At 36.2% G+C, this 130,000-nt stretch overlaps 1 protein-coding gene across 3 annotated transcripts; it reads left to right on the top strand.

Moving 5' to 3' along the window:
• Positions 1 to 24,452: 24,452 nt before the first annotated feature.
• On the top strand, positions 24,453 to 99,759 carry GABRG2 (gamma-aminobutyric acid type A receptor subunit gamma2). 3 transcript variants are annotated; one of them, XM_080555001.1, is made up of 10 exons: positions 24,646 to 26,091; positions 53,725 to 53,873; positions 55,428 to 55,495; positions 56,471 to 56,691; positions 60,712 to 60,794; positions 61,012 to 61,149; positions 92,084 to 92,236; positions 94,292 to 94,497; positions 96,281 to 96,304; positions 97,771 to 99,759. In XM_080555001.1, the coding sequence occupies exons 1-10, from the start codon at positions 25,985 to 25,987 to the stop codon at positions 98,044 to 98,046; spliced, it is 1,425 nt and encodes a 474-aa protein (XP_080411127.1). In that variant the 5' UTR covers positions 24,646 to 25,984; the 3' UTR covers positions 98,047 to 99,759. The 3 variants fall into 3 exon arrangements, with proteins under 3 accessions (XP_080411129.1, XP_080411127.1, XP_080411128.1); XM_080555003.1 differs by lacking the exon at positions 96,281 to 96,304 and having other exon boundaries at positions 24,453 to 26,091; positions 94,292 to 94,520; XM_080555002.1 differs by lacking the exon at positions 96,281 to 96,304 and having other exon boundaries at positions 24,651 to 26,091.
• Positions 99,760 to 130,000: the final 30,241 nt, after the last annotated feature.

Genomic DNA, 130,000 nt, shown 5'->3' with positions numbered 1-130,000 from the left:
TATTTAATAGCGTGGAATGTTCTCTTGTCAAGGTCACCTAACTGTTGTATATCATTACTGAAGGGAACATTAATTAAAGCCACTGATGATGTATACTGCATCTTTAGATGTTAATAAATGAAACTAAATGCTTGTTAGATTTTCCAGAAGTCAATCACAGCTTTAAATTAAATATCACACTAAATACCCCAAACTGGCACATAGTGCTTCTTCTAAAACCAGTACCAGAATACAAATTAAACAGAATGGTAAAGTAATACATCATTCTGAGCAGATTCTTCAGGTTTTTTTACTTATTTTTCTCTCTTGCCTTTGATAATGCTTTTTTTTTCTTCCTTTTTTTTTTTTTAAATATATGATAGATTCATTGGCATTATCAATGTTTCCATTAATCATGTATCTAATGTATGTTACCTCCTGTTACCCTTGGGCACAGTACTGTCATGCAGGTTATTATATTGCTATGGAAAGCCATACAGTTTCCATTTAGGCCCCCTGCCCCTTAGAATAATTAATTTTAGAGCTAGCACATTTTCTCCGTTCCTCTCTCTTTATTAGATCTAAGACTGTGGGATTTGTGGTGTTTTTTATTTGTTTGTTTGTTTCTTTGTTTGTTTCAGTTACTTTTATTTTTTGCTATGATATAAGACATTCAGTGGAGTCTAATTCAATCTAATTCAATTCTTCCTCTTTTCATTCAGTAGTCTATTGTGGTAAGTGCAGGATTTAATTTTTGAGAACATTAGGAGGTTTCTTGCACTTAAGTCCATATGTCCAAGCCCAACAACAGTACTAGGGACTGACAATGACAGTAAAATAAGCAATGTGCTCTAACATAAATAAAGCTACCAGACCTGATTCCTACAAAGATTTAGAGACTGTATCTGTCCCCACTACTTATACACAATGTTTTTCTCTCAAGCTAAGATTTCTTGACTGCAGTTTTGCTGTTTAGACTTCAAAGGAAAAGGCCAGCAGTCACGTTTTCAGTTTAGGCCTTGGGGAGCCTGATTTCAACTACATTCTCTGCTGTTGACTTCCCAGTGACCAAAGGAGAGATGCTTGTTCCAAATACCCAATATTAGCTTGCAATCTAAATCGTGTTGATTTCAACAGATCAATATACTATTAGATGATAGTATCTTTGTGAATATGGAGCTAAGATTAAAAATGTCATGGGTTTCCTGTGACAGACAGCACTTCCCATCTGCACATACAATTTAATAGAGTACTGGAGCCCCAATAAATGTTAGAAGCAGTTACTTTACCAGTTCCCATAGTGTTCTCTGTAATATTATTTTTTCCATCCTATATTAGTGCCTGGGAGATAAAGTAAAATCTTAATCCCAAATCCAAAGCAGTGAAAGTACACACCAAAAGAGATTCTGCCTTAACAGAGAGATATCATGCCCTGAAGTACTTTTACTAAACATTAAGGTAGCCTTAAATACGTCAAGTTCTTAGATTTCCTAAGTAACTTCCAATGCATTACTTTGTTTGTTGTTTATTATGAAATACAAATAGATTCTATTTCTAATTTCTCTTTCTTGCCAGCCCTAAATACTGACTCTAAATTCACATCAGGCTCACCTTCTTCAATAATATGCCTTATTTCTTGGCTATTCAACCTCCCTTCATAATTCATTATGTGATTGTTTTTTTGTTGTTGTTTGCTTGTTTGTTTTTTGTTTGTATGCTGATTATTATTATTATTTTTTGTCTTCATCTTAATGAGAAATAAAAGTGTTATTTACCCAGTGGTACCAAAGAACCAACAGTTAAGAGAAGTTGCCTGCAATTTAAATAGCAGAGTAATTAATTACCTGAGTCCGTACTTTCCTTCCTTGTACATCACCTCTCAGGCTCAAGCAAAACTGAAGATTATCTGAGCACAGTTCACCTGGGCAAACACTCAGGCAACAAAGGCATTGCAGGGAGAGAGAACAACAGTTATATAGGATATAATGAAATTTCGCTTTCTGTGGGTTGGACTTGTTTCAGACTATTGTGAAGATCATTTCTATTTCTCTTTCAAATCCCCTAGTTAGAGAAAATCACATCTAGAAAACCCCATTAATGTTCATTATTATGCAATGGGATTCTTAAGAATGAGCTCAGGAATAAACTCTGAAGCAATAGAAGTTAATGAGTCTGGCCAATAACTTCCGTAGCTGTGCTCAATTCTTGAAAGTTTATCCCAGGTCCAGAACTTTAATTTTCAGATACTTAAGCCTTCTGAACTGCCACATTTTACTATGCAATTGTACCACACCTCTGGCATCTGTGACAATTAGTAGTGCTATTCCCTTGCTTCTAAGAAATCAGCCCCCTTTTTAGCAACAAGAGTTAAGAAACTAAAAAAAAAACAAAAAACAAAAACCAAAAACAAACAAAAACAAATCAATGCAAACAAAACAAAACAAAAAAATAGGGGGAGCTGTTGGGGTGGCTAAAGAAAGGTCAGATGGAGCCTCTTTGTTTCCTCCATCCTTTGCACAGTCACCTGCATTACCGTTTGGAATATTGTAATTGTCCTTGCATAGGACGTTTTCTTTATTGAACTGAGAACTCCTGGTCTTGTCAAGGTCTGCAGAATGATATGCTATTGAATTTTGTACCAGTCAGGCCCAGCTCAACTCTTTTTCTTACTCTCAGCTAGAGTTCTCCTAATCATTCAGAACTGGAAAGTCATTATGCATTCAACATATCCTGTCTTACCATCAAGTTCAACTACCCCAAGAATTCCTGTCCAAGTACTGAGCAAAGCTGCCAAAGACACTGTAAAATCTCTTCATTTGCTTGTTCACTTCATTTCCTTGTTAGACAGGCTGAGGGAGTTGGGATTGTTCATCCTATGGAAGAGAAAACTGCAGGGAGACCTCATAGAGGCCTACCTAAAAGAGACCTACAGGAAAGCTGGGGAGAGACTCTTTGTCAGGGAGTGGAGGGATAGCACAAGGGGGAATGGTTTTAAACTAAAAGAGGTAGATTGAGATTAGATATTAGGAAGAAATTCTTCACTATGAGGGTGGTGAGGCACTGGCCCAGGCTGCCCAGAGAAGCTGTGGATGGCCTATCTGTGGAAGAGCTCAAGGCCAGGCTGGATGGGGCCTTGGGCAACCGGGTGTGATGGGAGGTGTCCCTGCCCATAGCAGGAGAGTTGGAACCAGGTGATCTTCAAGGTCACTTCTAACCCAAAGCATTCTGTGATTCTATGGTTCACTGCACAGGAAGACAGGAAGACCTCAAATTGTTCATAAATTAGAATTTGATAGAAACAAATAAATGTGATTTTCAATAAATTATCTAAGCCCTCAGATAAGCCACTGACCATCTGGCACTTGGCAAAATACTAACTCATGAAATTACTTTGGTGAAGCTGTGGATTGACATATTACATTCTTTCTCTCTTTTGCTTTTAACTGACTCATAAAGCTGAACAGCTTACAAATTCCGTCACAACAAATGTAATAATGATTCCTATCCTCTTCACCTTCTTAAATCCATTTTTAATAGCACTTTTCAGCAATCCACAGTGACATGTTGTAGGTGGGCTACCAGCTTAGAATAACTTCTACATACCTTCTGATTTCATGAAGCATTTGAAATAGAAGCCTGTAGGAGGGAAAATCCTTTGCGGATACATTATTTGCAGGTCATGCTGTATATGCCCCTGTATAACTGCAAGATGACAATGTTAACAGTGCTAAAATTAGGGATAACATTTAGAACAAAAGTCTGCATGAGAGGCTTAGCAGTTTCAGTTTTCCAGAATATCATTTGTTTGGCAGTTGATACCAAGAATAGAGCAGATAATTTTAAGCATAATCTAAAATTGAATTTGAGCTACAAAAAGAACAATCAAGTAACATACTGTAGATGTTTGAACAATAATACTATGTTCCCGGCCAACAAAACAATATATATATTTCTTTATTTTTTAAAAGAACTGATGATGTTAGTAATTGAGTAGTCCTGAACTCATACATTTAATAAAGCATTTAGAATTGAAAAAAGTTTTCTTTGTTGAGTATGACAGGACACTTTGGAAATTCCTTCCATCATTTCTTGAGTTTTTCAAAAGCTCATGTTGAAATATATTATTGAATGTGTTAATACATTATGGAAAAAAAAAGTCTCTTAGGAAAAAGCAACAAGGATTGAGCAAGCAAAAGGAAAAGAAAGATACTGTTATTGAAATCTACAAACAGGTGTAAAGGTGTGCAGATGGATTAATGGATAATAGGATTAATAGGGTAATTTAGGATTATATGATATAAAAGAAAAATCTCACTGATAAATAAAATGCATAATTTGTTTTATTAAATTCATCAAACTATAAATGTACGGAATTGTATAGGTTTTTAAATTGTTAATAAAGGTGGCTGAATTGTTCTCTTGTTTGCAATCGTCTGAGCTAGTAAAGCTAGTTGTTTCCTATTGTACTTCTGGATGAGGAGAGCTCCACTCAGATTGCTAGTCCTCTGCTTATCTACTTAATAATTTCACTACTGCCACCTAAACATGAGGCGTGTTATTAATCTTCTCTGAAGGATGCACAATGTCATGTATTTTCAACTCTTTGGTTACTACCTGCAGATACTGGAAGTGAGCACTGTCACAATCACAATTACCTTTGTAAATGTTCTTGTAACATATGGCTGGTTCACTAGATATCTAGAAAAGGGGCAATAAATGAAATCAGACAAGGTCAAGATTGTATTCCACATGTTCCATTTCCTTTGCCTTTTTTTTTTTTTTTGGTTGTTGGTTTGTTTAGTAGAAAGTATCTTGTGTAAACATGACAGTCTTATTTTAATATAAATACTGAATGACAGAAACAAACTTGAGTTTATAAATGTTGCAAATGTTATTGCTACAGGCATGAACATTTAGGATATATAGTTCAGAAAATCTAGAACAAACAGCTTCCTAGCATTTTTGTAGGTATATGACCCTTATGTGATAGGAATCAGTTCTCAAATCTGATTGAGAAATCAATTTGAAATCATTTTCTTTTTAAAAACAGAGATTCTATCTTTTCTAACAACAACAAATAAACATCTACAAATAAGGAATCTAGCTCTCAATGATCATAAAATATATATTCAGATGAAGATGTGAATGTGCTTACCTGCTGACAAAATGTCTCTAGGTTTCTTCCATCTGTGATTGAGTCTTGCTTGCCAAGCTAATAAATAGAATGCATCACTGTAGCAGCTAAAACCCTTTATTTGCAGACAGTAAAATTCAACACTTGTGCATCAAAGGAAAACAAATAAACACATATTTGAAAAGTCCATCATATACTGAGTTGTTGTCGTTTCATATATATAATTACAACTAAATGGGTTAAGAGACCATATATTCTGTTTTCAATGAAAATTAGTCATATTGTGATTTATTAAAGATGCTATAATAGCAAATACCTCTCATGTTTTGTTAACATCTTCAACCAAGGGTGACAAGAGAGACTTTCCTTGCTCCGAACAACATTTAGACACAGTGTGGATAACATATGAGTGTGAGGCCTGCCTGAGTGAAAAGAATAATTTTTCCATTTGCTCACATAATGCTTGTTGAATAAATTAAAAAAAAAAAAAAAGAGATACCATCTGATATCACAATGAAGGTTGACAACTCTGAAAGAAACCAATAGGACTAATTGAATCAGCATGTTTGCCATCCTTTTTTCCTTTTCTACTAGCAAATATACTTACTCATCATCATTGTCAGGCTTGCCACTAGTGGCAAAATAACTCCTCACAGTCAAATAAACAGGCTAAGGAAAATATACTACAAGTAATAGAAACATTTAAAAAATGGGCAAAAAAAGGAAGTAAAACTCTGAACCAATGTTATTATGCCTGGTATAAAAGTGCCAAATACAGAACTTCTGTCATTATGTCTTGATTTGTATTCTTCATGGAAATCAGAAAATTACGTGCTTGTTGTGAAGAACAGCTCATTTAATCATCAAGATTACTTGTAAGTGTCACTTAATAATGCTACCAAACTGATAGAGGAAATGATGATTTGATTACAAGTGGCAAATCTGCATACAGTAACTCCTGTCATGATGTCATAGGTTTATTAAGAGGATCTGGCTTGATTTTGAGCTAAAGAGAGAGCCACTGTGATCCTATGCACCAGAGGAAAAATGTGAACAGTTGACTTCTCTAGCACTCAGAAGCTTAATCTAAGTTCTTGGTAGTTAATTTACCTGCAGTGTAATAATGCAGGTAACACCTGAGAACAGAACTGGCATACATAGTTCATGAACATATCACGAACTGTTTATTTCCTCAGAGACCTTATAATATACTTTGAAGGGATAGAGAAACATCCTTTTTAACTGTGTTTTATAGATGGGGAAATGAGACACAAAATCTGTGCCAGAAGAGGTAGGACCCAAATCACCTGAAAGGATGTCATGTCTCACCTACTTGTATGTTTTCTACTTTATGTGTTACTCTTGGATCAAGCCTAGAAGCAAAACATCTTTGTCCGTATTGATTTCCTTCTTGACCAGCTACCCCCAGAAATGAGTTATATAATAAGCTGGTATTTACCAGGAAAAATAGTAAAGACACTTCCACAGAATATAAGTGATCCAAGTCCTAATCATTTTTCTCATTTTATTTGATTCAGGTATGGGATTAGAAACAATGAGACCATCCTGATAGCAACACTACAGATTTTCAGCTTAGTAACTGTTTAAAAGAATTCATGACATTTAATAGGGGAAACGGTGAGTGAGCACCTTACTCCATGTTACCCCACAGAGCACTGGTTAGAAGGTTTTTGTAGGTGCTCTACGTTCAGATATCCTCATGCAGCAGAAGGAAGTAAACCGAGGTGTTAGAAAATGCTGGATAAATGACAGTTTTAAATGCCTGCCTGCCTGCCTGCCTGCCTGCCTTCCTACTTTTTTTTTTTTTTCTTTTTCCCTGAACAGAAAGGGAGGATCTTCTCTGTGCTTTTGTCAGCTTGTGAATCTGACTCTTCCTTGCTTATGCCATTTCTTCAAGCATTTGATAATAATAATATATATTAAAAAAGAAATTCTCAAGTTATATGAAGATTTTAATTGCTTTAATTTAATTCTAATTTGAAATTTATTTTTTGTTAGATAGCTGAATCGAGACCATCCCTGAAACAGTTTTATGAATAAAAGCTGTATACAAAGGTTTCTCCATTCATTGCTGAACAAAAAATAACAAGTTTAAAAGAAAAAATGTAATTAGAAAGTAGAATATAATCCTTCTGTGCGGAAAGTGAAGAAATTAACAGAAAAAGTACCATAAATGACTTAACAGATGAATGTATTTATGTGAACTCATATAGTCCTTTGTATTCATTGTGAATGTTTCATGTACACATTGATTTAAAGTTGGCTCATAAAGTATTTTGATTCCTATAATTGAACATATACCAATATAATTGAATATGTACCAATATTTATTTTTTTTAAGCACGTGACTTGTCATGAAAATTGATATACCCAATTTCTACTCCCAATGCACATAAACTACAAGTTTATTATATTACTAATATTTTTTAATTGTGATTCTTGAAGGGTATTTTGAAATATTGCCAAAATTTCCATTCTTTGCCTCCAGCTTAATACCAGCCATTTGCAATGTAATTTCTAATGAAGTCCAAGTGAGAATGGTAACTAATCATGGGAAAAAATCTCTATATTGCTAAGCTTCATTATTCTAGCCCCAAATGAAACATCCTCGTAGTTAATACGTCTTCTTTGTTCTCATTACTGAACCTTATTTTTAAAATAGTGTCAAATTATGTATTTCTAATGAAACTGTATTATCACCAAGGGAAAATAAAAAAGATGAGAGTGAAAATAAAGCTAAACAGCAGTTAGGAAGTCAAAAGGCAGCTGGAAAAGCAAAATGGTACCAGTGTTATGCAGTCAATAACCAAAAATACGCAAAGACTTACTCTGTTACTCTCCCTTCTCCTGCTCAGAGTGGACAGCCTTATTGTCAATGAACTGAGAGCTATGCGTATTTACTGTCACTGTGTTCATAAACCCTTAAACCTATTATAAATATATTTACAGCAGTATGATTTAGCTCAAATCAGTGCAAGCCAACAGGAAAAGAAAAAACTATTTGATTTGGCAGCAGAGATTTTCCTGACTGTAGCAGCTACTTGATGCATACATATACAGCAAAATGGTTGAAAAGTTTCCAGAAACACAGCTACAGAAAATGCTCAGTGCAGAAAATCTTCATGGCATGATTTTTATCTAGTTTAATTCACCAGTTTTCCTGTAATGTCTGCTCAATTAATAGGGATAATCTGAATTTAAATTATAGTAAATTTAGGAATGAACTTCCTAAACTATGAGACAGTGTGTAAAAGATCATTGGATATTATTTTTGTGTCATGATATGAATGTTCTATTACAATGCAGCATTCTTCTCAGAAAGCAAGACACAACTACAACATCTAACATAATTTAGGCAATTACTGTACGGATGATAACTGACCATTAAAAAGGCCTTCTTCCACCCAGACCTTATTCTACATTCATTAATACAATGATTACAACAATGATACAACTCTTCACCTCACCTTGAGGCCTGTTTATGGTGTTTCCACAAGAGACTGTCTCCCTCTGGTTGACATACATTGCTGGGTCAGAAGAGTCTGAAAGGAGCTTATGGGAACATTTCTACCACAAACTGTGATATTTAACAGATAATGTTATTTCCAGATGGTTCAATTACAATGGGGAAATTTCTGATTGACTCTTTAGTTCAGTTTTTCCTCTCCATCACTGCCCTAAATAAGAATTGTTTTGTTAAAAAATAAAATTATCCTTCTTAGAAATGAAAGATTTATGTTATCAGTCTTCCATGAGATAGAGGTGAACATCTGTATGTAAAAGAATGATTGAATATATATATTTTTCATAATTATGATATAGTTCTAGTGTCATAAACCTATATCAAGAATAAAATAAGCATTCATTATTCTTTGCATAGATGAATCATAGTTGCTCATGGAAGGTACTGTGATTCCTATAACATTTTGACTAGCTTTTTGTAAACAACTTTTTTTTTTTTTTTTTTGGAAGGCAACGACATCAAAAGGTAAAGGAAAATGACTACTTACAATGTGAGGGAGCACCTTGCATTATATTCACTGCTCAAAGCTGTGAATATAATGAAAATATCTGATTTTCCATATGAGGTAGGCATAGCCATAAAGAGGTTTATGGATATATTCTGAACAGCTGCTTGGATCTTTTCTAACTGAAAAGATGCATTGTAGCCAAACCAAATGGCTCAGTGAAATATGTTTAATACTTAGACAGGAATAGAGAGAAAGCATGTCTTGAATGAAAAATTTCTTAGCTAATAACTGAGTGAAGATCATCTGATATTAATACTAAATTTTACCTTAAGACTCGTTGTGTTTTGGGGCACAGTAGATATATTAAAATGCTCCATTTTTTTGGTAGGTAAATGCATATTTCGGAAATTATATATATATTTTATTTCCCCTTTCTTCATCCTTTGTTCTTATATATATTTTCAGTGTGTTTGCCCATTTTCAGAAAAGCATTGGAAGGCCTAAAGTGAACTTTAATTTTAGGTGAGGGCACCTATGTTTTGAGACATGTGACTCCTGACACCATCATTCAGCTCCTGTGTGACCTTGATGCAATCCAAGTGCTGTCAGGATGCTCCTGATGCTCCTGATTGTGTTTTTACCTGGTACCTGTTTTGACCATGCTGACCAGTTTTGCACCTAGTCTTCTTAAGCATCAGCAGCACTACTACAATTTGCATTCTACTACCAGTCTCATTCTAGCTGATGAGGCTCATAAATGTTTTGGGCACATAAGTAATATGTGAGAGTGTTCTGACAAATCAAAATCTCATATCTAGCACAATTTCATTCTTAATTGATTTACTGCTGCAAACATGCACTAATGGATCTAAGACAAGTCCCTAAAATGCAGAATGTGTATTGATACGTAAAATAATCTTTGCTTCATTCAGTACTTATCCCCATTAAATGAAATATTAAGAAATTAAACAAATACATGATCTCCAACAAGCAAATTTTTAACTGGTATCTTATTTTGTGTGATAATTGTTCCTCATAGTACAAATGAGATGAAGTCAGAAAATGAATAAAACCACTTTCCTCTGGGGATTTCACTGCCACTTGTAACTGCTCACAAAGTCTGTCAGGGCACCGCTGGGGCCTGCGCAGGCAGGGCAGGGCCTCGCAGTCATGGCCGCTCCGGCCCCAGCCAGGCAGCAGGGCAGGATGGAGGCAGCAGGACAGCCCCAACTCTGTCCAAAGCTTCTGTCACACAGCCCTAAGCTCTTCTCATTGGAAAGTGGTGAAAGAAACGGTTATCAAAGCAATGAATGCTGGAGTGCTCAGGTATGATACGGCTAGGGCTCAGAGTCAGCAAAAGGAGATACGTGTAAGAGTTATCTGCCTGTGCAGCTTTGTGCAAAGGGCCTGCCACCTCGGTGGGGAAGGGGTTGGAGGCTGGGGGCAAATCAAGAGATGTTAGGGGAAGTGGTGAATCACTGGCTGGTGAATCCTCACCTTCCTGCAGACAAGGAAACATCCTCAGACACTCAGAAAGGAAGAAAGTTCACAAAGATGAGAAATGCAGCCCAGCCGGGACATAACATACAGAGCTGACGCTCACTTGAAGTGTTGTGACTGACTAGTGGAAGAGGGCTGTAGGTGACATGTTATTTCCCCATAAAGAGCACAGCTTCCAGAGCACTGTGGGTTGTTGCTAGTGAAGCTCCCACTGTGAGGGAAGGCACAATTTTTATTAACACACTGTTGTTTGTTAACAAAAAGCTCTCCTTCCCAAATCTGAAGCACAAAGTGCTTCATGTGTTTAATTCTTCCTTACTTATGAAAATTAAAAAAGGTATCTACAGATTCATCAGCTAAAATACAGGAACTGGCAGCGATAAACCTTTCCACCCAATTTTGAGAAAATAATTTTAAATTAAGTGTAGGATTCAGATCTATGAGCAGGATTCAAAGTAGTTCAGATAGGTACCTGAGTAATAAAATGATCAATAACTCTGTCTTTTATCCTCTAGAACAAAACCACAAACACTCCTCAGCTCAGTTCATGATCAATTTCTAGGATTTAGGAAGACATTCACTTATTATCAGATTATTTTGCAAAATTTTTCCATTTTTTCTCTGAGCCACCTGCTACTATCTCTGAAGTACATAAAAATCATGGATTAAGTGAATACTTCGTCGATAAGGCATTATAAGGGATTGTATACATTTCTGTAATTTAGCAAAATAAAAACCAGGTGAGATTTTAGTAATATCCTTTCCTGACTGTCATAGATAGGTTATATAGTATGACATAGTTATGTCTCTTCATAGATATAATCCTGAAAAAAAAGATAAAAATAGATAGTGAAAAAGAATCTTCACTGTCCTTAGGATAAATTGGTTTGGATGAGTTAATTATCTGTATCATTATATTATGCTTTGCTTTTAGTAAGAATGTACCATAGCTTCAGCTTCCTACCACTGTGTCTTTAATGTGCTTAATTTAAAAGCCTCCACTATCAGAAATTTCCCCTTCTTCCGAACATTTTTTGATTCTCATATAGTCCCCCTTCTTAACTCTCTTTTGGATAAAACCAACAGAGGGGATTTTTAGTATGTCTCACTCTAGGACAAGTTCCTTTGTCTTCAGATCATTCCCATGATCTCTGTTTCAAATCTTTTCCAGTAACTCAATATCTTTCCAAAGTGTTTTATGAGTAAGAAATTGCCCCAGGTTATATACATCCAAAGATCCCATTCATACTGGCAACTAAAATATTTCACTGAAAATTTGTCCAGCAGACTATTAACCATTACCAAACCATTACCTAGACCATTTTCACCATCGTTGTAGATCTCCTACATTTTGAACATGATTTGCATTTTTGAATCTTAAATGTATAGCTCTGTGTTTTAATACAATGCCAATGACAATTTAACAATCTTCTGAGGATCTGTCCAGTTTCCATTTTATGCAATGTAAAAAAGGCAAAGCTTTTGTCTAGTCACAGCCACTATGTTGAACAACTTTTTACAGTGTAGATTATGCAAGTGAGTCTACTCTGTTTTTCTTTTTTGCACAGTAAAATAAGAAGTGCTGCCTGAATACAACTGGAAGTTCTTTGGCAATGTTACAAAATTTTGGGTAGTAACTGTGCTCCCAAATAAATAGTTTGATATTGGAGAAATGAAGCATGAAGTGCAGTAAACAGCTTCAAGCCAGGAACTAGAGACACTTCTTTTTGCTTTGGAGACACATTGTGGCAGAGTATCTCTGATGGTTATTACTGTGAATTTGATTTGCAAATGAATAGTGCAGATCTGATCATGTAAAATAATTGCTTAATATTTTCTTTCAAATACATGCAAAAGTCTTAAAAAGCCACAAAAAGCAGATACTCATTGTGAGTATCCTTGCAATTCCAATTTAACTGATTAACCACTTTCATGTTGAAACTGGTAGTATTTATCACTGAGATTTTCAGTTTCCACATAGGACAGAGAGAATAACTGCCATTTATTAAAGCCATCTATTTACTTCATTACTGTAGATGAGCTTGGAAAAGAGAATATCAACAGAATATTTCTACTATTAAAAAGCTTGCAATTTACCTTTTTAGTTTTCCTCCTACCATTTTATGTAATATAATATCTAAAAATGCTAACTTAGGCCATCTGTTCTTATTCCTATTTTCAGCATACTTTTTTTGTTGTTGTTGCATTCCCTTAGTTTAACTCATTTTAGCAGTAATGAAGCTCATTCTGTGACATTTTGCTACAGGGAAAATCCATGTTTATTTCCATACAATTTAATACACACAATCAAACAATGAATATGCAATTTTGAATATGCAAGAGTTTTGAAAAAGAGAGCTGTGAAAAAAAAAAGAAAAAAGAAAGGTCTACTTATAAATACAGAGCTGAAATGTTAGAGAGCATCTGTAATGAATGTTACGGTGCAGAATGAGTATTATAATTAGCCTCTAGACACTACAAAGGAATATATGAGACACTGCCCAGATCAACAAATAGAATAAAGAAAAAATTATTTAATTACAGTAAAAGTGAATGGGGACAGAGCTAGAACTCTCTGAAGTTTTACAGATTAATAGTTTATTCACTGCCAAGAGGAGAACAGAAGTAATGAGAAATATTTGCATGTATGGGTGGCATTTCAAGAAATAAAAAAAAAAAAAAAAGAATTTTCTATTTTAACATTTTTCTTTCTATTTTGGGGAGAAAGACAAGAATAACTGGCAAAATGGCTGGCCTAAACTTGGCCAGCACCTTTGGGATCCAGATGCCAATAATTCCCCAGCTGCTTAAGCAAATTTTCTGTCCCTACTTTGAACAGTGTAAAAAAATCAGGGTTGGGAATGTGATCTGACAGAACACATCTGAAAATTCAGTTAAACCATCCATAAACAAAATGAAGGTATATAAATATGCAAACGTTGTTATGCATAAATAACTCCGGGTCATGTGTGGTCATCTGTCTGTTTAAAAGAGCCTAATTTACTTGTTTTCCCAGGATTGCCTTTCACAGATGCTGTGAAGAGATTTTTTCTCCCTCTTTCTTTCTACAGGATTGTGACTGCAATGTCCATCAGGGAGGATTATTTTGAGAAATAGTCTCCCCGTCTGTTGTCTCTTTCAAACAGTGTTAAGTAGTTTTTTTCCTCACTGGAAAGCTGTCCACATATTCTATTTCCACTGTGCAGCAGCAGACAGGAATGAACAAATAAGAAACCTGAGTGGAGCATTTTCAAATAACAATGTTTGTTTAACCAAGAGTAAGAATGGTCTTACCTTCAGAAGGAAAATTACACTCATAAAGAGTGCATCTTTCAATGCACCATAAACTGTGGCATTTAATTAAAACCCTTCATATCTCAACAACACACTCTGCCTGCAACAAGGCCACTTTTCGTTCTCTCCTCCCACCAGTGTAGCTTTAGTGGAGATACGTGGGAGCTAGCAGAAAGGGGCACAGCCTTGCCCTTCTCATCCTTCAGGGAGAAAGGTGTCCAAGAAGCGATGGTGCAGCTGCCTGTTTCCCTGCCTGGTACTTCAAAGCCAAACTCTGGGCAATAGGGTAAGCTTATCTATTTCAAGACTGGAAAGAAAGAAATTTCAGATGTAACAAACAAACAAACAAACAACAACAACAACAACAACAAAAACAAATGGTGTCAGGGACAGTAGGCTAATTAGCTTTAATGCAAGTCAAAATTGTCAAAATTTCTGTATTTTTGATTTCCCACATCTCCACCGAGGTCTGTGAAATTTCAGTTTTGGATCTGAACTTGTGAGCTTTGCCACACCTCTCTCTGTTTTTCTTAGTCTGTTTCATAGACCCCGATGAATTATTAAGAAATAAAAATAAATACTGTTCTGCTGGTGGTTATGCAAATAGCTACCTTAGAGGCACAACAAGTTGCTTCTGTTACTGAGGGGTTTGCTCTGAAATTATAAAGATCTTAATTAAAAAGCATCTCTGAAAAAAACCCAGCCACTTCATTTTATTTTGAATTCCTAGTTTAAAAAGATGGTGGTGCCTGCTGTTAGACAGACACATATAGAAACAGCAGATTGCCCTTTATTCCTGGATTCATTTTGAGATCACTGTTGTTGACATCATCTGACAAAGATGAAAGTGCACAGTCCATTAGTTTCTTGGCTTTTTGTTTGGGAAAAATATGAAAAATTAAACCAATATTTGCTGAATGAAAATAATCAAATGTTTTAAGGAAATAAGTCTTGATTTTAGCTTATGAGACATTTTTCTAAAGTAAGGGGAGAGTGTAAAATTAACCCAATAATTAAAAAGTACTTGAAAGCTTCCTCCTAATGGTTTCTTGCAATATCAATTCACTAGCAAATCAGTACTATGTCAGAGGACAGAACACTATTTTCAAGTGGACTATTTTATCCCATTTTTCTTGTTTCGCCTTTTTTTTTTTAATCTATAAATTAATATTTGCTTTAGTCCAAGTCCCTGCAATAACACATCTCAAGGCCTTCAGACTTCAAAGTAGGCAATGCTGCCTAATGTGGTTATGATGTTATCAATTTTAATAGCACAATTGTTTAATAATTACCATTTCTAACAATAATTATCTTAACCTGACTAGACATTAATGTTTTATATGTTTAAATTTATTTGAACTTAAATATTTTTACATTTTTTGCTCTAAAATCAATTTAATTTACTGAAGTTCTAATGGGATTGTGTTGATACACGAACTCGTTAGTTCTATTAAAAATCAGGCCCTCTGATTATACAGCCTTTACAATAAAAGAACTGGAAAACAGAACTAGCTACTTCTGAAACTGAAAGCAGTTTACAATTATCTTTTTTTTTCTTCCACCAGGGGAAGTTGTACAGATCACATAGCATACAAAGTGGGCACCCAAAAATATTTTTTTTCTTTAACATAGAAGAAATATTGATTATAGTTTTTCTCAGGCTATTTTTATCTAGCAGTTTCACATTTCACATTTTAGTTTTAATAAAATTCAGTACTAGAGGAGATTGGATACACCCTCATCAAGTTAGTGGACAACACCAAACTAGGGCATGCTGTCAATGTGTTGCCATTCACAGAGACCTCAATAAAATGAAGAAATGACCGAACAGGAATGCTGTGAAATTCAACAAGAACGAATACAAGATGCTGCATATGGGATGGACTGATCCCCCAACCAAGGTAAGGGAAGAAATGGGAGTCAAGAGAATGCCCTGGAAATGATAAAGGCTACGAGTATTAGAGGTCTTCATTCCCCTTTACCTGGCATTCATTAGACCACATCTGGAGCATTGAATCCTTTTTGGGGCACCAGAGACAGAAAGTTTTTAATAAACTTGAGTGGGTCTCCAGAGGGCCATGAATGTAGCCAGAAGAAGGGAAGGTTTGGGCATGTGGAGCAGCTCTCCAGGACCTTCAGCAAGGTAGCTGACAAGGCAGCACTGAAGTAAGGGGTCATTAATCCAAACAGGGCAAAAAATATTTCACTATTAGGGATTGGAATGAATTGCCCAGAGAGTTTGTGAAATTTCTGTCCTTGGAGCTTTTCTAGGCCCAGCCAGGCAAAGCGTGGTTTGAATTTGTGCTGATACTGCTTCTGATGAGAGACCCATGTGGTCCTTTCCCACCTGAGTCCGAGTACATCCCAGCAGTGTACCCAGACCTCAGCTTTCAGCCTGATGCTGAATTACATCTTTATATGACAGGTCTTCAGAGAAATTTTGTGCTCTCAGTCCCGATTCTGAGAGCTTTGTAGTGCTGAAGAGAGTAAAATCCTGAATCCCTATAATTTCTGTACTTCCTGTCACTGTATTAACTCGTAGCAGTTCCTCAAGCCTCATTTCATCTGAGAAAATAAACAGTAGTAGCTAGTAGGGGAGACATTTCTTTCTGTTTACGTTTGACTTACTAAGTGACATATGGATGATATAGAACTATATCACTGTTTTGGGGCATTTGTGTTATTAAACACCTGGAACCATAGAGAAACATTGAAACAGAAATCTGCTAATATACGTAAAGGCTCAAATCTAGACTGCAACTGAGGTCATCACACAACCCACAGTTCAATGGAAAAGGGATAATTCCGATCTCATTTCTATTTTATTATTATATGGTCCTGTTATTTATATTATTATTATTGGCATTTATAGGTGCAAAAGAGGACAGTAAAAGAGAATAATGGTACTATTCACTGTTAAAAAAAAAAAAAAAGTAGACAGGAAAAGGTAAGGGGAATAAAAGGATTCTAGGTCTTTTGCAGCCCCAGCAATTTGAAGTGATGCAGTTACAGATCTGAGTACATTGTAAGTAGTGCAAGACCAAATAACATGAAACATAGTAAGGTTAATGTTAGGACTATGTTCCTGAAAATCATTATTTAGCAATAGGCTTTCATGTCAGAAAACAGAACTTGAGAGGCAGAGATGAAAAGAGGCTATAGGCTTTACATAACATCCTAGGAAAACACTTTTTTTTTCTGATTTTCTTTTGATATTGTAAGCAATACTTCCAATTTCCTGTTATTTTTTCTCCATTTGCTTTTTATCTCATATGCCTAATTTCTCATTACCTTTAATATGTGTCATTTTCCTCATTATTTTTTTCTTAGCTAAATTGTGAAAAATTGTGAAAAATGCTTTTTTTTTTTTTGTGGCTTCAAGTGTTTTCAATGCCCTTTAACCTATTAAATGAATGAATTTCTATCAGTTCTTACAGATAAAAAGAAATGTAGGATATTGACTTTTTACTTTTAAGTTTAAAAGCTTATCTGAGAAATTCTTTGTTTAACTTCAGACCATTTTTTAATGTAAGCCTTCAGCTACAACTTATACACAGCACTTTTGTATCAGTCATGGGAAAAAACACTGAAAAGACTTTATATACATATTTGACCTAAGCAAGCTCTTTTAGTGTTCTGAAACTCCTACCATATGATTTTTTTTCTTCTCTTTTCTCCAAAGATAATTAACTGTGACAAATCTCTATCATACGAGACAGAAATACCAGCTATTCCCCTCCTCATTCCACCAGTACAGATTAGGAAACTTGGCAGAATTCCTCTCAGAAAAAAATGCATTACATCACTTTTTTTTGTTGTCGTTATTTTCTCTGTCAAAAACATGTTTCAAGACTTCTGTCTGTTCCTTCTGAGCTTTCTGAAATTCATCATAATTTATTGTTTTTAATCAAATTCCATTTTTGAAGGTCTTCTTGAGTTCTAAACCTGTTCCCTACAGTACCCAATCACGTCCAGCCCCAGGCTGTCATCCTTACTGAATATGATATTATTTATACTATCATCTAGTTCATTAATGAAAATATTTAGAAATCGACTCCAGAATAAACACATGACAAATCCTACTGAGTATCTACCTCCAATTTAAAAGAAACACATTGAAAATAACTTTTTGAGAAAAGATTTCTAGAACTAAATCCTATATCCTTAGTTTGCTCATGAGAACATCATACACAATGTCTAAAGAGTTAAAATGTGTACTCCTTGCCTCCTAACATATATGTATTGTTATCAGGTAGCATTTGTTTTCCAGTGTGTACTTGCATGCACTTTATGGAATGTGATCCTACAAAATACTGAAATTTTAATGAGAAAATAGTGATTAAAGTTCTAAAAATTGACAATAGTTGAGGCTGAAGTGTTTTCCATAAAGTAGTGGCCTTTTGTTGAATTAATGAAAAAGAAAAGGCTACACCTCTCTGTGCAAAGACGTGGACTTAGATGATGATGTCAGAGACAGCAGTTAAACATGCTCTTAATGCTCATCAAAGTTGTGAGACTTAAATTTGGGCTTTATTATAAGCATGTATTTCTAGCTGCTTTTTGTAGTAGCCACTTGTCAGGAATTTGCAGACTTTACTGTTCCCCACAAAATATATGTATTTGCAGAAAAACTGATAAAATACTTCTGAAAGAAGTGTTCAGATAGCTGAGGTCAGTTATTTTCTCTTTCTTGTGCAGAAACCAAGTATTCGGTGTTTCTGCTGTTTTATAGACTAGGGCAATCCAATAGATGAATGAAACATGCTTCATTCTTCATCTGGAAATAAAAATAATATTGTATGTGTGCACAGTTTAAATGAACTGAATTTAGCATCCTCGAGTGTTGTGTTTTTTTTTCTTGTAAGAGTAAATCAGAAAAAAAATCTTAAATTTTTAATTTTCAAAAGGTATAAAAATCACAGCCTACAAAGAAAATGAAAAGATTGAGTTGAACAACTAAAGAAAAAATCACAGAATCATAGAGGAGTTGAGGTTGGAAGGGACCTCCAGAGATCATCTAATCCAAGCCCCTGCCACGCCGGGTCACCCACAGCACTTTGCATAGGGTCACGTCCAGGCGGGTTTTGAATATCTCCAGAGAAGGAGACTCCTCAACCTCTCTGGGCAATCTGTTCCAGCACTCTGTCACTTTCACAGTACAGAAGCGTTTTCTCATATTCACATGGAAGTTCTTGTGTTTCAGTTTGTGCCCGTTGCCTCTTCTCCTGTCGCTGAGCTCCACTGAAAAAGAGTCTGGCCCCATCTTCTTGGCACCCTCCGTGTATTTGTATACATTGATAAGATCTCCTCTCAGCCTTCTCTTCTCCAGGCTAAACAGGCCCAGCTTTCTCAGCCTCTCCTTGTATGACAGATGCTCCAGTCCCCTCATTTTCTTCATAGACCCCCAGTCAAATTGGTCTAGCAAATGTGCTGCTTCTTAGATGATTTAAAGAACGCCTGTTTGGTTTCACTCCAATATTCACATATACATATCAGAAAATAGTTACTGAAAGTACCCTTTCAAAATGGTCTCCCCACATTTTTCATGTCTTTCCCTGTGCTATTCAGTGCTTATGTATATGTTGCATTTCTTCCTTCTCTCATTGCTAAGTACAGAATACATGCAGTTACAAATTTATTTATCCCATACAGATACTGAAAGATAACTTCCCCAGAAAAGTACACAAGTAGGTTGAAAGACCACTGATCACAACTGTACTGGAAATGATTGAACAGAACTCATCCCACTGAAAGTACAAACGGTTCCCTCATTTCTCCAGGAACAGACGCTAGCATAATCCCAGAGGCAACAGCAGCATTACCTGGCGTTACACCTTGCTTTTTCAGAAATGAGAGAAGGACATCTCTAACATTCTCCTTTCCCCTTCAGTTTAGTGCTTGACTACAAGGAGCAGAGACCACTGTCAAAAAAAAACAAAACATTGGTCTTCATCTTAGACATTTAGCACAAGGTACAGGGAGAAAGCTAGAGTTTGAACACAGGGTTTTGACCTAAGCTCATTATACAGTATAAACACGCTCAAAACACACTACGTGCAAGAAACCTTTGTAAAGACTAATACACATTTGAATATGTAACAATATACAGCTCCTGATAATAATGCTTTTCTGAAACTCTTGTGGAGTTGAGATTTCTCTTAGGCATTAATGGTACTGTTTAGAAAAGAACCGTTATTGTGTTCCTTACAAAGTTTCTTGATATGGTGATTTTTTTCACATAGGAGTTAGTGTAATGGAACTGGGTCTTCAAGGTTATATTACAGGATGAGAAGAAGGCTTTGACAGGGTCACTGGCTGGGACAAGGGGAATGCAGTCTACTGAAAGAGTTTTGTGATAAAAGAATGCTAGATATTTATAATAAAAAATAATGTTTGTTAAGGCTTTTCCTGGCAGGAGCTTGTGAATCTAAGTACAGTAAGAGAACTCTTAGCCAAAAACATATTTTCTTTAATGTTTAAACACAAGATCAAAGCACATAAACAAACACAGTATTTTGGGATTGTGTTTTCGGTACATTTAGGCTACCAACATTTTTTCTTGTAAGTCAGATACTCAGAAAGCAATTGCTCAGAATAGAAACCTGATGAAACAGCTTAAATATTTCTGAAAAAAATAATCAATTTGCATAAAAAAATGAAATACTACTATGTACATATTTTAGAAAATAGAACTTTTATTGCTAACCTCATAAGTAAATATAAAAAAAAAACATAGATAATCATTTCCCTAGTAGCATAAGATTTTTTTTTTTTTTAAATAAAATTGGTAGGTTGAATACCCTGAAAGTTGACCGCAGCTTGATTGCTTTCTTGAAAGAATTATTATTTTTGCCTTTTTCGTCTCAGTTTTCTTTTATTCTAGCAGCTCAAGTGAATCATCTTAATTGTAATAAATAGAACTGAAATAATGTTTAAATTCTACTTTCTCAGTTAAAAAATAAAATCCATCTGGAGTCCTACTTTGCCAATCTAGAATATCCATCTTCTACACAATGATATGCAATCTGTCTAACTACATTCAGTGTTTACCAGGAGAAAGTAGTAGTGAGATTTAATATTACGAAATGATTATTATTAGTTATGTCACAATAAATAATTAGATTTAAGTTACATTTGCCAAAATAGAGAGGACTGTATATACGTGAAGCACTGTAGTTTTGAGTTCATCTACTTAGCCCTGCTATGAATGGATTAATTGTAGTAATGTTTAGTTAGACTTGATTAAAACAAAACCAAAAAAAAAAAAAACAACAAAAAAACACCTCTTTGAAATGGCCAAAATTTCCTCTCCATTAATAAATAAATAAATGTTCCTAAACTATGATTTCAGTCTGTCACTAAAAAGCATAGTTTCTCTTCAGTCCACATACATATGACTTCTTCACAAAATATCTAGGAATATTTTGTGCAAATGAATTAAAAGTGAACTAGACCTCTAGGTCTTCTAGTTGAAATTTCCACCCGCAGTCCCTTGACTTGGCAGTAAGTAGTCAGACCTAGCAGTTCCTACTCTAGTAGAGAATTTTCTTTATCAGTGAGATAATAACCTATCAGGAAAACACACACACACACACACACACAATCATAGACATACATACAGTAATAGCCACTTAAACCATGAGCTATCATTCTTCTAAGAGATGAATTTTTTCTGCAAGATTCATTTGATTTCTAGTTGTTTCCATTTTTAATAAAAATGTATATACCTATTAGTAAACAGAAAATGTTTTAGAAGATGGGCCTTGGGAAAAGTCAGCAATTGTATCAAAGCCTAGAATGTCATCTAAGGAACACTTTTTATTGACTTCACTATGGTAGTAGGATCTTGGAAGAAACCAAAATTCTATCAGTGTAACTAAGATATTTTATTTCTGGATAAAAATAACTTGAAACATTTAATATATTTTTCTAAGAATCATAAGATTAGGTAATATGAAATTAACAGTTTCTCCTAAATCATCACTAGGCAGCTTGGCTACCGAGAAGTTTTGGTGTTTGTTTTTTTTTTTTGGTTTTGATTTTGGTTTGGTTTGTTTTTTATTTTGCCTTTGAGAAACCATCTTTACTCAAATTTTATGCCACCTGAAAGGTAGCAAATTAGTTTTAAGAACATTTTATCTTTTTTTTTTTTTTTCCTTGTCTAATGTAACACAAAGAATGACAAGCTGAAACAGAAAGGACTTCCAGATAGGGAAAAAATGCATGTTATCTTTTCTGTGGATAACTTGGCAATCTATTTACATTGGCAGTGTACTTTACTTTACCTGTTCTGTTCTGTTCTGTTCTGTCCTGTCCTGTCCTGTCCTGTTCTGTCCTGTCCTATCCCATCCCATCCCATCCCATTCCATCCCATCCCAATACTTTCCACAAGCCAAAGGGGGTGCTTTTAGCCATGGAAGAAACTACTTTGGGAGCAGGAAATGAGTAGATGGCTTGACCTGAGTTCATTAATGTATATTTATGTTTCATTTGCTTTTTCTTATATATCCTTTTGTCTTCTTTGGTAACATATGATGCAATATTTGATACACAGGAAAAATCATTTTAATGGTAAGGAAGAGACGGATTTTCTTTGGGCTTAAAGATACAGACTGCTCAGGAAAACAATGGGAGCTGGGAGCCTGTTTGTAAATGAACAAGATGTCTGACAAAGTACAGTAGGATTCTCTTGTGAGTATTGCTCTAGTCTTATACAGAAAGTATGTTTTTGGAACAATCACTTCTGTGTTTAATTTTTTTTCATAAGACATTTTTTCCATACAAAACCTTTAAGTCATTTGCTGTGAACATGCCACATTTGTGCTCATGGATAAGTTAATATGTGGGATTGATTTATCACACACAAATTGTCAGAGAAACTTTTGACACTAGGCAGTGTCCTCACGTAAATTTGGTCCTTTGTGATAATTTATTATGATGGAGTTCCAAAAGATTGCTGTCTGATTTGAGTTTGTAGGCACAAAAAGCAGAAGCCTGTGCTTCAAAGACCACATGTTCAAATAGAAAACAGCAACAAGATTTTTGTTTTTTTTGGAGCAGTTACATCTGCTATGGATAAACAATATTTTTCCCTGCAAGGGATATCATCATAACCAGAGATTATAATATTGAAATGTATTAAGGGTAAAATCTGTTTTTGCTTTCTCTTCCTCTAAGCCAAGGCTGAAAAGAACTGCAGGATGATTTTGTATTTGGAGTTACAAGCAAATTGTCTATTCCTTGATTATTGGTGGGTAATTTTTATGAATCATGGTCAAATATTTTGATACTGAAATGATGTTAGCTCTGTATCTACTATCAAGGAGCACTGAAAAATGTGACTTGGCCTTTGTATGGTCCACTGATTGTACAAGATGCCAAAGACCCTAATTCCCACTACCTAAGTTGATGCCCAAAGGCCAACGGCATACATCTGAAAATAAAAGTGAGGTGAACAGTAGATCGTAATATGATACATCAAAGACCACTGATATCCAATTAATAATGTAAATAGAAAGGTACAGTTAATACCATACCTACTAGAATAATATTATCAGTGGGCTATTTTTCTGTACATCTTAATGAACTCCAAGCAGTGGAGGATTAATATAACACTAACTCTTTTTGAGATAACCTACATGTGATGGGAAGCCCAGGGAAAACAAACAAACAAACAAAAAAACAAGCCCCCCCCCCAAAAAAAAAAAAAAAGAAATTTAAGAGTTGGCACCAGAAGGTTTTTCGTCATTTGCAGGCTCTTTGCCTCTCTAGAGGAGCATAATGAGCTGGACCTCTGGAGTAAATCTGCAGAACAATTTTGTAGGGAGTTTTCAGACAGGATGGGGGTGAAACATTTTGCTATGGGACAAATTTCAGTAAATAAATTGTACTGTAAAGTTGATATTTTCTATGTTACATGAGACAGAGGTGCTGTAGCTAAGACAATAACATTTGCATGTTTCAGATGCTTAGATAAACTATAAGCAATTTTGACTCCCTAATCAGAAGATACACAACATTGTTAACCTTCAGAGGGATGTTTTGATAACTGATGAGAGACTACATCAGTAAAATCACAAAGGTGTCATGTTCACAGGGAATGAAATAAACTATGAGCAAATATTAATATTTAAATATGCATACATACATACATATATACACTTACGCAGAGAGATACGTGGAGACCATTTGGAATACTTTATAGCTTTTTATCTCTGAAGTAGCTGTATTTCATTGATTGGTGAAGTGACTGAATTAAGAATAAGGCCATTGACTGGAAATATTAAGAAACAGGCTCATAACTTGGTATTTTGCTTGGAAACACTGATAAACATGCAGTGAAAGTGTTAGCTATGGGCTCCAATTATCACAGAAGATAATAGCCATTTCCAAGATGCATTTATTTCAACTAATAACATTGATCGCCTTTTTATTGTTGTAGTTAAATGTGATGGCTGAAGGCTGGATATTTGTTTTTTGAGACGCTAGGAAGGCAACTAGTGTACTTATCTGTTTTTGACGGATAAATTACATTCTGCATTTGGACATTGGGAGTTACCAGATTAGCCCAAGTATTGGCAGGTTTGAGCAGGGTCCAAGTGTCAAATTTGGTTCAGGCTACTCTCAGAAGAGATGGAAATGTTGCTACCTTTATTCTGTGAGAAGCATTTCACTTGCTCTCCATTTGAGCACTCCTTAAAAGAATTCTTTTTTTTTTTTTCTTTTTTTTCCTCCCTTGAGCTTCAGAGGGGTGGGTTTTGAACTGAAACAGTATCAGGTTGCAGCTGCCATTTCCTGATGATTATATTTGCACACCAAGCTCTGGTTTGTAAGCAGGTTTGAGGAAGCTTAATGCTGTCTATATTTGTCTTGCTTTTAGGCAGAAAAAAAAAAAAATCGGGGGTCCAAAATTTATTAGTGTGGGTCATGGTCCAAGTGCCTGTTTTAGAATGAGGTGCTCTGCCTCTGCGAAATCATGAGATTCTCTGTTTTGTGGGTTTTTTTTTGTTTTTGTTTTTTTTTTTCATTGCCCTAATAGCAGCTAAAATTCATGTTTGTACAATGGAACCTGGGATTCTGGTTCCAAAACTTGGCAAGATCCAGCTTTTATAGCCATCTAGTGTTTCCCCTTTGTCCAGGAAGTATTTCCTGTGTTGGTCTAGCCGGATTTTATTAGGGGGAGGGGAGATGAAGACCTTGCATATTCTCCCTAATCCTATCACACACTAAATCACCTCATTCATACTGACTCCACCAATCCTGCTTTCCCCATTTCCTGAGTTACTTAGCAACAACCATCCCTCCCTTTTCCACTCCCCCGATCCATCCTTTTATTTTTTTCCCTTTGCAATCACGATTTCCAAGCTGTTTAGAAAAATGAGGATGCTCAGCAGCATAGGGCAAGCTTTTCCTTCCAACCTCCCTTTTTATGCCTGCCAAATCCTTCTTGCCTCCAAAACGAAAATCCAGGCTGCCTGCATATGTGTAATCAAAGGTTAAAAAGCACCACGGCTGACACCACGCATGTGTTAATCTGTGCTGCTGCAGCAGAGTGCATCATTTCCACTTTGACCTCGGAGTTAATCTGCATTCAGGCAGAAGCTCCATTGCTTTATTCATTCTTTTTTTTTTCCCCTTTTTTTTCTTTTTTCTTTTTTTCTCTTATTTACTCTTTCTACTGCTGTATTGGATTGTTGCATGTATGTGAGTGGTTCTGTAAATGTGTGCATGTGTATGTGTTTCTCCTTCCCTTAACTGTTTTTATTCTGTGAGTGTTTGTGTATGTGCGGTTTTTCTTTTCTTTTCTTTTCTCCCAATTATATTATTGCCCTAGATCTGGAAGCTGCTGCTTGCTGCCTGAGCTGACGTTTTTTGATTATATCTGCAAAGGGCTTGTGCAGATCTAATTTCTGCCCCCCCTGCATATTAATTCCCGCAGCTGGGCGCAATGTATCATCCCACTGACGGGACCTGGTAGGGAGGGGGGGGAGAACCACTACCAAAAAAAAATTAAAGAAGGGGACGGATCCATCTGCAACCAAGAGGAAAGGGGAAAAAACAGGGCTGGGGGGGGAGAAAGAAAGAGATGATTCCTCCAAATCCAACAAGCCTGGGGAGCACTGCACTCTTGAATCCTGCATTTTCTCTCAAAATGATGGTGTGGGCACTTGTGTTCCTCTCTCTCATCCAGTGGTAAGATGTGCTTTCTGATTCTGTTTGTTGGGGGGGGGGCGGGGGGGGGGGAGGAGGGCTGGGGGTGAAGATGCTGTTTGCAAATTCGCAGAGCTGTAGTGAGAATGCTGGAGGTTTAGATAGTGACATTACATTCATCTATCTCCTAGCAGTTGAGATCTTATAATGTTTTATTTCTCTTACAATTGTGGTTGCTCTGAAACGGACAGGGAGTGTGAGCAGCGGGTGTGTGTGATGGTGGTACATGCCGGGTGTTTCATGGAATTTGGTGCCATATTAATGAAGCCTTCTCCCTCTGAATTATTGTTTGCTAGAGTGCATGGAGTTATAATGCAGCTGTGTTTTGTTAGCAGAATGTCCGTGCATTCACGCTTGTTTCCACCTAAGCAGCCACATCATGGCCGTGCCTGGGCTTTGGGCTCCGAAGCGCTGTATGTTTGTTCTGTAAGGAGCCAGTGCAAGGATTTAGGACCAAGGACAGGGATGCAGATCTCTGCAAAACCTCCGAAGGCAGGCAGTGAGTTGCTGCCTGCATTTGCTGGTTACTGAGATGCTTTTAATGCTGATGGAACAAGCAGTGGGATGTAATAGAGTGTGCAAATCACATAGCCGGTCAGATTAGACAAATATTTACAGTAGCATTTAGCCCCACATGCTTACACATGTACTGTTTGAAGACAACCTGTGCAAGCATGCTGCATGTGTGTATTGTATACATAAATGTAAAGAGGTAAAAATCTAAATAGCAGACGAAGAAGGAGTTTATATGTGGATGGGCAGAAAGTGGAGGGGGAGAGTAAGTACTGCTGCAGTGCCAAGCAATATGCTGAACCAGGCATTCTTGCAAAAATTTCTGTACATTTAACAGTTTAGATGAGCAAGTAGCATTACGTTGTAAAGTACCTGGTCTTTCAAGTTGTAATAGACTTTTCCTCACAGCTGCACAAGCCGTGTTGACATTTATACACGCTACAGAAGTTAGTACCAACTCCTTTTTCTCGTATTAATGCTGTAGTCATAGAGGCTCCTCATTCAGATTTACCTTCTTTCTGCTCCCCTTCTTTTCCTTAGACACTGCCATAAAAAAAAAGTGGCTTCATTTTGTTTGCCTTTTTTTTTTTTTTTTAAGAAAAAATGAACTTTGTAGCTGCAGATGTAGGATTTTAGTTCCAAGCAAAATAAAAGACAAAAAATACTGGCCAGGGAAATTAAAAGTTGCTGGATTTTACAGTAGCTTTCATCACAAACAAATAACTTTGTGAAGAATTCCCCTAAAATTAAATGTAAAATGGTTGAAAATGGAGTAGAAAGTGAAATAAAACTTAGTGAGCCTACCGGAAGAGAGACCTTGTTGTCAGAAGTAAGACAAGCATAAGGCATGTCTGATTTTGTAAGAATTCTTTATGATTACTATGTGAATAGAAAGCAATGGAAAGTGAGCTTTTATTGGATTTCAAGAAAGCAGTTCACCTGAATAATGCCTAAGGACTTCAGCTGAGGTGACTGTACCTGTGTTTGTATTGCCCTGTGTAATTCTTCCTTCTTTCCCACTGGAAAGCGCTCACTTTACACAGACAAAGTCTCAGATTATTTTACCGTAAAACTTCCACTAAAATGATCCCTGATAGTTACTTTAATTCACTTCCTTCTTTTCGCTCACTTTTCAGCCACAGAATTTTGCCAAAATTATTTTATAAGCTTTAAAAGAAACTCTTCATAGTAGAAATTGAACTTTTAGCTCATCAAAAGGTTCTGTTTTCTGTTCATAACCATCTGATAGCCAAGATGGTTTCCTCTGACACCTTCCTGACATCATATTTTAAGGAAAAATATAGACAGAGAAGTAATATTAAGGAGCTACAATTACAGGGGAAAATTCTCTTTAGTGCTTTACAAAAATATTTTCAATGGGTCAACATGAAAACATGATTTTATTTCTAATAATCAAAACACCCTTCTCCTCCTGTTGTGGAAGAAACCTTAGTGTTAGCTTTGGGAAGTCATGGACCGAGAGAGAGTTAGGAAAGTTTATTTATAGCCACAATGAAAACTTTTCTTTCTTAAAAACTCATCAAACACTTCAGACAGAGGGCAATATAATTGTATTATGTGTCACTTGTCTTGGACATTGAAATTCTTATAGGGCAGTGTAACTGAACACTAACATGTGCTCCATGTTATGTGTGCAAATAAATGTGTTGACAACAGTCAGTACACACAGAAGTTTAACTATTTGCAGAATCTGATCAAAGTAGCTGAACATAAATTGGTTATTAATTTTGTGCAGAGGTTTTTCCCTTTTCAATACAAACAAAAAGTTATTCTCTGGAGAAATTAGTTGTTTCACAATTGTTGATAGTTCAGAAGATCAGAGAAAGAAGAGGAAAGTTAGAGCACTATTCAGGTATCACTGAAAGCAACAAACCATGATTTGAATCAATTCAGAATAAATGTCACATTATAGCACAGCAGTACATTACCTTTACAGAAATTTTATATCATTAGTTTCATCACATTCACACAGTACATCTTTACAACTCTGCACACTACAGTTTTAGGAAGTGTTTCTTTCAAAATTTCGTAAGTTCCTAACTGTGCTGCAAACACTGCATAAAGTTAAGTTCCCCCATCATCCTATCACTCAAACCAGTGCAACAGCACTGTGCAGCCCATCCTTTTGACTGAAACACTCATGGAAAATTAGTCAAACCAAATTCCAAATGTCTGTGCGCCATAATACTGGGTTTGAGACAACATTTTAAAAATGTACATAGAATACTTTAATATTTGCACATATCAATATAGGGTTTAATTGGAAATAATATTTGATTAAACTTATTGTATACTACATAGGTAATTAATGGATATTACATGTAATAGAGCTCACTTACCAGCAAAGTTCCAGATAGATTGAAAGCTATACCCTGTGCACTGTTTGCATATGGGTTTTATTTGTTATTTTTGTCTAGTCCTTAGCTTTAACAAATTGTCAACAAAAATCACATGAACACAGTGCAGAGTAATGCCCAGATGCTGGGACACTGACTACTTTTTTTTTTTTTCCTTGGAAGTGCCCAAGTAGTGGAATGACAATGTTTCTATGCTACAACTAAATAACTAAAATTGAAAACTGTCAAGAATGATCAGGAAAAAAAAAAAAGCACAAGACAATCATTTTAACTCTAAAATACTTAGGTGCATATATGAATGAGTGTATTTTTCTTAGCAAATTACCCAGCATGGAACTAAATAAAATTGTTTTGTTCCTGAAAAGCACTAGCAGTGTCAGGTGGCTTCTTGCACTGTGTGATACATGATATAATAACAATGATTAAAAGGGGCATGAATATCCCTGAGCTGAACAGTCATTTAGAATTACTGTAAAGGTTGCTAACATCAGTTTGGTATCAACCCTGCAGATGTAGTTATTCATACACTAGCTTCCAATTCTTTCATGCAGTGCATAGCACTTCTGTTAAGTCAGAGGTCCTGTGGAAGTCACCTGGAGCATTACTGGAGTATGATGTTGCTCAGCAAGAGACAATTTCTCAACAAGGAATAGTCCCTTGTAAAGAAGCACCACAACAGAAGTTGTGAATCTAAATGCTGTTAAATGATGACTTTATCCTTGTCTATGGTACTATGAAATTGCAGATTTAGTGCTGACTGGCCTATATACCACTGTGTGTTTCAGCAGAGCTGAGACTGCATGGACACAGGACCTGCACTCTGCTTGAAAAATTCAGGGGTAGCAAGGAGAGTGAGATTGTCTTTGAGTTTTCATAGCCATACTGCATTCCTGACTTTTATCAGCTATCAGCTGTAATGGTGGGATACAAACTGATTTAGAGAAAGAATTTGGAATAGCTATGATTCTAATAAAAAGATTGCAAAAAGCAATGATATAAAGCAGACTAGAACATGTAAATAACATTCTCACTATCTAGTAATTTTAATGGAGCATAAAATATTGTAGATATTTTCTCCCTACTTGCAAGTATATAATGGTTTGGAAATGTGTATTAAACCCTTTAATTAACTTCTGGTTTTTGGTTATTCCACTTAACCATAACTTGCATGCTAATATTCATGTATTCCAAATTACTCTGATGAATATGCAAAGTGATATTAGAAAGCCTTTCAAAAAGTTTGAATCCTTGAAAATCTGAGAAGTAAAACTTGTTAATAGTAAATAAATAAATAAACAAACTAGCACCAACTTTAGAAATGAATCTAAACTTTAATTGTAATATTTACCATGGAATTCATATTATGTGTCTTCTCAGTGGCCATCTAAACCATGTCTTTGGTCATGAATTTAAATTGTTCTAGTTCAGTGCTAATCTGGAGAAAAATACCTTGTTGATTTGAATTGTGATCATGTTGTTTTCCTGTTGAGGATATATTTGTTCAGTTGTTATATGTCAAGAAACTCTGTAACATTGTCCAAAAATTTAAAAGGAAAGAAGATTGACAGGAGTGAATGTATGAAGGCAAAGGAAGTACATATCTGGTCGCAGGAAACTCATTGCAGGTCTCCATCCCACTATGTTTAAACACTTTTGTACCTCAGTAATGACCACCACTTGCTCCAAAAAAGAACTGAATCATGACTTAAAAGCATGAGTTATTAGAAGATTAGATAACATGTAAGTAATCTCCAAAGAAGAGGCAGCTTAAGGACCCAGGTCCAGACCTCCAAATGGCACTTTCCTGCAACATGGAGATGCACTAACCCCTTTTTGTTAGCTCAGCACCCTGTACCTTTCCCTTGTTTTGTTCAGCCACTATAAAACTTTATATATAAAACTATAAAACTTTTATACATTCCCAGATACAAACTTTGTATTAAAGTAATAGTTCATTAGTTCTTTGAAAACATGCAACAGAATACCTAGAGTGTACTGTGGTTGTCGGCATCATCAATGCGGTCTGAACTGCTGCTTTACAAACTACTGCATCTGCAGCCCCACTCAGTCTTGTACAGAACAGGTAGGTTATGTCAGAATGGCAGGGGAGAGTACGATGCTAGCTGAGGGCTCACTTAATATGGATTTGGGCTTGGTATACACACACACACAAAGATTGACGTAGAGATGTTAGAAGTGAAGTTTTTTTTAGTTTTGATGCTTCATAGCTTATCTAGTGTTGTACTTTCCTTATGGACATTTATTGCACTATAAATTCACTTTGACACAGATGGTAAGGTTTGATTTTGCATTTTCCTTGTGATGTCTACTGAGAAATCAACACCCTATCCTACAGCTAATGCTGAACATCTCTGCAGTCTTAGAAATCTCATCATATCATGGACCCAGTTTAATCTTCTCACTAACGCTTGACCAAATGAAGTCAGTCTCTTGCTGAGAGAAAAGCCAGGACCTACAGAGTATGAATTCTTATAGGTAATGTGTTTAGAGCTAAGAACTGGGAAATAGCCCAAAGTTAAATTGTAACTCCAGAAGAATCTTCAAGAAGTGTTTCTTACACTATATAGTGCTTTTACTCTGCAGAAAGCTCTCAACCTACATTCCAGCTAACTGATTTACAATAGCTATGTTTGTTGTTGTTGTTTGTTTGTCTTCCAGGGTGAAATTCATTCTGTATTGAAGATCAGCTTAAACTTAACATTCCATTTCAGCCAACAAACTATAGCACACATTGATCTTAAGTCTCACATAGGTTTTGTCCTGACCCTCTGGATATAAATGATATTCTCTGTTGAAGAGCAGAGCTTGTTTTCGTGTTCTGCACAAGAGCTAGGGAGACTTTGCGGCAGTAAAAGACCAAGATGCATGTATATTTATCTCTTTTTAGAATAGATGTAACAATGGATGATAGAAATAGATATCCAAGTAACTTTACTGCAAGTAGAGAGATGCTTCTGAGCGCAAAGGTGGAGGATGTTTATTTAGAAAAAGTAACATCCATTTCATAATGAATTAAAAGACTAAATTACTGCAGAAAGTAACAGGAAAGAACCACAAATTGCAGGAAAAAGAAATCCATTGCCATAGTCAGATAAATATTATTGTTATGAGGTAAGGAAGAGCCTATTTCAAGAGACTAACTGAGCCTAACTGAGACTAAAACTAAACTTGTTGAGCACTAATGAATTTAAGGAATATGATTAACCATAGTGAATATATCCATAGCATGAAGAAAAAAAGAAAAAAAAAAAAAGGTGAAAAGGTGAAGAGCTATTTTAGCTGAAGGATAAAAGTGATATGAAAAAGGAACAGTTTAAATGGTCCATTCTAAATTCACTGATTTTAGACTTTAGACTCAACATGATTAGTGACTTCTAATGACTTAAAACTTAATGTACATATTACATTCCTCCATTTGATTCTGGATTATAGCCCAGATCATTATAATGCTATCAAAAAGCAGGCCATGAGAGTCTGAATCCTCCAAGCATATACACCTAGAGGGGCATATTATCTTTACAGGTATTTAGGTGAGCTCCTGGCTCAGAAGAGCTCCAGTGCAGTCAGTAGGAGCTTTGTTGTTGTTTGAATTGAGTCCATCTTTTCTTCTGTTAGGTCTAGAAGTAACCTGCAATTTTGACCCTTCCGATTAAGAGGAAATTAAGGTTTGCTATAAGCCAGGAGGTGGAGGAAATATCATTTAATTTTATTTTTGGAAACAAGAAAATAATATTTACTTTTAAATTTGTCATATGGTTAGAAATTCATTTATAACAGAATGTGTAATCATCTACTTCAATGTGAGAAATTTATATAAAAACTATCATTTTTTCCATCTTCCTTCATAGAAGAGTTGGAAGAGGGACTTGGTACATATTTTCACAAGTCCCAGCACCTGCCAGCTTGCTGAGACAAACTGAGGTAAAAGAGGGCTGAAGGTGGTAGATCAAAGAAAGCTATTGAGGGTGAAAATCATCAAGTGTGATTCTGGGTTATTTGTACAGTTGTGCCAGGAAATTAATATGTGAGTCTCATCAGACTGAATATTGGGTATTCAGTCTGACACACAGTGATATCCTCTTATTTATATAACTGGATAGTATTTTTAACACAACTACTCTCAAAAAAGGGAGGCTTTAATGCTGCTGAAAGCCATCAGGAGAAATAATTCAGTGACTGCATAAGCAGAAGAGAAATTTAGCAAACACCTTCCCATATAAATGACTACTTCAACAGCATAATGCATTTTCATATGATGTCCTAAGCAACCAGAAGGAAGTTCACTACAGAAGCATTATTTGTTTTCTCTTATAAAGCGCCCGAATAAATTATCATCAGCTGTGTGAAAATTTAAGGAAAGTTTACCTTTCTAGCCAGTGAGGTAACTGCAGAGCCTAAAGTTTTGCACAGGTTCAAAACCAAGAAGAGTACATCAAGGAGCATTGAACTCAGTGGCAAGATTTCGTTACAGGAAATCTCCAGCTACATGTTTCTGGAAGCAGAGATTTTACCAGAAAAGCATTACTATATTCTTGCCCCAATCTTTTGCTCTTAGTTTCTGCTATTGGCATGTCAGATGCAAAAGACCTGGCATGATATATAGCTGATCGGACCCAGAATAATCATTAGTTTAACCTCTTATATCTCCAAAGCAATGGCAGGTAGTAGAACTTCACTAATTTATACAAGAATCCCAATGCAACAAATGGTTATCTTTAAGAAAGAAATTCACTTAAGTGTAAGTCATATTTTCTTATCTACAGGCTCAGTTATATTTTTTCAGATTTAGTTGAAGGACATTTTCACACATAATCAGTAATGTACAACACAATGCGTAGGCCTAACTGTGAAATCTGGCCATTGTATATGAAACTAAATATTACTCTTACAAGACATAACTTTCATCTGTTCACAGACAGACAGCAAAACATTAAAGAAAAAGCACTTTTACACAACCTAAACCAACATATGCAGATTATTACCATAAATAAAACATCAATATATGGAAATAAAAGTGTCTGAAAGGAATGAAGGCTAACAATGAGCATTTGAAGGAATGGAACAAGAAGATATCTACTTTTTGTGCTTGCATTAGCTTATTCCAAATGATGCAGGTAATCATGTATGAAACTATTTTTCACTGAATGCCATCTTGGACTTTGGTGTGAAACCTTGAGATGAAAGTCTAGCTGTTCTCTGAGCCATTTATCATCTTAAATTGTTTGAACTCTCCTTTTTTTTTTTTTTTAACAGAAAAATAGTTATGGTTCTATAGACTGATGAGAAATGTGTCTTATAAAGGTTCTCATGCATACCCAGAATAACTCGCTGACAGAATTCCCTGGAAAACACTGGGTGACATGAGAAACTGTTTTCCTTCAATAGTGATTCAGTGCTGTATTGTGTAACACAAATAGCATGTTCTGGTCAGATGAAGCTTTTGTTAATCTGTAGTAAGATATCTTCAGATAGAAACAGAAATCTGCCTGCTGCAACAGATTGAGGATTACCTACTGAATTGCACTTTCACTTAATTCATCCTGTAAAAAAAAAGTCTCATATTATTTTTCAAGAGAAGGGGGAAAAAGAGATAGAAAGAGGAAGAAAGATAAAAACAGCTAATTAATATTAATGAGGTAATGTTTGTTAGATAACCTTATTAAACTAATCAATATACTATTCAATATGTTATTAGGTGCACTTCTGGCACTCAATGATCCATGTGTATGGTTAGTAAAGACAGAGGAAGCTACCAAACCAGTCTAAATTATGTTCATATCAGTCAGTTATGAGATTGGTCACTTAGTCATTTCTCGTACAACCTGTAAAAGGGAGGTATAGGACATACTCTGCTTTTTTTGCACTGATGAAGGCACAAAAGACCTCACACAGTAGATTAACAGTTAAAAGACTTCAATTGGGTATATAGCAAATAGTGATGGAGTCAAGGGAGCACAGTTAATTAAGGTTCATTAGGTTCATAAAGGTCGATCATCTTTCCTCTTTTGCTATCCTGATTTCTGCTTTTATAGGCCAAAGAGCCATTCTACCTAAATTAAGGCACTCAAACTGCCTCCATGTGCAGAAGGGTAATCCTCTGACCAAAATAAGTAAATAAATAAAAGCCAATAATATAGTTCTATATGCAGGTCATTGGCTCATACTGATCTGTAGTAAAGACCAATATTTTCAAAACAGTTGAGAAACCATTGCCCAAATAGATACCACACTAAAGGCAAACAGACAGATGTCTGTGAATGAAGAATACCACCAAATAATTGATATACAATTCAATTTACAGTCAGCTTGAATCTCTGTAGATGAATCTCTGATAGCTCTTAGAGGGACTTCCTACTGACAATAAAGGCTTTAGCTATCAGCCCAGAAAGGCTGTTGTGAATAGGAGGCAGAACTGAAGGATATATGGAAATGAAGGCTGGAATTAGACTGTGTTTTGAAGATACTGACAAGAAGACTGGCATTACTGCAGATAGGAAACCAGCTCAAGGACTCTGAAGGGTGAGTTATTATGATCAAATTAACAGACAAAATGCAGGGCAACCTTCTCTATTAAGTGAAATTAGGCTGTGTATACCTGTATTAAGTATATGTTAGAGGGAAGGGAGCATGCCACTGTGGAATAAGAACAAATGAGAAAGTTGATGGTAGCTCACATTTATGCAGGAAAAGGAGAAAGAAGCAAAGCAAATCCATTACCACAGTAAGCAACTTTAGCTGAAGAAGTGGTGATGTGATAAGAGGGTTTGGAAGACATGAGGCATGTTATCTGTGTAATAATATTTACATTGCCAGGAACTGTCTTAGTAGGTAAACCTGAAGACTGAAAAGACACCTTTTTGCTTCCATATAAATAACTGAAATGATGCATTTTGCTCCTACAGCCAGTGAGGCTTGTGAACCCAAATCTCGTTGTGTACTACGCTTTCATTTCGTAGGTTAGTAAAGGAATCACCATTTTCTTGGAAGGGGAGGATTTGGAAGAGGGGAAGTTTGCCAGTAGTAAAATGCTTTGAGGATTGTCCTTAGAGGACAATCACAAATACTGTTGCTCTTTTATTGGGCCAAAATAATTAACTAATGCCAAAGAGTGCATTATAGTAAATAAACCTATACTGATATTTGTAAATTCTTTGGGGCAAAGACAATCAGCATTACATCATTAATATTTTTTTTCATTTTCTCTCCCTGGTTTCTATAGTAAAAGCTCAAAAACCTTAGTAAGCTGCTTTAAAGACTTAAAGTATGTGCTTAAAATGACTTAAAACCTTACTAAATCTCTAATGCAGCACATGGGATTAAGTCACCACAAATCTTTAGGAGCAAATTCTTAACTTCCAGGTCCAGCATAACTAATCAGGATCTGAGCACAATTTTTAAGAGGCCACAATTAGCAACGTGAAAATATTCTTCTCTTCCACTGATTATCATGATACAGATCCACAGTTCTGCCTCCTTGATGTCAAAACATTTGTAAGGCTAAGATACCTCTATTTCCCACAGTAAGGACAGCATTCCTTTTGTCTTTCAACATGGCAATGTGCTCTAGGTGGTCCTGCTCAGCAGAGGAGTTGGACTAGATGATCTTCAGAGGTCCCTTCCAACCTCAGCCATGCTGTGATTCTATGGTGCCATGGCCTCTAGAGAGATTCAGTTTCTCAATAATAAAATGAAACATTTCCAAGTTACTATTTGCTGTTTATATCCAACCACTTTTAACCCTTTACTCTGTCTCCATAATGGTTACTTTTATGAGTTCCAGAATTTACAACTCAGTCATCTAGGGATTATATGTGTGAAAACAAACCCTATACGGATATGATTTTAAAAGGGAATAGGAATAATTTTAGCCTTACAGATTTCAAAAAGTGGATTTTATTTTACGTTTTGCAAAAAAATTATTCATTGGCCAGAAACCAAGAATTGTAGCTCACATGAGAACTTTGAAAATGCTCTGAGTGTATGAAGAGCTTCAGAGAGTATTAGAACAGAAAATAATTTGCAGCTTTAATTACAACATTTGTTAAGGAAGGAAAAAAAGAAAGGAAACCTACTATATCTTTAAAATCAATTCTTCTGTTATGGTACCCAAAGCAGTATTTCTTTATTCTCACTGTAGTAGATTAGCAGCAGAGGTGATTAAATTCACTGCAATATGTATTCAGATTAAAGAATGAGAAACACTTGTTATCTGCAATTGTTACCTGCACACACAATGCTCTGAGCTCCTCAATAAAACAGTATCAAAAAGATTTAATGAAAGAAATGGAAGCTTAATAATCAAATTATGTTCAATCATAAATAGTACATATATTAAATAGGACTTCTTATTTTAGTTTACCTGCAAAAACTCTAAAGAGCACGTGAAGAATGTATTCTTTTAAGGGAGATGTTGTGTCTGCCAATGACACCTCAGGAAAGAGTGGCTGTTACCTATGTTTTTCTGGACATGGTTTTCTGGACAAGAACCAGAATACTAAGCAATGTGAAGAGCATAATCCCAGGAAATCTGACAGAGATATATAAAAATGCCAACGTTGCCAGTTAAATGTATTCCAGTTATGTCTCCTGGAAAACTTTAAGTCTTGGAACAGCACCTGTTCTTCATTTAACAAAATATTTTGAGGTGTATTTGCCAAATTCCCTAGGAATTCAGGAGAACAAACTGCATGTAAAAGTCTTGTTTTGCTGGCTTCCGGTGAAATTTCTTCTCAATACCCTACAAGATATTCTGCATAAATCCATAGTTCATAAAAAGCTGTTGGAACTTTAGCAAGTAAAAGTGAATGTGAATTTAGCCATGTGGAAAATATGCTATAATTAGTAAAACATCTCCATCCCTCCTTAGCTTCTGCTCATGTTCTGCTAATTTTGGGGATTTCCCCTCTTTCCAAGTTTTCAGGTCTCCATCCTCACCTGATGGTCCCATCTGGCTTCTGCTCAAGCCTGTTTTCTGTTTTTAAATAGATCTTGATCATGCAGTTTGAAAAGTACACACATGATCTCTGAATCACCATTGTGTTGTCAGGTGTTCTACATTTTTTACTGAAGAGCCTTCTCTGCACCCATAGAAAATGGGTTCTGAAACCCATCTGCATCTTATTCTTAGATAATATGATGCTTGTGCTGATACCCAAATTATCTCCATGGACCTAGCTTCAGTGCTCACAAATAGTACGTCACCCATAAGTGTCACCATTTGTATCTGCTGCTCTTAAATGGAGACCCCACAACTGGGAATGGACTAGTTTAAAATGAGCAAGCAAAATCAGATGATAGCAGCTGCCTTTCACTGCTAGGTTTTGCATCTGTTCAGTTTTAAAACTTATCGCTGTCATGGCCACAGTGAACGCTCCATAGGGCTCTCAGAAAGAACCAGGGAAACCTGCTTGGGTGCTAGAACTTGTGGCCTTGAACATACGGATGTTTGGGTTTATGTGTGAAAAATGCTCTGCAGCACATTTAGTGGATCTTTTGATTTAGCCACAATACAGAGCTACAGTGAAGACAAAAAAAAATATATATCCTCTTATGTAATCTTTCAAACTGAAGAATAAATTTTCACTTCTGTAGGTCTTTCTCTACTTAGCATCATTCTCTGCGGTATCTTCTGCACTCTGTACCTTTCTATTGCTAAAAATATTCTGAAAGTCTATTTACCTGACATTTACCTTACATCTCTGAGACCTTAATGTTTTTATATCCTATAGGAATTTCAGAAATATATCAGTAATAGTTATACCCTATCATCTTTGTTCCCAACACAGTTTTTCCTAGGCATGTTTTTGGAATATTGTCATGGTTACATCTACTGCTATTTCTGACCCTCGTAGCCAGTTCCACACATTAATCAAACTCACTCAGACAACTCTCTTAGCTTCTGCTCATACTCAGTTATCGTTCCGATTCCTGCCCTGTTTTTGAATTATGAGGCATCCATCTTTCCCTATGCCTATCTTCTACCTCTAAAATAAGCTCCTAGCAGCTTTCCCTTTAAAAATTTAATTCCTTTTTACAAAGAGAGACTTCCTTGATCATAATCAGTGCAATGACAATTTATAAAATAAAATCCTACTGTATTGATGACAGGGAATGAAAAAAGGTGTATCAAAATATTTCTGGGAAAAAAAAAAAAAGAAAAAGAAAGAAAGAAAGAAAAGTCTGTGAAGTATATGTTTGTATGTGTGTGAAATAGAAATTTCTCCTATTTTCCTGGTGTTTTGACTAGCGATAATAGTCACATTTAAACATAAGGGATGGGAAGATAGGCTTTGCAATGATCATTATGCCCAACCCACTCAAATGTCAAAAACTTGAGAGGTAGGTAAAATTTGCATATTATGTGCCTTACATTTTGTTTGTTGGAGACTGATAGAAGAAACAAGAAGAAAGAAATAAGACAACAGCTGAGTGAACCCATAATCAGTTTCTTCTCATTAAAATAAAGTTGCTGAGTCATCTTATTATTATTAGTTATCATCAAGAGTTCAGCATTTTTTTCAGAAAAAAAATGAAGTTCTTGCATAAAAAGTTGAATATAATTGATAGCAAGATTTTCCTTCGATGTAACAGATATCCAAAGTACATGTTTTACATCTTTTTCTGTACCCTGGCATTGCTAACAACAGGCCGTAGAGCCACAGAGTGGGACAAATGTGGTTTCAAGGTAATAAAAGGAATCGTGAAATAGTATATTAGTATAGTATAGTATTAGAATAGTATAACAAGGTCAACTTATATAGTAAGCTTGGATATAATGTGGAGCTGCAGACCAGTGAAGGAAGAACAAAGACTTAAAAGCATGTCAGCAAAGAGAGAAAAATGATCCCAAGTGGACCTTGGGGTGAGAAGGAAGAAACTATCAACATGACCATCCTTCCAGCAAAAGATGCCAGACAGTGGCAACTCACTGTAAGACCTCACCACCACCATTATGAAACCACCAACCTCAGGAGCAGGGAAAGGATGAGCCTAACATCAGGAAGAGGCATAGAAACTAAAAACTGGGTATATAACAACTTTAACTGTATCGTTATTATTGAAACTTTTTCTGCAAAAACATATTCTTTCTCTACATAATTACATCTGGACTACTAACAATTCTTGCCAGACTGTTCAGATTCCTATTATAATCACAATAAATTCTTGGCTTGCTATGTAAGGTGTGTTTCCTTTTTGCCCACAAACAAGATTTTGAGCACAACAGAATGACGATTCCCATGCCCATGGAGTCTGGATACTTTGATGACTCTAGTTGTTGTGGTTTAACCCGGCTGGAAGCTAAACACCGCACAGCTGTTCGCTCACCCTCCCCCCTCCCTCTCTGGGATGGGGGAGAGAAACGGGAAAGTGAAGCCGGTGCGTTGAGATAAAGAAAGTTTATTAAGACAGGAATATAATAATAACAATAATAATAATAATAGTGATAATGATAATAGTATTAATAATAATAATATGTAAGAAACAAGTGATGCACAATGCAATTGCTCACCACCCGCTGACCGATGCCCAGCCTATCCCCGAGCAGCCGGCCCCCCACCCCGGCCAGCCACCCCTATATATTGTTTAGCATGACGTCAGATGGTATGGAATACCCCTTTGGCCAGTTTGGGTCAGCTGTCCTGGGTCTGTCCCCTCCCAGTTCCTGCTGCACCCCCAGCCTGCTCGCTGGCAGGACAGAGCGAGAAGCCGAAAAGTCCTTGGCTTGGTGTAAGCACTGCTCTGCAACAATTAAAACATCAGCATGTTATCAGCGCTCTTCTCATCCTAATCCAAAACATAGCACCCTACCAGCTACTATGAGGGAACATTAACTCTGTCCTAACTGGAACCAGGACACTAGTGAATATTCATTCTTTCACATTACAGCTTTAAAGGACCTTTAATGAAAGTGAGACTGCCTGAGATAGCCTTAGATTCTTTCTTCATTTCTTCAGTGTCAGGGTGAGATCACCAGGATGGTCTCCAGAAAGTTTCACCTTCAGAAGTGCTCTGGTGTTGAAGTGGAGGAACAACTGTTCTAATCCCTTGAACCAAATGTTTTTCCTTGCACTTGGTTTGAGTTTGTCCAAAAGACAAATCACTAAGGGATTCTTTGTATCTTCACTGGGAACTGCAGCCCTGCAGAAATGAAACTTGGGTTCATAATAATTTCTTACTGTGCAAAGAGGGAAAGGAATTCTGCACAGCTGTATATGTGTCAGATCCTGCGCAATGAAACCTGGCTGCTCTGAAAATTCTCTGAAAACCAGTCCCTGCCATAATAGCTACAAGCTTGAACATGAGAGTCCAGAGACTTTTTTTTTTTCCTCTGTTCGTGACTCTGTTTGCTCACAGTCACCAATAGAAAATTAGTTTACATCTCTCACTGCTGCAGATCTGTAATGATAACCACTCTCTTCTGACATATACTGAAGCTTGACCTGTGAATGCTTGTGGACATGATTTTCTTCTGTAAAGTGATTTAAAACTGGAAGGGCTTAAGAAACAACATTTTTGCAAGTTTTTCTTCTTTAATATTTCATTGAAAAATTTATGTGAAAAATATATGAAGAATGTATCAGGTCTTCACTGCAAAATAGCATTGGACATCATATACAATGGGAAAAGGTTACGTTTCTCTTCTCACATGGCACTGGAAACTGAAGTTTTTTGTTGCCTTCAGTGATAGGAAGAAACGTAACCAGCCATCCCCTCTGAGTGGGACAGATCATTTCTTGTTTATTAATAAGAGACTGAAATATAGTTCTAACCATATTATAGGATTACACTCTGACCCCCCCTCCCCTTTTTTTTGGCGGGGGGGTGGGGGGGTGTGAGTGTAAAAATTTATTCCTAGGGAGTTCCAGCTCCAACACGAAGGAAGAGATTTGTAAAATCAGGTGCTACTCTACAGGGACCGGGCCAAAGGTTATATATACCTGTCTAGGTGCGTATGACAGCAGAAGTGCTAACAATCCTTATCCAGAAGCTAGGATGTTCATACATTCTACAAAATTAAAGAGACCCTGACTTGAGCCATCCTGTTGGACTTTCCTTGGTGGCTGGTTCTATTGGAATTTCATAACAAAACCGATATAGTCCATTTTATTGAAATGAATGCATTCCATAGGGAAAAAAATCAGGCACACTTGTTGACTATTCTTCTATGCAGATGACATAAAGACATTAACTTGTTACTTACATTCTTAATGTATCACATGTCTAACCTGTGATCAGGACTAAACTCCACATCCACCCCTGCACAGTCTGTTTTATGAGTATGAGTGCAAACAGCGTCTTGCATGATATAAGCTGGTTTAAGCGGGATTGCATGGGTTACTACGTGTTACCGTGCATTAAAAATGAAGTGAAATCGAAAGCATTGTTAAAAAATAAAAGTTTAATATTCACTATTTGCTTATACTCATTTTGTGAATGAGTTAGCTTCATGATGAATTAATTAAAGAGCTGTGTATCAAGCAACTACTTGCTGTTCATTCAGCTCGCTCTTCAAGACACATTTTCTATCTGACAGACACGTCCGTAATGATACTTCCATGATCTTAAAGAAGGAAGAAATGAGAATATACTCAGAATGAATAAATAAACCCATATTGTTTTTAAATTTATTGTTGCCTGGCTCCCCAGTCATTCTAAGTTTATGTGACACACCTGATGTACCAAAGATATGGGCTATAATGTGTCTGTTAAGAGCAATGGAAGTGTGATTCCCAGCAATGCAACCTTATTTCCAGTAAGACACAGATAATGATTGCTTATTCCTTCATAATAAGGCCATTTACAATCATGCCTACTCTTCACCAAACACAAATAACTAGGCACATTTATGTGAGTATTTATTTTGTAAAAATAATATACACTTACAAGAACAGTTGATAGAACTTCCCCAACACCTTTCAGCTAAAAGCACATTCACAGTAAGAAAATACGTTGGTTCCTAGGCAATTAGGTTCCAAGATTAGATAAAGTCCATTCAGGTAGAAGATGTAGTCCAAAGGTTTCTCCAGGTGACAGAAACAAATTTGAATTCAACAATACTGTGTTAACATATCTGAATAAGATGAGTCAATTAGCTAAATGAATCATTTTTCAGAAGTGGAAATTGCAGAAAACCTGAAGAGTTTACTTCAGCAGGAACTCTGCTGAGAAAGCCGTAGAAAGTATTCAATTTGGCATAAGCAAATCTGAGGACAGAACTTGTCAGAATGCAGATGCCTATTCTAGGAACCAGGATGGAATTCCTTAATTCTGACTGATATCTTAAGCTTGAATGATGAATTGCATGTTAAAAGGAATAAAAGAAAAATATTGACACCATGGATTGTTAGAAAACTCATTTCATTTCCATGTATCTGTGTCTAAATGAACTGTTTATTTAGGTCATCGACATTCTAAAATCCAGATCCTCCAACACCATTGTTTTCACACAAGATCAGGATGCCCCCAGACTTAAAAAGTAACCTAGTCAGAAACCTGGTCTAGTGTAAAAGCTTATAATGAGGGACATTGATTTGGACAAGAGGGCTCCTAGTAACAAGTATTACCTGTAATACCCTTGGCTAGAGAGATGCTTCAGTCATGCATGCTTACATAAGTTTAACACCAATAAATGTTTTCCTTGTGTAAAATAAGTTCCTTCTCACTTTCCTGCACTTAAGCCATAATAGAAACTCCCTAGTTCAGCCTTGTAAGAAGATGAGAACTCTGTAATCTTTTTATTATTATTATTCTGTGACCTGTGTAGAGCTTTTCAAGATCTGTTTCTTTATGTCCAAATTGCACTGTCATTTCTGTCTGGATTATATGCTATTCGGAGTTTGGTATTACGTAGCACTGATGTGGTGATAATCTCCACGTCAAACTCTTTTTTTTTTTGTTACCTTGTTAAGACCACGCACAAAGAAAGAAAGAATGAAATAAAAAGTTTAGTTTTCACATGCAAACAGACTTTCCCATTCATTAATTGCAAAAACAAGTGTCTTCAACAAAAGCTTTTTTTCAAAGGTGAGGAGGCTGTGCTTGAGGTACTTGTTTCCTCATCTTAGCTAAGCAATCCATTCTAAAACTGGGTGGAGCACGGCAAGATTTTATTTTTTCTGTTGTTATAATTGCTTACAGCTTTGCCTTTCTAATAATGTTTATCACAGTGCTGTCAGACACAAATCAGAAAGTGCCCTATACAGTGGAATATTATTAGCTGAGTATTTGTTAAATGAGTTGACTCAGTAGAGCAAGAAGGACACTAGTCCTTTAAGTGGGATAAGCATCCAATGTTCCTGACTCCCAACCCAATACGGTGAACACCACACTACAGTGTTTTGCTGTGTATTTAGACATAGAAGATTAGAATGAAAACATTCCCTGATGCATTTCAGTCTAATGAGGATTTATATTCAGTTTCACCTGAATTTTGAAGCTCACATATAAAATAAAAATGAATAAATAAATAAATAATCTAAAATAAAAATTTTAGGAGGGTTTTTCAGTGAGAAAAATTGCTGAAATTACCAGCATTTTACATGTTTGTTTCTAAACAGTGACAGATCATGATGTAAAGATGACTGCATCATGAATGATTGATTCCAGAAGTGAAATTACCATGCTGGCAAAATACAGAAAAATTGTGCAAGTATGCTGACAAACTATGAATGTGAGTACCTTACAAGGTATTACAGAACAATAATCTTTATTCTTCCATTTTTCAAACCTAATTGAGCAATAACATTTTTTTTTGAGATAATATTGTTTAAATAGGTGGCTGCAGGGCATTCATGTTTTCCTAATTTTACTGAGAATAGCATTAAGCTCCATGCTCCTCCTATTAATTTACAGTGAGATTTTAAAGTAACCTTTTCTGAAAAAAAATGTAGCTTATTTGAGAAGAGAAATTACGTATAATAGTAACAGATGACAATTAGATACAAAAAAAACACAGCCAGAACAATTGGTGAGAACTCACACTAAACAATACCTATTCAGATCACATTTCAGTAATGGTTGTTAACTTCATTTCTTGAGCTCTCCCAGCTATAGCTCAAATCTACAGGAGCTGAGTAATAGCAACAGGCAACAATCATACCCCATGTGCCTCAGATTTCACATGCAGAGATGCATAAAACAGTTTTAAAAGAAATGAAAAAAAAAGGGGGGGGGAGGGGGAAGAGGGAGGTAAATCAAAAAATAAACCTTCTGAGATTCAAATAATTCCAAAGTTATGCTTTTTACAATTAGATATGCCTAGATAATTTCAAATAAAGTCAAAGCTAAATTCAAGCTAAGATTACGATGCAGAAAAATGCTGGAATTATTTCTCAGTTTCTGTTCATTTCTACCTAATTTTGTCCTTCACTTGCCACTTAAATGTGTAGCCATAACTACAGTAAAAAGAGAGATGAGTAGATTATATAACCTCACATAAACAAAATAAAACATATTTATAAAAAAATTCCAGCTCAAAAAAAAAAAAGAAATTATTATCTTAAATTACAGAACTTTATCTGAATCATCTGAGTTCGTACAAATATAAATGCTGCTCTTCCAGCTCAGGCCATTCAAAATGAATTATGTGAGCTTGGTTTTATAATTATCACTCTTTTTTCTTACTGGCTGTAAAAGTTTGTTTCATGCCTCTACATTTTTTTATCCTTCCTGGGGATGGTATGTATTTCCTCTCCCTGCCCAAAAGTCTTATATGATGGTATAACTCACTTTTGGTCCGCTACATCACCCTAGTCCAGTATATCTGACAATAGAAATACTTTATCTATTTATTTAGCCAATGTGCCTCAACTTTCTGCTGGATAAACTGATCCCAGATTAGATGCTATGTTTCAGCCTGCATTCCATTTTTTTCTTTCTCAGGGCTGCTAACGCTGGTCTCTGCTTCTGGTAATCTTAGTGATAATTGGTCACGATCCCATTTTGTTTATACTAGAAATATTTAAAACATGACAATCATTCTCATGCTTACTCACAACTTGAATCGATCAGTTGCATAATGCAAAAATTACAATACAATTTTTCAGTAGAGCAAACTAGAAAACACGGTAAATACTATAAGCCAAAAGTTTTACGCATAACACTCTCAATAAATGGACCCCAAAGTTTTCTTAAAAAAAAATAAAAAATAATTTTCAAAAACTTATAAGCAGCAAATAAAATTTAAACCAAGTTTAATTTTCATTTTCAACCTTTCTCTGTACACACTTGCTATAGCCAAATTCTACAGAATCTGCAAATATGGAAAATAGATGCTTTAAATATAACTACCAAAGGCTAAAATTTATGATGTGATCAGGTGCAGTAGCTAATATGAGTGCACATCTTGGGGCAGATACAGAATAACTGGTCTGCTATAATTGATAGTTTTACAGTGACTAATAAAAAAGCTTCATTGCCATGTAATATTTAAGACGTCAGTGAAAGGGTTTAAGAATTGGATTGCTTTACTCAAAATGGCTGACAAGTGCCAGCAAGGATGATATGAGTTGCTGAATGATTAGAAGAAGGTGAGTAAAATATATGTCATGATACTTAGGTGCTCTGTTTTCAGGTACCATCTTATTCAATAGAAAACAAAGTAAATATTCAAAAGAATCCAGCCAGCCTTTAAATCTTGAAGTAGGCATAATTTTCAGAAATGCTTGTTTGTTTGCTGGCAATCTAGGGTCTTCACATACTGTAAAGACTGAAAAGTCATGTGCTGGGAGCACTCATCTCTGCTATTCTAGAGATTTTGGGGTCCTAAATACTCCCTCCGAGACTTCTGTACTCAGTCCCTACTTAATTTTATTTTGGTTATAGCAACTTATTTGTGAGAACTGTAGTATTATTTTAATCACTTTTCCTTGTATGCCTCAGTACCTCTGTGACTTAGGAAGGATAAAAAAATTCAAGCAGTACTCCTGGTTGTGAATGGGACTACACAGATCTGTGCCGTTTAGTGCTGCTACTAACATTTGCTGTTACACTAGCCTTCCAAGACTTTAGTCTGATCATTTTGTGAGCAGTTTTTGAATATTTTATATGATTAGAATACTTCATGGAATGATAACTGTACCAGTAGCAAAGGAAATAAACTGTGTTCCACGGGTGACCTCCCTAAAATCTAACTACCCAAACCATTAAGTAGGGGTAAGAACCATTTTCTTTCTCCCTGTTGTGAACTTGTTTAGCCTCCTTCACCCCATGACTAACTAAATTGGCCAAAATACAGTTAATAAACTCTAAAGGCTGAGTCTGAAACAAGCTTTTCTGGAAACAATGTGGCTCAGCATTTCATGGTTCGGTCTAGTTCTTCTGGAATAAGGCTCCATCCAGATACCAGAATCATGGTCTCACTGGTGCCAGAGGTCTAAGAGGAGGGAGAAGGACAAATAAACACTTTTCTCTGATTTCTAAGCCCAAATCTTCCAATGCAGTTTTCATTTCCTGTTATGGAACTTCAGATGGCTAACTGGATTTTCTATCTTCTACTCTAAGCAAAATATTATCTTCAGTTTCTGTCTCTGGTGCGGGAACTGACAAGTATGTTAATTGGGAAGAGAATAATCTTCATATTTACGTGATCTACAATTCTGAGAAAAAAATGGTTGGGTATTGTAGTGAACATTTAATAGCAAAACAAAAATAAGTACCACTGTAGCGAGGTCAATGTCAATCTCTTTTCTCAGGTAACAAGTGTTAGGATGCAAGAAAACAGCCTCAAGTTGCTCCAGGGCACGTTTGGGTATCAGGAGAATTTCTTCACAGAAAGGGTGGCCAAGTGTAGTGGAACAGGTTGCCCAGGGACGTGGTGGAGTTGTCATCCCTGCAGATATTTAAGAGACGTAAATATGTGGTGCTTAGGGACATGGTTTAGTGTGGACTTGGAGGTGTTAGGTTGATGGTCGGACTTGATGATCTTAAAGGTCTTTTCCAACCTACATGATTCTGTGATTCTGTGGGAGGCCTAGTCCTGGGCACAACTTTGGGGTTTAAACACTACAAACAGACAGAACAGACGTGAGCAGGGAGAGAAAATTGAGCATAGTGCTTTGTGAAAAAAAAAAATCTGTTTTAAATGAGATATTTTTACTTAAAATATGATCAGTAGTCAACAGGAGAGAGTACAGATACAGTTAGATTTCCACAGACACCGTAATCTCCTGCAAATGTGCTATTCACTACATACGTCTTGTATGCATAGAGCATACTTGTATGCATAGAGCATCTCTGTATCTGCAGTGGGAATGTGGAATATGTCCTTCCCTCCCAGTGACTGTATTATCATCATGAATAATGTATAACATACAGATTACGGTAATTTTTTCTGTACAGCAGAGAATGAATTTAGTTTGACTATTCATTAAGTTAAACAATTCTGTTAAGTAAAACAGCAAGCTTTGTTTCAGCCCTTCACTCAGAGGTAGAAAACATTTGTGCTATAAGTGGAGATTTACTGTGTGCATGAGTAGTTTATTAAATCTTTCCTGTAGGCTCTGTAGCTTCTATAGCCTACTTAGTATAGAAGATAAAATTGTTCACATTTTTTTTTGACAGATAAATTTTAGTTGGAGTTAAACTAATTACTTGTTGGCTATTCAGTACTGCTAAAAGTCTTTTTCTTTAGGCACTGTGACCACTGTGATTCTGCTTGCAAACAGCAGTGCAGTAGCCAGCAGATTCCAGCAGGGATAATTGACTCTTGTGTGAAGTTTCATAATAGAACACTTGGAAGTGGTTAAAATTCATTTTCTAAATTTAGAAAAATTAAAGGACAGAACCACAGCAGGTATAAATCAGCATACTTGGTTGAAGTCACTGGAATCTTAGAGATTTAGACCAACAGAATACATGAGCTCACATCTGAATATTGAAAGACTGACCAATCACGATAGGTTTCTGCTTCAGAGAAAAGCATCGTTTCCCTTCTACTGCTTATGTCATTATCCAAGTTATGAAGTAACCAGCTGTGAAAATCATATTCATATAGATTAATATTTACCTTATTTTGGAGGCATATCCTTTGTGAGTGATTGCTCACTAATGAAACAAGATGTGCCCAATCTTTCCCTCAGTTTAGACAGAAAAATTATTGCTGCAGTCAGTAATTTTAAATGATCAGCAGTGCATCTTTACTGACAAATGGTGATGTTTTTCCAATGCTACATATGGTTCTTCTGAAAGTTATATAAGAATGTCTTTGATACAGAAATGTTGTGGAACAGCAGAGATCATCAAAAGTTATAATTCTGACTTTAAGTTAGCAAACATGGTAGTTTTGAAGAAGATAATCCCTTCTTTAGTTTGAATTTTGAACTGAAGAATTTAGGCCAAATGACTCCGAAGGATAATAATTTAAGACAGCTAAGTACCATTAATATATGTATTTGCTGAATTTTACTAAAAAGGTGATTATTTTTGCATTGGTCTCAATCTTACTGTCAGGGAAACGAAAGCAAAAAAAGAAAAGAAATCATATTGATCCTACTGAGAGGAGGAATAGATTTCAAAACTGTTACATGGACATGCACAGTTTTGGACTGCTAAGAGAACAGTATATCAACACATTAATGAAACTTTGACTGGTGGGCTTTGCTCTGTCTTCTGATTCAGAAAAGAAGACGGGAAAAAAAAAACTTTTTTTTTCCTGAGGCATCAGTAATTTTACAGCAGAGAGATCTTCTCAGACTGGCTGAACTAATCTACTACTGTTTTAACATATTTCCAGCGTAGAAATAATGTCTTTAATGCTGAGGATTCTGTAAAAGAGGTTATGCCAATCAAATAGAGCATCTCTATAATTTTTCACTCCTTGGTAGGAGAACCCATTCCTAGCTGCAGTAGGTACCTCTGCCCAGAGATGACAATTTCTGCGTGAATGATGACCAAATGTTGCCCAGATGGTATTGCAAAAAAAAATGTATGGATGATGTGCATTAGCAAAGATATGGAGAATCTGGTCCTGAACATTCAGCTGGTGTAATCGCAGTTTGAGCTAAAGTTACACCTCGCCAGCGAGGACTCCAAAGAGCTATTTAAATGTTAGAAGTCAAGGAACAATTAATTTAATGTAGAATTAGGACTAATATAGTGAGGAAGCTAAAAAACATGAGATAAAACATGATAAAACATGAGAACCTGTAAAAACCTCACTGGCAGAATGACATTTGTATGCAATTGTAGTGATTTACCAGTTTATAGATCTTATGCATTTTATCACAAAATGCATGAAACAAGTGACTCAGTCTTGTGCTGTCATCCATCCACAAAGTTTCCCATGGTCCAAACTAACGCACCAATAAATACTAATGCACTAATAAATACTAATAAATACTAAAAATAAAAACTAATGCACTAATAAATACTTATTAACATTTTTATGCTATCTGCTTTGTGATGATGTGTTTCAAGTAATTTGACACATTCAAAGAACCCCCCCTGAATTTAAGGCATTATCATGGTTTTATATAAGTAATTACAATGAAAGCAAGCTCTTGCAGGACCATATTGCAAACTGAGAAGGGACTGGACCAGAAGACCTTCAAAAGCACCTTCTAACTTTAAAAGTACCTTCTAACCTTTAATTTATTTACTATTTGAAGTCTCAAGTTCATACTCTGACCCCCTTGAATCATGTTTTACAAATAGGAAAACTGCGCATCCGCAGATCGGTTTGCACGTCTTGTTACAACACTAATGTGAGAAGTGGAAATATCTGAGAGTGAGATTTTGCATCAGTGTCTGAAACACTAACTTTCAAAAAATGTACTGTAATCTGCAAATAGGTAAATAGATGTGGTTTGCTTACCTCTATTGATAGACCTGAATATGTCTAGCAGTCAAAAATAAAAATAGATTTCAGTACGTATTTAAGTGTAATCTGGGCATTATCAATTTTTTTTTTTCTGGACATTAAAAGCACTTGCAATAGTTAGGTCATATAATCAGAAGGACTGATCTGAAAGTCTTAAGGAGATGAAAAGGGCTTTGTCATTATAACTTTCATTAGTATTAATGGCACTTGCACAGCTAAAGCCCTGCTCATCTGGATATAGATGCACCTCTGGTTGCTCTGGCTGGTATGCAGTTTTACAGACACAGACATTTAGGCAATTGGATATCCATGTTGACTTATGATCCACTTGGAATTCAGATAAAAGATGGAATTCAGTGGCCTTTACCCCTAGTTGCATTGGCCTTGTTCCCCTCCCTCTCTTTCACACTAATCTCATAAAACATTTGCTGTGTTCTGAGATTTGGAGTGCCAAAATGGCTTGGGATGCCAGATGAGCAAACAAATAGCTATTTATTTCCTACAAATCATTACCAAAGGGAAATGCAAGTTTTAGTGCCTTCAGGCTGCTATTCAATAAGGTTATTCTAGATTTGAGAAGTGTCCCAGACAAGCACAAGGTTTTCCATCTTCTGATTTCACACTGTCCAGTACACCAGACTCTACTAACTAGCTGCTTAACTTCTGATGTTTTTGCAGCACCTTCATACTCAGGGACTCATTGACTCTGTGAAAGGATGTATTTGATTTGCTTTTTTCTTTTCCACTTCTTGGAGAAGAGATGTTTAACTGGGTTTACAACAGGAGTACGGTGTTTTATACATAAAGGTTTTATTTATTTATTTATTTACTCTGCAGACTAAAAACATATAGTCTAATGCCTTCTGTTTGCAATGGCTCTATTTAGAAGGATTTCCTTTCCTTCAGGAGGGAGAACCCTGCCTCAGTTATGTTCCTTTGAATTGCAGTTAGATCTCTGCACCCCAGACAGCTGAATAAACACATTTCCCTCACCGATTTAATTTTCCTGGTCCATTTGTTAGTACCAGCAGAATACTATGTAGCACATTGCCAGTTAAAACTCAGCCTTTGATTGCCAGTAATACATTACAGGTTGAATCTGTACAGCCAAAAGGAGAAGGCTAGGTTGCCTATTGTTTGATCTGGAAAGCTGAAGCTCCAAGATGTTAATGCTGATGCAGGATGGGTTAGGTGATGCCTGGAGGCTGCAGTCAGTGGTACTTGGTACAAGAAGTGAGGGTATAAATCGACCTAGCTTCACTAGCAAGCTCAACTCAATGTAATGCAAGACTTGCTCTCTCATGCATATTGTGCATTCCCACTTGCCAGTGTCTTATGCACAGTGTCATGCTGCTTCCAAGTTCTCTGTGCCTTCAGACCCTCCTAGGAAAAAGAGCCTTATATGAAGAGATGCTGTGGCTCTTTCCTGTTAGGCTATGTTCATGGGGAAGACAGAAACAAAAACCTCTTTCCTTATTAAGCTGTATTTGTGCAGTTGGCTTGCAGCTCCCAGATGCTCAACACAGGAAAGCATTCGGGCCACCCATGCTGGGTAGGTCTAAGCAGCATGCATCAGGATAGTGCTGTAGGTAGGAACGTGCAGGACCTCGACTGAGCGAAGGTCTGTATTAGCAGAATGGTTCTCTTAGCATCTGGGACTGCTTATTCGTTTTCTATCACACTCATAAGCATGGTCTGCTGTGTCTGTTTTCAATCACATGTGTCAAGCATGAGCTCCAGATGCCATAAAATCTGCTTCTCTGCACTCTTCCCCACTTCTGTGCTGTACAGGAGAGACTGTAAAGATTCAGGCTGACACAGGAATATTAATGAAAAATTCTGCTTTTAACTTACTCATATCCAAACCCACCGTCTTGCTTAAAACATTTGTAATATCACTAAGAATTTCAATATTCAGCAGTGTTTAAACTTTTTCATAGAAGCAGGTCAGGAAAGGAGGGCACTAGCATACTATGCAAATAAATATATAAATAAATAAATAAAATAAAAGCCTTACATGGAATGGCTAGCACCATTCAGCTTTGATTACCACTGACATTCTCAAATGAAAATATCTGTTGATGCCATATACTAAATTAGATTCTATGTTCTCCTCTGGAACTGGAGGCACAGATTTCAAGAAAGGAAAACATCCATTAAGGCAAGTCTACATATTTCTAATGCCTAACTTGCCCTTTTACCACACTAAGATGGTTGAATTATACTAGATCTGTTGCCATACTGCTCAGTAGCAGAAAAAGATTAAAAAAAAAAAAAAAGGAAGAAAAAAAAAAAGTAGACTATTTTTATTCTGTGGGTTCTGCTTAGCAAAAGTGAAAACCAAAACACCGGCAAAAATTTGTGCTGAACTTCCCAAATGAACAATAAGCTCAAGTTCATCAGAGTGGAGAAAAGCTGTGTGACAGTATGTTTGAATGAATCTAATTATTGGCCTTGTCAGTAATGTGTTGCATCAAATCATTCTCTCAGAGGAAAGTAATGCAACAACACTGTGTACATACTAAGTGATATTTTGGTGGAGAGTTGCATAACAATGACAAATAGATTTGTTTTATAATAGGTCCCACCTGAGTCAGTGAGAGAAAATATAGACATGCCAAAGGTGATAAGCACTGAAGTTTCTTCAAATAGACAGTGTGATCTCAATTGTATTAAAAGGAAACTTTGCTAAAGTGAACTGTAACCTCAACTATTATGTGACATCTTTACTGTGAGTCTCCTTTTATAAAGCAGGATACTTTTCAATGCTTTGTACAGTACTATTAAAACCAGAATTATATGTGCATTATCCATGTCCAAAGAGGTTGCCTGTAAATTCATCTTTTTCAAGGCTTTGCATTTCTTTGTTTTTATTTGTTTTTACAGTTCCACCCAAAAGGGAGATGATGATTATGAAGATTATACTTCAAATAAGACTTGGGTTTTGACTCCCAAAGTTCATGAGAGTGATGTCACTCTTATTTTAAATGGCTTGCTAGAAGGATATGACAACAAGTTGAGACCTGACATAGGAGGTATGTTGGTTTTCTTTTTAGTCCAACTTTAAGTGGTGAAGAGAAAGCTTTTTCATACCATATTATACTACACAGGTAGCAGAATCCATTGAAAGTTGCTATGAAAACAAAGTAAGATGTAATAAAACATCACTGGCACAAAAAGTACCCATGATTTTGGAACCTGCCATAAATTGTTAAGATTGCTAAATCTAACCTAAGACACCTAACAAAACCATCAGGATTTGCTGAATCAGGCTACTTGTGACCGTGCAGGTTAACCCTGGCACACTCGGGGCCGGTGACCACTGTCCTGGGGAGCCTGTCCCAGTGACTGACAACCATCTCAGTGTAGAACCTTTTCCTAACACCCAGCCTGACCGTCCCCTGTCCCAGCTCCATGCCGTTCCCTTGGGTCTCTGCTCAGCAGGGCAAGAAGTGACTGGGGAATGAGACAGTGAGAAAGAAGGCTTCACAAAGGATAAGTGCAGTCAAGCAGATTGACTTGATTTCCCTAGATTTCCCCAACAACTGATAAAACTATATAAACCCAAGTTCAGACTCATAATGGAAGTCTTATTTAACTGGAGAAACTTTTGCAAGGATCTTCCTCTCCACTGATTACTGAGGGAGCTGAGAGATAAGGGTCCCTGAGTAGATAGAAGGCCCTATGTGTGTGCAGAACAGCCAGATGATACCTCTGTGGAAGAGGATACAGAAGTAAGATTATAGGAAAACACAAGGAGAATTCAAAGATGAGGCAGGCAGGCAGAGGAATGCATAGAACAGCAAGGTTAATGAAAGAAACTGTTTCTAACAAATTTACAGAGGCTTATAAAGCAAGGACATTTTACGGTGAGTGAAAACATGAGTGTTTAACCTTCAGCATATGTGAGTAGTCTAAAGAACAGAGGAGTGTGCTTTACTCTCCCAATCCAAGACATTAAAGAGCAGAGAAAAAGTAAGCATTTATAAAAAACATCTAGGAAAAAAATATGTTTTAGTCAGGGTATTTGAGAACAATAAAGCTACAGTAATTTCAAAATAAATTAATCTAGCAACTGTTTTTGTTCCTGCTTTAGAGCCTTGAGTATTAATATTACTTCGGGTTCATGAAATTGTTACTTATCTACAGGCATCTCTGCAGGCAACAGCAGTCACATTGCATTCAGCATTATAATGTTAAATGAGTGATGCAACATATTGTAAGAGGAATAAGTTTCCTTTCGTTGATTGTGTTTTGTCAGATGTGTTGCTGCAATTTGACACAAAATATACATAGTCAGATATGACTCACTGAAGTAATGACGCTGGTTTCAGTATTTGTTCTCACAGCATAAGTAAATATGTTCTGATAGAACAAATTGTATAAGAATTTGTCTCAAAGTGTGTTTAACTAATTTCAAGCTGGCGAAGTTGCTGTAAATTTATAACTATTGGATATGCACATTTAAATGTGAGGCAACCATAGCCATACAACAGAGGTACTAAAACAATCTTTTTCATTTGTTTGATTCTCTTGCAGTTGGTTTTGACCTTCATTCATGGTAGTGATTTTTGTTGTTTCTCTTACAGTTAAACCAACAGTAATTCACACTGACATGTATGTAAATAGCATTGGGCCTGTGAATGCTATTAATATGGTACGTAAATGATTGCCACATTTTCCTACAATGTTCAAAGTTGAATGTCCATCATTTTTGGCATTACAAGGTTTCCATTAGTTTTAATGTTGTATTATACCTATATTATTTAAAATCTCATTGTTATTATAGATGTAAGGACTGCATGAGCTATGAGTCTAGATGAGACAGCAAAACTGATCTGTGAATAATAACAGTTTTAACATCTCTTTGCACATCCATGTGCTGTATTCTGCAGTGCTTTCTGACAGTTTAGCTCTTGTAGGACTGACCTTCCAGATTGCTACAAATCAAGCAAAGGCATTCACCAGTGATATTACTACTCCTGCCACCGAGAGATAAAAGGAAAAAGCTCAGATCCTAAAAGCAAAGTTCCATAAAGAAAACTTTAATTCTATCTTCATATAGCTGACGGAAAGTGATTTAGCCTGAGCACCACAATGTCTATTTCATTCTAATAGTTTTCAAGTGTAGCAAGAAATTTTACATTGCTCTTTTTCATTCTACAATTTCTTTTGCTGTTTCTGGCTGCCAACTGGCTACCAGGGAAAGTGAGACTTCAGCACTTCTGACATTAACTGGGGAGGGTCACAGGCAATTGGGTTAGCCAAATCACTTCAAATCTTACCTGTCCCAGATCCAAGGGAATAAGTAATTGTTCTCTAACCTGATCAGGTGTGGGTTAAGGTGTGGGGACACGGAATCAGAAAGGTACATACAAATATGACTCTATTTTATTTTAGGTCAACCTGTCAGCAGGAAAATAATGAAATAGTTTTGTTTTGTTTAACAACAATCTTTGGTAAAGAATCTCCTCAAAAATTCACAAAGAAATTGTTTTTATCAGTTCTAGTATCATCTTCTCTATTTCACGTTTCTTTGTTTGTTTTCTTATGAAGTTAAGGAAAGCATATCAGGAGTAATGTGAAATGCCGAGTACTATGTTTTCATCAGTATTTCTGGTTAACACAACAGGAATATACAATTGATATATTTTTCGCCCAAACGTGGTATGACAGACGTCTGAAGTTCAACAGCACTATAAAAGTGCTCAGATTAAACAGCAACATGGTTGGGAAGATCTGGATACCAGATACATTTTTCCGAAATTCCAAGAAAGCTGATGCTCATTGGATAACAACTCCTAATAGGATGCTCAGGATCTGGAATGACGGCAGAGTGTTGTACACACTGAGGTATTTACATCTGACTTTAATTTCAGTTTCTTAAGGGAAAACCAAAGAAAAGGTCCTGTGAATTCAAGTCACTGACATTAATCCTAAAGAAAAAACAATGTTGTTTCCTATTAGTTACGTGTACAACCCTGAAAAAGGAAAATATTAAGAAGTTTTTTTTTATTATTTTCATGCAATATATTTGATATTGATAAATTAAAATGGTTTCATTTCTACCTATAGATTTTTCTATCTTCCTTCCCAAATAGTTACATTTATATACTACAAGAATATGAGCATGGTTATAGTAATTCATCTTCATTTTCATGTACGTTCCATTGTTTACCAGTAGTTTGGTCCATACTGTCTTTTACCTTTTTATTAGGTTAAACTAACAAATTTGAAATATCCTTGAATCAAATAGATGTTATAAATGAGGTGCTGCAAGCACCAGAAGCCTCATATTCTGAATTGATTACTGCTTAGTTAGATTAAGTTTCACCTGAGAAAATATTTCATTCCTCAAATATCTTATGAAAATAATGATTCTCTTTTTATGATTGATCATTTATGGCTTAGGTCAATACCTACCTATATGCCCTGTTCCACTAAAATTTTCATGAAACTAAACTTGGTATGGTCATCTCCAGATTTCTCACTTGCCTGGATAGTTTTGCTTTTGAGACAGATTATCCTTATAAGTCTTGTAAATAATTGTTACATGCATGCCTACATTTAGATGTTACTTATGCAACATTTACTAATTTAAAAAACACATTCCCAACTATCATAATATATTTCCTAAATGTGGAAACCCTAGGTGCATTTTTTTTTCTAATGTGGTATAATATTTGGTTGTATATAAAATGTAGATAAAAGAGGTATCTGTTCAAGAGACCTTATAATTTAAAATAAAAGTACAGAGTCAAAATTATCAGGCTTAAGACCTTCTGAGTTTTAAACTGTATTTTCAAATTGTTATGGATTTTTCTGCTTTTGTTTTACTGGGTGGCAAAAAAAGAAAGTTTCAGGACAGTATATTCATTAACATTTCAATGAATAGTTTTGAATCTTTCCTTAAGACAAACTTTTAATGTTGCAAATGTTTGAATTACAAAAAGGAGTCTTATTTCATAGTTATTTTACATTCATTACACATTGCATCACCAGAATAGATAAGACAATGATTGGAATTGAAAACCAGTGCAAATCAAAGTCAGCCTGATAAAGAATATCCCAGGTTCACTTTTGAAATGTTAAATTGGACTTAGCTACACCAATGTCTCTTTGGACTTGGTACCTTTTTCTTCAAACCACTGTTTCCCTCATTAGAAAGAGATATATCTGATAGAACTTAGAAACAGTTATCCAATATTTATGTATGTCTAGTTGTCTAGGTGAGTCACAGCAAGGACCAATTAGGATTCATCCAGAAATGAAATGTGATAGTATCATTGCAAATCTGGGATTCTGGCTGAAGAGAAGAGGGCTCCAGGAGAGATGGCTGATTTTCTTATTGGCTCCCCCAAGCTCAAGCGCAGTCCATTCTGACCAGCAGGAAATTAAGCAAGGAGGTCTGCATGGATCAACACAAAGCTCCTGACAAAACTCAAATGTGGAAAGAAAACATACAAGAGGCAGAAGCAGGAACAGGTGTCCCAGAACACTGTCCAAGCTCTCAGAGACAGGGTTAGAAAAGCCAAAGTTCCTCTGGAATTGAATCCAGCGAGGGACATAAAAGCATAAAGAAGAGTTTATTCACATACATCCTCAACAAATGGAAGACTAGGAAAAATGTGGGTGCACTGCCAAATGGGAATGGGGATCTGGTCCTAAAGGACACTGAAAAGACAAGGAATACAATGCTGCCTTTGCCTCAGTCTTTACCGGTAAGACAAACCTCCAGCAATCCCAGGTTCCCAAGATCAGTGGGAAAGCCTGGAGCAAGGGAGGCATACCCTCAGCGGAGAAGAACCAGGGACAGGCTAAAAAACAGGACAGCAAAGTGGATGGAAAACTTCATGAGCTGCCAGGTGGAAAGGGTTGTGAGCACTGTCATGAAAGAAGTTTCCTTCACTTTTCCTTTTCACTAGAAGCCACTAGTGGTGTACTCCCTAGTTTGGTACTGAGTCAATACTGTTTAACACCTTCATGTCTTCATTAATTACCTGAACAATAGGACAGAGTGCACCCTCAGCAAGTCTGTAGGTAATACAAAACTGGGAAAAGTGATTGGTATATCATAGGGTTGCACTGACACTCAGAGGGACTACAACACACTGGAGAAATGGGCCAAGAAGGGTCTCATGGACTTCAGCATAGGAAAATGTAAAGTCCTGTATCAGGTGATGAATAGCCCTATGCATTAGAACAGACTGGGTGCCAGCCAGCTGGAAAACACAAATGGGAATACAGGAAATTCTGGTTAAACATAAGAAGAAGCTTTCTTACTGAGAGAGTGGACACATCATGAAACAGGTTGCCCAAGGAGGTTGTGAGGTTGTGAAGTCTCTATGCTTGGCGATATTCAAAGCTCGGTGGTGCTTTGTCCTGGGGAATATCTACTCAATTCCATAAGAGAAAACAAAAGAAAAAAAAAAAAACAGTAGTGTAATCTGATCCCATCCCAGATTCAAACAATGTTAAATTTGTTTATCAGAGAAAAGACACTTGAAGGAAGAATTTTTTTTTTCTTTTTTTGGATCCATATTATAATTTTCTTCAAATGAAACTGAAGATGATAGAAATGAGAAGAGAAAGAATGGACAATGTTCTTAGCATACAGAATTATCTCTCTTTTTGTGTCACAAACACATCATCCCTTAGTTTCAAGAGAAATGAGTTTTGTTCCTAAACCCCTAATGTAGAAAAGTTTCCTTTTGACTTTATTAACTTGTTGACTAGCAGCCACAGCATTCCTCTATAACACACACACACACACATCCACCCAGTGGGAGATTTAGGGAGACATCTGCATATAGCATTGACATGCATGAACCAGGAAGCACGCTCAGCTCACAGAGTTGCTTATTTGGACACCAAGGAAACAGAAAAAACAACAACAACAACAACAACAACAAACTACAGTTTTCATATGAACAAAAGGAGCAAATAAACATCACTGCTCTTCCCCCCCCCACCTCCTCCCTCCTGTCCACAGCCTTTTCTTCTTATGGGTTATTTGCTTACAGCCCATGTATCATGCAGCTCATGTCAGAACTGGGATACGTACAAACTAGAAACAAGGGGGATTAAATGAAAAATTGTGGAGCTTTTAGCAGGGCATACATCTAATCTAATTTTGGATTTCCAAAAGTACGTGTGTCTATGTGATGAATATCTATAGCACCTACATCACTTGAGTTATAATTGAGACTTTCCTGATAGTCAGTGGAGAGAAAAACCTTCCTGGTGCTTTCCTCTTCCAATTTAATTCAGATGTCTATTTTGGAATGTAACGAAGTATATCCCCAGAGCATCTTTCTTTCCACTGGGTGCAAAGATGGCTGAGATGGCTATCTTGGATGCGGATGTCTAAAATTGGACTCTTACACATCATTTTGGAATAGTTTTTTTTTTTTTTCTTGTAAAATACATTTCCCTAGTGCATTATGGCATGTTGTGACACAGAGACGTGTCACTGCTCAGGAGAAAACCTGTGAATCCACTCAGGGACTTGCCAGTCATGAGTAATTCTGCCATTTCAGATGCATAGGAACAGAACTTTTAATATCTCATTCTACTGTACAGTAGATGGTAAGAGCGAACATAACAAAAAAAAAAGAAAAAAGAAAAAAAAAGAAAACAAAAGAAAAAAAAAGAAATACTGCTTATCAATAAACATGTCTTCCTATGTTTGGAATAGCCAAATTAATATATCCATATCAAAAGTTTACTTTTGCTTTCTATATTCATTATATATATGCATATTTCATAGTCAGATTCCACCATAGTAACCACCCTTGTTTTAATTGCCGTGACATAGCTTTCAGTACAAACTTCTCAGGTGTGTTCTGTATAACCTGATTTCTTTTTCCTCAGGCTGACAATTGATGCTGAGTGTCAGCTACAGTTGCACAACTTCCCAATGGATGCCCATTCCTGCCCTCTGGAATTTTCAAGCTGTAAGTAACGTGCTTAAAAATAACTCTTTCCTGACCCATGCTGAGCTACTTATTAAAAAATTTGAGGGAAATAACATACATATATATATAATTTACTTGCAATATGCTTCTCCAGTTTTTTCCAGAAATAGAAAATAGTATTTTTACTCCCCAGAATACATTAAAATCCTAGCAATGACTATGAAACAAAGCATTCTGTATTTTCCTTCACAATAAGATGGCTACCCAAGAGAAGAGATTATATACCAATGGAAGCGCAGCTCAGTGGAGGTGGGGGACACGAGGTCCTGGAGGCTTTACCAGTTCTCCTTTACGGGATTAAGAAATACAACTGAGGTAGTGAAGACCACATCAGGTAAGACAACTGATTTATTTACCATCACATTTATTTACGATTGTATTAAAAGAATTAGAAAGAAGGAAATCTCTTACTGTTTGGAACTTGGCATTAGCACTTCACAGAAAAGATACAGGGTTTAGTATTTCTGAAAAGGAACTCACAGAAAGAAAAGTTGTTGCCTATTGTCCATTCTTGCATTGTCCTCCAAGATATGCTTAGAAGTGGCAGAAGAAAGCTACTGCTGCGAGGGGTGAGTGAGCGAAGGTATTTCCTAGCCTGCTTCGGCGTAGAAAACAGCACAGTAGAGCCTCCAAGTGATAATCTGATATTGGTTTGAATATTTTACAGTTCTGTTCCCAACTCCTAGAAGCAGAAAGTTAGGCCTGGACAGAAATGAAATTCAAAGTCCTAACCTCTTTACTACAGCAGCTCCAAGTGTATTTTGCTCCTTAAAACAGGGCACATTCAGCTCTCATTAAAAAGAACAGTCTTGCAAGCCAGAGTCTCAGATGATTTTCCTGCATATTTCTATCTCCTTGGAAACAAGTAATGGAATTTAAAATGATAAATGAGGAAGGACTCAGACTTTAATAAAAATGGCAATTTTAACCCTACTAGCTAAGCAGGAAAATACATTCTTCTAGACATATATTTTTGTATTTGTCAGTAGAAAGGAAATCACCGAGTATGAGAAAGGATGCAAAGAAGAATTACATATTAATATTCTTGTACATGCATGATATCCCTTGTCTTTGATTTCATAATGAAAGCAGTTTTTCTTTTCAGGTTGCTTTTGACTTTCACTTTATTTTATTGTTCTGGCAAATATATTGGTTTAAATTCAGACATTTGTGTTTATTTTGACTTCAGAAATATCCCCATCCGTTAGAAAGAATAACACAATTATTTCTAAAAGTTCAGCGTCACTATTATATTCAAAAGGAGAGTGAGATAACGCTAGAGCTGAGAGCAGCCTGCTGTGCATTACACTGTAGTGCAAACAAAGAGTTTGAGAATTAATTCAACTTCTAACTGCTGAATAACTGGATATTAAGCACCAATGACATGTTTGGTCTTAGGAGCAGGGCAAAAACAGAATGAAGCCTCCAAGCAGTAGCTACATTTGCCTTGTGGCCCCTTCTGGCACTTTATCTGAAGGAAATATTTAGTCAACTATTCAAGAAAGCATTTGACCTTTCTCATTTTCCCAGGGAAATAAAAATACAGGTGCAAAAGAGGACAAGATAGCAGTGTGTGTGGGAGCCATAGCTGCTAATAACTACCATTACACATGATCTGGTACAGCTGATCTCAAAGCAAAAATATAAACAGCAATGCATCTCACCTCAGACTGCCCCTGCAGCAGGCACAGTGCAAAAGGCAGCAGTAAACTGAAGCGTGGTCTAAGATCTCATCCTGCCCCAGCTGACCACTAGATTTATATTAGCCATAACTTGAGTTCCCCTTATTTGCTCCTTTTCTTTTTTTTTTTTTTTTTTAAGCGATTCTCAGATAAACTTATTTTGGCCAGAAATACAAAGCAATAAAATCTTAACATACTACAAGCTTCATATCCACATCTTGTGGTGGTGAATCAAAAGCACTCTAATGTTCTGCTAATGTGAAGTGAGCACATACTGGGAAACAAGCAGTAAAGCACAGAAAGAAAAAAAGATACTTTCCCATGCAAAGGAAACCTTTTTTTTCAGGGAACAGCTATTCAAGCTTGTAGCACTACCATAATGTTGTACCAGTAATTTTCAATATGATGACATACACTATACCTTTTAATTTGCTCAAACAAAAATAAGTGATTAGCAGTTAGCATGTCCTTTAATGCAGAGTCCCTCTAGTCATCCCTCAACTCCTAAGAAGAAATGCTCATGAAAACTACTCAGTATCCTGACCGACTCTAAAGATCTGAGTACAAAAACTTGGAAAACAATCCCGTGTATGTTTCTTCTCCTGTGGTTATCTTAAATTTGATTTTCCTTGACTCTTTGGTTTATATGACTGCAGATATGCAAGAAAATTTGATCCAGGTGCAGAATCTAAATAATGAGAAAGTGAAGGGAAAAAAAGAAGAGATTGTCATGAATATGGTCTACCTCCTACAAATATTGTGATAAAGCTGGCAGGGCCCAAAGACTGTTTGTTGCTTACCTAAATGCCTTATTGGCATGCTGGGAGCTATATTAAGTACAATATTTCTCAGCCCGATTTATTACCTACCTAAAATTACTCTGACATACACATATTATTAACAGAGCTGCCCCAAAAGAAAAGAAAAATAATCCAAGCTAATAGATTTACTTGCAACCTGTGTACAGCCTGAGTACACAGGAGTTTGAATGCCCAAATAGCCAAAATTAGTCACGAGGCTTTATGCAACTAATTGCAGTGCTGTGGATAATGGAGTTTAGGTACAAACTAATGACAGTCCCATAGGTGATGCTTTGGAAGAGATATGAGCTTAGGCACAGTGGAGGAGATTAAGGAGATGTCAGAAAGAGGACCGTACTGTAATTCCCACAACTCTTCCACAAACTAAATTTAGGTGAAAACAGAACCCAGTGAAACCTGAACACAAGATGTTAGTGTATGAGACTGAATAGTTATAAAATAGGAGGAGCCTGGGGGTAGTATTAAGGTATTTGAAACTGGAGTTAACTTTCCATATCTATGTTTACTCCATTTTAACAGAAACTCTTGATTCTCATTGTCTCCCAGTGACTAAGACATCCAAGTCCTTGAGGGCTATGCTGGCTCAGTGACTGGAGCAGAGAAGAGAATCAGAAAGGATGGCTGAGACTTGGTCATTAAAAATTCCCTGCTACCTCTATTTCTGTCATGTCATAGCTGAATGTTCAAGATCTGGGCTGAGTTAAGGGCAGAGGGAAGCAAGAACTGATGAGTGTAAGCTCCTTAATATCTGATGAACTTGTCGAAGTGACATTTGTCTGCAGCTCTTCCTTTGCAACCAGTGCAGAAATATAAGACTAACTGAAAGGGCCAGATGTTGGAATTTAGCCCCCTATTAGTTAGAAAACCCTGATAACAGCAGCAAAAAGGAACTAGAATAAGACAAAGGTGGAAAAATAAGGCAAACCGGAAAAGACAAACCATCCTGTCTGTCTTCTCTTATCTGAAGCAAGCCATCCAGAATCATCAGCTTGTTGCTCTCCACACAGAACATCCCAATGTGACTCTAATGTTCTGCGAAAGTCACAGACCAAGCAATAAGACATGACTTAGCTAGTGGAATCTGCTGTCCATAATAACAGGAACCACTAAGAAAAGTTAACTCTCAAGTCACTGCTCCATGAACATTTAATTGAAATTATTAGATAGTCTCTACAATTACCAATATATTACCAGTATATATTTATTGCTTTTGCATTACCACCTATGTTGTGTAAACAGCAGTGATTAAGCTTAGATTCTCTGGAATAAAATGAATGTTAAAACATATTATTTGAGTTATGTAAAATATTACAGTTGACCTGACATAAACTGAGATGGCTTTAAGATTTATTGAATTATTGAATTACATCCGTAATCATTGCTCAAATAGTACATATCTTGGATCAATTACTAAGAAACTACCAATTGTCATGTGACCTTTTGGCTCACAGTGTAAGGTCCCGTTCCTGAATGGTACTGAGATTCTTCAATAAAAAATGAACGAGCTAATGGGAAAGTCTAGGGGACAAAAAAAGTAGCTTTTTTTTTTTTTTTCTGAAGTTTAGATGCATTGGATGCATTCATGAGTAATCCTCACTAAGCAATCTGTTATGTATTTTACAAAATCCTACCTCAAACCTAATGCTGAGGGACGTAACTGTTTTTCTTTTACATGTTCAGAGTTCATGATATTGCCTTTGGTTATTTAAAGGTGTCTGATCTATTAGATATGTGTTCTACACGTTACAAATCTAAAACTAGTGTGGCAGAGAGTGGACAGTTAACACAGAAAATAAGTTGTATTATATAACAAGCAATAATAATAAAGAGAAAAACAAAAATGACAGCTCTAACACAAGTTATCCTTTTCCATCCTCAATATTTTCTTTTAGTATTGCACACCACATGTAATTCAAATGAATGATATTTCTTGGCTTTGCTTTAAAAACTATCTTAAATCCAATTTCTGACCTTTCAGATTCACCATGGATTAAAAACAAGGAAAAAATGTGGTTAGAAAATAGTCCAGCAAGTCCACCACTTTTCTTTACTTTGGATGTCAAAATGAAAATTTTACAGAGTGTAGCCAAAATCACGTAAGAGAATAAAAATGTCTATAGGTTAGGAGGGACTTCAAGGAAGTTTTTCTACACAACTCTCTCACCTCTGATTTGACTAACAAGAAAGATAAGCTTTAATCTTTCTGATTATTACTGCAATGCAACAAGCAATACAGAAGTACAAGATCTGCAATACAGAATGCACAAGTGAGTGTTACCAAACAGGGAGATGTAGCACGTTGTGAAAAAGATAAAATAGGAAAATTCAAAAATCTGCAATTTGTTACTTAAAATAAAGAGTGAAATACGCTATTAAGGAAATAATCAAATGCACAAATATAAAAAGGTCAGGAGTTGCTGAAAGATAGAGAGAGAAAGAGAGAAAGAAAGTCCAAAACTACACCAGGATACAGAATGTGATACTGTTGCAAAGAAACTACTTTTTTTTTTTTTCTTCTGGGATTCATGGCCCCAAGTGTTGTATATAAATTTGAGTGAAATATCTGTTCTACTAGGTGAAAAACTGATGCCAAGTTGTTGTTGTTCTTAATTCAAAAAAGTGTTTGACTTTAAGTGCAGCCTTGTAAGAAAGTGAGGGGAGTGCAGGGGATGGTAGTAAGTAACGCATGTAGAGAACATGACCTATGCAAATATTTGGAAGGATGTGACTAGTCTGGAAGAAAGAATAACTGGTGATCAAGGGGTTAATGTTCACGTTCTTCACTTAGGGTTAGGGAAGAAATAATGAGCTCATTTTAATCAAGTAAGATTTAGGCATAAGAGTAAAACACTCTTTTAAAACCATAATAATAATTAACACTGACACATAGGAAGATTGTAGAAATGCTAAAATCAGAGGGTTTATGAAATATGAACAGGCTAGAAATATAGCGATCCTACCTCAGACCAGGAGGAAAGGACTCTTTCAATCAATAAGTTTCAATGAATTTCATAAAATTACTGCACAACATGCAGTTCTACTGATTATTCAGTGTTTTTGAATGGACATCCTGCTATTGAATACCGTATTATGCCAAAGTTTGTAAACGTGTAATTATTTAGGAGAGATGGAGCTTCTGGTATTCCCAGTCCATTTCTGTGACTGGGTAGTTCCTTTTTTTAAACCAGACATTGCACATGTCTTAGTCACAGAGACAGTCCTGAATTTTTAGTTAGATACACAGGCATTATAGGTATAATCAATGAACAGCAATTTAACAAGCTGCACAGGATCCATGAGACTGGTGAGCCAACACCTGTAAATTCCATTTTATTTCTTTCTGTTCTGTATTTTGCATAGCTAATCAGAGCTGTGCAATAGAGATAGTGTATTGCTCATAACTGATAAACAGCACCAAATTGGTAATTAAATGTTTATCTTGTTAGACATCTATTTAGCTACATAAATAAATCTGGGTCAGGTTTCTGCTTTATCAAGAAAATGTGGTCAAGGCTATTATTTTGTGGAAGATGACATATTTGGAGACTTTTATACTTTATCTTAATGTTGCATTGTAATGAATTGAAATGTTGGCAGGCATGCAGTCCCCAGAGGTCTCATAGCACTCGGAAAGAACAGGAGCCTTGTCTTATATTTCTTTATTAAGTCAAAATATGATGAGACATGCATAAAAAATTTGAAGATATTTCCCCCTGTTGGGAAATAGGCCTGGCATTAAAACATACCCATAGGTGGATTTCAACTATGCTTAGAAATCCCTGCCAGCCTGACACACTGTTCCAGTGCCCAATACGGGCTAATTACAGCATACGGCATTGCAGGGAGGTCCTTCTGAAAAGTGACAAACGTTCCCTGTCTAAAGATATTGATCTAGTGAATTGGCACAAGATACCAGTACCCACATTTGGATTTTGGCAGAATTTACACATATTTTGTACCCAACTTTGCAGAGGAGCAAACTATGATGTAAGCTGTAAGTCAGAGAACTCAGCCCACTGTGTCTTAGCTTGTCCTGTGTATCTTTGTTGTTCTCCTGATGGCTTTGGAGGGTATTTATCTCAATATTCTAGTTTTTTGAAAAGCCATAAGATATTATTACCTTTCACGTTCTTGCTAAAAGGATACTCTCTGTAGGAGAGTGAACCATTTAAAGCAGCAGGCAGACACAACAGCCTGAAAGGCCTATTTTTATGCTTGCTGCTTCCACGGAAACCCAGAGCTCCAAGCTAATATCCTTAAAATTCTTAAGATATCCTTCACAAATGTTAAGATTTTATTATTAATATAAATATCCTTGTCACCTCTCTGGAAAGAAAGCACCAGTGAGTAAATTACTTTTTTCTTTTGACATTTAAACTTTCCCTTGTTTTAATAACGCAGGACTGCTCACATGAACCACTGTTTCACAGTGCAATACCTAGAGTACCATTATTTGAAAAAAGACAAACAAACAAACAAATCCAGAATAAACTCAGTTATTTAACTTTCACGTACCACCATTATGAATAGTTACAGATGATCTGTGAGGAGGAGGAGTATTTTTGGTTATGGTGGTGACTTACAAGTTTGATATCGCTGTCAGGGAATAAAAAAGGTAAGGTAACTATGCCTGCATATTACTTATGAAGGATAAGGAATACAAATAACAAACATTTCTCAGATACGCCAGATACTCATGTCTGTTCAGTCATTCATCAAACCATAGCGATTAACAAATGTTTGCTGAAGTTACGCTGAAAAGTTTGCTGAAAACAGTCTACCTCTCAGGATGATGTCTTCAAAGTGTAGAGATGTAGTACAATTCCCTCGCTCCCATACCTATTGTATTCTCCACATTTTCTCATCCAAATTGGTTAATTGTGTGGCAAATGAGTATTCATAGATGAATTCACATGACTGCATAAATGAGCTCATTCTGTAAGCAGGTTTTTTGGTTCCTTCCTGTTGTGTAGACAACCAAAACCTACCTATGCACACACACCTTTTCTGAACTGCTAAATCAGAACCCCTTAGATCCATTTATCCCCATATTGCAGCTGTGAGACAGACCAGAAGACAGGGCCAAGCTGAAAGCTTTCTGTGGAACTGGACAATGAGCACAGGCAGGAGGGACAGAGGCCTCTCCTGGGATGTCTGGGAAGAACTCGAGTCAACTTCATTCATGTCTCTTCTCTTATGCCAACCGCTTCAGCCATTGGTAGCACCTCTAGAGACCTGAGAATATCTGAACAGTTGCCCTTCCACTTCCTTTATCCATCCAAGCACCACTTTTTCCATCATCTGATATGTAGTTTTTGAAATCACTACACACCCACCCTTGTGACAGCAAATCAACCCACGGCACCTTAACAGTATAGGCAGGGGAGCAGAGAATTCAATGGAAATGACATGTCCAACAAGCAAGCTTGTGGATCCAAGTAATACTTATTATTAAGAGCTCGTTTTGGCCTTGGTTTCTACTCCATGTTCAGTTTTGACCACAGTAAAAAGGATCTTTTCCATGTCTTTAACAAGTGTAGTTGCACCTATTTGAAATGCATTTTCCTAAAATTGTTAGCTGCTGTAGGACCCCTTGGAACGAGCATGATGGTCAAGCACTGAGAACTGCCAAGCCATGGAAGTAGCAACTGAGAGTGAAGGGCTACTAATGCTTGGGTGTTAATGCAAAAAAGGATCCGGAGCACCAGGACTTAGCTTGGTTATTTCTGTTACAGTGACGGGTTAGATCTTTGAGGTTTAATGGGTGGGAAAACAGAACAAACAAAAACACTATTCTTATGGAATCAGTATATTTTAAATTCTTATGGACTGAAAGAATCTGTTTTCTCTTCAGACTTGTATCTATACAGCTTCAGGTTTAGGCAATCAAGTTCACCTGCATCTCACTAATTATATAAATAGAGTTGAAAGCCTCTTTGATGATTTTCTATCTTCTGAGAAGGTTTTAAAACCTTCTTAACATTCCAGTGACAGTAATTCAGCTCTTTTAATCCTGGTTTTCCTAGACTCAGTAATGTCAATTGAGTCACCCCAGCAAAGTGAAATCATGACTGTCCCTGAAGAAAAGGGTTGTTGGAGCCAGAAACCTCTTGATTTCCCAGTTGAACAAAGACTCCTGGGGGTCGTTTATATTTCTGAAAGCAAGTTTGTCTTTCTGAACATTTGCCATACTGAAAGCATGGCTTGCTCCAAAGTAAACTGAGCTTTAGAAAGGTTGGGTAAGGATAAAAAGGATTAATACAAGGAACCAGAGAATAAGGGATAATATGGAACCTTATCAGCATTTCCACTAAACCAAATGCATGACAATTGCAAAAGCACAGATGCTAAAGGCAAGGCTGATTTTCTAAGGAACAAAATTTGGGGGATATAATACAACAGTACATTTAAGAAAAATATTTGTTCATTTGAGAACAAGAGAATAATTTGATATTTTAGGGAAAAAAATTATCTAAAAACAATGTGTAGTTATTAATATTTGTTATTAATATTATTTCAATTTTTATTCTGCTAATATTATATCAAATTTTATTTTGTTAATGTTATTTAAACTTTATTTATTTTGTTTTATGACAAAATCAGCAAATAGAGCAATCCTCTCTCTTAAAGCATTTCCTACAAGCAACTTAGTACACAAATTTCTGTGATGTCACTAGTATATCTGTGAATATATTTACATAGGTACTGATTACTCTGAGACACAAAAAATATTAACACCCCAGGTCCCTTTTTTAATTCCTGTTTGGTAATAAAATTGTCATACCTCATCCACTGGTTAACTTTCACAGAAACTGTTGCAATATCACAAGAGAAAATCACTGTAATGCCACTCTTTGCAACTGATGCCAGATCTAATTATAACAAATCACTGTATAGCTTAGCAGTCAAAGAAAAACATATATGTGCAATTATTTTAGCATCACTATAAATGACTATTAAGCATTTTTAGTAGTTTTCTTCATAGTGAATAGGTATGTTTCAATTATAGATTTAAATAAATGTTTTATTGTGTTATTTGAATAATTAAACTTCAAGCAATCCTGTAATAAATTGGAGTTTTCCCAAGCAGTTCAGTCTTTCATCTATAAAGTCAGGAAGTAATCTTTGTAACCTGTAAATTGGTCAGCATAGCACTGATGCTTGGTCTTTTCACCAATACTTCACTTCTAGACGTTTTTTATGATCAGAAAATATGTTTGTAGTACAATGATTTTCAGATAATTTCTTTCATTTTTTTTCCCTTTCGTCTCACTCTCCTTATTACCTTCCTGCTCTCTCAGTGAAGAAAAACAAAATCAGGAAGGATGTTTGAAGGTGATGACAGTTTAATGTTCACAATTTGTAGAGTGTAGGGATAGCTCGTTTGAAATAAGTTTGGATTTGCCTGGGGCACATGCATGTCCTAAATAACAAACATATTCTTCAAAGGCTGTTCTTGTGCAGCTAAATCCCTTCAGTTTGCAAGCACACTTTCTAGCTTCTCAATCTCATAGCATTACATTGCATTTTCAGCAACCTACTTATCTAAGGTGCTGTTTTGTTGGGGGAGGTTATCACTGTATTTGAATAGATACAGTTGTAAGTCTGATTGGAAGAAGGATACACAAGACAGTGAAACAACACTATCAGAGTCAGGTGCCATTGATGGGAGCTAATAATTCTCAAATCCAGCGAAATATCTGACTTAAAAAGCAAATGAAACTAATATAACACCACTAAGTTTAAAGACAATACTAGTAAGCTTTGATTTGTAATTTGGTATGTTAAATAAAAGAGGAGAAACAAAAAGAAAATAGACCAAGGCGTTAAATAAAAATGTGCAGTAAGTACAAACAACTAACACTCTCCACAGGACCTTATGATTGTAAGTGTTCTACTTATATTTTTAGATACATGTGGTCTGCAATTCCATAGAAAAAATTTATAATGTTGACAGCACATTCTCACATAGGAACATTGTGATATACACTAAGGATGGTTGTAATGTTCACATATTTGTCATTATCATTTTGTTTAATAAGCATTAACCCCCTCATTTTTATTGTTAAAATAAATTCTTAATTGTAAATAGTGTGCTTCAACATTGCCTTTTTTAAACAAGACATAATTGTCCTCATTTTGATGCACATTATTAGAAGCTATAAATATGGCACTTATCTCCACAAGCGATACAGTCTATTAAGTGAGCTCTTTGCTACTTTCTCAAAGACTGCATAATTAAAGCCAAAGAGCTGCAGGATAAAATTTATGTAATAATTCTTTCTTGTATCACGCTCTACATAGGAAAATCTTAAAATATTTTTCAAGATATAATACATAAACTACCACAACACCCTTTGTGTGTCTCAGTGTTAATGACTAGGAATGATCATGAAACTAGTTGTCAAATTGCTGTTTGTTCTTGTATATAGCTCTAAGAATTGATGAAATGATCAAAAAACTTGACTATTACAAATAACGTGTTCTTGTTGGTTGAATCTCATCACTTCTCTTTTAATCTTGAGAATATGAGCATAAATTAAAGAGTTGTATTTTATTAGTAACAGTCATATAGGGTTGCTTATCTTCTGTGACTGTATGGGTCAAGAAAATAATATCAAAAAAAAAACAAATAACTCTCTTCCCTTGTACTGCTCAGAAAATCCTTATGAGTTCACACTTTGCCCATTCAAATTACACATAGAAGTAACTATTTGACCTTTCTTAATGTTCCTTCTGTAGTTAATCAAAATACAAAAACATAGAGTCAATAAATAATTAGTAACAACTTCCTAGACTATTTTCTACTGTTATCTAGTAACATTTATTAAAACAAAATAAATCCAAATCCTTCCTACCGTTCTTGTATTTTACTAAAATGCTCTTTTGTATGTCACTGCAGCAAATTACTATTCTGGACCAGAGCTATTAGAAATAATCAAAAAAAAGGTAAAAAAATTGTAAGTGAAAACACCAACATCTTGGAACTGAATATCTTAAATAAATAACATAAGTAACCTGGGTAATTTATGAGAACACAATGTCACACTCCAGCTATGTTCGCAACAGAGCTAAGGATCTGTGCTATGAAACGAGTTCTTGTAAAACTGTTACCATTTGTTTTCTTTCTAGAAAGAAAAAAAAGTATTACTGAATTTGAAGAAAAGCAAAAATTCTTCTTTTGCCTATTTTTTTTTAACTCAGCACTGTTGAAAACTGTAGCAGTAGGTTTAGCAATAATGCAGAAAAAAGTCTTTCCTGTCAATTCGCAGACATCATGCGTCCCCGTTGATGAGAAAAGCAGAGAACTTTCCGGGGAGAATGTATTACTAGCAAATAGTGAAAACTAAGTCAGAGAAGAAAAATAAGTCCGAAGAAAAATGCAAAAGGAAAACATTAACATGCTGAACACTGGAATACAGAAACAGGAAATTTCTGTCAACTTGTGGAACGTTGTTTGTGGAGAGCAAATCCCACCAGTGCCCCAGAGAGAAAAGGCATGGTTGTAACCTCCCATCCCTCAGAGGACAGGGCAATTTCTGTGTGGACATAGTCTCAGCTGTCAAGGCAGCCTTATTTCAGAGCTTGGTAATGACTAAGACTGTCCCTGAGCTTCCTACCAGCTGGCTGATCTAAGATCGCCTGGTCAGCGCGCCATTAGAGGTGGTTAGTGCCTGTTCTGTGCAGGGGGATGAATCATTGCATCCTCACGATTTAGTTACCACAGCTCCTGGAGGTTAAGTTCTGAAACAATTCAGTGCAAAAGCAACCACAAGCAGACATTCCCCTGCTGAGTTTGCCAGCTTTAATGCCCACCCCTTCCTCAGTAGGTGGCTCCAGGATTAACCATACCCCTTGGAAATAATGTTTTGCTTATGATGCTGATAAACTGGGATGAAAAAAATCTCAATTTACCTCCTTCTTTCTGGCCCTACTCTTTCTTATGGTCACCTTCTTAAAAGTTTAAAATGGATTTTTGTTTCACAGTGTGATAGGAGATTTTGTCTAGGGAGAATTAAAAATGAAAAATGAACAGTTCTGTGAGCAGAAGGCTGATTTCTTACAGATTAGTATCTCATGGCAGAATTCCCTACTGCCTAATGGACATGTAAATCCCAATTTAAGCTTTTTCAGCAGCTGAAGCATTCCTCACAGGTGCTCTCTTAGTTTCTCTGGAGTCTAACAAGACCAAATTCATGCCTTACCCTTTCTTGGCAGGAGAAATGTATGGAGCAGCTGCAGAAAACAGCATTGTGGCATTATAAGACAGCCTCTCTGATCCCTCTACATGTCTTTTTGACACTTTGCAACTTCTGTCTTAATAGTTACAGTTGATCAATGCATTCAGAATTATAAACAATGAGGTTCTGATATAGTATAGCCTTGATTTCTCTTACAGGAACAGGATAAAAGGCAATATGCATCTCTAAATTTCACCAAAAGATTAATCAGTACCAGATTTGAAGCTCTAAAAAAAGCCGTACTCGTTATTTGTTTCATTTTTAATTAAATTTCACAAGCCATTGCAATTTCAGGCCCCAGATGGGACTCAAGGTCTACGAGCAAAAATACTGCAATGAGAACATTAGAAATTAAACTGAAATCGGGAAATTACTGGGAGGCTTTTGGAAAACAGAGTTTTCAGCCTAATATTTGTAAGTTGAAAAATGGAAATCATCTTATGTATAGTTCAGATAAACAATTTGTCTTTGGTGTGTGAATTAAAGAAATAGTAATTTTCTAATAGTCACTGAACAAGTGTATGAAGATCCTCTAGCACACCTGGGGGGCGAACAAAAGTAATGCAGAGCAAATGTTCTCAAAATAATATTTGACTCTAGCACCTCTTAAGAGGAGGAAATTCATCCCAAGCTAAAGTTTTTCATGTAGAGAGTCTACACTTTAATAAGTAAGGCAAATGAATTCCAAATTCACTAGCTAAAATCAAAGATAAATGTATGATAATAATTAATTTTCCTATCTGAATGGAGTGTCACAGATACTACCCAAGCACAAAACTTAAAAGACACTATATAAAAATAAATTGAAATGAAGTATTAGCCTTTTAGAAAAGGGCAATGAGGACTAATAATTTTTAATATGGCAAGGCTGTAATTCTTGGTAAAACAAACTTGGGGGATACAAACTTTGTTTCTTCTTGATATAAATTCTCTTATAGTAAAATTTGAGTCCAAAATCAGGGTTGCTACCTCATGGTAATACAACTAAACAACAAATTATATCACACCAAGAGCTGCTTGGAGAACTTAGTTTACACCTGTGTTCATATTTTCAAACATTCACTTTGCTTTGCCTAAAAAGTTATTCACATACAGTTGTTAGGATCAAGAAACAGTAAGGAACCTACCTCATATACCAAGCTGAAAAAACTACCATCAGTCATCTTCTTTTGAACTTGTTCTATTACTAGAAATAATAAAATGTTTAAGATTCATCTGGTTGGGAACCCTTTGACGTGTAATTTGGGAACAACACTGCTGTCATTTCCACAGTAAAAACTAGTCATTAAAATATATATATATATATATTTTCACTGTACTGAAGTATTTTAAATGCTCTGTTGGCTCCAGCTAGTCTTTCTCTCCCACCTGCTGTATGCAGATGTGAATGGCAAAGTTGCTGGCGAATGGGGCCAGCAGAGCCGAACCCACAGGGAGTCCCACTGCTGTGTACAGCACTGAGGAAGAGGAGTGCTGTATTTGCCAGGTGCGAACGTTAGCTTCTCAAGGTAAACTGGGTGGCATTTCCATTTCCAGTCCCCCATCACTGCCAGCCCCCCTTTCCAGGAAATAAACTCTTTTCAAAACAAATATTTTCTTGAGTGTAAGGAGTTAACTGTTTACAATTGTATTATTTTGCTTTTGTGGAATCTGAGGCATCTGAAGTAACTTGGTGACTGACTTTGCCTCATGGAGAATCTCTGTAACAAGCTATACCTGTGAGATATGAACAACCAATGTATCATTTCTGCATCCAGCCTCACATCTCAACTCTTTATCTTTTATGATAGCAGCCTCCACAGAAAGACAAATGCAAAAACCATTAGGTAGTTATTTTGGCCATATTAACTTTTTTTGGTGCCTAGCTCCCGTCATGGCCTTTGCTCTGTATGGAGTTAAAAACACAGCAGATGTTCATAGAATCATAGAATATAATCATAGAATCATTAAGGTTGGAAAAGACCTTCAAGATCATCTGGTCCAACCATCACCCTGCCACCAATATCACCCACTGAACCATGTCCCTAAGCACCAGGTCCAACCTTTCCTTGAACACCCCCAGGGACGATGATGCTATCACTTCCCTGGGCAACCCATTCCAATGCCTGACTGCTCTTTCTGTTCCTCTAAAAACCAGTCTAGGAGACCTTACAGAGAGCTAGTTTCCAGCACCTTCATCACCTATGCATAGGGTATGGTCCAGCCTACGTGGTAATTCTCAGTCCCCAGTTCCCACACCTCACTCCTGGGGCATTCCAAATGCATCCTTCTTTGTATGCCACACAGTGTTTTAGATCCAGTATTGCCAGGTCATTTTTAAAAGCTTTGCAGGACATAACGTTTTAAAACTTTCCTCTTTTAACATTTGAAAAAGACATAACCCATGGGATTCACAGTGTTATAACCCCACATTTTTGAAAAAGATTAAGAGGTTACACTTCATGGCCTGAAAACATACAACATGATGGTATTCACACTGTGATGTGGAATGGAATCCCAGGGGAACCTGTTTTGTAGTAGCTGTGAACATTATCCTGAATATACCTATTTGAGAAATAAATGGATCCTCAAAGGTTTCCTCTTGAAAAGGGCAAGTCATTTAAATACCTTGTAGGATTTGGACTAGGATGATTACACACACCTAGAAGCTCTACCTTTATTCCTGCAAAGCTGGTAACTGAAACTTCAAGATGGTATCTGTAGTCTCTAAAGAAAATTTTTTTTACATCCTAAGCTTGATCTGTTTGACTTCAAATGGCAATACTAGTTATAAATTATTCATGTTTCATAGCTATTTCTTCTGAGGCATGATCTTCAAACTAAACATTCTCTTCAGCCCTATTCTCTTCAGGCCTGTTGCATGCAGACCTGTGGCCTTACTCTTGCACTTGCCATTTTTCATAGTTTGTCTCTGTCACTATCTCTAACACCAACTTTTTAAAACTTGATACTTATTTACTATTTTAACCATAACCTAGTTCCTTCTGCTTCAGTGCCTTCATTTCTTTTTCTCTGATTTAAAAATTTATTATTTTTTTCCTTCTGGTGGCTGGAGAGATTCTGGGCTTGACAGTTTATTTTTTTTTCCTCCAAAGATTCTACTTTCTACTTAATGTCAATAATTTCCTCCTAAAAAGCTCAAGAAGTTAAAGATAAACCCAAACACATTTGCCATATCCTTTCTTAGCATATAAATAACTTCTGTTAGAGCTAGTTGTTTCCATTCCATGTCCCCACCAATCACACCTTGGACTAATTTGCAACACCTCCTTTTGTCAGTGTATGTTTCTGCTGTGATGTTAGCTGTGATTGTGAACAAGATTAATTTGCACATTGCTGAAGGTTTGCACCTGGTTTCTGTGAGACAAAATGCTCAAGAAACTAGAAACAATTTGGAATCTGCTCTCAGAGCAGGCATTGTCCTCAGGCAAATTGATAGCAGGAGAATGACAATGCTGCTGTTTACCTCTCAAACATTAGTCCCCAATAGCCTTTCTTAGAGGATTGTCTCAAATTGGAACACAAATGCATTTGTGATATTTTTACTTAAGAATTGTTCTAAGTAGTTGTAAAAAATGCAATTCAGAATAGAATGTCTTATTTTAATAGTTATATAACTCTGAAGTAACAAATAGCCAAATTACTTGGAGTAATCTCTTGCAGCAATATAACGGATTTATCTACTTAAGAATATGAAATAAAATATCTCAAATTCTTCCGCATTTCTCACTGGAAAAAAATGGTTTTCAGGGGTAAATGGTTTACTTGGATGCTAAAAGTGGTTTTAAGAAAGTTAAGATGTTTACAAAAAGTTGACAATAAAAAAGTTACTCTCAAACAACAAGTGAACCTAAATAAAGATCCATATTCTTCTCATAAAAATCATTGCGAGTCTGAGTAGGATTTTAAGAAATCAAGGATATAACAGAAATAAACAATATTTTATAATTTGTCATGAACAGAGCTTAATAATTCTAGAGTTCTAAATCCAAGTAGTCACCAAATATCTTGAGACAGGTGCCTTCCTGAAACATGTACATTAGGGGGAGTAACCTGCCCCAGTATAGCACATTTGCATATAAGGATGAACAAAATTACAGCTCATGGGAAAGAACCTACTTGTATGAGACAGCATGTACTCAGAAAGTAGATAGGCAACACGTCTACATTCCCTGAGACAGAGTGCGCTATTATTCCCATTTTCCCATTCCCAGACCACGCAAGATAAAGAAGAATGTATGGCTCTTCTGAGCAATGTACATCTCTGTAGTAGCCAAAGGAAGAGTATTTTTCAGGATTCCTATGCTTCAGATTAGGTAACCGATTTCTTTCAAGTCTCACCTGTTCTCTCAGTCAGAAGGTGCTCTCTAACCAATCCAAAGTGTTTTCTCTGCTATGAAGTCTTATGAGCCATATTGTGGATGGGAGCTTTGAAGCAAGCTGAAATACATATATGCAGATATGCCTATATTGGCCATATATTATATATTCTCTCCAGAATGACCACTCTCAGAGTATAGACTAACAATTGGCCAATTTTAATTTCTAATTTTATTTGTACAAGTTAAATGCAACCAAACTCAATTTATTTGTAGGAACTAAACGTAACTTAGCTTCCTTGGAGGGAGAAAGCCAAATACACTTTTGTGCAACTTTAAAAAGACTCAAAAATAATCTATATGGGACCTATCACTACTGTCACTGGAGGAGTGACTCAAAACTGAAGTAGCTCTGTAGGTTGCATGCATAGCTGGGAAGCTTCCTTGTACTGGACAGTCTAAGAAACGTGTTTCTTACAGTCACCTGTTTCTGAGGGTCATTCTACCAGTGTCCACGTCTCAAAAATATAGTCATTCTTTTCACGGGCAATAATGTGGCACTAGAAAGAAACATGAAAGAAAAATTACCTAGCCCACAAAGGAGTAGTACCAACACTGGGAACCCTGACAGCATTTGAGCGGCAGGTTTGAGGGCAGGTTGAGAAAGATGTCATGCAGCATAAGCAGTAAGAGCTCAAAGTTTGCTTTCCTGGAATGCAAATAGACCATACACTACTGCATATGGGCAGTAAGAGCAAGATTATACCATAGTACACCGTTATTGTAATTCTTAAAACATTGATGAGTTGATTTCACAAATAGCTACCAAAAACTCACAAACTCATTCTTCTCACTTCTTCCATTCCCCTTACATACACAGGCATGCCCAGGACAAACTGGACAAACCTTTGAACACGGGGAGCTTGGGCTAACTTTCTGCTGATGATCAGTCTGCATAAAACAGCATACTGTCCCAGCTATGCCACTTCTTGTGCCCATGCTGATCCTTGTAGCAATAGCTTGAATATATGTCTGCACAACCATACACTGTGACATGTAGATGATCATTATTTTATACAGGAGAATGCATTTAAATGCAACACTTTTGGTCAAAATTTTCCTCAACAGAAATTGCATTTGCTGCTGATTATTCCAGCTCCATAACAAAATCCTCATTAACAAATTCCAAATGCTGCAGGCTAAATACTGCCATTTCCTCTTGTTTTTCTTTTACTATTTTTTTTTTTTTTTTTCCTTCTTATTCTTCCATGCTAGCATAGTGGTGCTGAATGCTAAAAAGCCTATGCTGGAATTGACAATTTACTTTTCTGGTGTTTGCTTTATATAACAAGGAAACAGATTCAGCTACTTCTTGTTAATGCAAATGAATACTAAGATATGCACTGGAATTCCTACACACTCATACTGGAAAATCTTCAACAAGAACTTAGCATTAGAACACAGTATAACAAGGTCTGTGAACATCCTCTCTTCCTGCCTTTATCTTCTGGAATATTAGGGTAAATAACAGTTACTGAGGAATGCCAATAAGTAGAAGTGGAAGCTGATGGAGAGGACTCCCTGCAGAGCTCTGCAAGCTTTTCAACATTGAACCTCTAAGACAAAACCACACGTTTGTAAGCAATATAGTTATCTTTTTGCTATATACATATATATATTTGCTATATAATATATAATATATATATATATTTATGTCAATATTCAACAGAGGGAAAAAATAGAAGTTTAAAGTGAGAAATTCTAATACAAATTTTTAATTACTTAAATTTTAATTAACCTCCAAATGTATGATTTGGTTACCACTCACCTACAGGAGTACCATGTAAGAATCAGAAATATCAGGAAGTTCAGAATTACTATAGTCATTGCAGATGCCATATTATTTAGTGGTTAGTCAGAGTGTGAATATGGGCAAGACAAGGTTCAGGGATTGAGTCCTAGATGACAATGCAATAATTTAACTATCATGTGTCATCTTTAATATTCTTATTTCTTGGAAGCCCTAGTATATGAGGGTCTATATTCTTTTCCAAAATTCTGTTACATGAACTTTTCTTTGGGGTATAAAAGCAGAGAAAAATTATATAATAAGCATAAATAGACAAAAAATATAAATCATATATTATGCAATGACATCAAATAATAATTTTTCTCCCTCAGCCACTCCCATTAAATATTTTCACTTAAGTTCAGAGTGGAATCTGTCAGATGTTGAAGTACATACTGCACAAATGTTCCCAAACCTCCATGACAGGAAAGATGAGCTGGGAGAAGAGAAATAGTTGTCCTACAGCCCTACAGTTGTTCATGGAAAGACTTGAGATTAGACCTAAGATATCTTGCCTGCTGCTTCAGTGTCCTAACCAATAATCCACCCTGCTTCTTTGAGATATTTTTGGGCTATGTTGTCTTTCAAGGAGCCAATTTATTTTTTAATATGTATTGGTGTTGGCTTCTTGTGCTCAAAGTCATCTTCTTTTATTACTGAGCAGCCCTAGCTCTCTGAAGCCCCCGACATTTGGTAGCTGATCATACTGAGCTCTGGAGAAAGTTGCTTTTGATCTGGGCTACTTTTGCTCCTTTTGTGCCTTGCGGTATCTCACACCCGGGTGAGTTTTAGTCTTTTCTTGGTTACATAGATTCGTTTCCAGGGGGGTTAAAACTAAATATGTGCTAATGGAACCTTCTAAAATATTTAAAGAAAGCCAAAAATAAATGAAATTAAGATTCTAAAATAAATATAGTGCTGAAAGTTGAGCAATAAAGCATGTTGTTTTCCTCCCAGCATCCCTTGGGCTCTTTGTTTATCGTACTGTCTTTCTAGTGATCTGCCTGTGCATTCAGTGGAAGCAAGATGCTGGTGTTCAAGTGGCACTTTCTTTTATAAATATTACTTTTGCTGCGGGGGGTTAAGACAGAACGAATCTGTGAAAACCATAGCTTCCCTGCAGAACTTTGCCTCCATGCAGTCATGCCTTTTCTCCTCTGGAGAGGAAGTAGAAGAAAACATCAAGTCTTATTGCAGCCTCGGGTTATGTAATACTGTCTCCTGGCTCTGAAAATAACTGGAAACATTAAGACCAAAGATTAAATGTACAGTATCCTCAAATTCCTCTTCTGTCCTCTCAGAACGGAAGGCCTTCAGAGGAATTCCAGGATGACCTTTGCCACACAAGACAATTTAGAAGGATGTAAAAGCAAATCCAAGCAGTACTGTTGTATGAGCTGCATTAGTCCTCTGCAGTCACTTCAGCAACCAGGACATGCACAAAGCTTGTGAAATACTGCTAATTCCAGGGAGTTTGCTAACTCATCTGTAAGTCTGTTATTTAGACTAGACATAATAAATCATTTTTCTTCTTCTATTGTGGAGTTCATTGAATGTATCTACTTGTATTTAATTTTCAACCACTCCTGAAAGACTTTCAGGAAGTCTGCAGTAGGCACATAAGTGGCATGATGGCATGTGGGTCTTCCTGTTGAAGCTGGAGTAGTTCTGTGCGTAGATTCATCCTTTGACCACAACAGAGCTCCAAGGTCTAACGTCAGCTGAGCTGAGATGTCACTATGACAGGAATTAGCTCACCTGAGATCTGACTCCCTTTGGGATCTCTCTGTCTCTCTTGATTGACCATTCACTTCTAACTTTGTTCTCACAGGTACTTAATGTTAGCAATTGTTAAAGCCTCAATAATCTAGGCATCAAAGCTCCATTTTCTTGAACTTCATTCCTACATTTTTTTTTCTTTTTTTTTTTTTTTTTTTTTTTTGTTACATCTGACATGATTCTTATTATCCCTGGAGTTGCCCACACTCCCTTTTCACACAAATCCTTCACACAGTTGTCTAGAAACTCCCAATATAGACCCATGGTAGAGTATAAACATTGTGCATTACCACCCCTGTAAAAAAAAAAAAAAGCATCTTGTACTTTTTTCCTTGACACAAACTGCTGAAATTTTAACATAAAATGTACATAGCTTTGACAATTCTTATTTCAAGCAGTTTCATAATCCTGATAGCGTGACTGATCTAAAGTACCAGGTATGTGGTGTACTTCATGCACTGAAGAATGGAAACAAACTAGTTATCTCCTGTATTTAAGAGCAGAGAGGATCAGATACTTCCAGAAAATGGGTATACCATCTGGATACCTTGAAATGAATGGAATATGATAAAACATATTTCTTATTTGTTCATATCACATGATCTCACTGCATCTCAAAAAAAAAAAAAACACAAAACTTATTATAAGACTGATAATACCTCAAATATTCCAAATGAATCAAATCCTTACTTTAAACAAATGTGGAGCCCTTAGCTATAGGTCTAATTTATTATTATTATTATTGGTTTTGTTTTTTGAAGGGGACAACCTTTACTTGGCTTTTCAGAAAACAACCAGACATCCAAAAGATCCAAGGACGCAGGATGCCAGCACAGAACAGCATCCCAACTGGTTGTGGTACCTGGAAATTGTGGCTCTTTGCTTTTTCATTTTCCCTGAGATTTCTGTGAGCCTCACATTTCCTCATCTATCTGATCCTGTTTTGTACCACAATAAATCACACAGATTATTTAGAAACCTAACCACTTTTAACTGCCGAGAGATGGGATGCTGAGCTGGGCTGATGCTTCCTAGGGAAGAGGGGAGCGGGAAAGGAGCAGAAGGTTCTTTAATTTGCAGATTATTTACACACTGGAGCATAATGGCTCCCTCACAGCAGCTGCAACCTATTACATCATGCTGCTACCACATCTGAACACTAATCCTGCACACTAAAAATCCTCCTGTGTTTGATAATGCCACTGTAGTAGCTTAGCTGTCTTCAAAGACAAACAAAAAAGATCAGTTATTTGTAATTAAGTCAACTAGGAAAAAAAATAAAAATAGGCTTAGTTCGTTTTTCTTTCAGATTTGAACTATTCACAGAGAGAGCCTTAGAAACATACACACTTAAGTTTACCTTCGGTCCCTCAAGACACTTCCACATACTGATATTTTTCACCTATAAAAATATCTTAGGGTGAAGCTTATCTCTGTGAATTCAAAGCGAAGGTAGGAACAACAATAAAAGATTTTAATTACTGTCTAGCATCATTACATTTTTTCCTCCTATAATTAGAAACTAATGAGAAGTGGAACACATTCTGTCAAATGAACTGAGAAAACAGCACTTCAAGTGGAACGAGTGGCCAAGGACCAAAAAAATATCAGAACTGTTGGGCAGAAAGTCATGTCATACATAAAGAAATTTCATTTGCTTGGATAGCTATAATGATTCATCTCATTTTACAAGGAGTTTCATCAGCTGGGGTTGTCATTTCGCACAAATGCAAACTAATTTCAGCTCCCCTTCCCCCTGGTCCTGGAGGAAATCAAGGTGTTTGACATCAGATGCATTCACAGACATACACGTTACTCTTTAAAAACAGAGAAAAACAAACAAACAAACAAACAAAACAGGATACCTTCTTCTGCCCTCCATCCTGCTGTTCAATGTAGTTAGGATTCATCCTTTGGAATATAAATTGAAAACCAGGCTTGCAGCTATCTCAAACCCAGAGATAATCTTATATAAATGGACTACAGTACAAGCTTTGTGAAAGTCTTAATGTTGTTTTACCCCATTACATAATCAAGCTATAATCGTAGCTTAGAAATGGATATTTAGAATTGGGATGGAAGTCACTTAGTACAGCTGCCGTGTTGGATCAGTGATGACCATGAATTGCCTTGTCCTTTACATAACACCCAGGCAGAGCAACCGCCAGCAGTCAGGTAGAGAATGAGACTGCTTCTGAGTGCTTCAAGACTACTGCAAGCAAATATCTACAATGCCATGTCAGATTTTCTTTCTTTCTTTCTTTGCCCCACAGGCTAAACATTCACTGTATTTTATTTCACATCATGACTTCCTATGACACAATACTGGTATTTCACTGTTAAACCTCAGAGGGAAAGAGAATGTTTTGAAAAGAGACTTAATTATTTTCTGAAGCTGTCTGGCACTTATGCAGTCCAAAAATGAGTCAATGAAAGGACAAAAACTGTGAAGTAAAGTAACAATGAAAAAGGTATCTGACAAAGGATGAGATAATGAGAAAGTGTCATGGTCAGGTATCTAGGGTACAGTGTCTGATTGTGCCTTTTCCCCAGAGTCTCTTCTTTCTGGCTGTGGATGCCGATAAAACTCATAAATATCAGCTTACGATCAGCACTGTGATTAAATTTGTCTTATCTTAATGAAAATTCATTTATGTGACACTGTGATCAAAGACTTTGACCCAAATGATTTTACTATGACATATGTAAAAACATACCACAAGGAGAAGCTAATGTCAGCATCTCCTCATGTGACAAATGACCAATTTTAGAAGTTCTATTTCATTAGTACTGAACTAGGCAGACCTAAGAACATCCTGATCCTGTGGAAAGAAAAAAACCTTAAAATGTGTCATTTTAGATGTTATACAAGAGAGTCATTTGTGTAGGTTAAATCTGAATACTCACAGAAAATTGTGTGTTCAGAAAGGAATATTATGTTTTCCTTATATCACCGTAACAGTGCAAGACATATCACTGAACTGCAGTTTCAGGCTGACTTGCTACCCTCAACCAAAACAAAAAATGCCAGAAAGTATTCCAAACACAGGCTCTGTCAAGGCAAGAAAAGAGATGGGGACAAAAGCCAAGTGAAGATGCATCAGAACACGTACACCAATCTTAAACTATTTACATGATTTTTCATCCAAGATTAGAGCTCTACTGTACAGCCCACAGTCTGACATGGGTTTGAATTTTGATCTTTCAAATACATCACAATACAAGTGACCTTCCCTTGCGTCTTTTTTACTGAGATTGATTCAGAGTGAGAGCTTACCTAGAGTGCTGCTGGCAAGAAGTTTACAACTACAGTTCCTAGCTTAAAGGAGGTATATATAGAACTGTTACTTTTTTAATGGTATTTCCATGTACCATGACTATAAACAAGAAAACACGTCTTTTCCATTAAACTACATTTTATCTGTTCTTTCTTAAACAAACAAAACCAAACAAACAAAACAGTGTTAGCTGTGATCTCCACCAAACAGAAAATGAGACCTTTGGCCACGTTAACAGTGAGAGAGAGAGAGAGAACAGTGATGTTTCTATTAGTTATTTATGAGCAAAACAAAATAAATTCTGCTGCCGTGGATGTTCTTCATTAACAATTTATGAAGTTTAAACTCATTATGTGTAGCACAAAGGTGATATTACTTCGCTAATATTTCTATCATACAGGAATTAGTTATATTCTTATAAGTGTTCCTGTATTAATATAGCCATAGAAGTCAGGCCATTCGAGTGGCCATATAAATCAATATGAGGAATAATCATAGAAAATTTTAAGATTCAGTTTTCCACTGGCAGACTTACAATCGTTGCTCATTTCCATTCTGAGGTGACAGTGCCCTCCTGTGGCACGATTTTTTTGTTTGCATTTTTCCTATATACAGTCCATCCAGAAAGATGAACTAAAAAGGGTTTTCCATATATAACAAGTCATGTATTTATGTACTCGTTTATATAAGTTAACTGAGAAAAGGTTCCATTTCTATCTATATTTTCATATGGTTTCCCAAACAAATTTTTTACAGGTTCTTGCTCTTTTCTATTTAGTTTCTATTTAAATTAAGAAGAGAAAAAAAAACAGTGGAAATCTGGACAGCTGGTGTAAGTCTGGGTCTGTATGCACCATGTGGCTGCTATTGGCTGCATGAACAAAATTGTGCCTGTTACTTACTACATAAACAGTGACTTATGTTAAATCCCAGTTGCCAGTAATTTGATCAGACCTTAAAGAACAAATTATGGCCTATATGAAAAATTCTGGGAGATTTTGGCTCATAATACCACTGTCTTTTTTTTTTTTTTTTTTTTTTTAATAAAAAGTTTCAAAATGCACCTGGAAGAGGAAGAGTTCAAATTTTTAAGAGACATTATAAAGCTACTTGGTAGCATTTTTTCTGCCAGTTACTGATTCATCATCAATATTCTGGTATAGAATTTTTTTCTCCACAGATTCTTACATTTCATGCAAGGATGAAAAGTGCTAAATTACAAATATTATTAGAATTACTAAAACAGAGCTATATTTTCATAAAATTATACACAGGCAAAAATATTCAATGTAGTCAAATACTCCAGGAAACTCATTTTCAGACCCTGGGATAGAATACCTCCAGTTCTTGGGGGAGAAGAGCTCTTCCACTGCAGAGTCAGCATGAGGCAAGGACCTCATGCTCTATATGCTTTCAACACTCAGAGAATTTCTGGAGATTTCAGGTATTGCACTGTCTAAAGGAACAAATAAGGTTTGAGAAGGAAAGAGACATTTCATTGTGTGAGCATCCATCTGTTTTTGTTGTGCTCTTCAAGGCAGCACGTAGCCTGGTACGAAACAGAGGTAGCATGGAGCTAGACAAAACTAAGTGTTATAACTTCTCAAAGAACTTCCTATGTCTGTGAACACATTTGTTGTTTTCCAAACTGTTAACTTAGCCATGAAGCATTTTCACAGAAATGCCAACATATAAAAAGGCCAGCCCTTTGCCTAATTGAATTTCCCTGTTACAAACTCCATATGTTTAACAGAAATGAAACATTCAATTTTCTCCACTCCAAAACTGACTATGAGAATGAACTGACACATACGAATAACTTGGTCAGGTGGCCAATATAAAATTTCTGAAGCTTTTCTGCATTTTTTTTTATAATATAAAACTAGTGGTGTTTTAAACAAGAGAAAACAGAATCTTATAATAGTAAGGGTGAGATGATCTGGGCTGTAAGTGTTGCTACCTGAACTATAATTAAGGCACCAATTTCCTGGGATGTTAGAAAGCTGTTCTTTTCTCTACCATTTGTACTAGCTTCCAAATCACTTCTGAGCACAAATTAGAGACTTGTTTCCCCAGTACCTCACACTTTGCACAGTCACTTAAACAGGCATAAAGAGAGTACTAATAGGTATAATTTGCCATTTGCTTTGCACAGGTATAAGCAATTCCACAACCAGGACGCAGTGAAGGATCACACCCACTGTGCTGATTAAATCAGCCAAGTGCAGCGTATGCCCCCCCAGCTACGCTTCCTGGCACGACTAATTCCTTCTATTGAACCTTTGGGACTTAGGCCAGGATGGATGCACAGATGGTTCCTCAAATCATGAATTCACTTCCCCTAATGTCTAGCAGAGCCTGAATCAAGTATTCAAATTACCGTATCACACAAGTACATGGAAGGAAGAGCTTAAAGTTCTCAGACTGCTTTGAGACTGTATAAATTAGAATGGCACAAGGCCCTTTGAAATACAACCTTTTGTAAGGGCTTACTAAGGTCATAATCACTGGATACTGATGTTATGCATCTCCCTTTCAAACTATATCCTACTCTAGATGTGATTTATGGTCCATGCACTTTCTCTACATGTAACAAGGATTATTGCCAAGAGAAATCTTCAGCTTCCCATTCAGAATAGCAGCATGAGGAGGCTGTGCCTCAAGTCAGAATCCTGCCCTGCGTCTCCTGATCTGAACATAATCAGCAGGAATATGCATTTAGTAGAAAATATGATATGAGTATTTATACATGCATATAAGTATGATCTGAATAGCATTTTCCCAAGGGATTGCATTCTGGTTTAAAAATTCAAATACATGTTACTGAAGAAATTGCTCAACTGATTATCATACCTTCAGACTATGTCTATCTATCTATATATACTCACACAGATGAATAGAGGATATATGCATATTCATGTGGATGGTAGGGGAATGATGTCTAAATATATGAAGGATGACTTTTTATGCTCTTCAACATAAGATTATTTTTTCCAAGGGCAATAGAGTGTTTCTCAAAAAAAAAAAAAAAAAAAGCTAGCTCTTTTCTAGACATATACAATGTTGTATATACATCATAAAATGGGCAGGATGATAAGATCTCTAGTGAAAGGCTAAATCCAAAGTTTTCTAATTAGGGTGCCAAATGTTAAGTAGTTAGTTATGCTGTGTTACCAAGATACTGTCAGGTTGCATTATCAGTCATTTCTAGAAAAGTCCGAAAGTTTATCAGTCCTCCAAATAGCAATCTGGCAGTCTGAGAACCTCTCTTGCTGTGGCAGAAAAAATGGGATAAACAAGAGCCACAGCTCAGGGAAAGAGGATGAAGTAATAATGAAAAAAATATCAATTTACCAAATGAGGGCTAGTGAGAAACAATGTGCTAAGGTATCAACTCTGGTCATTTTTGACTAAAATAGAGTCTTAGCTTGACAGCTTCATGTAGGCACCACACCAGGAGTGAAAATGACCTCAGGCACAGAGACAACCTGAAAATAACAACGAGCATTTAAATTGGTCCCAGGTGAAGAGCAGAGAAGACCATGAATAAAGTCAGAAAAGAGCAAAGTTGGATAAAAACATGGCTGGGGCAAGATTCCATTATAAGAGATAATGGTTTTAACTCATGACAAGTGGGATTAAAGCAATGTACTGCCAAGTCCATGTTCCACAGAGGACTCAATACACTTTACCGTGTGTTCTGTGACAACTGGTATGGTGATAAATTGCATGTCTTTGGTCTTGCATTAATTTGTGTGCTTCTATAGCATTACGTATTTTATTATTGCCAGAATGATTGTCTTATTCAAAACCGTGTAGCATCTAGAAGGCCTGCTGTTACACCATTACATCACCTGCATAAACTAGGCAACACCTAACACCATGATTCTCTGAAGCATCCCACCACTTACTCCTGTTTTCCTTATTGCTTTATTTACAATTAGTTTAATATTAGTTAAAGGCTAGATTAGAAAAAAAGACTAGTTAAATTCAGTACATTAAAGAATTACTGCACTGCCTCATCATGGCATTTCCTGTCATATGCTCATTATTGAGAAAAATTATCAGCACATCCAACTTCCCAAAATCCTAACCAAGCAAGGTAAGGAATAAATAAAATTCCTCTGTGGTATCAACATTATTCCTTTCTTTAGTAAGATTCTCTGAAATAGCATAATTTACTCCACAACACAACAATGTTTGCAGCTCCAGCAGGCTTTCAGATTAGAAAGCAAGATTTAATTGAAAAGAATTTACGTATCATTAAATGCTTCTTCAGACTGGTCACCTCCATGCCGCCTGGCAAGTTATACTGGACACTGAGGTTCCAAGTTCCTCTGATTTTACTTCTCCATTCATAGATATATTAAAGCCTATTAAAGTATCTATGAGTTCTTTTGATTCCTTGAGCTTTCACTAAAATGTTTCAGATTCTACAAGGTATAAGAAATAAGGTCTGTAAGAATAATTCTATGGGCTTTCTCTACGATTTCCAGGAGCCGATAAAAAACATTTCCTGTGCATATCATTCTGGAGTGGTTTGTTGTGTGTTTTTTTTTGGTGGTGGTGGGTTCTTATTGTTGTTTGTTTTACTTTTGCATCCATTAGGAAACAAAGTCCTTCCATAAAAGTAACTGCAATGACATTAGTGAGAGATGAACAAAATCTAGAACAATTGCATTACTTTTAACTTTTGGAACATGTTAGTAGAGATATACTATTTCTAAACATAATTGGTTAAGAAGTCCAGTGTTTAAAAACAAAATAAACAAACAAAAAATAAAAATAAAAAAAGCAGTGGGAATTGTGTTCATTTATATGCAAAACACTTCCACCTGGACTGTCTCCAATTTGTGTAGCAAATGCTCTGTCAGGACACTGCTGTTGCTCTGTGTAAACAGATTGTCCTCTCAGAATCACAGAATATTAGGGATTGGAAGCATGTCATTGAGCTAATAGAGATTTCAAAGTAATGTCCCACTGCTGCTGAATGGACCAAGCCCTTTACAAGTTAGTTAACATTTTAAAGCTCTTATGTATTATATTTTGAAAAAAATATATATATATTTTAAAATAATATATAAAAGAAATATTTGTAAAATATTTCTGTGATAGCTTAACTATGCAAAAACACTACTTGTATTAAGGGAAAAATCCAAACAAATCTCCATGGAGCCAAGATAATCTGCATAAGGTTTTCTAGAGAAAACACGGTAAAACAGTGTTTGTGAAAATGGTCTATAAAATGGAAGGACTGAAGCTACTCTCTCTCTCTGTATACATATGTGTATTTGTGTGTTATTCGCACCAGCATTTGACTGGAGTTGCATACAGTGTTACTGAACATGGAGGCTCTACATAAGCCTTCGCAGAACACCCTGGTCTATGTCAGGTGGATTTATCTGCTGAATTTTTCAGCACAGGTTTCAGCTGAGTTTTGGATGTGGCTATAACACCTCTGAGCGACAGCTTTGGCTTCTGTAACAGATCCTGATATATTCTATTCTTTTGAGCAAAAGATTCTACAAGGCAAGAGTGCTAAAACCACCAAAAAGACCTGTCCAAGTACAAGACAAAAAATATGGACAAAATATAGGAAAGAAGTAGTTACCTAGGATCCAATATATCTGCTCAGCTACTCCACAAGACGGTCTATAGCATTTACAGCTTGAGAAAAAGAAGTAAAAGCAGAGAGAAAACAGCCAAATTTTATTTCAATGCTGAGCTCATCTTTTGTAAATTTTTACATTCTCATATACGTTTGGGTTTATATTTCCCATTTTTCTTCTGGTACTTCTTTGTCTCATTAAAGTAACATAACAACACTGCACATGAAAACGGCCTTTTCTTTGAGACTTTGCTTTGAAGTAATACAACTACTGCTTTGAGTTATCTCTACCATAATATACCTGGAAGAAATAATACCATACAAATTTGAAATACCAATTATTAAAATTGCATATATGAAGGTGAATGAATAAAAATTAATTCCTCAAATTGATGAAATAGTCACTTTCTAGGAAATTAACAAATGATCTACAGAGATGAAGAATGATTCTGGCTTCAGTTTTATGGCTGAAGTTTATTGTACATGAAGGACAAACACAAGATTATCTGTGAATTAAGGGGATAATCAGACAACACCTAATTGTTAAAGCTGGTTGCTTATATTCAACCAGATCGCCTTGTAAATCACACATACACCATTTGCTTTTTTAAGTTTCTGATTTTCTTATAATGACAAATTATAAACCAGTTAATCCCTGGGATAGGGACATTCACTCTGAAAAAAAAAAAAAAAAAAGCACCACCTGAAAAATGAGCTCTGAAGTTTCTTCTGTGACTAGATTTAAAGGGATTATTCTGGGGAAATAAAAATTTTAATTATGCCTAAAAACAGAAAACTCACTGTTAAGTAACGGTACTGATCTAAGCAGAATACACATTATCCACAGAGTCTCTTTGATATCTGTGGAAAAGTATCTTATTCTGGATTTACAAATCCTATTCTGTTTCAGTTCAAGACTTCTCTCTGGACTGTTTTTCACAGAATTGCAATGAAGTTTTTTGCAGCCTGGGGTTTTGCAATTCTTTTGCAATCAAGATTTCCCAGGAGTGCTGTATGCTGAAGAAAAGATGAGATCTAAGGTTTTTTTTTTAGTTTAGAAGAAATACATCAAAACCTGAAGCATTGCTTTAATCCTGAATCCAGATGTAATTTATTTAATAGTTTGACAGGGAAAAAGAAACAGAATAGAATCAAAAAGCTATTGAATGCTCGAATATAAATTATGTGGTATGCACACCAGAGTAATATATAGCCTTTTTGGGTACTTTTTGGGCAAACATGGGTTCCAATCCTCTTAGAGGAGATAATATAAAAGAAGATCTGCAGGCAAATCGAAAATTAATTACTGAGACAACATTGCCCTGAAAAATAGTTGAGACTTGAATAATTTAGAAAGTACATCTGAAAGCATGCATTATTTGAGAGCAGAGCTGTGAGTATGCTAACAGGGACAGGATGGTGACTGGAGGTGTGCTGGACCACCAGCAGTCAGTCAGTTGCTGTGAGAGGACCATCCAGGCATCTCCACATTATGTCGAGTGACATGGTAAGGAAGAAGCCTGCTGTGCTATGTACGCAAGGGAGATTACCCTTGCAATCTGACATTGCAGTTACATGTATGACTTGCATACACTTCAGACATAGAATAGGAAAGCCCTACCTAGCACCTAGAAATTCTATGACTTGTTTTTAAACATATTATCCTATCTCAATATGCGTTTATTTTACAGGAGACTATGTAGTCATGTCTGTTTACTTTAACCTGAGCAGGAGAATGGGTTATTTCACTATTCAGACCTACATTCCCTGCACGCTTATCGTTGTGCTGTCCTGGGTCTCTTTCTGGATTAACAAGGATGCAGTTCCAGCCAGAACATCACTGGGTGAGTTGTTTTACCTTCCTGCTTTTGTTCAAGCATTATGATGTTCAGTTAACACCTCTATAGAGGTTTCTAAATGTAAGAGAAAAGACAGTTTTTCACAAGTTCTCATCATTTAGAGAGATGTAATCATTTCCAAGGAACAACAGCTTAAACCATATTTCTCTCTTTTCCATTTTACTATGGCAGACCCTAACTAGGAGTACTGTAGATTGCCTCTAATAAAAGCTTTTGCCCCTTTTCTGATAACAGTAGTATTTTATAAACACCAAAACATTTCTGGATTAGGCACAACAATGCATTAGTTTTATTTGCTCTACTTCTATATCATAGTGGCTAGCAATACAAATGAAAATAATGCCAAGAATGAAACAATCTTTCTGTGTGACAGTTGAAAGAAGGAGTGTAATACCTGACTTCTACTTCAGGGACCAAAAGTCAAATGTAGCCTTCAGACCACAAAATCTACTGAATTTGGTGGTATCTAAAATCCTATACACGTAAATGTGACATGCATTTAATCAGAATTAGCAGTTTCTACACAGTTAGCATGCTGTTGCACAAATAAACTAAGAGCTACCAAATTCACTTGCTTGTACAAATCAGCTGGACCTGTAAGAATTAACAACGTGGACTGACTGTGGAGACAGGTAGAAACACTCGATTTTCTACTTCTCTACTAAAGCCACGCAAAGAAAAATCATTTTAGTTTTTCCTTTTGCAGTTATATTTCTTCATAGAAATGCAGCAAAGAGCACTGGATTACAAAATAAAGGACAACATTTTGCTTAAAGAGCTCCCTTGAAAGAACCAGAGGAATAGAGAAGCAGTGGCCCCCATAACAAAACTGTTTTAAATGTTTTATTGCCTTTTCATGCTAAAACAAGGTCATAAAATCAGCTTTTAAAAAGTAGATAATTAATAAATGCATTCAGCTCTTTTTGTTTGTTTGTTTAGATGTACAATACAGATTGGTCACTGTTGAGAACTAGTCTATTCATACCTCTGAGGAGGTGAAGTCAGTGGTTATGAAATTCGCCCTAAAAAATGTGATGGATTTTAAATGTTCTGATGCATTTTTAATGCTCTTCTCATGACAGTACAGGGAATAATGTTCTGAAAGGAGAAGGGAAGGTGAGGCATATCATAGTAGCTCTCAGTTATAGACTACAATCACTTACAAAGGCCAGAAGAAACACTCCTCTGGCACTGCAAGAAATCTGACCTCACAGCATGGCAGTTACAAAGAGCCCTGAGAGACTCTCCCATCCAGCTTTATTTACAAATCACTTAAATAACCAGCAGCAAAGAATGTGTGTGGGAATCTGGGGCTAGCATCTTTTGCGAACATTTAGAATGCATTTGAATGAGGAGAAAGGAAACAGTCTTCTTTCTTTATGTGGCACATATGCAGATATATACACAACCTCTCCTAAATTTTCATCTTGGTTACAAGCTTTCTTAAGAATTTTCATGAATTTCTCTCTCATATAATGGCTGTAAATGTGTTTCTTACTGGCACTGTTACCATTACCAATATCAAGTCAATAAATGAAACTTAACCTGACAGCATGGAAAGTTTTAGATGGGCCTTGAGAATACAATGAATTATGAACTGAAGCGATAGACCTATTTCCATTCTCTGCTATGACTTCTTACTCTGACAGAAGTTCTCTTCTCTCTGTTTAAGTAGACAAGTACACAAACCCTAAAACTCAATTTCTCAGTTAAAAATAAACTAAGGATGCCTAAAACCTAAACTACATAAACTACATAAATAAATAAATAAATAAAATACATTCTTGGAACCAGAATCCAACTAATGAACGTATTTTGCAGGGCAGCACTCTCAGTGACTATCCAAAAATGATTCACACTCCCTGTTAATCCTTGAAGCTCTTACTTATATCCACATTTCACTGCTTGGGATGTGCCGTTTGACATTTTTGCTGTATGTCAGAACTCCAGGCATCCTTCAGAAACAGTCAGAGACAACTGGCAAAGTTGGTTTGTTACCGGAAGTAATAACATTTCTGTTGTTTTCTGTCTATTTACCAGGCATTACAACTGTCCTGACAATGACCACCTTAAGTACAATTGCTCGTAAATCTCTTCCAAAAGTCTCCTATGTGACGGCAATGGATCTTTTTGTATCAGTCTGCTTTATTTTTGTTTTCTCTGCGCTGGTGGAATATGGAACTTTGCACTACTTTGTCAGCAACAGAAAGCCAAGCAAGGATAAAGACAAAAAGAAGAAAAATCCAGTATGTATCTTTTTACCAGCAAGGTATAAAATTCAACTAGGTTTACATCCCTCCTCACACCTGTACTTTCATTTGAAAGTTTGCTATTACATATATACTCTTCTTTTGTACTATTAGGAATAAAAACATTCATCTTGATAATTAAAAGCTCATATATTAGTTGTATGGATGCCAAAGAAACTAATTTCTTAGAATAAGGGCCCTTTTAGCCAAATTGTTCTGCAAATCACAACTATCACCAAAACCCTTATTTATGCTATAGAAAGAGTTCTTGCTATGACCTTTACGGAAGAACTGTCAGCTTTTCTGTTTTAGCTTTAGTAATATTCTCTGCCATTAACTTATGTCTGTCTTATTGATGTGATTCTGTTTTTCTTATTATCAGGACTACATTTAATCTTTTATATTCAACCTATGGACTGTGCTTTTTTCTAATTCCCCCTTAAGCATCTGTTTCCTTTTAATTGTTTCCTTATCTTCTTTTTCTTGTATTTTCTCCCTTCTTCATCTATTTCTCTCTCTTTGAAGGTGATTTGGCAACAGTTTGCAATGTTACTTATACTTTTTTTTATTTTTTATTGTGTAGCATGCACCCATATAATAGCCACAGTGAAAAAAAAATCCTGGAAATACCCTCAGTAGAGGTCTGGGACCTTTCCCAGATAGGTAGAAATATGTGCTTGTCTTGTCCAGGACAGACTTCAACCCATTGCAAAAGGGAAGAAAAGTGTGTTGTCTAGAACCTGTGAGGTGAAAAGAATTAGTGTAAAATACTAGAGGGAATAAAAAGTAACTCAATCTTCTTCAAAGAAGCCAAATATGCCTCTGTAAAATGTGAAGGACACATAGTTTTATATTAATTAGGAATATTTTCAAACATCTAGGGAAAAAACAAAACCACTTGGATTTGCTTTGCTAAAATCTTCAAGGACTTAAGATATTCTCTCTTAGTTATAATATATAGCAAATATAAATAAATACAACAAAATGTATTAAAATCCTTTTTATTACACGTCATTTTTATAATTTCACCCCTAGAAGCTTTTTGAGAAAGTCGCTAAAAAAAGAATAGCAGATGTACACTGCAGTGGATAAATAGTCAGCAAAACATCCCTAACGGAAGAATTTTCACCTTACTTTCAATTTGGATTTCATCATAGGCTCTCTTTTGGTCAAAAGAAATAAGAACTTCTGGAGGGTGACACATTCTGGCCTGGCTCAGGTTGAAATAAATTGCTGTTCGTGTGCACCTACGTTTTCCATATGCAAAAGAGCAAAGATTAACTCAAAATGAGTTGAGTTAGAGATTGTTCTTTACATTACTATCTGTGACCATCTAGGGACAAACAGAAATATAACAGATGCCCAAATCCTAAACCAAGAGTCTAGAAATCTTAAGAGTAGAGTCTTCAGCACCCAGTCTGCAGGTAAAGAGATTTTTTTCTAAAACTTGCATTCATAAATTGTGATCAGTTTCCTCTTTTAAAACAGTTCAGCATAAAAGATTGGAATCTACCGGGAATATGAAAAGATCAACTGAAGTTTGATGTTCTGTCTTTGGCCCAGATGTAGCTACAAGTCAGTGACAAGACAAAAATGTGGGGTTTTATATCATAGATACTTGTTGAAATGGCTATCACCCCAACCTTTCTATAAATTTAGTTCTTTTTGACTATGTTTTAGAAACATATTTTTAATTTACATTTTTTTTCTCTTTCTTTTCTTTCTTTCTTTAATTTAAAACAAAATCTTCTGATTCTCTTTTCTGTCTACAAAATGAAAGCTTCTTCGGATGTTTTCCTTCAAGGTATAAAGTTTTTTGGAATGGAAATTCACTGCATGCAACTGCTGAATTTAACTATTAGAGCTTACATGAGAGTGCTATTGTTTGTTTGTTTGTATTTAAGTAGACATCCATTCTATTCAAGGCAACTTCCTAGTTCAGTAGAATGATTATGTATTTCTAAATAATATGTAGAGTTGATTCAGCAGCCCAAATACTGATTCACTATGGTTTTGAACTTACCCTAAGTTCAAGAGTGACCAACATTATTGGATCGCATGAATTAAGAGAGTTTAATGTGTTGAAAACCTTTCTGCTTGTCTCTTACTCAATTGCCCATGGGATCCAATGCCACCAGCTACACCAGAAACCTGCACTACACCCTTTTAGAACTCAGCTCTGATCCCTCTGTTTAACCTTTGCTATTTAGCTTCAAATTATAAAACCATATCTGGTCTGATGTTGACCTGAACAAAATTCATTGTCATCATCAAATGCTGTTTCTTATGCAAAAAAAAAAAAAAAAAAAAAAAAAGTCAGAGTTTTGAAAGGGTTTAAGATGCATATGTTTATTAATGCTGTCACTGGATCAACACATTCTTAGCAAATTAGCAAATATATCTATGTTCTACATCTAAATCTTATCTTCATTCAGAAATGCAGAGATTTTGTCCAAAAACAAAAAAAAAAACAAACAAAAAAAATTCAAATTAAAGCCAAGAAATTTACATACTCATGGAATCGAATTATTGTAATTTTACCCTAGTATCTATCACCAAGAAATTATAAGACTTTTCATACTAGTGTTCACCAACTGCTTAATCATATTTTAAATGTTTAATTTGCTCAATTGATTCCAAATATATGTATATGTATACTTACCACATAAAATCTGGAACACACTGAATCTTCTAGTTGATGAACATTAGTAGATGGTGAACTGCATGCATTCAAACTGCTGGAGAGTCTTATCAAGATTCTCCCAACCTTATTCAAAAGACCCACTTTTTGCCTTTTTTTTCCATATATATATTTGCCCATGTCTAAACATGAACCAGCCCTATATTAAAAATAATCCTGCATTTCCAATTGATTATTTCAGTGCTGTCCACGTGCAACACCCAAATTGCCTTCATATATCAAGCAGCTATGTAAAGTCTAAAACAAATTCAATTCAAAATACCACCAATTACGTTCCTGAATGTTTACTTCAACCTCTATTGTGTACTTCGGCATTAAAGCTAATCGTCCACAACTGTTAACTTGATATTGATCTGTGCTGCTTTCCTGTAAAATTAAAGCGTATGATGCAACTGATTTTAACAAGTTCAAGGTAATATTACCATTAGAACTTCTTAGCAATTTGCCATGTACCCCATGCAGAACCATCATTCATGTGTTGCCCATCAGTCTGTCTCCCTGTTGGTCTGATGATAATAACAGAGTGTCTCCCTCCTGCCATCTTTTTCTTTTTTGCCACTCCACCTTAGGCACCTACAATTGACATCCGACCTCGATCAGCTACTATTCAAATGAACAATGCTACACACCTCCAAGAAAGGGATGAAGAATATGGGTATGAGTGTCTCGATGGCAAGGACTGTGCTAGTTTTTTTTGCTGCTTTGAGGATTGTCGAACAGGAGCATGGAGGCATGGAAGAATACATATCCGCATTGCCAAAATGGACTCCTATGCCCGCATCTTCTTCCCAACTGCCTTCTGTTTGTTTAACCTGGTGTATTGGGTATCATATCTTTACCTTTAAATGCAAAAGGAAATCAGTGATATGAGCCTTACTCACTGAATTTCTTAGAGAGATGGTTTCCTAAGTCCACTTGAAGTATTTATGACGCGCTTTATAGTGGTCTGAATTCTTTAGTGCCATAACCCAGTAAATATCAATCATATCATTTGTCCAAAAATTGCCATCAGGTTGTTGTGAATTAAATGTCCGTTCAACATGTTGAAATAATTCAAAATAAAAATCTTATAAATAGGTAATATACAGCTATACCTGATGGAATAGAGAAACAGAGCAAACAGGGCAAGGGGAGCATGGCAACGTCACTTAATAGTTGGCACTGCCATTTCAAACAGAAGTGACAGAGAGAATTCCCAGGTAAAGTACTGTACAGTTTGTTAACATTGGCTATAATTATGCTATAGCTTTATTCTCTGTGGGCTTTTCTTTTTGGAAGAGTCATCTCTCACTTTGAATAGGTATTATTAAGCTAGGAAAGTAACTTCTACTCCCACCAAAATAAAAACAGACCTTTCCCTTTGCCATCCCTTTAAGAGCACATGTACAATGCTGTAAATATTTCAATACCTTGTAGTACATAAAGTCTAGTGCATGCATCTTCTGGGGGCCAAAATAAATGAAACAAAGGTACCATAAAGTATTGTCTTTTATTTTGTGTCTCTGGCTGTGCTATTGTAATTGAAATGTGGATTAAAAACATTTTTCCTTGAAAAATTTCCCCTTTCCCTCATGCATGGAAGATCCAAGCAGACAGCACTTTCATGTAAGACATTAGAGAAGCCTTAAGGATTCAAATAAATAACATGTAGACAAATCTGTATGGCCAATATAATAGCTCATAAAGTGTACTGTACACGTCTGCTGCAGTTGTAGCCTTCATTTTCCATTGATAATGTTGCTATATTTCAACTGAATTTCCAGTAATTATACATTGCAAGATCAGCTTCTAAATTTAATCCATGTGTTTCCATTGTTTTTTCCCATGTTGAACTCTTTGAACTCTATTTTCCTCACGCAACGTTTTTTTTCTTTCCTCTTTAATCCAGTCAGGAAATAGCTTTTATTGTAGACATTTTTACATAAGAACTTCAAGTTCGTTTTGAAATATTAGGTTTTATATTATGTATATGCATACAATTCTCTGCCCATTCATCATTGATCAGCAATAGTTGTTGCTAGTGATGCTTTTCACTCTGTGAGTACCTTTACTAAACAAACCCTAACACCATAGCTAGCACACAGTTTATAGATAGCCTTGAAAATAAAAGGGAACAAAGAGTGTCTTGGCTACTAAATCATATTTATGCAGTTTATGTGTATTTAAAAAATTCAGCCCACCTGGTTGAATCTTGAAACCCACTTACCCACTGGTTTTCAGAACCTGTATGATGCTCAATTATGCAACCTTAAGCACATGTAAATATTACTGACTTCTTTTATAATTATTGTCAAAGATGTAAAATGTCACCTCCAGAAATGTGGGTTTGCAGATTGAAATGGGAGATATTTAATTATCATTACAGAATTACTAATAGCTAAAATGGAGAAAAAAGTAAGTTTTCCAATGTTTGTATAGTTTTGGAAATAAAAATGTATAAAAAAGGAATAACCTGAACATCAATTGCTCCTTGTCCAATATATTTGAAAACCTTTTAATAAAGGAATTGCACACACCTGTGGACTTTTTCCAATAAAACTGCTGCACTCAACTCCACAGTTTTCTTGTAATTGGTTTGTTAAAATCATGCTTCAAGGACCAGACATCTTGAAGATGCTGGACTCATCAGTTGCCTAAATATAACTGATTATAATCCTCATAACCCTCTGCATTGTCTCATTTTGTAGTCAAATGGCTTGCTCATGTAACTTTCATGGTTGGAGACTAAATCTTTGAAAGCATTTTTGAGATTATCTTATTCTTAAAAAAAATAAATTAAAAAAAAAAAAAAGAGTTGGAATCATCCTGAGGAAAAAAAGAGAACTTTTTCCTTCTCCACTTTGAGTGTCTCCATTCCCTGAATGAGTTTCAATCATCTTTCACTTGGAAGTGCGTTTCAGCTGCTGCCAGACGGTTCAACGAATAATTATTTTTTTTCAGTGGTCATTGATGTAACAGCTTGCTGTTAGTTCCTTCCATTTAATGAGAGTGGCTGATGTTAAATATGTAAGCATTCAATTTTTACCTGTATCTTTTTCTTGTTGCCAAATAGCTTTTATACAGATCAGTATGAGTCTCAGCCTTAATCAGACCTTTAATTTGCTGGGGTCAAGTGTATTTCAGTTAACATTTTTAGATATTTTTTTAGATATTTTTTTTTAGATTTTTTTTTTCTGTCAAGACCAGTGAAACTAAGGATTCAGTCACTCAAAATCCTTTATACCAGTTCAGCCAGCAGACCTCAAGTGCCTGGAGAAGGCCTGAGGCATGGCAGAATTGCACGTAGTACTGAGGAATGAGTGATCGAGGTGGCCTCCTCCTTCCAGAAAGGAAGGAGTTGAGTTAAAAATTACAGAAAAGTATGACACCCCTGTAGTTAAGAATTTGAGTGACCATTTCTCACCATCTATCACTAGCCGAAGTAGAGTACATAAGCCCTTCCTCATTCATGACCCAACACATCGGCTTCTACCGCTTTGATTTAGGTGATTTGTAATTTCCTCTTGGGGCAGATACACGAGACTCAAAAATATATTTCATGGCGAAACATGTAGTTACCAGTAAGGACGTGACACCAAAGCACAATGCAATGCTGTCTGAGCAAAAAGTTTTGTGTTGTTATGAACAGAGACTGCATTAGCTATTCAGCACAGAACCAAAAGATGACCCTTGTATTGTAAAGTTAGACTGCCATCAAAGCAACTAAACAGCAAGCAAAATACCATTTGGGTATGATAAGGGTTATTATTCAGGATAAAACTGCTCAGAAACTGAACTATAAAGACATTCACACATATTTATATATATATATATACATACTCATATATTATACATATTAACCCATTCCAGCTGCATTCTAGAGAAGAAAGTCCTCACTCAGCAGAATTGTTAAAATGTGTTCATCACACTGCAGACTGCTACTACAGCTCTGGGATATGTCTGTGGATATTCAGATGGTCGTTAAGAGTTTTGTCAAGCATACACTAATGGCAAAATTATTTGTGTTCCAAGAGTATGTAGATGTCCCGACCAAGACAGGGCATTGATATCCCAGTGATTATGTCATATATGACATAATGACATATCACATCAACAGAGAACACCCTCAAAGCTTTTCTAAATCTTCAAAAATGTATAGTCCTAGGTTTCTACATAAAAAGGTGATATTCAGAGAGAACATAACTCAGCAACAGTTCTCCTGTCATTAAAATGTGGCAACCACAAATGACAGATGATATTTTAACTAGTTAGTATCAAAGAATTTTAGCCTCTGTACAGTACAAAGTGCTAAAGCCTCCTGAAGGTGCTGTTCCCAGCACATGATATACAAACACACACACAAAGTGGTTTTGTTTCCTTTTTCAATCCACTCGCCTGCTCAATATATGAGTATTTTATTTCTACCATGGTTTTCCACAGCCACATAAATCTATGTAACATGAATGAACTGGTCAAATATTCTATGTGTAACAGTTACAATGACACATCTATAGCAGCAAATATTTGGCACACACTGAAGGTACGAATATTTGGAACTCCTTCACGCTATGCCCCAAAGCCCTTCAGTCTAAAAACATAGAAAAAGGAAAAAAGAAAGAATAGTTACAAAAAACTCCAGCAAATGAATAACATGAGTAATAGAACAAGAAAGCTTTGTTAACTGCACAGGTTTTAGTAGCTGGCATCACTGTACATGGAACCAGTAAAAGAATAGGGAAAAACAGAAGAACTGTTTTACCACAAAAGCTGGATTTTGTAGGATCATAAAGAAGAGCTGTAAACTGGGATTTGAAAGAGGATAAACAAAGAATTCCAGGTTTGCTGAAGTGTTTCCCATGCAACAGAGGAAAAGCAGGACCAAGTAATGCAGACATTGTGGGAGAAGATGGTAGCTGAGGAATGAAATTAAGGTATGGTATGACACAAAAGCTGAGGTCGATATCGAGCTAATGTGCCCTATCAAGCCTGCAGCTGAGGACTGAATTAGAGAAGCATCGGAAAGAATTTACTGAATTAGGTACACTAAGGGACTAAAGAGGCAGCTCAAAGCAATAAGCCGAGAAGAGAAGGTAGGAGGCAATACAATCCACAGAAGGACAGAGTAATTGTGAGGGCCAGAACAATGAAGGCTGCAGTTCTCTGAACCAACTAGAGCATGTTTAGGGGTCAGGTTTCGTCTATGCGGATAAAGAACCAGCATTTGTTATTTATGATGTTTTTTCTAAATTTTTTCTAAATGTTTTTTAAATTTTTTTTTCATTTTTCTAAATGTTATTTAGAGATGAAAAGGGATGTCCAAGATAAGAACTAGGTGAAGAGTGAAGCCTGTTCATAGGCTTCTGCAGCTGGAAGAAAAAAAGCCTGTTATAAACTAAGGAATACATGGAAGAAAATGTAAAAATAAAGGAGCCATCTAGATGAAACTTAATTAAGGCCCAAGGGAAAAAGTAGCATTTTAAAATGCAAGCGTTGTCTTTCATAAAAAATTTCAATTGCTTTGTAAAGAGAACTCAATTAAATCTTATGAAAAACTTCACAGGTAAATCAGCTTATTATACCCATGAGAGATACATTGTTTCATTTATAAAAATTAAAAGCCAATGTGCCTTTCTTCCTTATTTAGAAGATTTGGACTTGCTACTTCCACATTAGCATGTCTTTCTTTTACATTCAAGATTTACAATGGAAAATATATCTGTTGAATATGTAAAAGAAAGTTCATGACCTTTAAAAGATGTTGAATAACAGATATGAACTAAAAGCTTTGCTTACACACCAGCAAACCCCCTTGAAAAATTCATTTCAGAATGTTGAATTAGTTCAGAAAAATAGATATTAAAAAAGTTTGCTTTTCTCATAGGAAAAATAAAAAGCACAGTATGATAAGACTGGATAAGATTTTCTCATTTCAACTTACATAAAATTCATATCCTTTATCAAAATGAGAAAAGGGGAAATAAGAAATGAAGAAGCATTAATATAACTTTAATTCAACCAGTATGAAAAACATTAGAAATATTGATCTTCCCAGACACATGCTTTGTGATACTAGCGTATTGAAATCTCTATCTGATGAGATAGAAGTTTTCCTGACATCACTATTTTTCTTTCGAATTTTCTGATGTGCTATAAGCCTAGCTACAGATTCAATCATTTTGCTTTGAGAAGCTTAATTTACCCACAACACACACATACAAAAACTTCTCATTTCATTCCTAAAGTGAGACACAAGCACAGAGACATCTTTCCAGTTAATATTTTTATATGATATCTATAAAAATTGTAGCTTGTGTTATAATTTGTTTGAAAGTCAAATACACATGCTAAAGGGAATGTAGCCTAGCTGAAGACTGTTGGATTAAAGAAAAAAAAATTTCTCATGCTTTTGCTAAATAAATATGTGTGCTTGTATTGAAAAGACAATGCACATTCATAGATTCTAAAAATTAAATTCAGTGTTTCCCTTCAAACTAGGAGCAAAAGACTAGAACAACAATTTCAGCAATTCCAGATAGCATTTCCCCTTCTGTAATCTCACATCTATTCAGATTCATATGTTTTTCTGCTTCTGAGATCCTTGTCGTACTTATATCAGGGCTTCCTAACATGCTGCCACAGTGAGATTTCTTACAGAAAAAGGAATTTTCCTTTTGCCCTTTCCAATTCTTTTGTACTCTCTGAATTTCCACATGAATTTGATAACTTTTCTGCTTTACCTGGCAGCACTTCATCTTTCTTGCATCATAATGCTTCTGTCCCACAAATCACTGTACTCACAGCTTCACACAGATTTCTGTGATTCTAGATCAATTCCGAAAAATTATTGTAATTTGAAAAATTTTAAAGAAACTTCAAGTGAACCTGTATAGTTAATGTACTCAAAACTACGAAGCTAGTAAGAGGTAAGAAAGACATACTGCTAAGTTCAAGCTTGCCTTTACTTTACTTGGTTTTGCAGAACCAATGCCAGCTCTCAATAAGACCCAGTCTGTCAATGCTGTATTTTAGTACCCTGGAGAGCACCCTTCTTTGCACAGCCTGCAAACCTTGGTGACAGGTAGTTGTAGCCTAAGTCTCCCCACAGCTGTACCCTTCCTGTATAGCAGCAGTCCTGCTGGTGTCAAGTACACAAAGGTGCCTTCTACAGATGCTCTAGCTCCTTGAATATTTCTGTCAAACAAAGACAATGGTCATGCCGCCACAACTGTCATGAACTCCTTCAAAACCTGAGTAACGCTTCAGGAGTGTTTTTTGGCTGCCTTCCCTGGATCCAATAGCTTTGGTGGCTTCTCAGAAGTCTTCAGCAACTCTTTTGGAATGACATACACTTGCTGAGCATACTCTGCATGGCTCTCAGGGGACTCTCTATGTCAAGAAATCACAGATACAGACTGCTTAAGTGTGAGCTCCCCTTGATAGAAGACCTTGACAACTGAGAGAAGGTAGTTCACTAAATCTTGAATTTATAATGTTTGAATTGACAAAACATTTGCTGTTCAACTTAAACACCTGGGATATGGAAGAAATAGTAGCGTTACAGAATAAAAACACTCAACAGAATGACACTGCAAAAGCACCTTAAGAAATGGCCAATGAGCTATTAAAGCATTTCTCCCCCATTATTTCTACAGATTATTTTATGAAAATACTACAACAAAAAATTCACCTGTATTAAAAAAAAAAAAAATACACAGAATATCAAGTATGGCTCTAGTTTTGATTTGTCAGAACAATTTACTTTCAAATTTGCTGTACTGATATCCTAAGCAAAAATTTGTTATGAACTTGAGTGAGCATTAGTGGGCATGACTGTTTGTCCTCTAGGTCCCATAGAACATTTGGATAGACAGGTAACAGACAGCTTCCCTGCGAGAATGGTACATTGCAAAATGCATTAGCTCAAATTACAAATCCATCCAAAATCTCTAGAGTAGAAAGTAAAAATGTGTGAAAGAAACCCCCTTGCAAACTCCTAATATGCAAGAAGAGACTTGCTTCAGACTACTCTGTATAATCTGCCATAGTTAATTAGAACTTCCACTATTTGAAGAGTCATCTTGTTTGAGTACATTAGTCTGTTTTTTTTATTAAAATAACATTTTAGGGATTTCTGTCCTTTAGAGCATTCACTTTCAAGAAAAGGTAGGGCAGCTCCTCCTTCCAGCTCTGGCTGACCTCATACCCTACCATTTGTGTGCATAGAAACAAATCCAAGCCCCAAATAACAGAGTAGACCTGAACAGAACTCCCAGTTTAGGAGACTATTTTAATCAAAAACAACTTTCTTCCAAAGTCTTTCACAGAGCCGTCTTCCCTTCCCATGAAGGAATTTAGATTTCAGAAAAAATGCTTCTCATTAAATGTCCTGCAGCTTTCTCTAAGCATAGAGTAAGCTTCTCTGTAACTGTATATTTTAGAGCTCTTTTGAAGTAAACAAAAATACAGGATGCCCACCCAGCAATAATTAAGAGGATAGGTCTGCTCCAGATCTCTGGAATTTGAGAATCAGTTAATACACTCGTGTGTCTGTGATTCTGTCTTTTATAGGGAATTTAAGGACAAAACACTGACCTTTCTGAGAAGTCCAAAAGTTCATCCCAAGCCTGAAATAAGATATGTTATGGTAAAATTTCCTAGGAGATGAGCTGGAAAAAAGTTAATTGTGTGAGAATATAATTTACCCTCTAGAGTTTGTTTTTCCTATCTGTACAAGGAGAAGCAACAATAATGCTTCTGTAGAGATGAGCAGTTAATGCAGACACATGGGTGTTGATTATGTAAATAGGTGGAAGTTCACAACCCATGCACATTTGAGATAATTGTAAAATCTCTTCTGAGAATTTTGCCAAATAAACACTAAGTATTATGTTATTGCCCCTTCCATCTTCCCTCTCACACTGCCTGGCCCCTTGGCACAGGAAGTGCTAGCTCTCTGTAGACTTGAACTCATGGAGGATTTCTCCTTTCACATATGGTGTGAAGGAAGAGTACAGTGCAAGAAGATTCTCCTTTTCAATAAAGGCCCTTATTTCACCCCATTTTTAGGAAAAAAAAAAAAAAAAGCCACAGAACTGAGAAGTGATATTTGGGCAAACTTCTAAATTTGCAAAAGAGAACAAAAATAAAATAAAACTAACTCTTCAATTAACATTTATAGGTAAGGAAAGAAAAATGCATTGGAAGCCTAATTCCTGTTATTTGTGCTCATTAAAATTTCAGAAGATTAAGAAGTTAGTAATTTAGGAAAGGAATCTCGGTACACTAAGAGCATTATGACCAATCCTATGAGAAGTACACTAGTTCCTAAATCATTTTGAGTACTGGTACAATTAAATAATCCTATCCTGCCTAAATAACTTGTCACAGTTCCAGTAAGTGGATTGACCTTCTGATATTACCTAGAATATGAGTACAATGAACATTTTTAAACAGACAGGGAGAGTATCAGTTTTCAACTTTAGTAACAAAAGTCTTATTAATTTCTTTAATTCTGTTTAATTCATAGGTAACAGGCAAAATATCAATCAAAATGCTAATCAAAAATCATGCAAATTATAGTAGAAGAATGCATTTTATTCTTAACAGTCTCAACAACCAGTCTTTAAAGATGCTCAATAATTACTGTCAGTCTGGAGGAATAATATGCTTTTAAAAATTAAAATAAAGTCCCCTACTTATTACTGTTAAGAAAAAAATGAAAATAATTAAATAGGAAATGAAAATAAAAAGACAGCAGACAAAGCAAGTACGTCTCTGAAAATACAACAAAATAATGCAAACCACAAGTTTAAAAACTCATTAGCTACTTTTTTTTTTTTGAAGACTTAGCACCCTTCAAAGTTTACATTCTTCTTTTCCTTTAATTTGAAATACATCTCTATTCAAAAATCTGAAACGTTGGAGTGTTGCCCAACACTTAAAATAATCAATAAATATATCCCCAACCTGAAAGTTAGCACCTGTGTTTTGTTATCTATAATTTAGTTTTATCTTGTTCAGAAACAATTATCAATTCTCTTTGTGAAGCTTCCCTTAAATATCTTTTTTTTTTTTTAATGAATCTCATTTTACCTGTTAATTAAAGTATGTTTAAAGAACTAAAGTTTATGGAGAAAAGTTAAAACACTAAAAAAAAACACACATCAGATAACTCAGAATTGGAACATAGCACTTAGTCATCTATCTGGACTTCAGAATCCATATTTTCACATTTCCTCCTGAACTTTTATAGAGAAAACACTGAGGCTGTCAAACTCTGAGGCGCAGACTGCTTTGCATGGTTACTACTCTACACTGCTATGGCATGTCCTTTCTCGTGTAACAGATCTACTACCTCTTCCCAGCTGCTTCCATGAATAGCAGGATGGCTCTAACACATTTTGGCTGCTGGAGATCTCAACAGAAGCTTTTGGGCAGGTGTGTAGAAAAGTATACATGTGCTTATAACAACTAATTTTTATGAAAAAAAAATCTCTACAAAACATAAAAATATAGGTTATTCATTATCAAGACAACATTAACACAGTAAGAATATTTACTTCTTGTGCATTGGAAAACAGAAAAAGAAATGTTCTTTAATAAAGTACCTAGTAACTTTTTGTAATTATCTCTATATCCTACATGCCCATCTTGGGTGTACCAGAGAAATCCCCACTGAGGTCTAGCACACAAGCACACAATTGCAAGAGAATATTGTAACCAGTGTTAGCAAAAATGCACCCTAGAACTATGGGAACATCTTTTGTGATTTGACTTGCTACATTTTGTCAAGGATCTTACTGGCTATCCCCAAATTCACGGAGGTATGTAGTTGGAAGCAGAGCTTAGCATAAAAAGGGACAGGCAAGAGACAGTTACAAGGTTTTTTATAACCTAATAAGTATTTTTCCCTCTTCCCAGATTGTTGGACAGGTACATGCAGAATTTAGACAATTATCAGTTCAGTGATACAATCTTCTCTTTGCCATACTTCCTTATTTAAAGTTAAATAATAAGCTTTAAAAGGCAACAATATGTTTATTTTACCACTTAATATTAAAAATTCCATTTGGGTGTACGACCTTATTAAGATACCTTCAGTTTTATTGTACTAAATATTTTGCAGCAAATTTTGAAAACAATAAATTAATCTGTTTTATGAGATTCTTAAACATTATCTAAATATTCTTTGTGAGATATCATGCTGCCTGGTTATGTTCTGAGAGCAGGTGAAGCATTCCTTTGCATTTTCAAACTGTCTAGCAAACTGCCTAACACCATTAAGGAGAGAAACATAGAAAATGCCACCGTAGAGAGAAGCAGTCTTAATTCTGTCTTTTATTTATTTATTTATTTATTTTCAGAATAGGGGGTAATTTATAAAGGCAGACTACACTATTCATTCTCTTTTCAATCTAAAAAGAGATTTTCTGTTTCAAGAAACAATAGCTAAGACCTAAATCCTCCTTCAAGCAATCACACTCAGCTAGCAATACGAATTGTGCCTTGATTTACCTCGTACAGGCTTTCTTCAGAGAAATTCCTTTTGCTACTCCACAAACCAGAGATGCATACTTTACAGCTGATCTGCAAGTTTTTACTCATCACCTGGGCTGTCTCATTTTAAGACTGAGATACCTATTTGGAGTCAATGATGAACAGAAAATGTATTTCTGAAAGCTATTTTTCACAGGAGAAGAAAGAAGTGAAAGGGAGCCCACCTGACAATAGGAGAATGATTTAGTTCCTACACCTTCTAGGACAGAATGACAAAAGAATCAAGCAGACAGCAATTGCAGCACTTTTGGACAACTGTGCAGAGCTTTCCTTCTGTATAGGCTTCATGATCTGCAAGTAAAAAGCAGGTATATTGGTTCACCCCACCAAGTAATTCTCCCTATCAAGATGATGTCTGGTGGTACTAATTATGGGGCCAGTGGTAAATGCAATGGCCATTTGTTCAAGCCTGTTTTTAATCCTTTTCTCCATTCGCTTGGTGGATTTCTTTCCTCCTGAGCCTACTTTGCAGAGTCTGGGTGAAGCAAAAAGTCATCTTGAGACATGGCTCTCCTTTCCTACAGATATTAAAACTGTCAGCAGGTAATATCAGAAGGGTTTCAAGGAGCCATTTAAGGTTGCTTAATGTGAAAAAACAAAACAAAACAAAACAAAAAAACCTTCCTAGTTCCATCAGTTGGAAAAAAAAAAAAAAAGGTTTCTTTGTAGAACCGTCACAAATTCACTCTTTTACTAGCACAGAAATCTTCACTTCACTGATACTATAAGTCTAAAAGACTGAATGCCATAAGAGTGCTTGCATTGTTTCCCGGTGCACAACTTTTTGTTATTTGTATACTTCCAACATACAAACAAAAAAATGTTAAAATTAAACAAAGCATGTTACTCCTAACTAAAAAGGAACATGGTTTCATTGCGAGTTTAACAACGTAAAATTCAGATAAGATATAAAACAACAGCAACTAAATGTGAATAGCATCAAAATAAGTTGTCTTTATGTAAGATAACATGAGTAAAAAATAATAGCTTCCAGTGAGAGTGTTTTACAGTGTTGACCTGCATTTCAAATGTTGCTGATGTTAGACTGGAAATACCCAGTGCTGTCTGCGCAGCACCAAAGAGATGAATATTCATTCATGCTTACAGATCAGAGATAGAAATACACTCAGATATAAACATACCCTAATCTTTCTCACATCACTGAAACTTGCTTAACATTTTCTTTGTGCTGTGCAGATTTCATATTGCTAATAGAAATATTTGGCACATTTAATTTGCCTCAAAAAACTCTGTGTTTTCCAACTTTAGCCACAGTTCAGGTGAGAATATAGAAACATACACTGAGTATGATCTCAGCCACACATCCCAAAGGGATGTGCACAGGCACAACTGCATCCCTGACTGGAGTTATTGTGTAACACTTATCAGACCTAAACTTCAGATTATAGCAAAGTTAACTGTCCCAGTACAACAGAGCATTTTTTAAATTACAACATATAAGACGACTGAGGAATGCTATCATCCGCATATTACAGAGGAGAGGAAAAGAGAAAAAAGATACAGGCAAGGTGAAGTCTAAACTGACACATATGCAAAGCTTATACCAAAAGATGTAAACTGAACTAGAATCCTTTGAGACTCAGTCTATGCCTTAAGCACAAATCTGTCCTTTCTTTGCCACAAAATGAAAAATCTCTCCACCTGCCTGTCACCCAGTGACAGCATTGTAAGAAGATGAAAGATGAAAGGTTTTACAGAGGTTTTTAAACTGCAGATCTTACAGATTGCTCATTTCTCTCTCATAAAGATTTTATATTTGTTCTCACTTTGTATTTTAGTTTTCCTAATCTAAAATGAAAGTCATTGAGTATGAAATGTATGTTTTTCTCTTTGTGCACAGAAAACACAGCAAAGAAACTGTCAGTGAAGATCAAACTGAAAGTAAACTGCTTAGAGAGAGCAAATAGAAGGTGTGAAAAGGGTTCTTGCATAAGTAGAAATAACTAAAAAGAGCATGCATCCAAGCAAGTAAACTAGTCTATTGTTCAAACACAAGTTTTCAGATTAATTAAAAATGTGAAAAATCTTTTGTTATCTGTTACAGAGTAATATTTAATATTTTCTGCATATTCTCCTGAATAAATGAGCAGTTTTTAATAGATACTGCAGCCTTTCTGATTTCCCCTGGGACTACTCATGGGGTGAAGACAGACAGTGAGCCAGTCCTAAAACTATTCACAATTATATCAATTAGGCAGTACAAGCTCATTTCCCTTTTCTTGGTACATTAAAGTCACACAGAGCTTTAATAAAGCTCATGGGAGGGCGAGGAAGGGTAAACAAAACTTTATGAACCTATGTGTGCTAGAATACCCAATGTCTGAACCAGCAAATCTGTAGAGAAAGCATTTTAAATGCAATGCAACACAGAGCCTTTACCTCAACTGAACTATGAGGAGCTCCCACACAGGTTGGACCGTAACAGCAGACTGTCACAATGGCTGAAACCCCACAAGTTTGTACTCCTACCACAAGTTATCCTCTTAACAAGCCTGCTCATGGTGCATGCAAACCCCACATCTACCGCCAAGCCCATGACTCAGAATGGAGTCATTAAGTCTCACTAATAGTAAACAGATCACGTTGTGTCTTGTATTCACCAGCCCAAATTCCTGATCTGTTTTCTACTTAAAATCATCTTGAAGCTTGGAAGATGCAGCAGAACATTCCCTGTTGTGTAGTGCAGCCACACAGCATAAACAGTTGTCTCAAGCCAACATTTTCTATTTCTCTATACTGATTTTAATAGTTTGTTTTCCAAGTTGTAGGCAATGCTGGTTCTTTCTCCACTTCACAGTATGGGTGCAAAAAACACAGGTGTGTTGCAAGGTGCCATGATCTTCTGCTTTGGTCCTTTCAGATCCTATGGCTCTCTTTTCTCAACACACTACAGCCGTCTCCTAATAGTGGATGGAACCTTCCCTCCTGTTCCTTCTTTTGGGTTTTAGAAAGATGTTACACTGTGGCAGTTAGTTGTTTGGGGTGACAACCTCCAGCAACTGGGAGAACCTAACAACACCCACCACTATTTCAGCCACTGTTTCCTCTTGCAGAAATATGAAGCAGCATTTTGAGCCCATTTTGACACTGTATTTTTGCTTTTTCATATCTTTCTCCTTATACTTCTGCTGCTCCCTGAAGCTTTGATATCCATGTATAACATTGCAGACATTTGTTTTCAGTTTTCTGTTGAACAAAATGTCAGCAGCAGGTCATCACATTTGTTCCACCCTATTGTAATTTAACAGTGCTAAATACAGTTTGGTTCGACTCTGCATATCTTGCTACCCCAAGGTCTCTGGCTGGAGTAGTATCCTGAATCTTCACCCTGGACACACAGCCCTTTCTAATAGTCTAAAGTTTTATCTTGGATATCTCAAGTTTATCATGGGCTTATTTGAGTCACACTAAAGGACCATATAAATTTCTAAGTTCTTGCCATGGTCAGCAATCTGCTCTATTCTTGGGAAAATGGAAATCTGCAGAACTTTCTAACCTCCCAGCTTGCAGGATTAGTGGCTTGTTCTTTATCTGCTTCTCCTTTTTGAGTCTCCAACTGTGGTAACCATTAGGAGTCTGAAACAATTCAGTAATTTGAACATACAAGTCCCCAAGGAAAACTCCGTGATGGTGATATGAATGGAACACCTATATACAAACATTGTGATAATTCACTTAATTGATTTATCCTTTTTCTCTCCAAGCTACCAACATTATATCAAGTTATTACAGGTTGTAGATTTCAACCTGTGGGCTGTTCAAGTATTCAGTCCTTGTATTGTGATCAAACTCACGTTAGATTCTGTTCCTGATTGCATGATCTGACCTCTGTAAACTATTTCCACTTGTTAAAATCATGTTTTGATTACACAAATCTTAGTATCACATCAAAATTTGCTTTTAATGAGCATTCACACAAACCAAATCACACTTGCAAAAAAGCATATAGCGAGCCAGTATGTGAGAGGCTATGGACGATCCAGTATTCTAGTTAAAAGTCAAAATGGTTAGAAATTATATTTACCCACTATATATTAAAACATGCTGATGAGCTCCATTTGTTTGTTTGTTTGTTTGTTTTGTTTTGTTTTGTTTTGTTTTCTGAAGAGGTTACTGTATAAAATATAGCCCTATTATTTCACTGGGGCTGGTGCCTCTGTCAGGATTTCAGCTATTATGGCAGAGAAAGGAAGACAGTCAGTTGATGTTTCATATTCTTCAAAAATCAAGCAGAGCACAATTGAAGAAAAATGCCCTCTTTTATACTGTCAAATTGATTTTAAAGGCAAGTCAGACGTCTATGAATTAATTGCTACTCTAAGGAGGGTGATATCACTAAGGCCAGAACACACTGCATGAGAAAGGGGAGCCTGGAAAAATAGGTTAAGTTAAATACAAACCATCATTACATTACATTTTAATACAGCACTTGCCATTTGCCAAAGGCTCCATGTGGCAGAGAAGAAAGGCTGTCTTCCTGTTCTTCGCAGGCTTTCCCCTTATCATCAGCTCAAGTCTGAAGCTGACATAGCCAGCAAAGGCCTGTGCTCAGAGGAGCAATGGCCTCAGTGCTGCTTGCATTCTGAAGATCAACAGAAGCTAAAATAAGCCTTGCGCTTTCTTGACAGCCAATGCTGTTTCAATGATGCAGATCATGGCTGAGGAAAACACTTACATACAAGTTTAGTATTAAGCACATAAACAGTTCTTTGACTCTAAAGGAAAAAAATCAACCTATTTCTCGGTTTGGATCAGGGAAACTAAGACATATCAAAGGTGTCTCGCGCTTTATCCTGCAAAGTTACTTTTATTAGAAATGACAGCTACTAAAAGTTACTTAAACTGCAGAACAGCATATCCCAATATAGAAATATGATATTTATTGAATTCATAATTAGAAGTTTATTATCTATCCCCAAACTGTAATTCAGCTATTGAATTTCTTAGCTCTTCTGTTGTAATATATGTTTCAAAACTATTGTTCAGAACAAAAGGTACACTGTAGGGACTTTAAGTAGTTCTAAGTAGTCTTAAAAAAAAATAAAAATCTAACATTTAATTTGTAAAGGAAAACCAAAAAAAAAAAAAAATCATCTAAGAGTCAATACAGAATTTTTTACAATTTGTGTAACAAAGCAATTAATCCAAATCCCAAAAGTAATTTTTCTTCAACCTATTACTCAGGTTGAAATATAAAGAGAGTGAATATAGATGAATATATAGATTGCATTCATAGTCAAATACAACAGGTAGACAAGTACGGTCCCTGTCTATGATCTGTAAATTATTTACATTAGGTTAATATATAATGTGTAATCTTATAATTCACTGGTATGTGCAAGTATTTAATACTTCATGTAAATATTTTCATATTTTTCAAAGTGCTACTGAAAATATACACATGTAAAAGTTCTTTTCAACTGTCTTCAGAATAAAAACTTGTATTGTTTCATTTTGAAAATGCTAGTTTTCTATTTTCTTTATATTTTTAGTTTCCTTAAGCCAGTACAGTAAGACACCATTTTTTCCCCCTTTCTTGAAGAATTTGTTAACCAAAATTTATTCATGAATTAAATTAGGAAAGGCATCTGATATTCATGGGCTTACTGTAGTTTATTTGGCTCTTAAAATCTGTTAAAATTTAATTCAACTTAAAAAAAATATTTAAAAAATAAAAGAAACATATATCAGGGGTTGAGTAGAGAAGTGCAAGGCACGGATTTCACAAGAATTCTTAATTCAGTCTCACAGTAGCAGCGCTGACTTGCACCAAGATCATAAGGTTACTTAGGGATTTCACTCCTCAATGAAGAAAAGCTTATCTTGGGGAAACCTCCTCTCTCTTTTCTACTTACCCCTAAAAAGTTTTTTTCTCTCTGCAGAGACTTTTCAGGTGTTTCTGATATATCTGTTGAACCATCACACAGTAAATAGGCACTGACTTAGGCCATAATGTGCTGTAAACAGTGCAAATTCTTACATGAACAGTTGAGTTCCCTCAGTACAGTGGGGATACAAATCTCAGCATGTATGTGGAAATGGAGCAGGAGGCAAAAACGTCTTACAGCCATCATAAGATGAACCATAAGACTAAGACTGATGTTATGTACTTTTATCAAAACTTAAGAGTTTAGAAGCTTGCTTTCATTTTTGTTCATGTCAGAGCAAAATCTCCCCAAGAATTTAGGAAGGGAAATGTTCAGATTTCTCAGCTGTGCCACAGTACTCCCAATCCCCTGAAAGTGAATTGAGAGTTTGCCCAGTCCTCTGAAAGACTTACTGCTGAAAACTTAATTACACTCCTGGCCAAAAGGTTTGGCCTCAGCAAATGAGGCTTATGATTAAATAAGCAACAAATTGTAAGGAGTACCCAGTTCAGTCTTCTCTCTCCCAAATATTATCATATTATGTAAATATACACAGCTATCATATTATGTAGATAAACACAGTTGAATTCAAATCTACTATGCTTTTTTGTTCTCTGTCTTCAAGACAAAACTTGTACTCCAAAATGTCTTAACCACATTATCCCCTCCTTAATTCCTACAATAGGCAAAAGAGTTTTGCTAACACAAAACAAACCTCTGTAATATCTCAGCCTGCACAAAGTGGCCTCACACAGTGTGAGTATTTCAAATTTGAAGGCTACTTTGCACTTGAACATAGAATAAAATAGCTTTAGCTGGATTACAGATTCTGGCTCTTAGACTCCTGACAAATAACAGAGATATATGGTACATGCTGCTGCAGGCAAGTTTGCTTGATTCAAATTCTCAATGAGGCTAAATCAGCACTATTGTTGGAAAAAGTAGGACTCAAAAGCATAAGACATTTAATTAACCTTTCATTTCAAAGGACCAATCCCCCACATCAGGGTTCATGTATGTCAGTCCTATAGAACTTGGCAGTGCTACTGTCTGCTCTGTGGATGAACAGCTAACCTCACAGCCCTCATCTTTTGGGTAAGTTCAGATGCATATAGAAAAGTGGCTTTCAGAAAGCCTTACATTCTGGCTACAGTCCAGGAAAATAGTCCTTTGTAATCAACTATGTATGAATCCTTTAGGGAGGGACTAAAATCACATTACTTGGCTGCCAGTGACCTAGGAAGGGCAGGAGAGTACTGACAGATCGGCTGGTGTCTTGCTTGGAACTTGCACTACAAAAGTGGAGCTTTAGTGAGAAAGACAAGTCACTGCAGTGTTTCTGGAGACAAAATAGAAATACTTTTTCCAGGCAAAAACCTAAGAAGACTATGCTCAGTTAGCTAGTTTTGTCTTCATTTTTCATAGCTGCTGAGCCCCACAGCTTCTACTGCCTTCAGGTTTTGAAATTCAGGTCACTGAAAACAACTAAAAGAAGTTTTGGGCCAAGTGCCCAGTAACAGTCAGGTATTACAAATGACTGCCGATGGAGGACAGAAGAAAGGGACCTGATGGAGAAATTATTGCTAATAAGTAGTGCCAAAAAAAAATCAAAAATATTTCTGGAAAGTTGCCTATATCATTTTTCAGTGGAATGGATATGAATTAAAAACTACTACATGAAAAGAATAGAGCATGCTTTCGGGGGGAGATGAAAGGAGGCACTGAGAATATTTAGAGAAAAAAGCTTATAATTCAAATATTTACTTTTTGCATCATATCACCTCAACTGATTAAGTACAACGCCCTGACACATTAGCACAAACTCATCAAAGAATACACGTTGCTGACAAGAGAATGCACCAAGATCTAAAAGGAAGCTCAATAAAATACACTGGGTTAATAAGGACAGTTTTCTTGGTTGCTTATCTGCAGTCAGAACTACTGCAAAAAACATACCAAGTCAGTTTCCTAATATGTTTTTCAAGTTCTTTCCATCCATTTTCCTGGAACTAGCACAGCTAAGTGGAACTAAGATTTGAAACCAAGTTCTGGGGAATACATTTTTAATGTTTAATTCTGAGGAGGGAAGCATACTTAGATGTATCCCTCATTTCACTACTACCACTTCAGTATTTTCAGTGCATTTTGGAGCATGACCCAAAAATGACGCTAAATTCTACTGCTTGACCAGGTAATTTTACTACAGCTATCTTGGGAAGTGTCATTTGCTGCTCCTGGACCTTTCCCTACCAGTTTTCTGCCCATTTATGTCTGCTCTGTTTTTGAAGTCTCTTAAGAAAACAACAAATAAAAAGATACCAGCTTCCCAACTCCAAGCCTTCAGCCTTTATTACTTCTCTTGTCACATGTAAAGATTTTACTCTTGAAGGTGACAAACTATACAAACCCATCTAATTCTCAGAAGGTATTTTCAAAGAGATTCATTAAAAACAAATAAAAGAGAGAAAGTGGCAGCTGTGTAGGAGGAACACTCAAGAGAAAATATCATTTCTGAAACACCTCTAAGAGAGGTGTTCAGTAAAGCAGTAAATGAATTCCAGAAAGAAGTGTCCATTCTGAAAACATTTTTGGGGGAGAGTTATCCATTAGACTTTCATTCCCTTCTCTGTTTGTTAGGTTCTTGTTCCTCTGTATGCCCAGACCTATTTTTCAAACGTCTTGTCAGGGATTTAGTTCCTTTGATGTGTCTGGCTTGTTTTCAGTCCAGACACCCTACAGAAAGGCATTTCTTAAGGCAAGCTGTTACACCTCATTATCAGAAAAGATAGCTTTTTTCTAGCCCACCCATACTTCTTCCCGCATAGCTCCAAGATAACCATGGCTGGTACAGTAAGTGGATAGACAGATGCAGCTGCCAACTTGAGAGCAGTTATGTTCACACAAACTCACTTACCGGTAGCAGACATTTCAGTAAAAAAGCCTAGGTATCTTTATTCCCATTGCCTCATAAACTTCTCTATCTATTTGGGAAAAAAAAAGGGGGGGGGGGGGGGGCTTTTTCAAATCATCTACATCTCCATCCAAAATATATCCTGCTCAGTGGCATCCATCTGAAAATTTTCAATGCACTTGAACAAATATGTATTTTCATAACTTTCTGCATGGTTATCTTTTGATATTGGATTACTTCTGCTAAAACTTAACAAACCTCTCAAATTTTATTAGAAACAAATCTCCTTTAAGACCCAGATAAGGCATTCCATTGTTTTGAGAAAGGATAAAGCGAAGGAGGAAAATGCTCCAATGTCTTCCCCTCCTTTAAACTGATCATAACAACAAAAAAAAATCAGCATTGGAGTCATAATAGAGCAGAAGTCTAGGCAAGAAGGGATCTCTTCACGCTGTAGAGCTTATTCTGTTGCATCAAGGCAAGCCCAGCTGTACCTACCTATGCACTTCCAATAAATAATCTAAATTGTTCTTAAAAATCGATTTGTTCTTAACAATTACGACTGGAGACTCCACAGACATTGCATTTCTATGGTTCCTTATTTTCCAGCATTAAAAAAACATCTCCAGTCAAATTTGAAACTCTACTTCCACATTTTAAGCTGACATGACAGTGGATAATAGATTTAGCACCATTTAGGTAGTTGTGTTGCTGCTTGCTGCCCTCAGTTCTTAGGCTGAAAAAATCTCCTACTCTTTCATTTAATCACTCCCAGTGGTGTGGGTTTTTTTGTTTGTTTGTTTGTTTTCTAGAGGTTTAAGATTTCTGTCAGACCTGTGCACTTGCTCTGTGTCCTCCCTGATGGACAGCAACTAAATGTGGATGCAGTCCTCCAACTGAGAGACTGACAGCAAGTGAGTACGCAGGCTGCCCAGACACAGAAAAGACTGACTCTTTCCCCAGCCCCAGTCACAGGCCAAATCCCAAGTCAGTACTCAAAGCTTCAAGCAGGACAACAGAAAAATAACAGTAGAAAAAATAGAAAGGAAAGTAGCAGAAAAAGAGGTTATGTTCCTAACCATCAACAGCAAACAAGGGACTTCCACTTATGTCATTTCTTATCAAAAAAACAGGCATGACCACTGGCTGTCTCTCCTCCCTCCTGGCACAGCATTTCTTATAGGTTTATCAAGTGCCTAACAATAGGAAAAAAAAAAGGAAAAAAAAAAGGGAAAAAAAAGTTCCTTATAACTACCCCAGACTAATGTGGGGTTTCAAGTCCTATTGTAAATTTTAATGTGATCTCTGCTGTTTACCTCCTGAACAGGCATAGTTAGCCAACATTTATCCTGTAAATCCTTAAGCATTTTCCTGAGAGCTGTTATCTATTTGTTCCAATAGTTTTTTCTTTCTCCTCTTTCCATCTTCAAATTGACTGATTTTTTTTAATCAACTGACACATTTGATCCTTTCCCTCAACTGAGCCCATGAATCTCATTTGAAGTAGTTTGTTACAAGTGCTTCATTTTCAATATATGAAGTATTATTAAACTAAGTCATGCAATGACTTTTTTTTTTTTATTTTCTGATTAGCTGTTTCATATAAATAACCAATACTGCTTAAAATGAGTGTTTTCTTTGCTGCAAATTACATTTCAATTGCAAATTCATTTCTGTGGACTTTTAGCGTTTAAAACTAATGAGTACACACTAAATACTTTTCTCATCTAAGCTTACAAAGGCAGCAATGCTTTACCTCTAAGTCATAAAATTGCTTTCTCCCTCCCTATAAAATCTAATTCTCCTATATATATAAGGACATTGACTCCCATCCCTCTATCACAGCACTGTTTTTAAAATGTGGTTTGTGTATTTTATTGGTTTTTTTTTTTTTCTTAGTCAGAAACTTACATACACTTGAAATCCCACTGAATAGCAACATTCTTATTGTATTTTATTATGTTCCATCTATTCATCCTCTTCGCTTACTCCTCTTTTTCTTCATACACTATAGTTTCTGAATCAGCTCAAGTTCTATATATATGAGGAAAAATGAGCTTCTATGTACTTCAGAATAATCTTCAGTACTCTGCTATGACAATACTAGCCTTGGCCTGCCACTGTTATTGATATCCATTATGAAACGATTCACGATGCCAGTCAGCCCATTGATTCACCACATAATTAATATTTGCTCTTACACCAATTCAATAAGTATATAAATCTCTGTATGTAGGAAGATGCTGGCAGAGCATCACTAACATAAACCTTACAAAATCATAAAACAAACAATCAATAATTATTTTATACCAACATTAAACATTCTTGGCATATTTTGGCGTTACTATTTTTGTAAAACACATGTTCTCTGGAACAGTTTATACAACGAAATAGATTAGTGTTGATACTAAAGGGCCTTTAGGAAATCTGTCCTAAATGTCTGCAGAATCCAAAATGCAGTAAAACTTTGGTTAGAAGATGTGGAATGGAAAAGACTGGAAAAATGTTTTTGTGTAATTTGTTCTAGCATTTCTCTTGGCCAAATCAGAACAGCTAAAAGTTTTCATGTGTTGTCCCCTATTTAATACAAATTAGGATAGAAAATTTGTCACAGATTATTGCTTATTATATTAATGTAAATATTTGTCCAAATCTACTTAATAATATTCTACATTCACCTCACATCAAAAGTCCTTGGGTATTCTTAGCCTCTGTGAGTTTACTACTGAGTCACTTTGCAACACTCTAGCCCATAAGCCACTATCAGGTTGCTCAAAATCTGGTATTTTTCCTGTATCATTTTGGAAAATGTTAGGAAAGTAGTTACTGTATTTTATTATTGCATTCTATAAAACTCATACTATCTCAGTACCATCACCTCTTGCTTGCCATTTCTACCTGTTTATTCTTCCTCTTTGCTTTGCTGAATATTGGAAAGAGTATTTGTTGAAAACTGGGAAGAATAGTTCCCTCAAAGAATGTACAAATATATAATTGCTGCTGCTTTAACAGCTAGTAGAGGTTGAACTCGACTTGTAGAGGTGTTCTTCTCTCTTCCTCTTTTTTTTCACCCATTATTGAGCTGCAGCTTTTATCCATGTTACAAATGATTGTTTCCTTCATAGCTGTACTTCAGTATGTTCCATAACTGGACCAGAAACTCTGACAATTGTGAGTAAAAGCAAATTCTTCACATTACCAATTTTGAACAGACGAACTCTTCTGTCATATAAAGAAATACTGAGTTTGGAGAGCAGGGCAGTGAAATTCAAATGCCAGCATTCTCTTGCTTTTTATGAATTACAACCCTTAAAAATAGTGCTCTGTTTGATCTCTGTGGAACCCTTCTTTCATAAAATAAGGCAGAAAAAGCTGTGCAAGTAAAGAGAGATCTACCCTATGCTGGGCAGGAGCCAGTATTTATTTTTAATGAAAGATGGTTGCTGACGTGTAGGTTTGATTTTTCCAATTTTCATTACTCTCAGTAAATTCCCATAGTTTAACCTTCAGCCAACTAGTTTACAGAGCTTTATATTCATGTAAGAAAACAGTCAGCCATAAGCTTTTTACAGATCATGACATCTACTATGAAACTGTATTCAGAAAATTTCATTTCCTTATTTCAAATATTCTCAAATTGCCATGAGTTTATGTGGCTATAGAATATAGCTACCGCAAAGAACTATTGAGTAATACTAAAAAAAAAAAAAAACAAACCTTCAGACTTTGAGGCAATGGACAACCCCTCTGAAGGACAGTTTTTGCAAACAAATGTAATAAGATGGCCAAGTCCTTGAAGGTGTCCTTGCCCATTTTAGGATTGGTCTGCATAAAAAGCAGATGAGTTTTACCATGCAACAGCAACTGCACTAGTTACCTATTTCTGTGTGTTCTGGACTGCTGTGAAGTGGCATCCTCTCTGAGGCTTTGTACTTCTTCAGTTTTATGCCACTTATTCAGAAGAACTTAATTAATAAAACCTTTGATATAACTTAACCAAGTATTTGGAGTCTTGGAGGTTGTATTTTTTTTCCCTAGGTACAAGGAATCTATTTCTGGTTTTAAAAATTAAATACAATATCCAACAGAAACTTGCTTGTTTTTCTTTCTTGGTTTTGTTATCTCAGTACATAACAGGTACATAGCACTGTTGACTTCCCTGACTTGGAACTTCCCTGACTGTTGACTTGGAGTCTGTTTTCAGGCACCTACTTTACGTGCAGTAGGAAACCCTGGGAGTCTAGGAAGACCTCATTTCCAATAGTTGCAGCATGGCTTGTGTGCTGCAGACTCTGGATGGCATCCTAACTGCCCTGGTTCCTGCCACCACAAGGCTATAGGAAAGCACTTATCTCCATGCAGGTTCTCCAGAAAGACCGGCACAACATAGCTGTCTGCATGATCCACGTCAGATCTGATCACTAAGGGGGCAGTGATGCCAGAACAGAATTTGAGCTAATAAGAAAGCAACGCAGAATATCTTACAGGTCTTCAGCTTTGAGTCTTAATAAATAAATAAATAAAAATAAAATCATAATTATGCACAGACAACATCTGGACATGCTAGATGAATTTTGTGGGGTTACAAAATACCTCGTGACTTAACTGCATGCAAATTAGTTGCAGCTCTCAGATACCAGCGATTGCCTGAGTCAGATTATTTGGGTGCTCATTGCTTATAGAAACAGCCAACAAGCTCTTTCTGAATGAGGGTGACATGTAGATTCAGATTTATATGCATCACTCCCAGATAATTACTTTGATCTTGTTTTTCTCTGACTAAACTGTCTGGGGCGACTGAGCTGTGGTTGCCTGGGAGACACCTACTTGAAGACGGGTCTACCAATTGCAAATACATTGCAAAAGATTCAAATGTCCAGTCATCTTTATCCTTCTCTTCCTAGAGCTTTCTATAACGAGAGTATATCCCCTTCCTCTGTACTTGGACTGATAAGGAAGAAAATTCTAGAATCACTGCTTCTTGATATTGGCCTTGCAATAGTTTTACACCTTTATTAGTTACATTAGAATAACCTAACAAGTAATGTGCATTATAATCTGTGAAAACATCCACATGCTACTAATGTATAATTCTTAGCACCTAAATTCCCTTAAAAATCCCTCATCTCACCTCTTACAACTTCATAGCATTTACAGTATTTCCAATGGGCTAGAACAAAATCTCAATTTTTAACAGCTGAAAGACTTTGGCAACATGGTCAGTCAGCAAGAAAAAAACAAAGAAAAACAAACACAAATACATTATAAAGAAAACATTGGAAACTGTGGGCCTGGGGAAATAGCTCATTTTACAAAGTGACTTTCACAGCAGTGAAAGTTCAGTTAAAATCTGCTGTTCGTCTTCAGTAAGAATGTACAGTGGGCTTTTCAAGCCCACCTGAATTTTTTCTTTATATAGGTTTTTATTTTTTTAAGGGAAAAAATGACCAATGATTGCTTGCACTACAGATAGGAAAAAAATACAAATAAACATTTCCTAAAGGGTTACCCGAAGTGAAAGCTCATTCTGTGGATATACAGGCAAAAGGGAACAGAAGTTAGTCTTGTGAAAGGGAATTTTGGGGAACTATTTTATTTTACTGCCTTTATTCTCCTTTGCCAACCTATCCAAATATTTATTATTGCCAAGTAGATATAGGTACAGGTATACTCGAAGCAGAGTACCTCAGAAACCACTGAACATTCATTTTGCTGTCATTGCATTGCAAAACAGCTGAGAAATTTGCAAACAGGTACTAAAAGAAAGTAAGATAGTACTTTTAGGACATTTTCAAAAGAAAATCCAGTTGGTTTTCAGAATATCCAAAAAAGCCACTGTCCTGCATAAGCCACTGAAACTTAAAATGTATTGTTAGCTTTTCAAAGACCCTCCAGTGATAACAAGCTGCAGCTGGAGAGATAAGCCACAAGGCACTCCATCTGGGAGCAAACAGACAATGGAGATGAAAGGTCTAGATTTATATTTGTTCAGTTGAGGGGAACTGTCACAGACTATCAGGGTGTTTGCTTGAACAACAAATTGAAGGCTCTTATACACATGAAGAGAAGGTATAAAGGAGGCCTTATGTCAATTTTCTTGTAGCTGTGTGAGCAACTCTACAAAAAGGGCTATAAACTGAACATATTGAGGTTGTTAATATCCTGAATTAAATAGCCAGTTGCAAAGGTTAAGGTTAGAGTGAAAGGAGAACAAATACATAATGAAGGTTTGCCCCATAGGAAATAAGTTACGGCTTAGAAATAATAGCTATCCCTCTATTCTCCATTCTTATAGCTCTCCAGAACTACCTAAGACATCAATATATGTATTTTTCAAAGACAGTGGAGAAATGGTGAGTCAACGCTGATTCATGGTTGCTTCAGTGCATCTAAACAGTACAAAGAGCTGCCCCTGATTCAGCTTTGTATTCCAAGATACTGTATTTCCAAAGTAAAAAATGCAGAGCACTGACATTTGCTAAAATTGGCCGAAATACTACAGCAAGGAAAAATTCTGGCCAACTATGAAATGCTTTTATTTTTGGTTTCAAAACCAAGAATAAGATTTAGTTATTAACAATATATTGTACATTGCACACTAAGCAACAGGCCAACAATTTTTAAATGTACCTATTAAAATGAATATTCATGGTATTAAGTTTTCTCTTTATATAAAAATCTAAGAGGTTTTCAAGCATGTATTAAATATTACCTAAGACAGCAAATTTCGAAGTAGAATGAATCTCAGATTAGTAGATGCTAAGTGGTCTCGGATTACAATTTACATATTCAGAATGTGACTGCTTTCAGGAGCTGAAATTTTTGCAATGAATAACAGTTATTTATAGACACAGAGCTCTATTTGGTAGTTTAAGAGGCAAGTACCAGCAGGGGGTAAACACAGCACAGTAACAGCAATTACTGTTATGGTAACAAGATAAATATTGGAAGAAGTACCAGTTCTTCTGTTACAGCAATGTAAGAACTGTGTTACAACCCTCCAAGACAAGTTGAACTTGAACTTGAATGTGTAGACCCCTTTTCCAAGGCAGCAGAGGTATTCATACCTGTGTAGTATCAAAATACGTTTCCCGACAGAGTAAACTCCATGGAGTTAACCCAATCTATGCCAGCTAAACATTTGGTACTGCACTTGTGAATTTGAAAAATTTTGTGAAACTGCCAGGATCAGTAGTTCTTGCTGTACAACACTGCCTTTCCATATTTTGTTTTGGTGTCTATATATAAAGCAGTATGTTGTCCCTTCAGGATACAAATTTCTACCTGTACTTGACTTTGCAAGACAGACAGTGTTTCAGCAAAGTATTGCTCAGTTTTAGCCCTTTTCTTATTCCTATGTTACAGCTATTTTCTTTACATTTTGTATAAACCTAGGACATATTCAGCATATCAATGGCTGTGCCCAAAGCCTTCCAAAGAGCACACCAAGATAGGTCACATGTGGGCTGTTTGTAAGTACTGGCCAAGGATGAGAGACTTTCGGGTGTGTTTTTTCCTGGTTTGATTTGGTTTGGTTTCCCCCAGCCCCCTTGGGGCCCAAAATTTCATCTGAGTAATTGGCAAACATCTTTCTGGAGCAAGTCAGTCCATGGGTAACATTTTGCCTATGCGTTTCCTTTCTGGTAGATATTGCACCTTGCTTTGAGCAGGCCTAATATGATAACCAAAACTTCTACCTTTATATACTTGGAGAGCTTCAGAAAGGAACATGGCCAGCTCTGTCTGCCTTCCTACTGCTGCACATTGGTTGTTAGAATTTCACACAAGCATTCTTACATTATACATTTCCTTCTCTTTATGAGCACATTTATTTTGCTTTAAAAAGTTTGATTGGCAAAAGATTTTAGGATGAACTATAAAAAAAAAAGTCAGGATAGAATAGAGAAATTTAATAAGGAAAGTCTATCATTATTACAAGCAGCTGTAACAGACAAGATCTGGTTGTGGGAAAAATGTTCAAACGAGCATGCACACTGAAGCAGCTCTGTAGGCAGATGCATTTTTGTGCACACTATTAAGTTATTTTTCTTGCAGAGTTCCTAAGAATAATATCCTACTTGAAGGTAACGGTATATCCTCAAATTTGCGGGATCCCTGTCATACCACATCATAGTGATTTTCATTGAAGTTTTAAAGAGTTCCTGCATTACGCTCTCCTAATCTTGCCTCCTGCAAGTCTGAAACGCTCTTTCAGACATACTCATGTTCCAAAAAGTCTACTTTCCGTTCTTCCCACGGCTCTACACAGCTGTAGTCTTTTGATTAGAGCCTGCACAGACATAGCCAAATAAACCAGGATTATATTCAGAACGGTTAAAAGCAGTTAACAATGTCACTACAGAAAACACATGTAAGTGGTACTGAAGACCTGACAATTCAGATCCTGCTGGCAGACCTGGATCAAGAGCTCTCGGCAGTCAAGAGCTCTCACCCTGCCGCTAGGAGGATGGGTGAGCGGTGCCCATTGCTCCTGATGCTGCTGTGCAGCTGCTGGCAGAAGCTGCCCACCAGCCCTGCGCCTGGCTCCGTCCTGCGCCATGCAGCAGTGGGACGAATGCCAGGGCTGGGCACAGGCTGTTTGCAGGTTATGCTGCTGAAAAGTCAGGCTCCTCCAGCACAGACCAAGTCAGGTGGAAAGCCAGCACACCCTCTGGCAGACTGCCACTTTCAATAGCCACTGCCTTTGTCTACCCCTGTTTTTTAAATCTTATGCTGGAAGCTAACCTAAAGGTGCACATTTTGAGAGGTCACAGAATTCAGTTTGTGAAGGACTGTGTATTCTACCTGAATGATTAAAGCTGAAAAGGCCATGTGATTATGTTTTGGGTTCACTGAAGTCTTTCAAAGCCATCATTCTCAGTAAATTAGGCAACACAAAGTGACTCTCTGGCCTCATGTTAGCATGACTTAATTTAACATCATCTTGTTTTGCATTTTTTTGTTAGATATTGGCCACCATTCTTCCTGCTAGCCTTAGATGACTGTTTGAGGCCACCATTTCTTCCTAAATTTGAAGCATCTTTTTAAAGAAAGATCTGTGAAAGGAGTTACTCATTCATTTTTATTTCAATTATTCCCAGTAAATGCCTGCTGTTCCAACATTAAATAAAATTTGATATTAATGAAATCTGCCTGTAGGGGGCCAATTGCATGTGGTATCACATTAAAGAAAACCACAAGCAAACATGTCTCTCCTTTAACCTCTCACTATCTTTTTCTCCTCCAATCAATGTACAAGCAAATGTTTGATTATAAAGCAACTATCCAGAGCGCTAATTGTTTCTCAAGCTGCTGAAATTACTGTAGCTGTTTCTTTATTACAGATATTCAAATCCATACTTCTTTTAATTGCAGTCCCCCAGAAGAGTAGAAATCTGATAAACTCTTCTAGAAGACTGAATGCAAGATTTTGGAAGGCTCTCCAACTATAAGCAGTAACGCTGAAAGAGAACAGCTGAAGAGCTTGCAGTATAGCTGTCTCTTGACAGTAATCATTTACTCCAGCTGAATGCTAACAGCAATCATTTACTCTAACCGAATGCTAACAATCCTTTCCTGAGACACAGCACTATTATCCTTCCACCTATTGCCTACAGCAAAGTCAATACAATGCTTCTAAAAATAACATTAATATTAAACCTTTCCTTAAAAAAAATTACATGCCACCATCTAGTTTCAAGTAGCACCTGTTGATTGGTCAGGGAATTTGGTATGTGGACTAGGCACTTTAAGTGTCCATATTCAAGTACTTCTGTTCTGCAAGATCTTGAACCTGAGACGACCACCCCAAATTCAGCTCAGGGCCTGGATCCCCAACAAACCTCTAGCTTGGCTACATTTCTGCTTTCTGTAGATCTGCTGCCACACTAAGATCTGCCCATGCCACTGCTTTTTGCCCCATCCCCTGGTTGTTGTAGGAAGATCTCACAGAAGACTGCTCTAGCTACCTTCATCTGTCTCTTCGGTTGGGAACCCAAACTTTTTTTTTTCTTTTTCCTCTCGCCTTACTGACATCTGCAGATGTACATTTTAGCTGACGTCCCAGCTTTTAAGCAGGAAGTTCACTAAAATAAACACATGATCTTCTCATGACTATATCCATCTCAGAGCATATTCTCAGTTTAAATTATGTAGTTCAGTACTCATTTTTAAACTCAAATATTTCAGTCAATTCAGGTACTATTGAAATATCTATTATTCATCATCATTGCACATGAATACTCAAATTAGAGAGGCACTGGAGAAAGAGTCAAACACCAAAAATCCTTTTATACAAGTAAAATAATTCTATTTTATTTTTATTTTTTATAACTAGTGAAGAAGCAGTTTATTGACTTCCAGTATGAATTGCAGGTGCAGTATTGCAGGTATGATACATACAGCAAGACCACTTGTGTCCCAGCACATTTCAAGTGACCCTTAATTGATCAACTCAGTAGCTATGTGGAACAGGAGCCATTGGGCTGTGCCCCCAGCTGAAGTTTAAGCAAAGTTTAGATTTATAGGCCATGCCAATTAATCCATTTGTTACTGCCAGACGTAAATCTAATTTGCATTCTGTATTGCATGAAAGGGAAATATATTTGTTCTTACGCCTTTTCTAAAATATACTGTTCCGCACTGAGGTGGTGAATAGTTCATTGCCTAGTTAACCATCCATGAACGCGGATACTTGTCAGCATTCCAGGCAGTCAGGCATGCCTGATTCAGGGCTGTTTAGAACAGATTTGGAATAACATTAAGCAAATAAATGCAGCACTTCATAAAACATTAACAATTGTCATAAGTAATAGAAAACATCATCACACAGAACAAAACAATGGGCTTAAAATGCCCACAGAGATGCAATGCCAGTTTCATTTGCAAACTAAATATGCATTGGAGATTTTTCTTCCTGTGGTCAATAAAGTTAGAGGTTTGATAGGTGGCCAAGTTGGGTCAGTCTTTTTTCAAATTCTGTCAGACCGAGCAGGTAGGGAATAGCCTGCTTCATGGATGAGCACTTGCTTAAAGGAGATATCTCAGCTGTTCGTAGTCAATAACAGAAATAAGAGGTTCACAGTCACAGATTAAGGGGTATAGACATGATGGTATATTCTGATATAAGGCATTTTCTAACGGCATTTCCTTTTTACTAGTTTTAAAGTTAGAGGTTTAATTTTGTAACTATCACTTGATTAGCAGTATCAATTCAAAAGCCATTTCCTAGGCCAGGAAAAAAAAGGATGATCATTTAGAAAAAGATAGCTTCGTCAGGATACTGCAACTAACAGCAACCGTGTTACTAGTAGTAAGCATACTTTCAGTTATTGGTGACCAGCATTATATACAATACGGCATATGTAGATATGCAATTCCTTATAAATGTACTTGAACATCTATATTAAAGAGCAGAGGTATGATTTCTAACTGAGTAACCAAAAAATCCCCAAATCATGCACTAGTGCAACTCAGCATCTGATGTGATTTGGTGGAACATGCAGAAAGGTTGCCTCAGATGGAAGACAAAACAGGAAAAAATTCCCAGCAACTTCACTTACAAACAACACAAGAGAGAAACAAACCCATGAGGCAGGAGAGGTGCCAAGAAAAGCAAGAATAGAGGTAAGTCAGAAATATAGTTGAAAGCATATTTTAATGTGCTTTTTCCTCACAAGTAACTGAATAAAGATAGTGATGGGTAAGGCAAGAGCAACAAATTAATAACAGGACATAGAATTAGTGATTTAAACACATGTTAAAGGTGCTAACGGGGATTTGTTTCCCAGCTCTACTGCAAAATTTGTCAGTCTTGAGCCATTGCTGTCCTCCCCATGCATCACTCCAGAAATAAAGGCAGTTCTGCTACCCTGACCACAAGTTCCCACCAAAAAAAGCTTTTTCTTTTTTCTTTTTTTTTTTTTTAATTTGAAAAGATTCTTGACCCAATACCATACCTCTAATAAATCAGAAAATCTCGGAAATAATTTCACAAGTGCAACCAGTCCCCATTTTCCTCAGAATATAATTTGGAAGAAAAGCAAGTCTATGCAGCAGCATAGATTTATTTCATGACAAGTTTCTCACTGGTCCTTATTCCTCAATGCTTAATAGGCATACTTTGCTATAAATCAACACAAGAAAATTAACTACCTTTCACTGGTTGCGGCATTTTTATCCGAGAGAAAGTTCAGTGTTTGTGTAAGCAGGGTAGGTTTTGACATGGAGAGCTCCTTGACCACTTAATGCTTTAGGGTTGCAAAAAGAAGAAAAGAATCTTTGTCCTTAAGTTCAAGTATCATCTTTAATTCTTCTAGTTTATTTTCCTATGTAGAAGTTTTGCAAAGCTGCAAAATAGACAACTTGGAGACAGGTAAATTGGGGAGTTGAGATTGTAGTCAAAATACAGTTAGAGCACCACTAGGAGAAGGATGCTTTCCTCAGAATCAAGTGGTGGTGTTCCTC

The sequence above is a fragment of the Anser brachyrhynchus genome, assembly GCF_964034855.1.
Source record: "Anser brachyrhynchus genome assembly, chromosome: 14".
NCBI lineage: Eukaryota > Metazoa > Chordata > Aves > Anseriformes > Anatidae > Anser > Anser brachyrhynchus.
Note: the sequence above shows the minus strand (reverse complement) of the source record. Positions and strands in the feature narration are given on the sequence as shown.

Coding starts and splice junctions, on each gene's coding strand:
- GABRG2 (XM_080555001.1), top strand. CDS start 25,985: ATGATTCCTCCAAATCCAACAAGCCTGGGGAGCACTGCACTCTTGAAT. Junction 26,092..53,724: donor TTCCTCTCTCTCATCCAGTG/GTAAGATGTGCT, acceptor TTGTTTTTACAG/TTCCACCCAAAAGGGAGATG. Junction 56,692..60,711: donor AGAGTGTTGTACACACTGAG/GTATTTACATCT, acceptor CTTTTTCCTCAG/GCTGACAATTGATGCTGAGT.